Here is a 144179-nt window from a genome sequence, read left to right on the forward strand (position 1 = left end):
GCTCATGAGTTTGAGACCAGTATGGGTAACATGGCCAAACACTGTCTCTAAAAAAGCACAAAAATTTGCCAGGTGTGGTGGTGCATGCCTGTAGTGTCAGCTACTCGGGAGTGTGAGGTGAAAGGATGACTTGAGCCTGGGAGGTGGAGGTTTCAGTGAGCCAAGATCGCATGACTGCATTTCAGCCTGGGTGACAGCATGAGACCCCGTTTCAAAAAAAGAAAGAAAAATTTAGAAAACATTCATCCAACAACAACAAAATAAATATTCTTCTCACATACACATGGAACATACTCCATGATAGACCACATAATAGGGCACAAAACAAGCCTCAAAAAATGAAAGAAGAAATAGTATCAAGTATCCTTACTTATTACAATGGTAGAACAACAGGAGGGCCTTCACATGTAAATTAAGCAGCATACTCTTGAACATTCAATGGGTAAATGAAGAAATTTAAATGGAAATTTAAAAACATCTTGAGACAAAAAAGAATGAAAAAAAAAATACCAAAATATATGAGATACAGCAAACACAGTTATAACAGGAACATTTATAGCAATAAATTTCTACAACAAAAAAGAATTATCTCACATTAATAGCCCAATGTTACAGCTCAATGAACTAGAAAAGCAATAACAAACTAAGTCCAAAGTTAGCAAAAGGAAGGAAATAATAATGATTACAAGATAAATACATGAAATAGAAACTAGAGGCTGGGCATGGTGGCTCACACCTGTAATCCTAGAGCTTTGAGAGGCCAAGGTGAGTGGATCACCTGAGGTCAGAAGTTTGAGACTAGCCTGGCCAACATCGTGAAACCCCATCTCTACTAAAAATACAAAACTTAGCCAGGCACAGCAACACATACCTGTAATCCCAGCTACTCGGGAGGCGGAAGCAGGAGAATCCCTTGAACCCAGAGACGGAGGTTGCAGTGAGTAGAGATGGCACAACTGCACTCCAGCTTGGGCGACAGAGTGGGACTCCATCTCAAAAAAAAAGAGACTAGAAAAACAAAGGACAAAGGATTAATGAAAGTAATAAGAGTTTTGGTTTTTTTTTAAGATAAACAAAATTGACAAAACTTAAGGTAGACTACTAAGGGAAAAAGAGAGAAGACTCGAATAAATAAAATTAGAAATGAGAGATTAGTCGTTACAACCGATACCTCAGAAATATGACGGATCACAAGAAACTGCTATGAGCAATTATATTCCAATGTATTAGATAACCAAGAAGAAATGAATTCCTAGACAAATACAACCTACCAAGGCTTAATCATGAAGAAGTAGAAAATTTGAACATAACAATAATGAGTAAGGAGATTGAATCAGTTATAAAAAGTCTCTCAACACAGAAAAGCCTAGGACCTCAAGGCTTCTTAAGTAAATCTTACCAAACATTTAAAGAAGAATGAATACCAGTCCTTCTCAAGATTTTTCCAAAAATTGCAGAGGAGGAAATATTTCCAAACTTTTTACGAGGCTGACATTACCTCAATATCAAAACCAGACAAGGACATTATAAGAAAATAAATTAATACTAGACAAGGACATTATAAGACAAAACCGGACAAGGACATTATAAGAAAATAAATTAATAGGTCAATACCCTTGATGAACATAAGTGCAAAAATTCTCAACAAAACTCTACCAAACTGAGTTTAACAACATATTAAAAGGATCTTCCACCATGATGAAGTAGGATTTATATCTTGGATGCAAGGATGCTTCGACATACAAATCAAAAATTGTGATACATCACATTAACAGAGTGAAATACAAAAACTGTGTGTCCATTTTATCAGCTGCAGAAAAATTATTTAACAAAATTCAATATTTTTTCATGATAAAAGCTCTCACCAAATTAGGTATAGAATAAATGTACCTCAGTACAATAAAGGCCATATATGAGAGGCCCACAGCTAAAATTATACTCAAGAATAAAAAATTAAAAACCTGTCCCCTATGATTTGGGACAAAACAAGGATGCATATTCTGGCCACTTCTACTCAACATTGTATTGGAAATCCTTCTAAAAGCAATTAGGTAACAAAAAGAAATAAAAGACATCCAAACAGAAAAAAAAGGACTGACATTTTTACTGTTTTCTGACTACATGAGACTCCACCAGAAAACTGTTAAAACAAATAAATGAAGACAGTAAAGCTGCAGGCTACAAAATCAACATACAAAAATTATAGTACCTCTACACACTGTCAATGAACTATCTGACAAAGAAATCAAGAAAACAATCTCATTCACAATAGCTACGAAAAAATAATAAAATACTTGTGTAAATTTAATCAAGAAGATGAAAGATCTGTACACTGAAAACTATAAAACACTGATGAAAGAAATTGAAGAATTCCAAATAAATGGAACAATAGCCCATGTTCACGGATTGGAAGAATTAATATTGCTAAAATGTTTGTACTACCCAACAAGATCTAGAGATTCAATGCAATCTCTATCAAAATTGTAATGTCCACTTTCATAGAAATGGAAAAAAAAAATCTTCATTGATATAAAATCTTAATAAAACACCCAAACAACTGAGACACTGGTAAGAAAAAAGAAAAAAGCTGGAGTTAACACATTATCTGATTTTAAAAGCTGTGATAACTAAAATAGCATGGTATTGGCACAAAAAAAAAAAAATAGATACAGCTATCAGTGAAAAAGAATAGAGAGCCCAGAAATGAACCCACACATGTATAGTCAACTGATTTTTAACAAATGTACCAAGAATATGCAATAGAAAAGTACAGTTTCTTCAATAAATGATGTTGGCAAACTGGATTTCCACATACAGAGGGAAGAAAACAGACCCTTATCTCATGCCATATATGAAAAATCACCTCAATGGGGGTTAAAAAGGCAAGACCAGAAACTCTGTTACCACTAGAAGAAAACAGGAAAACCATACAACACTGGTCTGGGCAACAATTTTTTGGATTTGAACCCAAAATAGAAGGAAACAAAAGCAAAAATAGACAAATGAGATGGCATTAAACTAAAAAGCTTCTGCACAGCAATGGAAACAATTAACAGCATGCAGAGATAACCCACAGATTGGGAGAAAATATTTGCAAGTCATAAATCCAATAAAGGATTAATATGCAAAATATATAAAGAATTCAAACAGCATAATAGGAAAAAAAAAAACCCGATTTTAAAAAATGGGCAATGGAACTGAATAGACATTTCTCAAAAGAAGATATACAAATGACCAACAGATACATGAAAAAAATGCTCAACATTGCTAATCAGTAGGGAAATATAAATTAAAATCACAATGAGATGTCATTGCATACCTTTCAGAACGGCTTTCTTCAAAAAGACAAAAGATAACAAATGTTGGTGAGGATGTGAAGAAAAAGACAAAAGATAACAAGTGTTGGTAAGGATGTTGTACATTATTTGTGGGAAAATAAATTAGTACAGCCATTATGAAAAAACTGTATGAAGGTACTTCAAACAACTAAAAATAGAATTACAATATGATCAAGCAGTCCCAATTCTGGGTATGTATGCAAAAGATTCTAAATCAATTTATTTAAGAGATATCTACACCCTCATGTTCATTGTAGCACTTTTCAAAATAGCCAACTTACAGAATCAACCCAAGTATCCATCAGTAGAAGAATGGATAAAGAAAATGTGGTATATTCACACAATGGAATATAATTTGGTCTTTAAAAAGAAGGAAATTCTACGATTTGTAACAAAATGGACAAAATTGAAAAACATTGTGCTAAGTGAAATACGTTAAGCACATAAAAGAAATACTGCATGTTCCTACTTATATATGGATTCTATAACAATTGAACTCAGAAGCAGAAATTAGACTAGTAGTTATAGAGATTGGAGGGTAGGATAAACAGAGAGATTATGATCAAAGGTTACAAAATCTCAGTTAAACAGAAAGAATATGTTTGTTTTTTAGTTCTATTTCACAGCCTGATGAATATCATTAATAATAGAATATTGTACAATTCAAAATTGCTGAGAGTAAATTTTAAATGTTCTCACCAAAAAAAATTGTTAAGCGTTGGAAGTGGAAGATATGTTAATTAGCTTAATTTAATTATTTCATATTGTATTTATGGATTATAACATCATTTTGAACTTGCCTTAGTCCATTTTCTGTTGCTATAACAGAATACTACAGACTGGGTAATTTATAAAGACAAGAAGTTTATTTGGCTCATGGTTCTGGAGGCTGGAAAATCCAAGAGCATGGCACTGACATCTGTCAAAAACCTTCCTACTTTGTCATAACATGGTGGAAGGGCAAACGAGCACTTGAAACAGACAGAAAAAGAGGGCTGAATCCCATACTAAGCCACTCCCATGGCAATGGCATTAATACATTCCTTAGGGTAGAGTCCTCATGATCTAATGACCTCTTAAAGGCCCCATCTCTTAATATTATCACAATTGCAATTAAATTTCAACATGAATTGTGAAGGGGTCATTTAAACCATAGCATTACCCTTTAAATTTATACAATTATACATTTTTAATTTACAATTTAAAGAATTTAAGGTAAGAGGCCTAGTAAACAGTGAGGGGCTTGTAACACAGAAAAAAATAACAAAATTATGCAACTACTTTGAATTTTGTCACTGTATTATCTGACAATTGATATAATGTATTTAAAATGGTAGCAGAGATGGATTTAAGGGCAATAGTATATTTTGATGTCTACTAATTATTATAAGAAATTAGTGTTTATTTATTATGAATTAGAAAGTATTGCCAGTAAGCAGTTCACATTTGAATTATTAATATATCTTTGTAAAAACATGCATTCCTTTCAGAAATGTCAATAATTTCAAATAATTATAAAATAATTATTTATAGATATTTATCTTCTTAAATAGAGAGAACTATATACATTCTTGAATTAGAAGTTTTCATTTAGAATCAAATCATCATGTTATTTTTATGTTTTTGCTAGAAGGTATAATTATTCAGTAATTAAATAAATTTTTTTATATTATACCACTATATTTTTTTAGGAAATAGCCAATATTTGCTTACTTTTTTATTGAAACTTGAATACGTTGATTTCTTTAACTTGATAATTCTCCTTCCAAAGATTTATTCAGAGGGAAAAGCAAATATTCAACTGCTTTTGCTATGAGTTAGCTCTTAAGAGGCTCTTAAATCTTTTAGTTAACATGTATGCATTGACTATGTATTGCCTAATAGAGTCCTGAACGTTGTTTTTCTGATGACTAGACTTGACCTTCAGTGTAATTTGCTTATCATTAATATTCTTTGAATGAGGTGATGTTTCATTGGAAGAAACAGATTGAAACTGAAAACTTGCATGTCCCATTTTGTCACATATGGGCGAAGCTGCCAATGAGATTCTTTCTACTGTCTTTTAATCCTATAAAGAAATGTTAAAATTGAAGGATAGGCCCTATGTTCAATGATATTGTCAAAAACAGCGAAATCATAGGCTTTTGCTGTTAATAATACCTCACAAAACACGGAGCATCATTAAGCATAAATGACTGCAAATTTCCTAGATTCTAGCATTGCTATGGGGCTTAAGAATTTTTACGGGTCCTATAAATTTAAGCAGACAATAGCATCATAATGTTATATGAAAATTTATCTGTGATGGAAAAATGAAACAACAGTTGAAAGCATTAAAATACTTAAAGCCTGAATATAGTTTTATTGCATCTCAACAAAATATAAATAATTTTTAACTTTTAGTTTTTATGTTTTACTGACATATCAATCAATTAACAACTATTTATTGAGTGATTACAATGTGTTTAGCACCATTTAGCACTGTAAGGAATACAGAAACATGAGAAATTCACTCATTTAAGAAACATTATATGAAGCATCAGAATGCAAGGCTATGTCCTATTAATAAATGCTTTGGAAGTACTCCGTGCGTTGTAAAATGAAGAGACATAATTATTTATTCAAGAAACCTACCTCCAGCTAGGAAGATGTTATAAACAAAATGTTTGTGTACTAAAAATAAATTTATACCTTGAAATACTAACCCCCAATGTAATGGTATTAGGAGATGGGGCCTTTGAGGAATAATTAGATCATAAAGGTGGAGACTTCGTGAATGGAATTAGTGCCTTTATAAGGACCTCAGAGAACATGCTAACCCTCTTTCCACCATATGAGGATACAACAAGAAGATATCAATCTGTAACCTAGATGAGGACCCTCATAAGAAGCTGATCATGCTGGCATCCTCATCTTGGACTTCTAGAACTGTGAGAAATAAACTTCTGTTGTTTGTAAGCCATAAAATTTGATTGCTGTTCTCAAAAAAGGTTAAAGCAATCTTAACTCTCTGGAAAGAAAGGAATTCTGAGAATATGAGTGAAAGAGATCGCAGGACCTCTCTTTGATTTTATTCTTCCCCTTTAATAAATCATTTTTTCTATCTTCCATTTGTAGAATATGGACAGAGAAGACGCATACAGAGTGCTGAGCATACTTCTGCATAGTCTGTGTTTTCTGCACTAGTCTATAATCATGCTGTGAGTTCATACACTTAAAGTAGGACTCTCACTACTGCTGGTCATTTTTTTTTTTTTCTTTTCTTTGGATTTTCTTTCTTACCTTCTTCACCTGAGAGTCTTCTTTATATGGGAAGAAATGCTATTTGAGAGGTAAAAAATTCAAAATATTTGGTTGTAAGAGTAATTGTATCTTTCATGATGGCTTTGATTTTATCAAATTGGGTAAAACTCAGTGAACCTGACTCCTCTTCTGTATTGTTATTCGGTCTAGCCTACTGAAGACTCATTATGAAAGATATTTAATATTCTACTTTAAGCTTTCACAAGCATGTATTGCTTAGTATGTAACATCCATTCATCTTAGATCTCCCTACCTGGAGATACATTTCTTTAGAGTTTTTGGTTATATAATTTGCATAAATTTCTGCTGCTTGCCACTGACAAAGACTTTCTTTCACCCAAAACATTAGTCAGGTTTCTGAATCCTTTTTGACTGGATCTGACCTTGGGCTTCCCTTTCTATCTTTGCAGAATCTAGTTTGAGAAGAATCTTACTAAATCAGTTTAACAAGAATCCCCCAGCTTAGCAAAAATCCCCCACCCTTGGTATTTGACTACCCTCAGTATCCTATTATCTTGGCCTCCCTATAGTAATAATTCTTTCAAATTTGTTTAGCCAGAAATCCCTTATCTTGACATTTCTTTTTAGTAATTTTCCATCCACTGACCTCCACCCTGCTACTTGGTTACCAATCTCCACTTGTTGGAGTTGAGCTCAATCTCTCTCCCCACCAACCACTGCAAGAGCCTCTTGCATTAACCCCTACACCTATGGCCCTTTCAAATAGTATACCTTTAACAAGTGTCATAAATAATATTTTCACTTAACACTACCAAATATTGCTTTTAAAAAAAGAGCCATAGGAACAAAAATGGTTTAGTGAAGTTTATCCATTTTGCTTTAGCTCTCTTACTTGCATAAAAAAATCAAAGGAATACATTTCTTTAACAAACTTACCTTTTCCTATTAGGAACACTGTAATAATTTATTGTGAAAGTAACAAGCTTTAAGTTCTTGTCTTTTTACACATAAAAAAGCATATATTCTAACACATTAACAAGCAATATCTTTTTACAGCCCAGAAGATAATAACATCAAGGAAATATGACTAACAACTAATAATCAATCATGAAATGAATATTCACCATTAAGTACCAGGGGCTTGTTCATTTTTAGTTTAATGATCATTATTACTTCTACAAAGCATTTTCTAATAGAGCATCTTTTTTTTTTTTTTTGCATTCTGTTTATCTAGATTTATATTTTAAAAGTTGAAACTATAACATAATAGCTTAAATAATTCTGCAATTAAAAATTAGATTTTTTAAATTATAATTAATAAGAAATAATAACCTTAATTGCCTCTGGAGAAAGAAACTTGCTAGCTGGGGGATGGGCTTAGGAGGCAATATTGCTTTTGGCCTATACTCTTTTATATATTTTGAATTTTTTTTACCATAGACATATATTCCAAAAAATTATAATTTTATTTTAAAAGACAGATTTAAAACATTAAATTTGAAGACAGTATATTTTTTCTCTCTGGCATAAGCAATTCTTTTAATATTTACAATACTATAAGGAACTAAAAATAGTCTCTCATTCTCCTAAAATATTAAACAGTGTTAGGGTTATTGGATTAAGGTAATTAATTAATTCATATACTTGATTTCCCAACAGATATATAAAACAAAGAGGAAAGGAAATATTTATTTTATGCTTGAGTCTTTCTGCTTATTAAAGCTTGTTGCCTAAAACTAACACACACACATTACATTAAGAAAAGGCCTTTATAATACTTTAATAGTGATCTGACTATTCTTATTGTCCAAGTGAGAAAACTTCAGCAAAAAAAAAACAAGATTAAAGAGAAGTATAGGAGGAAAAAGTAAGAAGTTAAAAGATCAACAAAGGAGATATGTTTGCCTAATAGTTAAAAACAGAACAGAGAAAGCAGAGTGGAGGAAATTATTAAACCAACATTATGAGAAAAAATGTTCAACATCTCCCCTTTCTATAGTGTTCATTTCCTAATGCCGAGCCTCTACTTTGGCACTGCATTCTATTTTCTCTCATAGATTAAAAAACTAGCATTCTTCCCCATAGCTCTATATCCCCAATTACCTCCAACATGGTTTGTTCCCTCTTACCCTTTGCATTAACATATCAACATGCTATTATTTCTCTCAGACCTCTCCAACTACTGTCCCATTTCTAAGCTCTCTTACCACAAAACCATTCAAAAGAGTTACTCTATTAACTGTCTCCAATTCCTCTCTTGCTAGTCTTTCCTGAACTCATCCAATCAGGTTTCTGTCTCCCATTCTTCACCAAAACAACTCTTACAAGGCTCACCAACGGCCTCCATGTTGATCAATTTTACTATAACTTTTAAGTTCTTATAGTATTAATACACAGCCCCAAAACTGCACTCCTGGGCATTTATCTAAGAAAAAGAATGTTCACACAAAGACTTGTACACAAATATTTACAACAGCTTACTCACAACAGCCCCAAACTAGAAACAACCCAAGTGTCTTTTAATGGATAAACAAACTGTGGTAGATCCATACCACGGGATAGTACTGAGCATCAAAGAACTATGGGTACATAATTCTGGATGAGTCTTCAGAGAATTATGCTGAGTCGAAAAACCAATACCAAAAACATACAGGCTGTGTGATTCCACTTACTGAAACTTATGATTCCGCTGTTGAAACAGGAGGGGTCGGGGTGAGAGTGGAGATGGGTGTGATTATAAAAAGGCACATAAGGAATCCTCTGGTGAAGAAAATGCTCTGTATTTTGACCGTATCGATGTCAATATCCTGATTGTGTTATTGTACTATAGTTTTGGAAGATGCTAACATTGGGGAAAACTGGGTAAAGAATCTCTCCATGTTATTTCTTATAACCATGTGTGAATCAACAATTATCTCGAAATTTTAAAAAGGAAAAGGGGGTGTGTGTATGTGTGTGTGTGAGAGAGAGAGACTCAAAAAATTAACTTGGATTTTATTTTCTGCTCTTTTAGGGAGAAAACTTGAAGTCACACAAATGATACTGGGGAAGTGACTCACCCAGATGATACAGTAACCAATTGGTGTTCCTCTCACAGTGAGTAAACATACTTTTCATGTATGCTTGAACTCATTCAAACTCTATTTTCCAAAAAAGGGTATAATAAAAAGCCTTCTACTTAAAATATTTAAAACGGAGAATCTTCCCAGCAGATATGAAGGAGCCTGCCCCAACAACTGCCCAGATAGCCATTTTACAATATTCTCATTGTCTGGGAGGGAAGCAAAAGACATAGTTTGCTTTCAAGGGCTGAAAATGAAAGCTATTTAACCCCAGAAGATCCCATGAGCACAACTGAAGATCAGCTCACACCACCGTAAACCAAATGCAGGTACAGTGTGTCTGGATGGGCTGGCCCTTCATGGGGTAATAATTGAGGTTTGAACAAAAAGGGCTGGACTCTGAGGTGGTACCCTGGAAATCTGTACGGAGCAACTGAGCTTATATATGTGTTAATTATGGATTTTATGTTTTGCATTGTCTGATATTTTGACATCTGGGGTCTTGTTGATCCTGGAGACACTGTCCCTCCCAGAGCTAGCCGATTCCTAGAGATAGTAAAAGAGTCACCTCAAGTACATCTTTCCTGCCTAAACCAAAGCCAAAACCCCAAGAAACTCCTTTATCTACCTCTTACACTTCAAGCCACTATACCACTCCTGCAATCACCCAAAGGCCAGGCACCGGGCACCTAGGGGCAGCCTTTGTACTTGACAGCCTGATTAAATTATTTGAATTACCCAATATTAAGTCTGCTTACCCTGTCTTGCCTATGCTGTGGAAACCACAATAAAGACTCTCACCCACATTTTCCCTTCACTCCCTCTGACACTTGATTGGCCCTTGTGCTTCCCCATGTGATCCTGCACGACGTGCCCTGCCTTCAGTTTCTAGCAATCTGCGAGAATAAACTTCTTTCATCACAGTCATTTACATGTGTGTGTGTGTCATCCATACTCCATTACAACAAATGCCTAAAACATTTTAAGGAAATATCTGACATTGAAAGAATACACTCGTCCTTAAGGTTGTATGCCTCAAAACACTGTGCTGGTCTATACTGGGTCAGTGAGATATTATTAACAAGATTTTATATACTACAAATGACCATTTAGTCAAAAGAAATACTATATAACAGGAAGAGGTCACAGTATCACAGGTAGTAGCAAACAGAAATTTGTTCATTAACTAAATCTATATACATTTGCTTCTGTCTTAACCAGGGTGCATAGAGCATTGATGCTCTCTGGTATTACAAAAAGTCTCTAAGCTCTAAGCCATTCACATAGCAGATATTACAAAATAGGGTAAAGAAAGTAAACCCCACCTTAAGATCAGTAAAACTAGCATCCACTGATGTTTTAACTTTAAAGCCATGTACAGAAACCTTTGAGCTCATTTGAGATGATAGCATCTTTTTACCTCAGCTGTCATTCTTAACATTACTTTGTATAACAAATTATCCCATACAAATCTAACTTTCTGTATTTGATCTATTAAGTAGCTGAGCTGTGAAAATAGCTGGTTTTTCCTTCGCTCACTTTTTCTGCATTCAGCTACATTGTCAGCTATATCCAGATTTCCTTGATGACCTGAAGCAATTGCACCAATTTGCATGTCCTCATACTACACCATAACACAATGGTTCTCAATTCTGGCTGCACATTAGAATTTCTTGAAAGGCCTACAAATACAGACATCCCAGCTCCAATCCAAATCAATTAAATCAAATCTCTATGGGTAGAGGATAGGCATCAGTATTTTTTTAAAGTCCCAAGTGATTTGAGTGCACAATGAAAGTTCAGAACCACTGGCAGAATGAAGCACAAGTTCTCCAACTTGAGAGTACCTAAGAATCAGTGGAAGATGATGATAAAAATGAAAACTCATGGATCTTCCAAATCTAGGATAGATTCTAGTATTCAGCATGCTTACCAAGCAATTGCAAGTAATTCTGAGGCAGGTGAATGTGATCCTCAGATCACTTCCTTAGGAATAGCTATAATGCAAAACAGAAATAAAAGAATAAACAAAACTAGATCTAAAGATGATATGCCTTTAATTTACTATTTATTATAGAGATATTCTCTGCCTCTTTCTCAGTCTAAAATTGTTGATTAACATGAAAGAAGACTTATACTGCTGCCCATATGATAAACTATACATGTAAATATCTGATTCAATAGACTACCTAAAATTTCTGAATATTCAGAATAAAGTATTTTTATAAATAATTATTTAGGATAAAGTAGTTTCTTATAAATGTAACTTAAGGGTAAAGTACGAAAATATTAAGAAGTCAAAATAATTGTCTTTCTGTCTTCTGTGCTGGTTCCACCTCTTGTCTCAAACTCAATGTTGGAGTCCCACAGGGTTCAATGTTTTAGTCCTCTCTGTCAGCACTAACTCCCCTGCTAACGTCATGCCATCCCATAGCTTTGAACATACTATCTTTGTTTATAATGCCTAACTTTATATTTTAAAGTCTAGTTATCTGATTTGAACTCCAGCCTCCATCTAATAATTATCCAAATTCGGCATGGAGAGATAAAGCAGCTACACATCACATTAAAGAGGACAAAAAAAAAAAAAATATTTCCACACAGAGAGATTCCTTGAAATCTGCAGAGGGTGTACCTTGATTCTTCAACTGAGTATTGATCAGCATATGCATTGGAAGAAACCACCTGAAGGCAGGAAAAATGCCTGGGGTTCAGGTTCAGGTGGGGCTGAAAAATGTCTTGTTCACAGCAGATATTGAGACAGCCAGATGGGAAGGGCTCCCTGGCAAAACTCTAGCCAGCCTATGCACTGGGAGGAATGCACACTGAGATGGAGCCACAGAAGTTTCCACTGTTAGCAGCCGGGTTGATCCTGGCCCCTCCTCTTTGCGGGTGGAACCTGGAATCCAATCTGTGAGGCAGGAAGCCCACTGGTAGGAAGCACACTCTCTCACTTCACTAAGAGCCTCTGTTTCCCCTTTATCTTTCTTTTCACCCAATAAACCCTGCCCTACTCACCCTTCAAATTGTCTATGAGCCTAAATTTTCATGGCCGTGTGACAAGGACCCCATCTGTAGCGGAACTAATGAAAAATCCTGCCACAATAGCACACAAAACCTCATCACTCATGAAGGGTCTAGTAGAATACTCAGAACAATTTTGCCTCAATAGTAGGGTAAAATTAGCCCAAATGAAATACTGTCCTATCTCACTTAAACTTAAAAGCAAGACCCAGAAGAATCAAAATGTTTCCTGGCAACATAGATGTGTCTGACACAAAGCTCAAGACTATTTGAACAGGAATGTATCCAGCAACCAACAAGATCAAATCACTATGTCTAACCCCCAATAAAATGTTATAATGTATACAAAGAAGTAGAAAAATATGATCCATAATGAGAAAAGAAGTAGATCTATGAAACCCAACTCAAAAATGATACCAATGATGTAATTAATAGATAAGGGCATTAAAATAGTTATTATAAGTATATGTCACATATTCATGAAGGTAGAGAAAGATGAATCAGATTAAGATAATGTAATTTTTTGAAGACTCAAGTCCAACTTACAGATGAAAACTCAACTGGCTGAAATGAAAAAGATATACATAGGATGAACAGCAGATTAAATATTACAGAAGAAATGATTACTGAAGTTGAAGACATAGCAATGGAATCACCTAAAATGATACACAGAAAGAAAAAGAGTGAAAACAAAAATGAACAATGCATCAATTATCTATGGGATAAATTAAAGCAACGTATTATGTAAGAAACTGAAGATCCCTAAATTGGAGAGGGGGCAGAAACGTTTGAAGATGTGACTAAAAATTTTCCAAATTTGATGAAAGCTATAAATATATCAAAAATCTTAGTGAACTCTAAGCCCAAGGAGAATGAGGAAAACCACACCAAAGCATACTGTAATCAACTTTCTTAGAAACAGTGAGAAAAAATTACAATCTTAAACATAATAAGAGAAAAATGTATATAATACATACAGAGGGTCAAAAACAAGATGACTTCGTGTCAGAAACAATGCAAACCAAAAGGGGATAGAGCAGTATCTTTAAAGGACTGAAAGAAAAAATATCAACCTAAATTTTGATGCTTAGTGATGAATTATTGTAGAAGAAAATAAGGGAACCCTTGAATAAATCACCTCAGCTTTGATCTTAAAAAGAATGACACATTAAGCCACATTAAGAAACAGAAAGAAAATATAAAGATAAAGCAGAAATCAATGCTTTAGAAAATAAGAAATTATGAAAGAAACCAAAAGATGTCTCTTGAAGAAGATAAATAAAATTAATAAACCTCTAGCCAGAATAATCAGTGAAAAGCAAAAGAAGATACAAATTGGCAATATTAGAAATGAGAGTTGATACTGTTACTGATGCTACAGATATTAAAAAGAATAATAAGGTAATATTATGACAACTTTAGAGAATAAATCTAATAATTTGGATTAATTGAAGAAATTGGTATAAGACACTGACTGCTAATACTGACTCAAGAAGAATAGATGTGTACCTATTAAATACATTTAACTTGAATTTATAAACTTTCCAAAAACACAAAATCAGTTCTTAACCCAAGTCACTTCGCTATAAATTCTACCAAACATTAAAGGAAGAAATATTGTCAATATTACACAGACTTTTCTAGAAAGTGGAAAATGAGGGAGGACTTACCCAACTCATTTTGGAAGCCAGCATTATGCTGACACTAAAACCAGAGAAAAAAGACACTACAGAAAAATATCCCTCATGAATATGGATGCAAAAACACTTAACAAAATATTACCAAATTGAATCCAAAATTTACAAGAAGGATAATATATCTGACCAAGTTGGGTTTATCTCAGTAATGCAAGGTTTACCATTATAATTTCAAGATGTAGCGCCCCATATTAACAGAATAGAAAAGGAAACATAGACAAAGATTTCTTAGCCTTTTCATTAAAGAAAAGATGGATAAAGTGGAACTTAGCAAAATTTAAAACATCTATTTTTAGAAAGATGCTGTTAAGGGAGTGAAAAGACAGGCCACAAACTAGGAGAAAAGATTAAAAATAATATATATTTTAAATATCTTGTATTCAGAATATTTTTTTTTTAAAAAGAAAAACCTCTCAAATCTCAGTAATAAATAACTAAACAATCCTCTACAACAATGGGCAAAAGATTTGAGTAGACCTTTCACCAAAGAAGAGAGAGAAGTGGCAAATAAGTATGTGAAAAAATGTTCAACCTCATTCATCATTAGGGAAATACAATTTAACCCCACAATGAGATACCATAACATACCTATTAAAATGTCTAAAATTAAGAAATCTGGCCACACAAATCCTTGCGCTAATATGGAGCCCTCATCCACTGCTGGTGGAAATAGGGAGTGGTACAACCACCTTGATAAACAATTTGGCAGTTTCTTAGAAAGTTAAACACCTATCATATGATCCAACTGTTCCACTTTGAGGTATGTTACCCAAGAAAAATGTAAGTATATGTCCACGCCAAGATTTGTAGACCAATATGCATAGGAACCTTATTTGTTACAGCCAAAAAAACTTGAAGCAAACCAAAATATCTATCAAGAGGTAAATGAATGAACAAATTAGAGTATAGCCACACAATGGAATAATGACCAAAATTAAAGTAGAAAAAATATTGCAATATGGATGAACCTCAAATTAATTATACTGAATGAAAGAAGCCAGACAAAGAAAAGATGTACTGTAAAAATGTTGTGTATATAAAATATAAAAAATGCCTATTAATCTTTAGTTACAAAAATGAGACTAGTGGGTAGCCTGTGGAGAATGTTTGGAGAAGTAGTAGAAAAGGATTGTTAAAGGGCTAATGGGAACTTTTGAGAGAGTGATGTTTATAGTTTTTATTTTTGTGATTGCTTCATGAGTATACACATAGGTCAATCCTTATCTAATTATATGTTTTAAATACATTTAGCTTATTGTAGGTCAGTTATATCCCAATAAGGCAATTATAAAAAGTATGGAGTAGAAAATATAGGACAAATAGAAATAAAAAACAAGTTTATAATAAAATTTACATGATTAAAACCCACAGTAAATTGTATATGGATTAAACTTAACAATTAAAGGAATATTGATCAAAGAGAAACTGAAAGAATAGTGACCAAAGAGAAATTCAGCAATATACTATTTATTGCAGATATACTGAAAAAACAAGAACATAGAAAATTTGAAAGTAGATTAATGAGAAAGCATATAACAGGAAAACACTAAAGCTATATTAATATCTGGTAAAAGAGCAAGCAAAAGTTTTCTTAGAAGTAAAAAGTTCAATGCATTTAATAAAATGTTTACTCCATCATTAAGATATAATAATTCCCCACTTTTTGATGGGGTTGTTCGTTTTTTTCTTGTATATTTGTTTGAGTTCTTTGTAGATTCTGGAAATTAGCCCTTTGTCATGAGCTCACTTGGACTCGGGAAGGGGAACATCACACAATGGGGCCTATCATGGGGAGGGGGGAGGGGGGAGGGATTGCATTGGGGAGTTATACCTGATATAAATGATGAATTGATGGGTGCTGATGAGTTGATGGGTACAGCACACCAACATGGCACATATATACATATATAACAAACCTGCACGTTATGCACATGTACCCTAGAACTTAAAGTATAATAAAAAAAAGATATAATAATTATAAAACTATGTATTGTAATAATGATTAGAGTCACATAAAAAGCAAAAGTTAAGAGTACTTCAAAAAGAAATTTTCAAATCAACTAGGAAAATCGGGAGAATATTCATCCATTTGGCACATTAATAGACAAAACAAAGATTAAAATGATACTAAAGATATAAAAATTTGAACAGCCCAATTAAAATCTTGATCAAATGATAATACATAGAACACAGTAATCAGTATATTCTCAAACCCACATAAAACATTTGTGAAAACTGAACGCTTTTTTGGCATTAAAGACTTCAGTGGATTTTATTTATTTAGAATAATGACCATGTCTCAACAACAAATATAATTCAAAACAGAAATATGACTGAAAAAACAATGACCTAGCAGTGTTACAAAGGACTCTAAATCATATTACTTTTTTATCTTGCTATCTGCTCCTTCTACCTGTAGCTGAATAAATACTTTAATTCTGTTGTATTTTCAGCATCCCTTCTATAATGAAGTTTTGCTGGATTTCAATAAGCCTCTCTCTGGGATTAGTATAAAAGTAGAAACTTTTCCCTACAGTAGTTTGGATGACAAAATTTGGGACAAATGCAAAAAATTCTAATAGCTCCATTTGCTTGAATCACATTTCCTATGTTAGAGACCCCCTTCAATTATTTAAATTCCTTTTTACAAACAGAGGATAATGAAGTCCTCCATGAAATGTCAGGAATAGATGCAATTAGGCTATTGTTAGACACACTTTTTTCTCTTAAAAAGGACAAAAGAGTGCTTTCTGTTAACATCTGAGAGGATTGAATTGGCTTCCTCTCTGGCAAACTTAATTAACACTGTCCTCTCTATAGTCAGTTGAAAGGTTAACAGTTTTCTCCTTAGCATTTTAATAAATGAGAAGTTAATGAAGTAACTGTTGGCCACCTTCCTTCTACCATTTTATCATTATATCCAGTTGAAAGTTGCGTGAGAAAAAAAAAAGCTAAAATTTATTTCTAGGCATTTCTTGCACTTGCCATCAGACTGGAAACCATTCACCACATACTGCAGCAATTAGTAGAATAGAAAATGAATCAGTTTTAAGCTAGTTTAATCAGATAACAATTGTAAACCAAAAATAAAAATCTAAGTTCCCCCAAACATCTGAATGGGCCTCTCCCCTCCATCAAGGTCATTCTGAAGTTAACCTGAAAAACTAGTTGAGGCCATGATGGGAAGAGGGAGTCACACACGCCTCATTACAGCCTCCTTTCTTTTGGAATTCAGGCACCGTGGATGAGCATTAACATAAACACAGACTTTGATTAATACCACAGGTTCTCTAAGTCTTTCAAGAAACATTTCAAATCTATTCTCTCTGAAGCCTGCTACCTGGAGGCTTCATCTGCATGATAGATGTAACCCAAACATTCCTTTCTACTGATTCCAGGTTTCTAGATAATAAGCCTTTTAACCAATTACCAATCAGAAAACCTTTGAATCCGCCTATGACCTGGAAGTCCCCACTTTCAGTTGTCCCACCTTTCTGGACCAAACCAATGTACATCTTACATGTATTGATTTATGTCTTATTTCTCCCTAAAATGTATGAAATCAAGTTGTAGCCTGACTACCTTGGACACATATTCTCAGGAATTCCTGGGAGCTGTGTCATGGGCCACTGGTCACTCATATTTGGCTCAGAATAAGTCTCTTCAAATATTTTACAGTTTGACTCCTCATTGATACGGTTCGTAATATTGACAACTCAACATTACCTTTCTATTTAGCTGTGCTTGCCTTTGGTTTAAAATTTCTTTTTTGTAAATTTCCCTTCTGCTATTCCGACATTTTATATCTGTGCAAACAGTCCTCAGAAGAAACGGAGCTATCTCAAAACCCAACCCTCTGAACGAAAAGACTATTGTTCCCTAAATGACCCTTGTCAGGCCTCTGAGCCCAAGCCAAGCCATCGCATCCCCTGTGACTTGCACATATACGCCCAGATGGCCTGAAGTAACTGAAGAATCACAAAAGAAGTGCAAATGCCCTTCTCTGCCTTAACTGATGACATTCCACCACAAAAGAAGTGAAAATGGCCGGTCCTTGCCTTAAGCGATGATATTATCTTGTGAAATTCCTTTTCCTGGCTCATCCTGGCTCAAAAAACTCCCCCACTGAGCACCTTGTAACCCCCACTCCTGCCCGCCAGAGAACAACCCCCCTTTGACTGTAATTTTCCTTTACCTACCCAAATCCTATAAAACGGCCCCACCCTTATCTCCCTTTGCTGACTCTCTTTTCGGACTCAGCCCGCCTGCACCCAGGTGATTAAAAAGCTTTATTGCTCACACAAAGCCTGTTTGGTGGTCTCTTCATACGGACGGGCATGACAACCCTATTTTTATTTTTCCAAAGATTTTAACTTATGCACCTTGTTTGCCTGGCTTGTTTCCCTTTATGTTATATAAGGTTATTCAGAGGGTAAAAAAAAAGTTTTAAATTATCTGGATATGATAAAAAAACTCTGCACCTCCTACCTCCGCTACAAAAATATATTCTCAGAAACTAATGACTCATTTCTGAGATATGAATATTTCTGCCAACAGTTTTCCCATACTTTAATTTTATTAAAATCTCTGTAGGTATAAACTTTTAACCGGTCACCTTGAAAGTCTGTTGCTGAACTTTGCTTTTAAGGACAAATGACTTGTTGGTTGAAACCAAATGACAACACACACATACACACTTAATTTCTTGTTATTTTGAAAAGACTAAAAGGCAGAAATGAAATCCACAGGCAGATAGCCCGGGCAGCGCCCTGAGCCTGGTTAAAGATCCACTCCTGACCTAACCGGTTATGTTATCTATAGATTCCAGACGTTGTATGGACAAGCGTTGTGAAAGTCCCTGTCCTGTTCTGTTCTGTTCTGATTACCGGTGCTTGCAGCCCCCAGTCACGTACCCACTGCTTGCTCAATCGAAACCACCCCCCTCTCACCCATGGTTAAGCAAGCAGTTTGTCTAAAAAACAAAAACCCCTAGACGTTTGTGGTTTAAAAAAGGGCGGGAGCCAATCAGAAACTGCCGAATGTTCAAACTTCAAAATGTCAACCAATCCCAATCTTGTAACTGCAAAAATGCCCTAATCTTTTGTAACCTGTTTGTGCCTTACTATAAAAAGTAGGCTTGAGCTGTGCTCGGGACCTCTCTCTTGCCCTCCTGACTACGCCTGTACAGAGAGCGGTCCGGGTTCGAACCTGCAATAAAGTGATCCTCGCCGCTTGGCTTTGACTTCGGTTTCTGGTGGTCGTCTTTGAGGGGGGTCTCGGAACTCAGGGCACAACAATTTCTATGTCAACATAAATAAAGGTAAGTTCATCATAAAGGATAGATATGTTGCTTGGGTTTTGGTGGTGAATTAACCAATGGTCCACATACAATTAGAAATAATATTTACAGCTATTTTATCTGCAAACAGTTTCTTTTATATAACATATAATGTATAATAACAACTATGATGATCTTCTGTTCAGCAGTCCCCAAGGGAAGCACATTAGCTTAACTTCATCCTAATTACAAGGACTAGAGAGATATATCTCTAGGATATATAAATTAGAACACTTATCCTTAGCAGGTTCATTAATGCCAATGTTTTAAAATTTATACTTTATTAGATTATCATACTCGGTTCCACTGTGAAAAATAGAGTGGTCATTCTACATTGATGCTTTCCTGTTTTTTCACTGTAAATCAGTGAAGTCAAACTAGAAATGGATTTGAGTCTTTACGTTGCACTTTCAGACTTTAACCCATCTAAATCTTAATTTCCTTAACTGTAAAAGGAAGAAAATAATAATGCCCATTCCATAGAGTTGTAAAGATTTACTTTGCACAACAAATATTTATTGAGCACTTCCACGTTCCAGATAAGGTGCAAGGAGCTGTGGGTACAACAGTTAACATACCTAAAGAGAATCCCTGACTTCTTGAAGCCTGAAATCTAGAAGGAGGGTCAGACATTAGGGAAATGGTTATACAAGAAAATATAAAACTATAAAGTTGGTGAGTGTTGTGACACCCTGTATTAGATGGCTTTTACCTAATGAGACTCCCCTAAAGAAGTGATGTTTGAGCTGAGATAATTTGCATGGGTAGGCCTTAACAATACAGAGGCTAGGAGGAAACAGGATGTGTAAAAGCCCTGTGGCAGGAAGGAACTTAGAAGGATGTTAGACATAGACGAAAGACAAGGTACTTGAAGTAAAGGAAGTAAGAGAGAGTATAGTGTGAAATGAGGCTGATAGTTAAAGCCGTACCAAAAAAGGGCCTTTTATGCCTTACCAAGAAATGTTATGCTAAATGCAATGGAAAGCCATTAATGAGGAAAGATTATCCTGTTAGTAATGTGGAGAATAGGTTGAAGAGCATCCAGACTGGACTCGAATAGATCTGTTGGGAGGCCACAGCAGAAATCTACTCAAGAAATAATGGAAACTTGTACTAGCACGGTTTTGGCAAAGACAGAGAATGCAGATGAACTGGAGAGGTATTTAGGAGAAAAAATGGAAAGAACCTTATGATAGCCTTGACAGAGAGTATAAGACAGTGAACTCCAACATTTTGGCTAGCTACTTAGATTCTGACTATATCTGTGACACAGAAATACTACAAAAGGCCAAGTTAGGAGGCAAGAAGATTATGAATTGAGCTTTGATAGTTAAGTTTGAGATTCCTTTGTTAAATTCAAACATGTTGATTAGACAATTGTTTATATCAAGCGGGAGTTGGTTGGCTATAGAAAGGCTTGGGTGGTACATGTGTACTGTGTTTTGTAAAATAATAAAAGGAGCATTGAGCATGACTGAAGCCATGCAGGCAGATAATCTGGAGTTAGAATACAGAGGGCCAAGACTGAGGTTTAAGTATTCTTATATTTAATGGCCTGATGGAAGAGGATAAGCCTACAAAAATGCCAAAAAAGAATGTCAGAGCAACAAATGAAAGTAAGCAGCGTAGCACCATGAAAATCTGTTGAGAACAGTATTTTGGGAAGAAGAGAGTTACTAAAAGAGCTAACTGCTCCTAAAAAGTTAAGTAACATAAACAATGTAAAAATGCTTGTTGGTTTTAGAAACAAGAAAATCATTGGCCGGGAAAGAGTAGGAGGTAAAGAAATGAATACAGCACATGTAGATATTCCTTAGGAAAAAAAAAAAAAAAAATGACTTTCAGAGAGAAAGATTAAAGGTAACAACTGATGAACAATGAGAGGTTAGCTGAAGTTGTTTTTGTTTTTGTTTTTTAAGGTACAAAGCCTCACTCTGTCATTCAGGTAATGCAGTGGCATAGTCATAGCTCACTGCAGCCTCAATCTCCTGGGCTCAAGTGATCATCCCATTTCAGTCTCCCAAGTGAGTAGCTATAACTACAGGCATGCACCACCATGACCAGCTAATGCATTTTGTTTTTAGTGGGAGATACTTGACCATGTAAGAAGCATTGGGATAAACACAGTTAAGAGGGTAAGAATGAATCTACAAAAAAATATGAATGTAAATCCTGCAGAAATTGTGATATTGTGATAAAGTAGAAAGAAATGGAATATCAATGCAGAGATTAGCTTCTGAAAAGTAAATTAAGTGATATAAGCAAGTGATGTTTTTCACAATGCCTAGCAATTCAATGGTAGCTATTTGATCAGGGAGGATACTTTTGGTTGCAACTAATCAAAAACTCAGCTCAAACTGGTTTCAAAAACAAAATAAATTTATTGGTACACATTACTAAAAAATACAGAGTAAACAGGCCTCACAGACATTTTAAAATCAGAGTTCCAGGTCCATTTTCTCTGTGATTTTTTTGGATCTGCGTGTTATCAAATTTGAGGTGTGTCAACCATAAACCATCTCTTAGTGTCATCTCATCAGGGCATTCACTCTGATTGGTTCAACTTAGGTTACCTATCTTTTCCTGAAATAATCACTGTGGGCAGGAGATTATTTTAAACTGTGTCAAAAAGAGGATTCATTTTGCTAATAGGTTGTTACCAGGCAGGGTTTAGACATGAGACCAATCTTACCTGAACATCATGGTTGTTGTACAATGAGTGGGGGCGCTGAAATGGAAGCTGGTAAGATAACTAAAGCTGTCTATATACACCATGTAATGAACTATCATGATGGTAACAGGATTTCTCAAAATAGTGGTACATCATCAAACTTGCTTTCCCTCCCCATTTTTCTCCTTAGGATAGATTGAGAAAAACAAACTCTTCTCAATTGACTGGTATGACTAGAGGCTGGTAATGATGAGGAGCTGAAGTTTTCACGACCATGAGTTATCACAGCTAATGGACTTGACAGCTGGAGTGTTTTTAAACACTAAAGTTAGTATTTGCTACTTAAGCTTTTCCCATAAAACCTCATGGAAATGTAATGCAATACAGATATTGCACATATTTTGGGGTTTCTTTCCCTTATAAACGTGATAATAATTAGATTCCCTGGGCAGTCAATTCAGTTCTTGTTGTTTTAAGGGGAGTGTATTAGCTCCTGTAACAATTTCTATTACAAGAGTTTATAAGAAATAGAACATAAGTAATCAAGATAGAAAAAAAGTTTTAATAAAGTACAATTTCTGCAGTGATTACATATAGAGTAAATATTCTCATTCTGGTCCTTGTATAGTAGTTTTACTATGTTTTGCTATTGTTTTCATATTCTACTAAATTTTAAGGGTCCTATCAAAAAATCTCTTGAGGCTGTAGTTTAAGAGTGAAAAGGAGTTTTCATATGTTCCCTGAATATGGTCAGTCAATCAATTCATTACTTTTTTTTTGTCATGAACACTTCTTTAAGCTATAGGGACTCATGAATGTTTTAGAAGAACAACGTTTCAATTTCTATCTATTCTTGGACATTGCTTGTTTCTGTTCTTCTTTAATATTTGCTCTACATGGACATCAGTTTTCTGTTTCCCCAGCCTAGCTGAGTGCTTCTCAACTCTGCTGCATCTTAGACTCATGTGGAAAATTTTATCCCAAAGAGAGGAAAGGAGGGCAGTGGACAGGAGGAGAGAAGAGAAAAAGAAAACACCAATGCTTGGATCCCACTAAATTAATCCAGGAGATTAATTTAATGATCTGGGATAAGACACAGGAATGATTGATTCTGCTGTGCAGCCAACGCTGAGAATCACTGCCCCAGTTCTCCAAAGACTCTGCTTATGTGTTATATTTTTAGACTTGGACTTTTGCCAGTCATTTTTATTCACCCTTATTCTTACTTCTCTCACCCCTTGAAATATATTTTGACAGAAGAATAAACCCTCAGGTCCTTGTCCATGTGTTCACTTGGCTCCAGAGCCTATAACCGAGTGATATCTAAAAACAGAGTTATCCAAGTAAGAGATTCTTAGCTGCCTCTGACATTTATATTTACAAATAATAAATATATCCAACACTAATGCAACAGTCTGTAGTAGTGGTGTTTTTATGACCCATTTATAATTATCACAGAAAATAAATAATTCTAATAATTCTAGTAATTCTATAAATTGATCCTCATACTTAAATTTTATTTTGATTCCAGGAAAATGGAGAACTGTATAAAATTAAATACAAATAATTTCCATTGAAATAAAAAGGCTTTAAGCCTGTTTCATTAGGCCCAAATAGGGTACCACAAATAGATCAAATACCTGTATTAGGATAAAGTCCTTTCCTAATAATCAACATTAAACATTAAAGTCTATTCCTAATAATGAAGAATTTTAAGAAGTGCTAGGGAGTGAGAGGCCAGAATGTATAAATGTAAAAGGTGCATTGGATTTAGGATTGTTAATATAGCTGGGTGCAGTGGCTTACACCTGTAATCTCAGCACTTTGGGAGGCCGAGGAGAGTGGATCACGAGGTCAGGGGTTCAACACCAGCCTGGCCAAGATGGTGAAACCCTGTCTCTATTAAAAATACAAAAATTAGCCGGACATGGTGGCACACGCCTATAATCCCTGCTACTCAGGAGGCTGAGGCAGAGAATTGCTCGACCCCGGGAGGCGGAGGTTGCAGTGAGCCAAGATCGTGCCATTGCACTCCAGCCTAGGGGACAGAGCAAGACTCCATCTCAAAAAAAAAAAAAAAGAATTCAAATAGAACTAATAGAACTATAACTGTCCAGTAGGTTCTCCTTGCCCACTGCTCAAACAGAGCCAATTTATCAAGACAGGGAAATTTAGATAGAGAAAGAATTCAATTCATGCAGAGCTGGCTGAATGGGAGACTAGAGTTTTTTTATTATTCAAATCAGTCTCCCCCAAAATTCAGAGTATAATTCCTAAATATAATTTGATGGGTAGGGGGCAAGGGAGTGGAGAGTGCTGATTGCTCATGTCAGAGATGAAATCATAGCAGGCAGAAGTGGGTTTTTCTTGCTGTCTTCTGTTCCTAGGCAGGGTAGTAGAACTAGTTGAGCCAGTTTACTAGTCTGGGTCATGCTAGCTGATCCATCAAGTATGGGGTCTGAAAAATATCTCCAGCACCTATGTTAGATTTTATAATAGTGATGTTATCAATAGGAGTAATTGGAGAGGTTTGGAATCTTAATAATATCTAATCTTACGGCTAATTTGTGTCTTACAAAGACAGTGTTATCCCCAGGCAAGAAGGAAGTTTGTTTGGGAAAGAAATGTTATCATCTTTGTTTTAAAGTTAAACTGTTACAGTAGGTAGTCAGGTAGACATGAGCAGGGCAGGAGCAGGAGAGCTCCCCCTACCCAGCACCAGGGAAAGGCAGTCTCCCAGGAGATAGAAAATCCTGAAACTGGTAATCAGCTTCCCGATAAGATCTCAGGAGTTGGTTCAGTGGTCTCAAGCACGTGCACCTAAGAGGCAAAATGGTGGAATTCAACTGGTATATGACCTTATAGGAACACTCAACTGTTAAGGAAAGAAAGCCTCAATTGAGCATGTGTACAACTCCAGTAAACACACTGCGCCTGCAGCCCCTCCCAACTGCTGGAAGGCCACTCTACATGCAGACAGCTCACCCCAATGAAAGAATCGGGGAGAAGAGACACAACTGCCTGAAAGAATGCCAACATATATCCCAAGTCAAAAGATTTAAACCATGCGCTTGACTCTCTGTAGTCACTTGCTTGGCCTTCTCAAGTGTATTTTACTTCCTTTCATTCTTGCCTTAAAACTTTTTAATAAATTTTTGCTCCATAGGCTGGGCCCATGGTAAACGTTCCATTTTGACTCAATGTCAGATTGATCAATGAAAGGTCCATGGTTTTTAACTAAGATGTTAGTCTGTTTGCATTCAGGTACTATAAGGGAAAATACAACTTAAAACTAAGAAGTTTAATGCTCCCTGTTAAAAATAAAGGAAGACAACCAACCCCACCCTTTTCTTAGGATACTTCCTTTACAAAACTTGTACATTTTTTGTCTCTTTGAAATGTAAGTCTCTTTCAAAAGTTAAATTAACCTCTTGCCCACTTTACAACACAGGAATGTATTTCTCAAGAACCCGAGAACCATCTCTTTGAAATGCAATTATCAAAAAAGCTAGCACTCCTATCTCCTGGTTTTTGTGAGAGGGTGTAAGCCTAACTTCATTGGGTGCCTTGCTCCAAAACTACCTCCTTTGAGAAAAATATGAGTTTACTTTTTCCTTTAAGCGAAATTAATAAGCTAATGCAGATGTTCATTCTACCAGATAAAGTTAAAATGAACCATGTGTGACAAATGGTCCTCTGAAGTCCTCTTACTCGAGGACTAGTTATTGTTATCTTGAGAACATGTATGTAATGGGCTGTATCTACTTGGCTGGAGAAGGGGCTGAGATTTCTTTGTCTTTTTGGTCACTTAAATGAATTGCCCAATGTATATTATATTCTGGCTTATTAAAAATTCTGGTTGTTTAATAATAAAATTGTCTTCTTTCTCGTCTAACTTTGGGGAGAGGTTTTTCTGGGTTGGGAGAAGATTTGGTTTTTAGTCAATTTCCCCCAACATCAGTCCCCTTGCGGTGCCTTCTATACCCAGCCATATAAGGGGAGCTGCCCTGTGAGTAGGGGCAAGAGTTTATTTCAAGAGTTCTTATGTTACATGAGTCGCTGGCTCTCATTAGAGGTCTGGCTGCTAACTAAGACTATGTAGTCATCCCTCAGTATATTCAGGGGATTGGTTCTAGGACCCCCAAGAATACCAACATTCAAGGATGTTCAAATTCTAGTATTTGCATATATCCTACACATTCCTGTATACTTTCAGTCATCTCTAGATTATTTGTAATACTTAATAAAGTATAATTGCTATGTAATTGCTATATTCTATGGTTTTATTTGTAATATGCTTATTACTGTATTATTAGTTTTTTATTTTTTTCTTAGGTATTTTCTATTTACAGTTCATTATATCTCCAGAGGCAGAACCTGTGGATACAGAAAGCCTACTTTCACTTCAATTGGTGTTATCTACAGCTGCTCCTTAATTAGATTAAGATTCTGAGCCCTTATCTGAGAAAACTTAGATTATCGTAGGGAATAATGGAGTCTTTCATTCAGTCTTTCAACAAGTCTAGCATGTTTATTGAATGTAAATGCTCTAGACAACTGTCCAGGTACTAGAGATAAAATAGTGAATAAAACAAAGCCTTTGTATTTAAGAAGTTTGCATTCTTCTAAGGAATGAAAGGCAATAAACAACTAAATATCTTATTTCTCGTATTTTAATATTTTAAAATTTGGGATGGCACGGCTGTAATAATTCTGATTGTTAGCCGAGCAACGAGAATGAGGTAATTGTCATTACCTGCACATATGCCAACTTGGTCATATCTGTTCGCACTGCCTTTATATCAGTTGAATAATGTGTAGTGCTAACACATGTTCTATTTAATTGCTATGTAAAGTATCTTTTTAAAAGAATACACTAACACACTTGAATTGCCCTTGAAGTGAGAAGTTATTGTACAGGTCAAAAAGCATGGAAACAAAGCAGCAAGGAATACATTTGAAGTAGTAAAGAAAATAGTCATCATTTTAAGTGTAACCATAATTCCATATTTTCTTTTTGTTAAATGATAAGCCAAGTGCTTTATGCACTCCCATAGAGGAAAATTGCCTCCCTCACAGCTTAGCAGGGCTACCAAGCCATTAGCTCCAGCAGCTGATAGGTTGCAAGCTGAAATATCCTTTGGCAATATCTAGAACCTTCCTTAAGTGACTTTCCTCTGTCCCTTCATTCATCTTACTACCAGAAAGAGAAATGATGCCAACTTGGATTATGACGGAGGCTACAAACAGCAGGATAACCCAGACCCTGACATAATAGAGCCATTGACTATCTACTGGAAATTTCACGTGAGAAAAATAAACTTCTATTGAATTTAAGCTACTGTTAGTTGGAGTTTTTTTTGCCAATTGCCACCGAATCTAATTCTAACCACAATGGGAGGATAAAATGAGGCAATAGTATATGCAAAGGTCCTAAAGCAATGTTTCTAGAATCAGAAGACCAGTGCAGCTTAAAATTCAAAAACAAGGGAAGAATGCCATGACACTGGAGATTATAACTAGAATCCTGACCGCCAAGGTAACAAGAAGGGAATGAGAAATCCCAGAAGGATTGGGAAGGGGATAGAGTCCAATGTACTTAATATAAATTCACTCTGGATATTCTGTTGGAAACAGGCAGAGAAGGAGGCAAGAGGGTATAGAGGGAAGCCATTAGGAGGCTACTGCAGTAATCAAAGTAAGAAATGACTGGGCCCATATTAAGATGGGGACAAAGGATATGGAGGAGAGTGAATGGATTTGAAATGGGCAAGTTTCTTAACCTCTCAGAGTCTCAATTTTCTCTGCTGTAAGACTGAGCTATTAATACATTCTTCCTTACAACACAAGTTAACCAAAAATAAAATTCTAAGCCCCCCAACTGACTGGCCAATAGGAGCCAACAAAACCTGAAAATCTAGTTCATACCATGACAGGAAGGTGGAGACTATACACACCTCAATATACTCACCTCTCTTTGGAGTTCAGGCATAAAACTGACCACCATTAACATTAAAAGAGAGATCCTAAGACTGACAGAACAGACTCTGTAACCGTAAGATACCAAATTCCAACCTGACTTTGGTATAGCATAACATGATAGATAGCAGGGTCCTTAAAGTAACATATATTTTGAAATGGTCCTGCAAGGCTATCTCTTGGCGGTGAAATTTTGCATTCTGTAAAGAATCTCCTTCCTTTACTGGGTCTCTCTAGCAGTCTGACACCTTCAATCAGAGACAGTCACGTCTATTCTCTCTGAAGACAACTACACGGAGGATTCATCTATGTGACAAGAACCTTGGCTTCCACAACAACCCCCTTACCTTATCTCAAGCTGATTTCAACTCTTCAGGCAGAGCTTAACCATTTCAACCAACTGCCCATCAGGAAATCTTTGAATCCACCCATGACTTGTAAGTTCCCCCACTTGCAGTTGCCCCACCTTTCTAGACTGAACCAATGCATATCTCACATATTGATATGTCTTAAGTCTCCCTAAAACATATAAAACCAAGCTGTAACCCAACTGCCTTGGGCATGTGTGCTCAAGGCTGTGGTCATGGATCATGATCCTTAACCTTTGCAAAGTAAACTTTTAAATTCATTGAGACCTGTCTCAGACACCTTTTGCTTTGTGCATATCTGTGAGGATTAAATTAGGTAATAACACATGTAAGATGATTATAAGCATCCTTGGCACAGAGAAAGAGACCAATAAATGCTAGATACTGCCATTGTTATTATAATGACCACCTTGGAAGCAAAAATTATAGGACTTGCTGATGGCTTTTATTAAACATATAATCTGTGTGCTGGGCACTATTCTCTTCACTAGAGGTTGTGCCAAGCCTGATCAACTAGCTGTAGTCTAGTTAAGCCCATTCATTTTACTTGTATCATAGCTTCTGAGTGTATATTCAGCTTTTATTGACATGTTTCCTACATCCACTTTTTTCAAACATAGCAGGTATTAAATTTATTTCTCAACTCTCAGAACCAAGAGCTAATATATTTATTTCTCTAAAACTATTTAAATCTGTTCTGAATTTCTACGCTGTTAACCAGCAGAAAATTCAACTTATTTTCCTTTGGAGGGACCTTCTCTAATGTTATGTAAGAGCTTCAGGGACTTATTTATTCCAAAACATTTACAAGAATTTCTCATCAATTCACACTTGACCACCTCTGTGGTCACTGTAAAGCAGGGAGTGCTTCTGTTTTGTTGGGCATTTTAGGCACCATGATCTTTTCCAAGTAGAGTCAGGTTCTCGGTAAGCAGCTTTCAATGCCCTCCGAGGTTCTCCTACCTCCCTGTGATGCTGAATAAAAGCAGAGAACTGAACCCCAAAAGTCAGGTATCCCATATAATTTGATAATATCACAGATTCTGAGGGGGAATTACCTATTGGCATCCCTTTTTATCTCCACTATTATAAGGGTGACAATCTCTTTCCTCCTCTCTTTATTGTACAAAATGCATTATTACTCAGTTTCACTTACATTCAGCACATATGTAAAGAGAAGAGCCAATTTCTAAGCTTCCTGGGGACTTAGGACAATACTGTCAGAATAAGAAGTGACATCTTCTCGGCCATTTGCCATACAACAAATGGCTTCATCTATGAACTAATGAACTTGGTGAACCGATGGTGCTGGTTGCAGCAAGTCTTGGGTCCTTTTATTCCCAGGAGATTATTTGTGTAGGATAAACCAAAGAGAAAAGAACAAATCCTGAGGTAGTCTTCAGTCTTTATAATTCATACTGTATCATAGGAATATCTCCTTGCTTGCTCCATTGTCAGACATATCATCAAACAAATGAAGCTTACCCATCAGTATCCCAGGTAAGAAGAAAAAATATAGTGGAAGTCATTCCTATCAATGTGGGTATAAAAGAAGAAGACTGGTCACTTCTTATTGAGAAGCACTGACCAAACCATGTCCACAAAGTTCAATGAAATAATAACCTTTTAAAGTATTTCTATTTTTTCTTCCTAAGACAGAAAGAAGGGGATAAGAATTTCCATTTATGGCTCAAATTATTGAAATAATACAAACAGAGAGTTTACAACAGAACTCTGAGAACCCAATGGGAGTAATATTGGATAATTATTTAATGCTATGTTGAATAGAAAATAAAAGCACCATTACAAACACATCTGGCAGATATTTGACTTTTAGAGTTTTGAATCTCCTAAAAATATAGATTATGCCTTATGAAAACAACAAATAGAAAAGAGCTTCCCCTGACACTTGGCCAAAGATTCTCTTAAAATATGCATCCATTTTTTTCCATAAGTTATTGGGGTACAGGTGGTATTTGGTTATATGAGTAAGTTCTTTAGTGGTGATTTGTTAGATCCTGTTGCACTCATCACCCGAGCAGTATACACTGCACCGTATTTGTTGTCTTTTTTCCCTCGCCCCCTCCCACTAACCCCCCCAAGTCCCCAAAGTCCATTGTATTATCCTTATGCCTTTGCATCCTCATAGCTTAGCTCCCACATATCAGTGAGAACATACAATGTTTGGTTTTTCATTCCTGAGTTACTTCACTTAGAATAATAGTCTCCAGTCCCATCCAGGTCATTGCAAATGCTGTTAATTCATTCCTTTTTATGGCTGAGTAGTATTTCATTGTGTATATATATATATATATATATATATATATATATATACATACACACACGTACACCACAGTTATTTTGTCCACTCTTTGACTGATGGACATTTGGGTTGGTTCCACGATTTTGCAATTGTGAATTGTGCTGCCATAAATATGCATGTGCAAGTATCTTTTTCGAATAATGACTTTTTTCCCTCTGGGTAGATACCCAACAGTGGGATTGCTGGATCAAGCGGTAGTTCTACTTTTAGTTCTTTGAGGAATCTCCACAGTGTTTTCCATAGTGGCTGTACTAGTTTACATTTCCACCAGGGTGTAGAAGTGTTCCCTGATTGTCACATCCATGCCAACATCTACTGTTTATTGATTTTTTGATAATGACCATTCTTACAGGAGTAAGGTGGTATCGCGTTGTGGTTTCGATTTGCATTTCCTTGATCAGCAATGATGTTGAGCATTTTTTCATATGTTTTTAAACCCCCAAACCAGTTAATCCAGAGGGACTTTTAATGGTTCTATTAGGCATTCCTCTCTTCCTCGCCTCCTGCTCACTCAGGCCTAAATAGCATTTTGGCCTCTGCACTGGTAGTTCACTGAAGCAGCTCTCACAAAGGTAAACAACAATTTAATCCTCCATAATGGGAATAAACCACAAAGCTGTTTACTTTTTCTGGGGAGCAAGAGAGGAAGGTAGAAGAACAGCTTAGACCTTGGTTTAATTCTGTAATCAACCTAAATGTAGATAAAGTGTCATTTCCATGCAATTAAATGTTACAAAGCTGTGAAAATTAATGAAGTGGAGTTACTAGTGTCACCTAAGTAAATATCAGAAATATTATTTCCAAAAAAGAAGAGTCAGGTTGCAAAAAATAGCATACAGTGTTCATAGCATTTGTGTAAATTATAGAAGCATGCAAAACAATGTTAAATTTTATTTAGCAAATCATTCATTTAGGATAAAAATATTAAGACATTTATTTGCAGTGTAAAGAAAAGCACATACACACACACACACACACACACACACAGATCAGGATACCAGTTACTTCAAAGAAGGAGGTAGAAGACTGCAATCAGAAGTGCCTCATTTTTATGTAATGTATACATGGATTTTAATTATATTATCCTCTTTACCTTTTCAACATGTTTGCAATAATTCATAATAAAGGGAAAAAAATAAAGAAACTAAATGTATACCTGTGCTTTTTTAGAAGTCTGCACCCTCGGAGTCCCAGGAAAGACCCCTGTTTTCCCCCACAAGCTCCCACTGCCTGGCCTCTCCCCACTTCTGGTGCCCACTCCAATCTTGGAGCAGATTCAGGGCCAAGCCCAGGTTGTCACAGCCCAGCTGGGTGTATGCACACTCAGGGCAGCACTGACATGCTAGCCCCCTGCTGTCTCAGCCCCCTGCAGACTTTGAGTGCCAGTGAGCATGGTGGGGGGAAGCTGGACTGGCACTAAGGGCAGCTCAGTACCAGCCTGCAGGTGCTTCTTGGTGTGAGCCCCCTGAGCACCATGGACAGTGGCAGGAAGCAGATAGGCTCCTGGGCAGAAGGGGGCAGGTCTCTGGTGAGGCCCCACCTTCAGGCCAGGGAGGGCCTGAAGATTGGGGGTTGGGCTGCCAGTCCCATGGACCAGAGTGGGGACTTGTGGTGACTTTTCTGAGCCCACTCATGTTTGCTCAGGGACTAATTGGTGCACACTTCCTCCCCTTTGAGACCCATAAAAGCCCCAGGCTCAGCCAGAACTAGACAGATGATGGGACAACTTGAATGCAGACAGGAGTCACCCATGCTAGGGCCTTCTCTCTGCTGAGAGTTGCACAATGTGATGACTAGCTGTAGAGAGGAGCTACCTTCTTTGCTGAGAGCTGAACACTGGACTGGACACCCTGGCTGCAGAAAGGAGCTGCCCCCTGAAGTTCTCCTCTGAGCTGTTTTATCACTCAATAAAGCTCGTCTTCATCTTGTTCAATCTTCTTCTGTGTACCTCATTCTTTCTTGTTGCAGGACAAGAACTCAGGACCCATGGAATGGTGAGGATAAAAGAGCTGTAACACAAACAGGGCTGAAACATGCCCTTTGCTCGCCACAGTGCAGGCAAAGGAAAGAGAGAAGAGCTGCAGTCCTTCAAGGAGCCCAGACCCAAGAAATCCCCAAGCCAGGGCTTGACTTCCTATTTGGGACCCTGCAGTTGCTGGCATCTCCAAGATTCCAAGTGACACTGTGTTCTCCAGTGCCAGCCAAAGAAGCTGCTTGCAGTACACCTGGTCCAGCTGCAGCCTCACAGAGAAATAGCCCTGTGCTGACACCTGGAGCTGCCCGCCCCATGGCAGCAGCTGGCATATCTGACTGTGCACTGGCTGGACCCCACACTTGCTCACACATCCCTCACCACTCCACACCTGGCTCGCAGTCTCCCTTGGAGGCATGGGATCTAGGCTGGTAGTGTGAGCCAAGCACAGCCTGCCAGGTCAAGTGGGTGGAATGAGCCCAGTGGGGCTGAGGAAAACTTGGGCAAAGGTGGCACTGACCACCTTTGGAGTCTCCAGCCAGAAAAGCAACACTCCAAAGATCCCATAACCTCTGTAGGTTTAATCAGCCTACACTTAAAGGACATATATGGGAGACTTGAATAATGAATTAACAATTGTTCTTCAGACAAAGCTAACATAAAAGATATATTTGAAATGAAGCCCAGTATAAGGCAGCTCAGAAACTTATGCATGTATAGTCAGTTTTCATTTTTTAATTTGGGTTTTGAGAAATATTATATTCTGCTCTACCCAATTCAAAAGGAAAGAGAAGATATGTAAGTCTAGCATAATCACCAAGCTGTGTAGTTTCCGCAGAAACCTCCAGACCTGTATCTAATATGTATATTTTTAGGTATTTTGTGGATGTATTTAAGAGAGAGAATGACAGAAAGAGGGAGACAATAAAATAAGAAAATAAGGTTTCAGCTTAATCTGAATGGATTGTAAAGAGTTGCCTCTACCACATGGGAATACTTCAGAATTTAGTCATTTTTATTTTACAAATGATTTGAATTGCTATTTCTGTTATAGTGCCTTAATTCCTCTGTTATTTTTAAGACAAAAAGCTTGCATATCTAAGGTGACCAGTTGTGGGGAAACTATAGTCAGTAAGAGCATTTTTATGAGAATAGGGCTAATAGGCTCATAAAAAGTCAATCTTGCCAACTTCTACTTTTGTGATTTCCAGCTTTTTCAAGCCTACATATCCTTTTTTGCTATCAAAAAATTTATCCTTTTCCTCCATAACTACTTTTAATGAAAGTCTTTTAAAAGAATTTTCATTTTATTAATCAGAAGACAACTAAATATAATTTTCAAACAGTGGCTTGGAAAACATTCCATTTACAGTCATTATTTACCTGTAGATGGTAGACTTGTTGATAGTAGAGTGGTATCTATCTTATTACCAATGAGCTATGCATCAAAATGCTCAATTTGCAATTCAGACTCTACTTACTAGAAAACTTTCTAAAACTCAGTTTTCTTATCTGTAAAAAAAGATGATATACTTTATTGCTTGTTGTAAAGATTAAATGAAAAATTAATGTAAAATTTTTAGCATAATGTTGAGCTCTCACTGCATGTTAATTAATGTTTTCTATTAATATGCATATGGATCTACTGACTATTTGCAATAACTTTGATCCCTTTCCCCAAAAAACGTTTGGGAAAAAATCTCTTTAATGAATCTAGCCAGTCCAGCTTACTGAGCAAAGAATATTTAGACCACAATAGCTATAGCATCAAAATAAAGATATTACTATTAAATTTCTATGCAGTCTTGGAGGTTATTTGGCTAGTCCATTGAGAATTTTATTTAAATGCTAGTCAACTTTATTAAAATTTGACAACCTTATAGCAAATTTAAGAGTAACCCAAAAGATGAGTTGGCAATTAAAAGTCTGGGCCGGGAACGGTGGCTCATGCCTGTAATCCCAGCACTTTGGGAGGCCTAGGCAGGTGGATCACTCAGCGTCATGAGTTATAGACCAGCTTGGCCAACATGGTGAAACCCTGTCTCTACTAAAAAAATACAAAAATTAGCTGGGTATGGTGGTGGGTGCCTGTAATCCCAGCTACTTGAAAGTCTGAGGCAGGAGAATGGCTTGAACCTGGGAGGCAGAGTTTGCAGTGAGCCGAGATGGCGCCATTGCCCTCCAGCCTGGGGGGCGGAGCAAAACTCCATCTCCAAAACAAAACAAAACAAAACAAACAAGAAAAGTCTGTTTGAAAAATAATCCTCACCATTTCTCACACTAGATTATAAATAATTAATCCTTAGTAAGAATTATGTGTACATATGATAATAAAAGCCCTTCTTCTTTAGATAAACATTATAGCTTGGAAAAAAATTAAATCTTAAGCATTGTACACATCTTAGGTAAAACATCATGAAGGAAACATAAGAGATGAAGTAGAGAAAAAAAGTAATAAAGGAAAATGGTTGTTGTTATTTTTTCTCTTTTAGTACACCACTCCCCTCAAAAAGTTGCTTCATGTAATATTTATATACTTTCCATAGTCATTCCCTGTTTTTCTTTTTTTTTTTGAGACGGAGTCTTGCTCTGTCACCCCGGCTGGAGTGCAGTGGCCGGGTCTCAGCTCACTGCAAGCTCTGCCTCCCAGGTTTATGCCATTCTCCTGCCTCAGCCTCCAGAGTAGCTGGGACTACAGGCGCCCGCCACCTCGCCCGGCTAGTTTTTTTTTTTTTTTTTTTGTATTTTTAGTAGAGACGGGGTTTCACTGTGTTAGCCAGGATGGTCTCCATCTCCTGACCTCGTGATCCACCCGTCTCGGCCTCCCAAAGTGCTGGGATTACAGGCTTGAGCCACCGCCCCCGGCCCCCTGTTTTTCTTTATGCTGTTAAATGTAGGATTGGTTTGTTTTCTGTTGTTGCTGTTGTTGTTTGGCTTTTCTTGCCCATAGCTGTTCTATTTTTTATTTTTGTGATTAAGTTAGAAATATTGTTTATTGACTAGAAGGGCAAAAATGAATACAGCATAATCACAGATCTAATTATCTGTGGTATTCAGTGACTTTCAATAAGAATGGCATAAAACTTTAAAAAACAAATTGTTTTGGTATGGGCAGCTCACTATAAAACAATTTTCCTTCAGCAACAGTGACTTCTTTATTCTCAGAATTAAAAAATAGTGTATATTTATCTTATAATGTTATGTTATATCCCTCAAACATATACAATAAACTTTTTTTTTTTTAAATTTATATGACTGTATCTACTAGATGACTGTGAATACCAGGAAAGTTGTGGTACATACAATTGAGAAGGAAAGGGGTGCCTCCGGTTTCTATAGGTGTAATAAAGAGGTTCCACTGAAACTTTTGCATCAGAAACCAATAATAAATTATTATTTATTAAAATACAATTAATTATTACATAAATAATTATAACATATAATTATTTATTAAAATACAATTACTACCCATTCTATCCCACTAAAATTGTGCTCCATGAAGGCAAATATTTTTGTCTATGTTTTTGTTACTTTAAACACTTAGAACAGTGCCTGGATCAATACAAATTTGCTTGAATGAATAAATGAGTGAATTTATTATTAATGTTAGTCAAATTACTGGAATTAACCAAAAAATAAAGAATATGAAATAAACAATATTACTATACTTACACCACATGACTGTGACTAGGAAGAGTTACATTTGAGAAATGGTGAGGTTTCTTATTTTACTTCTTCCTTTGACTTATGACATCAGTCAACATTTGTAGAATTCAAAGATTTAACTCACTTTTCATAAATAAGTCGTGATTGAGAAAAATGATGTATTAAAAAAATTCGTGTTATATTACATGTAAGTGTTTTGAATTGATTTTTTTATACTTAGCTAGGTGCTTTGAATAAGTTATTCCATTAACCTGTTATCATTAAACCTATTCTATATATAATTGTAGGAGATGGGTCAGAGTGGTGGGAGAAACTATAGGGAAAGGAACAGGCCTTCTGAAAGGTCAGAAGGCTCTGCATAGCTTTGGGGGAGAGTAAGCTGAAGGCAGCTGTTCTCCAACCCTGAGGCAGAGGGCAAGGAGTAGGTACAAGGAAGGGTAGGGGAATTTTTCTTAAATAGGTTTGTTTACTTATGTTGACCAGGAGCTGACCTTTGATCATCCACACTGTGTGACTGCTCCCCGAAAGGGTGAATGATGCTAATTACCCGCAGATTTTGTTTAATCCAGGCTTTCAGCATTATGTCTGTATTGAATAAAAGCGAGCAACTCCAGCTGTTCGGAACTGATCATTCTTTGGCCACTAGTGCCGGGCTGTCCCCTAGCTTCTCTTACACTGCATACTTGTGTCTGAGTACTCCTCTCATCCATCACTCAGTCAGGGTCTGCAGCATGAACCCAGCAGCTGGTGCCCTGTGTGAGGAACTCAGCAACAGATTGTGACAGAACCCTTGAGAACAAAAGTGAAGCAACTGTGCAGTCAATAAGTAATGGGTACCTGCTCGGGATTTCAAAGTTTGAGGGAATTTTCAAGCTAGGGTTTCATCATGGGACAATAGTTATCAGCTCAAGAGCAAATATAAAAGTATTGAAACAGCTGCTTAAAGCTAGCAAAGCCTGGGTTTCCCAGGTTCAATTAAGTGACCTAATGCAAACTGTTTTTTCCCATAACCCATGATTCCGGGAAGAAGACACGCTAAACCTAGAGTTCTGGGAACAAGTGGGGAGAAATCTTAAACAATATCACACACACGGGCAACAGGTCCTAGTAACATCTTTAAGATTATGGATCTTAGGGCTGCTTTGGCCCCGCTCTACACAGAAGAGCCTAAACAGGGAAGGGAGGAGGAATCATCACTTACCTTACTGCCTCCTCCTCCTCCCTCAGCCCCGCTGTTACAGGTAAAGATACCAAAGAGAAAACAGAGGTTTTTCCTGAGTGTCCTCCCCCTATAAATTGGAAAAAAGACAAGGGATACACTACAGTTATGGGTCCCTGTCTTAGGCAAGCAGCATTAGAAGGGTAGCTCTTGGCCTGTCCAGTGATCCAAGATCAACAAGGCAGTTGGGTATATGAACCCATTACTTTCAACACTTTTAAAGAGAAAAAGAAAAGCATTAGAGAAAATGGAGCTGCTAGCCCATTTATGAAAGGATTAATAGAGGCCATAGCAGATAATTTTCATATAACCCCATGGGACCGGTCAGTCCTAGCTAAAACAACTTTAGAGGTCAGTCAATACCTCATCTAGAGGGCAGAATATGATAGGCTGTGCAAACAACAAGCCAACCAGAATCAACTGACTGACAAAACATAAAGGCTGCAATGCTCCAGGGGAGGGGTCCCTTGTTAATATACAATCTCTAATCATGCCCATCCCTGTTAATCTTTGGGAACAGTACCTATTAGCCCAATTGGGGGGTGACTCTGTAGACCCCTTTCTAGTAATGGCCACTGTTGTAATTCCTCCTCTACCCCAACATGGCTCTCTTAAGATCCAATTTGGGTAGAATAGGGGCTGTTAAAGGGAGAGAAATTACAAGCCCATGAATTAATTGAGGAACAATTAAAAGCTGGCCATATACAGCCATCAAACAGCCCTTAGAATTCACCCATTTTTGTCATTCCCCAAAAGTCTGGTAAATGGAGACTTTTGCATGACTTACATGCTATCAATGCTAATTTGCAACCTTTGGGGCCCCTTCAACAAGGGCTCCCTTCCCCTGTGGTGATTCCTTGAGATTAGCCTTATAGTCATTATTGACTTAAAAAACTGTTTTTCTACTATTCCCCTTGACAACAGGACAGAGAAAAATTTGGGTTTCCAATACCAGCTATCAATACTGAAAGTCCAGCTAGCTGATTTCATTGGAAAGTACTTTCTCAAGGAATGCTGAACAGTCCTACCATGTGTCAGTAAATCAGGCTTTTGCTTCCCAGTAGAAAAGAATTTCCTAATATCATCCATTATATGGATGATATCTTACTTGCAGCCCCAATGGAGCTAATACTTTTAAATTTATATGCCTCTGTCAAAAGAAATACACAGTTAAGAGGTTTAATGATAGCACCTGATAAAGAACAGATGTCTTCTCCTTGGAAATATCTTGGATATGTACTAACATCCCAGTCAGTAAAACCTCAAAATGTTAAACTGAACACTGACAACTTACACATCTTAAATAATTATCAAAACTTACTGGGTGATATTAACTGGCTTCACCCGACCTTGAGCATAACTACTAATAAATTACAGAGTCTGTCTTCTATCCTAAAGGGCAATGCAGCCCTGGACTCCCCCCAGTGTTTAACCCCTGCTGCAAAAATGAAAATTGAGGAAATAGAGCAAGTGATTTCTCAGATGAAACTAGATCGCATAGACCCACAATATTCAGTCCAATTGTTGATTTTTCCTACTAAATATTGCCCAAAAAAATTAATAGGGCAAACGGCCCCACAGCTGCACTTCCTAGAATGGGCTCTTTGCACACATACGGGGACTAAAACACTATCTCCCTATGTCCAACTAGTTAGTAAAGTTATCTATATAGGCTGCAAATGATGCAATCAATTGCAAAGTTACGACCCTGATGTCATAAGAATATCCTTAAGTAAAAAACAGTTCGAAGCAGTCTTGCCCCTATCTCTAGACCTTTAGATAGTGCTCTCTGATTATGTGGGCCATATAGAACATGCCCTTCCTGCTGACAAACTACTTTAGTTCTTATCTCAAACAGCTGTAGTTACGCCTGCAAAGGTAGTTTACTCCCCCATACCTAATGCTTTAATGCTTTTCACTGATGGCTCCGGTAAAAATGGAAAAGCAGTTATCTGTTGAAAACCACATAACTGCTTCACTCTATCTGGATTTACTAGCACTCAGAGAGCTGAGGTTGGAGCCCTAATATTGGCCCTGGAAACCTTTCCCGCTCAGCCCATCAATATCATTAATGACTCTGATTACTCCATTTACTCATTGCAGAACCTTGAAACAGCCCTCATTAAGCTCACTCTTGAGCCCACCCTGTGTGCACTTTTTCTTTGACTTCAGCCATTGCTGGATCAATGAACACATCCTATTTTTATCACACACATTAGGGCCCACAGCTCGCTGCCTGGCCCACTGGCTTATGGCAATGATCAAACAGACCTGCAAGTTATAATGTCACTGCTTGACCAAGCCACCCAATCACATCAATTTTTCCACCAAAATTGGAGAAATTTATCTAAACAATTTCAGTTAACCCAAAGACTAGTTAAACAAATTATTTTACAATGCCCAGATTGCCAGCTCACAGGCATATCCCCTTCCTCAACAGGTGTTAACCCTAGGGGACTAGAACCTAATCAGTTATGGCAAACAGATGTTACACACATCCCTGAATTTGGAAAACTAAGATATGTACATGTATCCATTGATACCAATTCCCACCTAATTAGAACTCATGCTCTTCCTGGAGACTCCACCCAATATGTCATTAAACATCTTCTCTCAACTTTTGTGTTTATGGGGTGGCCCACAAAAATTAAAACTGATAGCAGTCTGGGTTATACCAGCTCACCATTTCCACAATTTTGTCACACATGGGACGTCCGACATTCCATTTTAGCACTTTACTAAAATCACTCAAGATATAAAACCTTCAGTGTTATGAAAAGATGTAAATAGTAACCTATGGTGTGGTTCAAATGATTTGCTAACATGGGGAAGAGGATATGCTTGTGTTCACACCCCCTCAGATCCTCTTTGAATTCCAGCACAATGCATCAAACAACACCACGGTGTGGCTGGGACCCAACCCAATACCAAAAATAAAGGAAATAACCCTGCAGGACCCGCAGCCCTGGATGATGTGGCTTCCTTGGACAACACAGGCCCTGGACATGGTGCTGAAGAAGACAATTCAGGAGGCTGAGTGAATCCTACTCCAGACACAGACACCATTCACTCCAGATAATTTGTTCCTTTCTGTGCTTTCTGTTGTACACTGCAACTCTCATAGGGTATTAACCTTTCTTATTCTCTCACTTTGCCTACAACCCGTACCTGCTACTCTCTATTGAGCCCATCTTCTAGATCCCCCTTTCTTCCACCCTGCTACTTGGGCAGATACCCGCTTCCCAGCCTCTAACAATGTGACAGATTGGCTAGGAGGGATCAACACATCCCCATTGGGGTCCCTCATTAACGGCACACATTGGACTGAGGTGCCAAATAACACTACATATTACTCCTTGATGGGAAAATAATATTACTGATTATACTCATGTTTGTCTTATGTTATTTACTAATTCTAAGATGCAAAGCTGGAACACGAGCTGTAACCACTGCACCTGTCAAATCTGTCTCTGCACACATCTTTACTCTTCAATCAACAAAACTTGATGCAAAAAACAGAAAAGGGGGAGATGTAGGAGATTGGTTAGAGTGGTGGGAGAAACTTTAGGGAAAAAGCAGGCCTTCTGAAAGGTCAGAAGGCTCTGCATAGCTTTGGGGGAGAATAAGTTGAAGGCAGCTGTTCTCCAACCCTGAGGCAGAGGGCAAAGAGTAAGTATGAGGACGTTTAGGGGGATTTATCTTAAACAGGCTTGTTTACTTATGCTGACCAGGAGCTGACCTTTGATCATCCACGCTGCATGACTGCTCCCTGAAAGGGGGAACAATAATGCTAATTACCCACAGATTGTGTTTGCTCCAGGTTTTTGGCAGTATGTCTGTATTGAATAAGAGCAAGCACCTCCAGCTGTTCACATATTTGAATACAGATGGTCCAGCTGTTCGGGACTGCTCATTCTTCAGCCACTAATGCCAGGCAGTCCCCTAGCTGCTCTTACACTGCATACCTGTGTCTGACTACTCCTTTCATCCATTGCTCAGCCAGGGTCTGCAGGACATACCCAGCATATAATTAAGGTTATCGGTGGAGCTTGCATACAAACCTTTGTCTAAGATCAAAGTTGATGCTCTTTTCACTGTTCTTTCAAAGAGATTGCTTACTCCACCAGGAGAAAGATACCTACCTATTCTATCACTGGAGATGATCTAGACTAGTCCAACTGGTAGGAAGTGCTGTGGTCTTGGAGTGAGGTACTAGATTCTAATTCCAAATAATTTCAAGTTACCATTGGTAATCTCTAAGCTTCAGTTTCCTTATAAAATAAATTTACAAAGTTCTGACAACCAATACAGAGGATTGCTGTGCAAAGCAAATAAAATTAAAAGTACAGGAAAGTGATTTGACGATTGTCAAGGAATATTGATGTGTATGAGAACTGTTAGTGGTATTAGCTCTCATCTATATTCATTCATATTGTCAAAAGACAGAATATGTTGAGAGCAACGAGTTTATACCAAATTTTCTGAGGAAATTAAATAGAATCCCAAATCTCTGAAGTAAGATCACCAAAAGTAAATAATACATAGAATATCAGAAATAGCCAGTATTTTTACTGCACTATTGTCTTTTGTATTTAATTGGATTCATTTCTCTGACTACATCATCATATAGAACTCACATGGCAATACCTTGAATAAAAAAGAAGTTTGTAAAGTTATTTACCATCATTGATTATGCATTAACTTCTTGTTTAAAATTTTCACATTTGAAGTGAAACTCCTGTGTACTTGCTACCAGGGAATCAACAGAGTTTCAATTTTTTAAAGGAAGTAACTGGATTAGAAATAGAATGAGAATAAAAACAATTTTTCTGTTACTAGAAAACAACTTTCCTTTACTAGCTCTTTTTGTGTTCAGCCAAATCAGAGTACAGGTATGGCATCACACAAAGAGTTTGTTAAATCTTTGGATTCTACAAATGTTGACTGATACAAGTCAGAGGAAGAAGTAAAATAACAAGCCTCACTCTTTTCAAACATAACTTTCCCTAATCCTAGTCATGTGGTAAAAGCATAGCAACACATTATTCATAACATACTCTTTATTATCAGACTGTAAGTTCACCAGATCCCTTTCTTTCTATCTCATTCCCACATTTGAATAGAGACAGTCCCTGACTTATTATATAATGGTTTGACTTACAATTTTTTGACTGTGATGGTGCAAAAGCTATACATACTCAGCATGCTCTTCAGTGTAAGACAGGGTTATGGCTGGATTTAACTCATCATAAATTGATTATATCATTCAGGCAAAAGCACACTTTTGACTTACAATGTTTTCAATTTTTGATGGGGTTATTGGGGTGTAGCCCTACAGTAAGTTGAAAAGTATCTGTATTTCAGATGATTGTTTGACTGAATGGGGTAGCAATTTGACAGCTATCCAATCAATTTAATAAAAAGAATGACTTAATGGCACAAATTAAACTCTGGGATATCAAGAATGAGAAAAGAACCTGATAGTACAAGTGGTTCCTAACTGCAATGGTTCAACTTAATGACTTTTCAACTTTAGGATGGGCTTATCACAGTATTAAATGCATTTTCAACTTATGATATTTTCAACTTATAATGGGTTTATGGGCATGCAGCCCCATTGTAAGTCTAGCAGCATCTATATTGTATACGTTAATTTTTAAAAATTCCCTATTAACATTGCAAGTGCTAATTAGGCTATCTTAAAGATCTTGTTTTTCTCTAAAAGACTGTATTGGCCAAACCTAATCAGTGCAGACATATCTCTGTGCAGACTACCAAATCTCATTTTGCATGTGCATAATCCTAGTAAGTAAATGTCAATACAGAAAAAGAAAAGAATACACAAAAATAATATGAAGTTTAAACCCCAAATAAGCACTGATTGCATTGATTAGAAGCACTAGAGAACCTAATACTATTAAAATAGTGACATTTTAACTGGAATAGATAAAAACAAAATAATTTAAATGATAAATTATGATGCTATTCACATAATGGTTTATATCTGATGTTCAGAGGCCAGATGAATAAAATCTACTATTCAAACAAAGCAAGAAATAATGGGGTTTTAAAGGCTACAGTGAAGTCAATTACTTCAAACAATTCAATATTTTGTTCACTTCCACAAAATTAGAGAACAATTAACCTGGCATTTTCAAACACTTAGTCTTTCCAGTACTAATACTAATTTTTAATCTAAGCATTGTAATTGACTTCCAGGGCAGTCAATAAAAAAAAAAGAAGAAAGAAATGGGAAAAATAGGAAGGAAGGAAAAACAGAAAAAAATTACCATAAAGTTTAGAGAAGTTAAGTAGAAATATTTGAAAAGTGAAGTCCAGTTATTTTTCAATTTTAGAATAAAATATGCCAGTTAAATTTACTCTTAGATAATTGCCTCATTATTATTATTTGTTTTTATAGGCAAAGTTTAGATATATTTTAGGTACTTTAAAATTGTGTGCATGTGGAGTATTTCCTCTTTTAAGTATGTGCCATACTAGAGTTTCTTCCATAAGAAACCATTACGGAGGTACCCGTTTTCATGTATTGGACAGCAGGTGATGTAAGTTTGAGATTTCTGCGAGCAAGGAACTTCATAAAGTGAGCCCTGAAGTTGCCCTGGCTCTCTATTTGTCAAAAATGTCCTGACTCAGTGTACCAAGCTGGAATCCAAGCATAGCACAATGGTCCCACTGAGCTGAGGAGGCAGAGGAGTTTACGGCAGCGAAACCAATGGAATTTTCAGGGCAGAATATTAGAGAAGTCTGCATGGGAGCAGGAAATGCGCTCAGAAGACTATGGAAGACCTAATTTATGACTTTGAGATTGTAGTCATTCTAGCAGGTGTAAAGCAATATCTCATTTTGGTTTTGCTTTGCATTTCTTTACCTCTAATGAGGTCAGACTCTTCCATGTGCCTATTGGATTTGTGTATCTTCCCTAGAGAAATATCTATTTGGATCCTTTGCCCATTTAAAAGTTTGGATTATTTGTCTTTTTTATTGTTGGGTTATAAGAGTTCTCTTCTCTGGATATGAGGTGCTTATCATATATATGATTTGCAAATATTTTCTCTCAATCCATGGGTTGTCATTTCACTTTCTTGATAGTATCCTATGAAGCATAAAGTTTTAATTTTGATGAAGGCCATTTTTCTATTTTATTTGCTGTTCATTCTTTCGGTATCATATTTAAAAATCCATTGCCAAATTTGAGGTCATGAGGAGTACCCCTAATCTTCTAGAATTTAGTTTTCTTAATTGGTTCTAAAAACTTAATAGTGAAATAGAAAGTGTAAAGTGTCTGATCACTAGAGAAATGCAAATCAAAAGCACAATGAGATACCGTCTCATGCCAGTCAGATGGCAATTATTAAAAAGTCAAGAAACAACAGATGCTGGCAAGGCTGTGGAGAAATAGGAACACTTTTACACTGTTGGTGGAAATGTAAATTAGTTCAATCACTATTGAAGACAGTGTGATGATTCCTCAGTGATCTAGAACCAGAAATCCCATTTGACCCAGCAATCCCATTACTGGGTATATACCCAAAGTAATATAAATCATTCTATTATAAAGATATATGCACACATATATTTACTGCAGCACTATTTACGATAGCAAAGACATGGAACCAACCCAAATACCCATCAGTGATAGACTGCATGAAGAAAAGGTGGTACATTTACACCATGGGATACTATGCAGCCATAGAAAGGAATGAGATCATATCCTTTGCAGGGACATATAAGATGCTGGCAGCCATCATCCTCAGAAAACTAACATAGGAACAGAAAACCAAACACTGCATGTTCTCACTAGTAAGTGGGAGCTGAAAAATGAGGACACATGGACTCAGGGAGGGGAACAACACACACCGGGGCCTGCTAGGGAAGATGAGGGGAGGGAGAGCATCAGGACAAATGGCTAAAGCATGCAGGGCTTAATACCTAGATGGCGGGTTGAAAGGTGTAGCAAACCACCATGACACACATTTACCTATATAACAAACCTGCATGTTCTGCACATGTATCCCAGACATTAAAGTAAAATAAAAAAAAAAAGAAAGTGTGGTGTGTCAGCTACAAATCTCCACTAATTGTGTGTTGATTGTTCTATTGTTTTCATCAGTGTCCTGTGACATAAATTGCTTCACACACTAACATAATCAAATTTGGCCTCCTTGGTAGTGATAGCTCCTGAGGCCAGTGTCTGAGATTTGTTCTGACCCCAGGAGGGCTCCTCACAGCTGTATCTATCCCTATTTGTTTCCAGCGATCTAGCTACACTACACACTATGGCTTAGACTATAGCTCCTATGAATCTATCAGTACTGCTCCCCAGTTGGCTTTCACCACAACCTTCACTGCTTTTTTTGTTGTAAATGAAGTCAGTTTCTTTGGGGAGAGATTCAGAGCTCTCTATGCTAGAGTATGCTTCCCCTCCCAGGTAAAATCTTCGAGACGCTGGTCTGGTGCTGTCTGCTGGTGGGCATAATGTCATGCTCTCTCTAAGAGACTCCCTCACTTTAGAGCTGAGTACTCAGTGGAGGGAGGAAGCCGTCAGCCCCAGGTCCCCTTGGCTTACCTCTCTTGACCTAGGACTCCTGTCCACAAACCAAAGCAAGAGCAATCAGGATTTAACTATTCGCAGCAGTGTCATGCCCAAGGTTGAACCTACATCCTGTGAGCTAGGGCTGGACAAAAAAAAAGAGCACTGACTTCTTGGCCACACTCACCAGGAACTTAGCCTCACCAAAAGTAGGTGAGGGCAGGAGAAGAAAAGCTGTCATCTTGCCCATCTTGGGAAGATAGCCCTCCATTGAGAGATGGGGATAAACAGAGTCCTGTTCTCTCAGTTGTATCTGTCTTGCTGAGTTGGGAGGCAAGAAGGGAATGAGTGGATCTTGGTTCAAATATTACAGATTTACTTTTCTTACCAAGCATGGTAGATTTTCTTGAGTAAATGCTTCTTCATTTGCTGTATGCCCCTAGAACCATTTCCAGAGCCTTGAAATGATTCTTTTTAAGAAAATTTTCACCCATTTCACTATAGAACAAGTTCACGAAACTCCTCATGCTGTCATGCTGAAAGGGGGAACTATGGGGGTTCTTTTTGGGGGTAAGGAAAATGTTCTAAAGTTAGACATAGTAATGGTTCCCAAATCTGCAAATACACCAAAACCCATTGAATTTCGTACTTTAAACAAGTGAATGTTTTTGTATTTTAATTATATCTCAGTAATTCTGATTCTTAAAAAATAAAAAAATAAATAAATAAATGAGACTTGCCTAAAAGTGGCTACTAAGGTGTTGAGAATAAAAAAAAGAGAGACTAGAAGTTAAGTGGTACTAAAAGACATTGACACTCCCATCCATCTATAGTGGAAAGACCTCATTATGAGCTTTTTTACACCCAAGTATCCAGCTAAGATGCCAGAAAGACTTGACCTTGGAAGACTATACCTTAATACACTAATAGAGAGAGATTTTGTGTAGACTCACTCTTATAAAGTCTAAAATCCAAGTCCTTACAAGAGCTATAGGAGACTGAGTTTGGAGGATGAGTCCCCCAACTTAGAGGTGCTTGGGAAACATTTTGTGCCCTCCACGAATCCACCCTAAGAAAAGACAAATCTAGCTCACACAGGTTCAGGATGATTAACCAGTAACTGAAGTGCCAATAGAAACAAAAGTCAAAGTTTTACAGTAAAATAACAGAACACAGGAATCTTTGTAATATATCTTTAACAACGTCTATTGTATAGTAAACAAAATTACTGCACTTGTAAAGAAACAAACAAAAAAAGTCACTCATAGTTCAGATAAAAATCAGTCAACAGAAACCAGTTCAGAGATGGTGCAAACACAGTATGTAGTAGACAAAGATTTAAAGCAGCTTTTATTAATAAAATGAAAAGTTTAAAAGATAATATGTTGGAAGAATTAAAAGCAAATATAGTGTTAAGTGAATACATAGGGAATATCAGCAGCAAAATAGGAACTATAAATTAAAATCAAAAGGGAATGCTGAAACGAAAAATACTAAAATAGTCTAATGAAATTGGATATATCAGAAGAGCAATGAACTTGACACTAATGAATAAGAACTATCCCAACTGAAGAACAGAGAAAACAAATGTTGAAGAACTTAAGCAGGCACACATGGAATAATATCAAGCAATCTAACAAAACATTGGGAATATGTGTAACTGAAGTCTTAAAGAGAAGAAAGTGAGAATAGGGCAGGAAAGTCATCTAGAAATAATGGCTGGACATTACACGAATTTGATTTTTAAAAAATCGTTGACTTAGGAGAAGCTCAATGAACTCTTATCAAGACAGATATAAAGAGAATCACACAATCTTCATTCAAGATGGCCAAATAGGAACAGCTCTGGTCTGCAGCTCCTAGCATGATAGATGCAGAAGACAGGTTATTTCTGCATTTCCAGCTGAGATACCTGGTTCATTTCATTGGGACTGGTTGGACAGTGGGTGAAGCCCACGGAGGGTGAGCCAAAGCAGGGAGGGGCATTGTCTCAGCTGAGAAGTGCAAAGGGTCAGGGGATTTCCCTTTCCTAGCCAAAGAAAGCCATGAAAGAATGTACCTGGAGAAAAGGCAGACTTCCGCCCAAATACTGCACTTTTCCCACGGTCTTAGCAACCAGCAGACCAGAAGATTCTCTCCCCTGCTTGGCTTGGCAGGTCCCATGCCCACAGAGCCTTGCTCACTGCTAGCACAGCAGTCTAAGATCAAACTGCGAGGCTGCAGCCGAGCGGGAGGAGGGGCATCCGCCATTGCTGGGGCTTTAGTAGGCAAACAAAGTGGCCAGGAAGACACTAAACTGGGTGAAGCCCACCGCAGTTCAGCAAGGCCTGCTGCCTCTACAGATGCCACCTCTGTGGGCAGGGCATAGCTGAACAAAAGGCAGCAGAAACTTCTGCAGACTTAATGTCCCTGTCTGATAGCCCTGAAGACAGTAGTGGTTCTGCCAGCATGGCATTTGAGCTCTGAGAATGGACAAACTGCCTCCTCAAGTGGGTCCCTGACCCCCATGTAGCCTAACTGGGAGACATCTCACAGTAGGGGCTGACAGACACCTCATACAGGCAGGTACCCCTCTGGGACGAACCTTCCAGAGGAAGGATTAGGCGGCAATATTTGCTGTTCTGCAGCCTCCACTGGTGACACCCAGGCAAACAGGGTCTGGAGTGGACCTCCAGCAAACTCCAACAGACCTGCAGCTGAGGGACATCACTGTTAGAAGGAAAACTAACAAAAAAGAAAGGAATAGTATCAACATCAACAAAAAGGACATTCACACCAAAACCCCATCTGTAGGTTACCAACATCAAAGAACAAAGGAAGACAAAAATCACAAAGATGGGGAGAAACCAGAGCAGAGAAGCTGAAAATTCTAAAAACCAGAGCACCTCTTCTCCTTCAAAGGAGTGCAGCTCCTCTCCAGCAATGGAAAAAAGTTGGACAGAAAATGACTTTGACAAACTGACATAAGTAGGCTTCAGAAGGTCGGTAATAACAAACTTCTCCAAACTAAAGGAGCATGATCTAACCCATCGCAAGGAAGTTAAAACCTTGAAAAAAGGTTTGACGAATGGCTAACTAGAAAAAACAGTGTAAAGAAGACCATAAATGACCTGATGGAGCTGAAAACCATGACAAGAGAACTTCGTGACGCATACACAAGTTTCAATGGCTGATTCAATCAAGAGGAAGAAAGGATATCAGTGAATGAGGATCAAATTAATGAAATAGAGTGAAAAACAAGTTAAGAGAAAAAAAGAGTAAAAAGAAACAAACAAAGCCTCCAAGAAATATGGGACTATGTGAAAAGACCAAATCTACATTTTATTGCTATACCTGAAAGTGACAGGGAAAATGGAATCAAGTGGGAAAACACTCTTAAAGATATTATCCATGAGGACTTACCCAAACTGGCAAGACAGGCCAACATTCAAATTCAGGAAATACAGAGAATATCTCAAAGATACTCCTTGAGAAGAGCAACCCTGTGACACATAATTGTCAGATCCACCAAGGTTGAAATAAAGGAAAAAGTGTTAAGGGCAGCCAGAGAGAAAGGCTGGGTTACCCACAAATGGAAGACCATCACAATAACAGCAGATCCCTCAGAAGAAACCCTACAAGCCAAAGACAGTGGGGGCCAATATTCAACATGCTTAAAGTAAAGAATTTTCAACACAGAATTTCATATTCAGCCAAACTAAGCTTCATAAGTGAAGGAGAAATAAAATCCTTTACAGACAAGCAAATACTGAGAGATTTAGGCCTGCCTTACAAGAGCTCCTGAAGGAAGCACTAAACATGGAAAGGAACAACCAGTACCAGCCACTGCAAAAACATGCCATATTTTAGAGACCATCGATGCTATAAAGAAACTGTATCAATTAACGGGCACAATAACTAGCTAAAATCATAGTGACAAGACCAAATTCACACATAACAATATTAACCTAAAATGTAAATGGGTTAAATGCCCTAATTAAAAGACACAGATTGGCAAATTGGATAAATAGTCAAGAGCCATCAGTGTGCTGTATTCAGGAGACCCATCTCACGTGCAGAGACACACATAGGCTCAAAATAAAGGGATGGAGGAAGATCTACCAAGCTAATGGAAAGCAAAAAAAACTCAGGGGTTGCAATCCTAGTCTCTAAAAAAATAGACTTTAAACCAACAAAGATCAAAGAGACAAAGAAGGACACTACATAATGGTAAAGAGATCAACTCAACAAGAAGAGTTAACTATTATATGTATGTATGAACCCAATACAGGAGCACCGAAATTCAAAAAGCAAGTCCTTAGAGACCTACAAAGAGACTTAGAATCCCACACAGGAATAATGGGAGAATTTAACACGCCACTGTCAATATTTGATAGATCAATGAGACAGAACATTAAGATATCCAGGACTTGAACCCAGCTCTGCACCAAGCACACCTAATAGACATCTACAGAACTCTCCACCCCAAATCAACAGAATATACATTCTTCTCAGCACCACATCACGTTGATTCCAAAACTGACCACATAATTGGAAGAAAAACACTCCTCAGCAAAGGTAAAAGAACAGAAATCACAACAAACCATCTTTCAGACCACAGTACAATCAAATTAGAACTAAGGATGAATAAACTCACTCAACATTGCACAACTACATGGAAACTGAACAACCTTCTCCTTAATGACTACTGGGTAAATAATGAAATGAAGGCAGAAATAAAGATGTTCTTTGAAACCAATGAGAACAAAGACACAATGTACAGAATCTCTGGGACATATTTAAAGCAGGGTGTAGAGGGAAATTTATAGCACTAAATGCCCACAAGAGAAAGCAGGAAAGATATAAAATTGACACCCTAACATCACAATTAAAAGAACTAGAGAAGCAAGAGCAAACACATTCAAAAGCTAGCAGAAGGCAAGAAATAACTAAGATCAGAGCAGAACCCAAGGAGATAGAGACAAAAAAAAAAAATCCTTCAAAAAATCAATGGATCCCGAAGCTAGTGTTTTGAAAAAATCAACAAAATTGATAGACCATTAGCAAGACTAATAAAGAAGAAAAGAGAGAAGAATCAAATAGATGCAGTAAAATATGATAAAGGGGATATCACCACCAATCCCACAGAAATACAAACTACCATCAGAGAATACTATAAACCCCTCTACACAAATAAACTAGAAAAACTTAGTAGAAATGGATAAATTCATTGACACATACACCCTCCCAAGAATAAACCAGGAAGAAATTGAATCCCTGAATAGACCAATAATAGGCTCTGAAATTGAGGCAAAAATTAATAGCCTACCTCCCAAAAAAAAGTCCAGGAACAGACGGATTCACAGCTGAATTCTACCAGATACACAAAGAGGAGCTGATACCATTCCTTCTGAAACTATTCCAATGAATAGAAAAAGAGGGAATCCTCCCTAACTCATTCTATAAGGCCAGCATCATCCTGATACCAAAGCCTGGCAGAGACACAACAAAAAAAGAGAATTTTAGACCAATATCCGTGATGAACAATGATGCAAAAATCCTCAATAAAATACTGGCAAACCAAATCCAGAAGCACATCAAAAAGCTTATCCACCATAATCAAGCCAGCTTCATCCCTGGGATGCAAGGCTAGTTCAACATAGGCAAATCAATAAACGTTATCCATCACATAAATAGATCCAATGACAAAGACCACATGATTATCTCAATAGATGCAGAAAAGACCTTTGACAAAATTCAGCAACCCTTCATGCTAAAAACTCTCAATAAACTAAGTATTGATGGAACCTGTCTCATAACAATAAGATCTATTTATGATAAACCCACAGCCAATATCATACTGAATGGGCAAAAACTGGAAGCATTCCCTTTGAAAACCAGCATAAGAAAAGGATACCCTCTCTCACCACTCCTATTCAACATAGTTTTGGAAGCTCTGGCTGGGGCAATCAGGCAAGAGAAAGACATAAAGGGTATTCAATTAGGAAAAGAGGAAGGCAAATTGCCCCTGTTTGCAGATGACATGATTGTATATTTAGAAAACCCCATCATCTCAGCCCAAAACCTCCTTAAGCTGATAAGCAATTTCAGCAAAGTCTCAGGATACAAAATCAATGGGCAAAAATCACAAGCATTCCTATACACCAGTAATAAACAGAGAGCCAAATCATGAGTGAACTCTCATTCACAATTGCTACAAAGAGAATAAAATACCTAGGAATACAACTGACAAGGGATGTGAAGGACCTCTTCAAGGAGAGATACAAGCCACTGTTGAACAACATAAGAGGACATAAACAAATGGAAGAATATTCTATGTTCATGGATAGGAAGAATCAATAATGTGAAAATGGCCATACTGCCCAATGTAATTTATAGATAGATTCAACGCCATCCCCATCAAGTTACCAATGACTTTCTTCACAGAATTGAAAAAAAAAAAAAAAAAAAAACACTTCAAAGTTCATTTGGAACCAAAAAAGAGCCCATATTGCCAAGACAGTCCTAAGCCAAAAGAACAAAGCTAGAGGCATCATCCTACCTGACTTCAAACTATACTACAAGGCTACAGTAATCAAAACAGCATAATACTGGTACCACAACAGAGATATACACCAATGGAACAGAACAGAGCCCTCAGAAATAACATCACGCATCTACAACCATCAGATCTTTGACAAACCTGACAAAAACAAGAAATAGGGAAAGGATTCCCTAGTTAATAAATGGTACTGGGAAAACTGGCTAGACATATGCAGAAAGCTGAAACTGCATCCCTTCCTTACATCTTTTACAAAAATTAATTCAAGATGGATTAAAGACTTAAATGTTAGACATACAACCATAAAAACCCTTGAAGAAAACCTAGACAATATTATTCAGAACATAGGCATGGGCAAGGACTTCATAACTAAAACACCAAAAGCTATGGCAACAAAAGTCAAAATAGAAAAATGGGATCTAATTAAACTAAAGAGCTTCTGCACAGCCAAAGAAACTACCATCAGAGTGAACAGACAACTTACAGAATGGGAGAAAAATTTTGTAATCTACCCATCTGACAAAGGGCTAATATCCAGAATCTACAAAGAACTTAAACAAATTTACAAGAAATAAAACAAAAAACCCCATCAAAAAGTGGGCAAAGGATATGAACAGACACTTCTCAAAATAACTCATTTATGCAGCCAACACACACAAAAAATGCTCATCATCACTGGTTATCAGAGAAATGCAAATCAAAACCACAATGATATACCATCTTACACCAGTTTAAATGGCGATCATTAAAAAGTCAGACAACAACAGACGCTGGAGAGGATATGCAGAAATAGGAATGCTTTTACATTGTTGGTGGGAGTGTAAATTAGTTCAACCATTTTGGAAGACAGTGGGACAATTCCTCTAGGATCTAGATCTAGAAAGACCATTTGACCCAGCAATCCCATTACTGGGTATATACTGAAAAGATTATAAATCATGCTACTATAGAGACACATGCACACATATGTTTATTGTGGCACTATTCACAATGGCAAAGACTTGGAACCATCCCAAATGTCCATCAATGATAGACTAGATTAAGAAAATGCGGCACATATATATCATGGAATACTATGTAGCCATAAAAAAGGATGAGTTCATGTCCTTTGCGGGACATGGATGAAGCTGGAAACCATCATTCTGAGCAAACTATCATAAGAACAGAAAACCAAACACCACATGTTCTCACTCATAGATGGGAAATGAACAATGAGAACACTTGGACACAGGGCAGGGAACATCACACACCGGGGCCTGTCAGGGAGTAGGGGTTGGGGAAGGGATAGCATTAGGAGAAACACCTAATGACGAGTTGATGGGTGGAGCAAACCAACATGGCACACATATACCTATGTAACAAACCTGCACGTTGTGCACATGTACCCTAGAACTTAAGGTATTAAAAGAAAAAAGAAATACTTAGTTATAAATCCAATGAAATGCATACAAGATCTATGTGAGGGAAACTACAACCTCTGATGAAACAAATCAAAGAAGAACTAAATAATTGGAGAGATATTTTAAGTTCATAGATAGGAAGATTCGGTACTGTCAAGGTTTGCATTCTTTCCAACTTGATCTATAGCTTTAATGCAATCCCTATAAAAATCCCAGCAATTAAAAAAAGAGAATCATATGGTGCGTATGCTAGGATAATCATTGAAAAACAAAGGTAAAGTAATCATCTTAAAAGCAACCAGAGGAAAAAAAATACTACATACATGAGAGCAATGAAAAGAATGACTGCCAACCCCTTATCAAAAGATAATGAAAAATCATGTTTATAGTGCTAAAAAACTTTTAAGCAAAAAGAATAGCTTTGAAAGAAAAGTTTATGAAGACTGAACAAACAAAAAGTATTTTAAAAATAGTACGAGCAATGGGATTGGTAAATGATACACTGTTGTAAGCTTTTTAAATGTAGGAAATGTGATACAAAAATATGATGTATGAGGTGTGAAAAAGTGAAGAAAATACTGTCAGGTATAAAATAGAAAGTGAAAAGTGTAAGATGAAAAACCAATAAACTTGGACATTTTAAAGACAAATATTATTAGCCCTAGAGAAACCATTACAATTTAACAAAATTAATAGCTTAAAATCACAAATATTAAAATAAAACAATAAAATATTCAACTGAGACAAAAAAGTCAGAAAATGAACAAAAAGGGAACAAAATACAGAAGAAAAAAGTGGAAAGCAAACATGAAAAACTAATAAGAATGTACATTCAAACCCAATCATAGCAATAAGAACATTAAACATAAATGAACTAAACACTCCAAGATTATGTCTTGATAAAACAAGCAAGATGTTTGAATGGTTCTTTTCAAGAGATTCACTTTAAACACAAAGACACAACTAGATTGAAAGTAAAAATATATAAAAAGATGTACCATTTAATCACGAAGTATAAGAAAGTTGTCATGGCTATATTATTACGTTGGTGTAAAAGTTTTTGGTTGGTGAAAAATGGTTTTTGCCATTGAAAGTAAAAGTAGAGACAACTACTAAATAAAAACATGACTTTTAAATGCAAAAACCACAATTACTTTTGCACCCACCTAATAGTATTAGACAAAATAGATTTCAAGACAAAGTATTATCATAGATAAAGAAGGACATACTGTTAAAAGGAATAACTTATGAGAAAGATAATCATTATAATTCTGTATGTGTATAATAACAGAACTTCAAATTTCAAGAAGCAAAAACACAATGGACTAAACACTATAAGGGGAAATGCTAAAACTCTCAATGGGAATTGGAGACTTTAACACTCCTTTCTATTTTCTTGCCCTTTCCAGCTTCTAGGGGCTGCCTGCATTTCTTGGCTCACAAATCCCTTCCGTCTTCAAAGTCAGCAATGCCATACCTCCAGCCTCTGCTTTCCTTCTCACATCTCTTTCATTCTGATATTCTGCCTCATTCTTCTACACTTAAAGGACCTTTGCGATAACATTGAGCTTATCTTAATAAGCCAAGAAAATATTTTAAATTAAACTGATTAATTTTATATGCAACCTCAATTCCCCCTTGCCAGGTAACATAACAGAATTACAGGTTGCAGGGATTAGGGTGTGGCCACCTTTGGTCGGCCATTATTCTGCCTTTTCCTGACTTTCTAGATGGCTCTAAAAAGAAATTCCTGAAAACTGAGAAAATTTGTTTCTCCTTCAGTAAAAAAGAATCTATTAGATCATCTAATATTTTAACTTATTTTGCAATATGATCCTGAAAACTTTTTTAAACTCATTCATATAACTCAATTTAATAGTCAGCTTTAATTATTCAAATTGCCAGTCCTTTTCCTCTTTAGAGTCCTGTTCATTACAGAATGTATAGAAAACAATATTATTAGAAGTTCTTAACAAAGATTAGCCAGGCTATGAAAATTAATATTTGTTCTATTTTTGAGGACTCAAAATAGAATTTTGAGGAAATATATATATATTTAAAATCTAAATGTGTATATGTACATTTGGGGACATCTATCAGGGTGATTCACATATGGATGTTTTAGTATATATTGGCTTATTTTCTCATTCTATCACATTTTATATTTTATCTTTTCTTCTCTTCTTTTCTCCATTCTTTCATTTTCTCTTTATCACCTTCTGCTTCTCTTTCTCTATATACATAATGTAAAAATATACTACAATTGTCAATACTTGTAAAAGTAATTACATAGTTTTAATATTCAGACCTGTTTCTATGAATTACCTGGCTTCAGTGTTGGAAAATAGTTCAGTAAAAAATTATTATAAAGCCATTTCTTTTTAATTAACTGAACCTAAATATTTTTACTTAAAAATACTAAGAACCTAAATATTTTACTTAAGGATACTTAGCTGACAGTTAACTAGTTATGACTATATATTTAACAGTGATCATTATGTCATTCCTCATTCCATTGAACAATAGAGGTGGAAAGAGGTGTAGCTGCCTGTCTGTGATTATCAACTAAGTCTCATATAAACCTTACTCCTAGACTATTTTTTAAATTCTATTTTCAACTTTTCTTTTCTTTCTTTCTTTCTTTCTTTTTTTCTTTCTTTCTTTTTTTCTTTCTTTCTTTCTTTCTTTTTCTTTCTTTCTTTCTCTTTCTTTCTCTTCTTTCTCTTTCTTTTCTTTCTTTATTTCTTTCCTTTCTTTCTTCTTTCTTTCTTTCTTTTTTACTCTCTCTCTGTTTTTTTTCAAGCAGAAGATAAAATCATTTGCATCTAGTCCGAACCATCATTTCTCTTAAATATCTATGTTTCTCCTCAGAGATGTATATTTCTTAATGAAAGTGTTTTTGGGAAAGTTATGGCTATTTGGCAGTTTGGTTTTTTCTTGTTTTGTTTCTTTTCTTGTTTTTTGTTTTCTGGGTTTTTTTTTTTTTTTTTTTTTCTTTTTCTTTTTTTTTTTCCTTTTTTTTTTGAGATGAAGTCTCACTCTTGTCCCCCTGCTGGAGTACAATGGTGTAATCTTGGCTCACTGCAACCTCCACCTCATGGGTTCAAGCAATTCTCCTGCTTCTGACTCCCAAGTAGCTGTGATTACAGGTGCCTGCCACCATGCCCAGTTAATTTTCGTATTTTTAGTAGAGACAGGGTTTCACCATGTTGGCCAGGCTGATCTCAAACTCCTGACCTCAGGTGATCTACCTGCCTCAGCCTCCCACAGTGCTGGGATTACAGGTGTGAGCCACCACACCCAACCTATTTGGCAGTTTGTTATACAAGACCTCATAAACTACTACAGCCTTAGTAAAGAGAGTTATGGCAGATGTCAATTTATCTCTAATTGTACCTCAAATTGTTATTTTAAAATAAATGAAACCATTTGGTTAATAAACTCATTTATATTTGTCAGAATTTTCTGAACTCCTGCACTCTGTGGAATATATTTCTGTAACAGCCCCTATTGTTTTAAAATACGAATAAATCATTTGCAGATTTGTGTGAAAATCCAAGTAAAATTAAAAATGAATTGACTTGTTCATGAAAACCATAATTACTCAAATTACACCTGGATTTCAATGAGCATAAATGAATTACAGAATTCTAGCATAGTCTTTCATTTTTAAATCCAGGGTTGATAAATTTCTCTAGGCATTTAAATTTCTTCATTAAACTGATTATAACTGAGGGTTTACCACATTCAGTTTCTATCTGTGCTAGCTGTGCTAGCTGTTGGGAATACCAAAATGAAGGTGTCTTAGCTATAGTAGGAGCACTGTGGAAGAGCAAAGCACAGAGGAGGTAGACTCAGCACAACCTGGAAATTTTGGGTGTCTTTGAAGCTCCAGAGTCATGGACCCAGCTGCCTACTCAAAATTCCACCTGAGCACATCTTCCTTGTGTGTCTTCTTCGGTATCTTCTGTTTCAGAGACTGGCATTAATATCCAACCACTTGCACAAGCTAGAAACCTCGGCATAACTTCTGACTCTTCCCCCGTCAGCCAAAGTCTAGTCAATTACCACTCCCTGATGATTCTGTCTCTTAAACCATCTCATGCCTCTGCCAGCACCAAGGGCCACACTTCTGTCATCCCTTGCTTGGACTTCTAAAGCAGTCTTCACACTGCCCTCACCGTATCTGCTCTTACCCCTTCTATTCTCTGCACCCTCACAACTCAGCACACTTGTCATTTAGTCTTCAACATCTGTCTTCCTAGTTAGACTAAGAAGGTCCATGAGGGGAAGAGCCATGTAGATCTTTTGACATGGTAGTACCAACAGCTTGCATGTTACTTGGTACAAAGTGGTATGAATTAAATATATGTTAAATGAATAAATGAAAGGCAGACAGACAAGGGACAACAAACACACAACATAGAGTACGAGAAAAAAGAAGAATGTGAACAAAGACTGTGGAAAGCTCAATAGCACAATGTGTTCAGTGAACCACAAGTAGTTCAGCTGTACTTAATTTTAATATACATACACGGCAAATAATCCTTTTTAGAGGTAAGTAGGATGAATTCATGAACTTTAAGCACAGGCATTGGTCTAAATCGTTTTGAATAGGGAGGCAGTAACAGTCTTATTTGCATTTTTGAACAATAATGACAGCAACAGGGGGGAGAATGATTTAAAGGTAGGATAGTTAGAATGCTTTTAATTGCGAATTCAGCTAGAATAAGCTTAAGTAAAAAGAGATTTATTACAAGGATACTGGAATTTCTCATGGAAGTCAATCATAGCTAAATGTCTGGGCTATAAGAATTTTCTGAAACCTGGATTGTGTTCTGTTCCTCTCTGTACTTCAACTTTAAGCGTGTTGCTTCGAACCACTAATATCAATTTCACCAGTTCAATTATCAGGAAAAGATACTGATAATGCATTTTAATAGTATAAAGAGAATCTGAATGAAGAGAACACTCGGACAAAATCATTCTGAAGAAGATCATTTCTACAGGAGTACAGTAAGAGTTTTTAAGAAGCCTGTCGCAGCATTAAAATGTTAATGTTAACAGTAAAGATACTGTTCTGATAAAGAGAAGTATCAGTGTTATCTTTTAGTAACCAAGCCTTACTAAAAGAAGAGATATGGGATAGAGAAAAGAACTAAAGATAGGCTTTATCTGCCTCACAATTTTGCCTGGAACTAGCCCTAGTTAGGGAGAGATCTGCATTTCCTCTGAAGCCAATGGCAAGATGGAAATAGAGGAAAGAGGGAAAGAGGCTACTTCAAATCAGTTTTTTTTTTTTTTTTTTTTTTTTTTGAGACGGAGTCTCGCTCTGTCGCCCAGGCTGGAGTGCAGTGGCCAGATCTCAGCTCACTGCAAGCTCCGCCTCCCGGGTGTACGCCATTCTCCTGCCTCAGCCTCCCGAGTAGCTGGGACTACAGGCGCCGGCCACCTCGCCCGGCTAGTTTTTTGTATTTTTTTTAGTAGAGACGGGGTTTCACTGTGTTAGCCAGGATGGTCTCGATCTCGTGACCTCGTGATCCGCCCGTCTCGGCCTCCCAAAGTGCTGGGATTACAGGCTTGAGCCACCGCGCCCGGCCCAAATCAGTTTTATACAGGAAAAACAGCACCTGCAAAATTCTGCTGCTTACATATTCAATAAATAATTTTTGTTAAATATATATTTCAGTAATACATTTCTGAGTTGCTATAACTGCTGCTGTCATAGACAATGTGAGGAGGTTTGATTTGGTCTTTTTCACCCATTTTTTTCCCCATCTGACTTACTAGAGTAATCATTGTCACTTGAGGCCTCTCATTTAGGCCAATTAAGATTATTTCTTTCCAGTTTTAGAATCACAGTAAGCAATCAACATTTGAAAGATTAAGGAAAGTTACATAAATAAGACTGAAAAAAAGGCTCATATATTTAGCTACTAGCCTAAGTTTTGCCTAATTTCGTTTAGAAAAATTCAGTCAAGAGAATACATTTGGCAGCTTGTATAGAGATTTCTCAAGAGGGCATCTAAATGAGATGTTGCAATTCTTGCTACATGTAGTTTATCATTAAACAAACGTGATAAATGTTATTGCAAAAGCAGAGATAAAGTTTAATTTTTTAAAAAATGAAAGAATGAGCAGATCTTAAACTCTGTATCAAAATTCATGGAAAATAATCTGAGTGTGTCTTTTTAATCAAACTAATCAGATGACTGAAATACAGTTGAATAAAAGGGATACAGAAGTATAAATACAGTATATTATCTTAAAGAAAAAAGAAAACTGTAGCGATATGGTAATGTGTTACCTACCCCTCTGAGTTTTGGGGTTCTGAGTACTTTTTAAACTTTTTCACACTCATTTGGAGTTTCATTTCCAAATAATTTGCCATAGGACTAAAATACACTTTTAAATTAACTTGCACAGTAAACTAACAATTCAGCCAAAGGGAACAGAAAATTTAGATTTATAGTAATCAGGAAGTTGATCCTTGAAGGGATAGAGTTGGCTCTCGGACAAGAAAGCTATCTCCTTGACCATATGGATTTCCACCGGCCTTACAGAGATACTTGTGCTTTGATCTGGCATAGGTATCTTTTTCCAACTAGCTGGACTCTGTTTTCTGAATATAACACCCAAGGATTTTCAATATAGATAGAAACTCTGACTCTGTAACCACCTAAATTGGTTTACTGAAATTTTGACAGACTCTGCCCATGTAGATAATTCTTGGTTACTGAGTTGATAATGAGGTTTTAAATCACTTGCCTGTGAGACCCTGGACACAGAACTGGCTTTAAACTCTTCCACTGAGTTCCAGTGGCCTCATTAGTTCCATTGACCTTCTCAGATATTATAAATTTGGAATGCCAGTGGGAGAAAGTGACAAGAACTAGAATAAGAGTAACAGGTGACATTAACCCATGTCACTATGTGATGGATGTTATCATGAACTCTGCACCCAGATTACCTTAATTAACCTCATAGCAATGTTGTGCCAAATGTACTGACTTATCACCACATTGCATATGAGGAAAATGAAACTTAGAAGGGCAAAATAAACTTCCCAAGGTTACACAGCTATGAAAGCTGAGTAGGGATTTGATTTTAGAGCCTGTGTAACAACCTGAACCTGACCATTTCCTGAAAAGAGGGCTACTGCAAAATCCAGGAGTGGAACTCATCTAATTCCAGTGAATGGTCTACCTGTGACTCTCTAGACAAGTCACAGAATTTATCCAGTGCTCAGTTCACTCTTCTGTAAAATGAAGATGTTGGATTTCATGTCTTACAGGGCCTCTCTGAGCTCTCAAATTACATGCCCATAAAATATACTAGTTGTGAACTATTAGTAGAAGGAGCTTTAAAATCACTGTAGGGAGTCCAAGATTTGCCACTAACTTTTTATGATTGGCCGTGGTGAGCCATTTAACCTCTCCAGTTATTTGCCTCACTTCAAAGGTTATTTTTAACATATATGTCTGTGCTTCAGAAAGTGTAACATAGCATAGAAATACAAAGTACTATGCCATCATCTCAAATAAAATTACTTCATAGCATCAGAATTATGGATTTAAAATATTATGCTGAATTGGCTTTAACTCTTTTATCCCCTTATTACTTAGAATATCTGATCTGCAATATTTTAAGGTAATGTTTATTTGTAGTAGATTTAAACAAAGAGAAGAAGAGAGGTAAAGAGAGAGTTTCCAATTTTCCACTTACATATGAGAAAAGTGAAGTGTCCAAAGAAGACACATAGCCCTATACAGGGGGAGAAGGTGTTCATTACTAACATATTAAGTAAACTTTAGTGAGAAACAGCAGTGGAAAATAATCTATATACCTTGGCTCTTTTGCAGTTTGACAAAGTTAATGATTAAAATCTCCTAGATTTTCCACTACAGTATCCCCAAGGTGTCTATTTACCTTGATTGGTATTATTTTATCTCTTTTGGGCCAAAGATAACAGCCCCTTACTTCTGTGTAGAGATTAATAATTGATTAATTCATAGTGAGGAATCTTCGTAAAAAGGAAACCAATTACTTTTGGCTGCCACCATTTACATGGTCACCTACAGGAGACAGGAGGTGCTGCAAGACTCTCTGGTAGAAAAATGAAGAGGGTCCTGGTACTACTGCTTGCTGTGGCATTTGGACATGCTTTAGAGAGAGGTAAGATTTCTTTTGTTGTGACCATTTACAGGAACTCTTACTAGTTTAATTTTATATTATCACTTAAAAAATGAAATAAAAAGTAAGAAACAGAAGAACTGGTGAATATGTTGGGGAGAGGGAGAAGGACCAGAGAGGCATTAATCAGAGCTCCGCAATGCCATGTAATGTTGAATTGGAATCGACAAAAAAATCAACACCAGAATCTTGTTAAAGAAAGTAAATGTAGTTATATAATTTGTCAATTATCTTTCCCTCCTTTGTTAATAAGCAAGACCTAAAGAGAATGATTTAAAATTAGACATTTGCTAATTGCTACAAGATAATGCAAATAAAGACTGTGATCCACCATTAAGCATTTATTAAGACTTCAAATATTTATTACCGTAAAGAGTGTAATATACCATGCCAATGATGCATGATGTCAAATTAGAGATTCCTTTGATCCCCTTAAATGAATCCTATACATGCAATATTTGAAAATGCCCGGTATTTTTTAAAATACCCCTCACATAAAATTTTTCTATAGCTATGAAACACAACCACAAATGATATAATTGAGATATATTTTTCATTAAAATTATTCTTCAGATGGTGTCTTCATCTTTGGGCAATGTTTAAAAACTTTTTTACGTGATACAAACTAAGATTATGTGAAGTATACAACTTTATGAATTCTACAGCTGGGAAACTTTTCATAATTAGTTCAATTTACTTTTCTGGCTGATTCTTTAATGTTCACAAGGGAAATCTGCATTTATCCTGCTTTGTAAAATTAAGTTTTTCGTTTAGTGCTGTCGGTTAACAGTCTCACCTAATTGATACACTATTATTCATATTAGTAATGTATTTTACCAGTGGAATAAAATGTGTGTTCTCAGGAATTATCAGTTATTAACTGTGACATGCATAACCTTGCTCTTGACTTATTATTCTTCTTCTTACATTTACTTTTTCTTGATCTTACTTTCATCATCAAATTATTTTAACTCTTGTCTTACCCATCAATTCTTAAGTAAGCTATGCATCCTTAGGTAAGACTACAAAGTCTTTCCCAGACAGTGTAGGGTATAAAAAAGCAGCATAAATTGTGTCCCTTATAAGACCTCTAAATAGGTCATGTTCCAAGAAATCCCTTTAAGTCTTATTCTTTTGGCCAAGGATTTGCTGGGGCAGATCTGATCCTTAAAAATCCTACTGAAGCAGGGTCAGATCAGGATCTTCAAACACAGAAGGTCCAATAATGGCTAGGAATTGGAATTATATATGGAGGCCATAACCAGGAGCATGAATCACCATCTTAGACTGCTGACTCAATAGGTGTGCACTGGCTTCACCTCAAAGAATGACACTGTCCTTTGGAGAATAACAGAGCATTCTGCAATCTCTATTTCAACATTCTCAGCAGTGCTCAGATTCTGATGAAATGGATGCTAAAAACCTCCAGTCAGTCCCCTTGAAGAGCTAAGCTTCATTCTTATAACCAATGTGCCATATTCCAGATGATATCTTGAGAAACACATAATACAATTGTAAGCATTAACATTCAATATTTGGGGGGAGTAGTCCTGATCTGTCAATTCTCTATTCTCTAATACCTGAGCATGACCCAAAGACCAAGTCAGCAGTTGACTTAGAATTCTGCTAGCTGTGTTCTCTCCTGGCAGGAAGTTACAAAGTGTACAGATTAAGGGAGTTCTGAGGACTCTTAGGTTCTGAATATCCTTGTTTTGTGGGGGATTGGTTTGGATTGCAGTTTTCTCTAGCTGTTATAGTTCTAAAGAGCTGACCACCCACAGCATTTATTTAAGCACCTGTTTAAAAATATATAACATTCAAGACTTATCTTGAAAAGAAGTTTCTGTGACCAAACGTAATTAAGAAATGAGCCATACTTTATTCCTCCTTGGTGGTTTCATAATCAATGCCTTTGGTGTCCTAAAGGTTCTGAGAAACACTACAGGAAAGAAATCTTATCTAATTCTGAGTATCTCAACATATTGACTCTTTTCTACAATGTCTATACCTATGGAACTATTCTTTGGAAACTTTGGGTCTAAAATAGATACTGTTATGGATGAACCTTTACTGGACAGACTCCAGTTAAGCCAGCCCTCTCCTATCAAACAATATTGGGAATCTTGTTCCCAAGCCACTGGGTACATCTTGGAGAAAAGAGCTTACCAAATCTGCTAAATCTGGATAGTGCCATAAGAAAATGTCCACTTTTGCTACCCTATGAGAAGCAACAAGGCAGTCTTCACCAGTTGCCTACAAGAGGCTTCTTCCCCTAGGACTGAAATGGATGGAATATTAATATACAATATGTCTTTCCCTCTTCCCTTCCAAAGAAACCAAGTAACAAAGACTGGTGACACAGCTACAAAATTATTTTTTTAACTGACAGATAGAGAAGTTACCTTTAATGATCAGGAAACATTTATAAAAATTGATTTTTAAAGGTAAACTACACCAAAAAAATCTGTTTTAAGTTACACTCTGTTAACAGAACACTAAAAATAATATTTTTTGCATTTTCTTCTTTTCTTTTTTTTCCATTCAAGTTTTCTTTTTGCTTTTTATTATACTTTAAGTTCTAGGGTACATGTGCACAATGTACAGGTTTGATACATAGGTATACACGTGCCATGTTGGTTTGCTGCACCCATTAACTCCACATTTACATTAGTTATTGCTCCTAATGCTATCCCTCCCCCTGACCCCCACCCCACGACAGGCCCAGGCTATGATGTTCCCCACCCTGTGTTCAAGTGTTCTTTGTTCAACTCCCACCTATGGGTGAGAACTTGTGGTGTTTGATTTTCTGTTCTTGTGATAGTTTGCTCAGAATTATGGTTTCCAGCTGCATCCATGTCCTTGCAAAGGACATGAACTCATCCTTTTTTATGACTGCATAGTATTCCATGGTGTATATATGCCACATTTTCTTAATCCAGTCTATCATTGATGGACATTTGGGTTGGGTCCAAGTCATTGCTATTGTGAATAGTGCCACAATAAACATATGTGTGCATGTGTCTTTATAATAGCATGATTTGTAATCCTTTGGGTATATCCCCAGTAATGGGATGGCTGAGTCAAATGGTATTTCTAGTTCTAGATCCTCGAGGAATTGCCACACTGTCTTCCACAATGGTTGAAGTAGTTTATACTCCCACCAACAGTGTAAAAGTGTTCCTATTTCTGCATATCCTCTCCAGCATCTGTTGTTTCCTGACTTTTTAATAATTGCCATCCCAACTGGTATGAGATGGTATCTCATTGCGGTTTTGACTTGCATTTCTCTGATGGCCAGTGATGATGAGCATTTTTTCATGTGTCTGTTGGCTGCATAAATGTGTTCTTTTGAGAAGTGTCTGTTCCATATTCTTTGCCCACTTTTTGATGGGGTTGTTTTTCTTTCTTGTAAAATTGTTTAAGTTCTTTGTAGATTCTGCATATTAGCCCTTTGTCAGATGGGTAGATTACAAAAATTTTCTCCCATTCTGTAGGTTGCCTGTTCACTCTGATGGTAGTTTTTTTTTTGCTGTGCAGAAGTTCCTTAGTTTAATTAGATCCCATTTGACTGTTTTGGCTTTTGTTGCCATTGCTTTTGGTGTTTTGGTCACGAAGTCTTTGACCATGCCTATGTCCTGAATGATATTGCCTGGCTTTTCTTCTGGGGTTTTTATGGTTTTAGGTCTAACATTTAAGTCTTTAATCCACCTTGAATTAATTTTTGTATAAGGTGTAAGGAAGGGATCCAGTTTCGGCTTTCTACATATGACTAGCCAGTTTTCCCAGTACCATTTATTAAATAGGGAATCCTTTCCCCATTTCTTGTTTTTGTCAGGTTTGTCAAAGATCAGATGCTTGTGACATAGCTAGAAAATTATTAAGGTAATCATGCCAACAGGAAGTAAACCACTGCAGTTGATAAGAGCTGTTGGTAAAAACAGGTTTCTATTATGAACATTTTCCTTTTTGTTTTAAGCATTTCATTCACAGCAGTTTTTTTTTTTTATTAAACATGATATAAAACTACAAGAAGAAAGTTCCCTTTGGGCTAGTAGGTGAGCTACACTTTTCCTTCTCTTCCTTCCCTGTCAAAACAGCCCTACAGAAGGGCTGAAGACATACAGCTCTCATTGAGAGCAATGTTAACCTCCCTGAAAATCAATAGCAATGTTTCATCTTATTGATATCAGGTGCAATGCCACATATGCAGTCCCATTATGTAATATAAGGATAAGTGTGTGCACTCTCTAAAATGTCACCAGCTTAATCTATTTAGGATAAGAGAAGATGAAGAAACCTCTAAAAGGAAGCGATGATGCCCTTCCCCTATATTTTTGGTCACCTAACTTCTTCATTCTAACCGTTGCTTCCTCTCTCTCTCTCTTTCTCTCTCTCTCTCTCTTTCCTATTTTTCTCATTCATTCTGATCTGACCACACGGGCCTCCACATTATCTCACACTCGAAGTCCTTTGTACCCCAGGGCTTTGCATTACCTCTTCTCTATTCCTGGAACATTAATTGTCTAGATATTCTCATAGCTCCCTTCCTCACCTTCTTCAGGCATCTACTCCAAGTCTATTTACAGAGGGGGCTTCCCTAGCCAACCTACCACAAATAACACCTACCACTCCATTATCTTCTATCCCCTTACTTGGATTTATTTTTTCTTCTTAGCACCTAGTACCTTACCTTATCACTGGTTGTTCATTTGCTTATTGTAACAAATGTAGAATGTAAGCTTTGTGAAATTAAGAACTTTTGTTATTTCCTGTAATTCCCAGTTATAGAACACTACTTGGCATTTAGTAGGTGTTCAATAAATTTTTGTGTAATATTACAAAATTGGGATTTCGTATACTTATGTCTACCATCAGACTGAAGTTCCTTAAAGATATGTGACTTTAGAGTTTTCTTTCATATGATGCCATGTTCCCCGTAGGTAACTGATGTGTCGATGTGCATTTGTGTGTGTGTGTGTGTGTGTGTGTGTGTAGATAGCTATGTACATATATATATATATATATATATATATATTACACTCGTGTATAACAATGATCACAAACTAACTGGATTTAGCTAATAATAATAATAATAATAACTGACAACAATATTCTGTTTCCTGAGGATACGATCATCTTCATTTTACAAATGAAAAAACTGAGGAAGAACAGAGAAGATAAGCAACTTGTCAGTGGTATCACTATTATCCAAGGAAGAAGGAATTCAAATCCAGGTGGTCTGTATCCAAAGACCCTATCTTAAATCATGATAAAATACAGACTCCTATGGATGTTTTCTTTCGCCCTCATGGTTTGGGCCAACAAAGTTTGTTTAAGTCTGTCTTTAAAGTCTCATTTAACTTGTCAACATTTTAAAACCTGGAGATTCCACATAAAAATCTAGATTTCTAGCTTTTCTGGAAACACAGGAATATGTGGTAATAAGGGTCGAATTTTCACATGGCAACGATGAACTGGAGCTGAACTGCCACTCCTCCTTTTGGACTAAACACTCAGTTCTCACCATTGGGCATTTAACGCTTTCTTCCCTTGGATCAAATGTAACTTGTGTGGTTCCTAGATCCTACAAGCATTTGGACTTGCTAACCTGGGTGTCATGTTAAAATAGTACCTTGAGGTTTAACACTACGTAAAGAAAATAATATTAATAAATGATTGTATCTTTACATTTAAAATAGGCAAAATAATTAGTTAGTAGCCATTTTTATTCTCTGTAAATGAAATCACATATGAATTGTTTAAATGCGTTTACATTTAACCAATTGTGTTTTTCATCCTAGAGAAGTGAAACTTACATTTTTTTTTTCTGAAAGCTGATTTAGAAAGATTTATTGGAATATACAAGGAGTGTTACATAGTTGCACATGTCCTTCACATTCATATCTGCTGATGCAGCTGAATTCCTGCATGGGTTACATATACATATGTGTGTGTATATATATAAAGTATGCATATACATATATATACTTTAAGTTCTGGGATACATGTGCAGAACCTGCAGGTTTGTTACATAGGTATACATGTGTCATGGTGGTTTGCTGCACCCATCAGCCTGTCATCTACAGTAGGTATTTCTCCTAATACTATCCCTCCCCTAACCCCCAACCCCCAGATAGGCTCCAATGTGTGATGCTCCCCTCCCTGTGTCCATGTGTTCTCATTGTTCAACTCCCACTTATGAGTGAGAATATTTTTATATGGAAATAACTGTGATTTTGTTATATATTAAAAAATACAATAGCAAGAGCACAGTCTTAGAATAACACATTTCAGTCTTCAAATTTGACTACACAAGAAAGTAAATTTGTTATTTTGATATTTTTCAGTTCTGCTACAAATGTTAGGTAATAATTGGTTTTAAAATGAACATACTTTTATTTGACAAACACATACTAGATTTTAAAAAATATAAATAACAAAATACATGGTTGGATTGTTGACTAGGCTGACATTGAAGTGAGTGCTCCTTTTAAGTTTTCTTAGCAAGTATGTCTAAGGAATTATATCCTGGTGACAATTGGAATGTAATATCTAGAATTAATATCCTGTAGAAAACATTGGCATTCCATTTTCCGTCTACATGATACTGCAAAGCTCATTATTAATTCCTTTGTTTAAAAGGCTCTCTTTAGCCTTACTAAGATAAATGAAGTGCTATAAAAGCACTTAAAGCAATGTATATCACAATGGGTAACACAAAATAGTATTGAGTACTTGATAGTAAAATTTCCCATTTAAATTATAGCTCTTACAACTGTCCAATAATAAGCCTTCAGTTTCTCACTGGGATTTAATAAGAAAATTAGAAAATTATATTCCATTCATTAAAAAAAATCTTGCTAACACAACACTGTAGCAGATAAGCACTATAAAACTGTTTTGACAATACTAAAAATTAATATACAAATATCTACTTCTTATAATTTTAAAAAGATAAATTACTAATCTTTGAAATAGAAATTTTCCTATACAAGATAATGCCATCTGTTGGACTTAACATGCATTTAAATGGCTCAGGGAATCTGTTTGACAAAAACATGTGTGATGACAGAGACATAAATAATGATATATGTACAACATATCCTCTCCATTAGATTGCATAATTTGATTTCAGTTTATACAGTTATAACTTCAGTAGTCATTGAGATGTGTATATTGATAGGAAACAGTGAAATGAAATCACCCATGTACAGTGTTTTCTGGTTTAAAATGTATTGTTTTTTAATTGTCAAATTATAATTATATACATTTCTGGGGCACAATGGAATAGTTTGATATCTATATGTAATAGGGAATGATAAAATCATCAGTGAACCCCTCTACCATCTCACTGCTTATCATTTTTTGTGAGACGTTTGAAATTTACTCAGGTTATTTTGAAATATAAAATACATGATTAACTATAGTCACCCTGATGCACAATCGATCTCAAAACCCTCCCTCTGTCTAACTGAAATTTTGCACTATTTTCCCCGCCGCTCCTCATTCCCTCCCTCCTCTTCTCCCTGCAGTCGCTAGTAACCATCAATTCAGTCTTCTGTAAGTTCAACTTTTGCAGATTCCATATATAATATAAGGCAGTGTTTTTCTTTCTGTACCTGGCTTATTTTACTTAACATAATGTTCTCCAGGATCATCCATGTTGTCACAAATGACAGAATTCCCTTCCTTCTCTTTTAAAAACTGAATAGTATTCAATTGTGTAAATACATCACATCTTCTTTATCCATTAATCTGTTGATGGACACTTAGGTTGTTTCAGTATCTTTGTAGCTGTGAATAATGCTACAGTATACATGGGAGAGCAGACATTCCTTCAACCCATTAATACCCAGAAGTGGTATTGCTAAATCCTATGGTAATTCTACCTTAGTTTCTTGAGAAATGTGTTTTCCATAATGGCTATACTAATGTATATTTCCACCAACAGTGGAAAAGAGTTCCCTTTTCTCCACATACTTGCCAATGCTTATCTTTCAATCTTTCTGGCAATAGCCATTCTAACAGGTGTGAGGTGATATCTCATTGTGGTTTTAATTTGCATCTCCTTAATGATTTCTGATGCTGAACATTTGTTATGAACCTGTTGGCCATTTGTATGTTTTCTTCTGAGAAATGTCTGTTTGGGTTCTTTGCCAATGTTTTAAATGGGTTATTCATTTTCTTGTTATTGAGTTGTTTGAGTTCCTTACATATTTTGTATATTAACCTGTTATCAGACATGTGGTTTGCAAATATTATCTCCCACTCTGTGGGTTGTATCTTCACTTTGTTATTTTTTCCTTTGCTGTACAGTAGCCTTTTAGTATGATGCAATCCCATTTGCCTATTTTTGCTTTTGTTGACTGTGATTTCAGGGTCATGTCCAAAAAAACTCATTGCCTAGACCAACATCATGAAGTTTTTCCCCTATGTTTTCTTGTATTCATTTAATAGTGTCAGGTCTTACATTTAAGCCTTTAATCCATTTTGAGTTGACGTTTTCTCAAGTTTTAATTGAGATAGATCATATGCAGCTAGCCAGAGAGTCAGAATCTCCACCACTTACTGTTTATATCACCTTATCAAAGGAGTGCCATGTGGAACTATGACTGTGCCATTCCTTGATGAATGATACTTTCTTCAGATTTTAGAATACTTGCTTAATGAAGTGACTTTTATGGGAATGTCCAGAATTGTGCCAAGCATCCAGGACCTAAAAATTTAGACATGAGCTTTTCCCTGAAAGAGCTTTCATGGAAAATAAGGACAATTTTGCTTAAAGGGAATATTAGTATATGCCTCCTTTATAAGATCTATCAGCAAACATGTAGTGAGTATTACTTCAAGTCTCTGTCGCTACTAAGACCAAAGCGCCTCTGTCACTACTAAGACCAAAGCGCCTGAGTCTTTCAACCAACCTGCTTACCTTTCTGTTTTCCTGTGCCAAACCCTGCACACCTTTTTTTTAAAAAAAGAGAGAAAATGAAGAATAAGAATGACTTCCAGGACTGATAGTCTGAGATTAAGATTTTAGACAGGCATGAATAATAATGAATCTTTCGATACCATAAAAAGAAGAGCACCAAATTTCAATAGAGTAATGATCTAACTCACGGACAAAATGTGCTCAAAAAGTTATATGTTATTTAGAAGTTAAAGTACAATTTTCATAGAAATAATTTAAATACAGAAATGAAGTTCTTAAAATGATGCATAAAAATAGGTAGTAAACGTGGGATGTAAACTGTGATAACCACAAACCTCATAGCTTTTTTGTGAGGATTAAAGCAGGTAATATATGTCAAATATTTAAAATCGTACCACCAAATTGTTGGCACTCAAATGTTAATTGTTATCATGGTGTTATTATCATTTTTTCTTATATTGCTTTAGAACCTAAGTGCTTCAATGTATTCTGAGCTTCCAAGTTAAATGCAGGGAATATCATCTTTACCCATCCCAGAAGTGGAAGAGAGAAACCCCTCCTCTCTTTACCCTTACAAAACCAATTATAGATGAGGAGGTAACCAACCCACAAAAGGAAAGAGAGGTGGGATGAGATGCATGGAGAAAAAAAAAAATACTTCCTCTGGGACTTTGGTGAGTGTCACAAAGGACAGGCAACCACCCGAGGTGAACCCAAGGACATTAGTTTGAGTGAGTCTGTGATGCTGCCTCCTATGGCAGTTGCAGTTTCTGAGTAATTAACCCAATGACTATGTATCTTTTGCTGTTTTCACTTGTGTTTGAATTTTCAAAGTCTGAAAAGACGCTCAATTTGTTCCACTGATATCATCCTACGAGGTACCGTTAACTTCTAGATTAGTTTATCTATAGATGTCATGTGGGTCTCTGGGTTTAGTATTAAAAGTGTTGAATTTCTTTCCGTTGACTCAAGCTCACACTTTTTCATTGGCAATATTTCTAGTCATATAGAAATCTCTTATAACCAGATCAGCTTCCTAAACCAACTCAATAATGTTTACTATTTAAGTAAATTCACTACTGTGAAATCAACAATATCATGCCTGACTAGTTTGAATAAACACTGCAAACCATATTCTTAAAAGGTAAATTTATTTTTAAAAATACTAACAGATATACTGAACTTTTCTGTCAGTACAGAATAGAAATAAAAATGTCAAAGAAATGAAATTGTGAAAATATAAAATGCCCAACAGAGCTGTTAAAGCCCATGATTCTCCAGAACACAATAGGAAAACAGCAACTTGAGACAATTCCAGCATCCTATATAAGCACTTATTTATGTCATTGTTATTTAGGATCCATTTATGTTCCTGGTATACAAATAACTGTTCTAGGGAGCCAAATTAGGTTTTAGTGAAAGACTAGTAATAGTGAAGGCATGCAAATACCTACTGTAATAAACTGTGTAACAAGACAGTATCTTATTAGCGATCCCCATTGGAACGAAAGTTACATGAGGGCAAGGATGAGTCTATTTTGGGCTCCACTGTATGTTCAAATTCAATATTGAACCCAATGCCTGGCACAAAGTAAACCTCACAAAATATCTGTTGCATGTATGAATGAATATTGTCAACTCTGTTGGCAGAGGTAAGGTGCCTGAAGCAGCAAAGATTTCCTGAAAATAAATCACACTGGCTTTCAAAAGTTCAGAATTAAACAAGACTTACCAGAATGTTTCACAATATAGATAAAAAGTGGTACATGCTATCACAAAAGGCAAAAATTCTGTTGGTGAAATTAGTAAACACTTAGTACTGTGGGGGGTCACTTGATGTGAAAGTGATTTCATCAGAGTCACTAAGATTATGCCAATATTTACTAGGGCCATATCAAAGTCCAAATCACCTCTTTATAACCAAATGGTACATTTGAAAACAGAGCATATAATTTACAGTTCATTTGAGACAGGATTTAACTGTATGAATTGGAGTGGGCTCAACTGGTTTTACACTAAAAACATTTATTAAGCAGTATTCTATGGAATGGGGAATCAATTCGTAATAATCACATTGCAAATTAACTTTAGTATTTATTTGCTATATTTGCAAATTGAGACAATGATTAACATACATTGGCTTTCTCTTGTAAGCTAGATATCTTCTCTTTGGACAAATACATTTATAAAATTATTTTATCAGAAGTGCATTTTGGGTAGTTCACCTGAAAGATCATGGTGCAATGGCTTCCTCTACAGGTTATTTTTATATTCTAATTCTGAGCTTTCTCAATATCCCTCTTGAGCTTCCTCCATTGCTTCCTGTTATGCCCAAGGCTGAATGTTCCAGCAACAATAGTTTCAAAACCACTTTAAGCCTTATACAGTCCATCTAGTTTCCAACTTTTCTCTCATCAGTTTGCATTCTAACTAAAGCAGTATATAATGCCCATGAATTCTAAAGTGTTGTGTGCAAACACAAATAGTTAATTCAATTCAAATGATTTAATGAGATAACATGCAATGCCCATTTACACTACCTTCATATGCACACTCACATTCCCATGATATATGAAATGAAACATTACATTTTTAGTGAAATGAGAAATCAGAATCTGGAAGGTTAGAAACAAAATGTTTCTCAAAATGTTCTTCGGGGGTACCCCATTTGAATACAGGATTTCACTTTGCATATTATTGAATGGTCACAAGAGAAGTACTAATAAAAATAACTTCTTCCATTTTGTAGGGTAAATTTAAACAAACTTAGCTCCTATTTATTATAAGGAAAAGAAGTTCTTATTAGAGCTATTTTGTGTGTGTCTTAAAACACAGTAAGCCATGGGAAAAAATATTCCTTATAATCTGTCACTGTTTTTAAGAGACGAGTTTATAATCCCCAGCAAGTGATCTTATAGATGATCAGGATACATTGTACTAAATTCAGGGATCTTTACAATATATGGTTATTTAAATCTATTTTGATATTTACAATGATAAAACAAACTCACCTCTTCAAAAGGCTGATTTCATTTCAGTTATAAAATAGCCACAGTTGGAATAAAGATTGCTTACACTGAACTAAAATCTACTGCCATATAACTGCCAGCCATTTTTCCTACCTCTGCTTTAGAAGCAAACTAAAACAACTATTGACATCGTAAGTACAGCTCATCACCACATAAGGACAGTTCCAGCCCCAATTCTTTTTCTCTGTGTTCTAGTCTTCAATTCCATAGAATACCATTAATGAATAATGGAAGTTTTCTGCCTTGCTTAACCTTTGGAACGTGTCACAATATCCAACCTTGTAAACTAATCAATACATTTCAGAAAATGTACTTGATGTGAAGGTTCTCAGACATAACAGAGGTTTGTTGCAAGTGGCTGTTTTGGTTCCACTGACAATTAGCTTTATCAACTCTACGGCCTTGTCCTAGTTGCCAGAATAACATCAGACTCAGGATTCAGGTATGCGTGTTCTTTTCCACCTTCCAGGCGGTTTTGAGGGTGATTGAGTAAGTCTCTTGGTAAAAAGTGCTACTGAAGAATGTCTTTCTCTCACAATTATCAAATCTGACTTTTCTTACCTCAGAAATATTTTGGGGGACATCCATCCAAAAAATTACATGCTGCAACTGCTTCCTTTACAGTCAATCTGACATTAAGCAGGTGACATTAATCTGATGAGTCCTAAAGAGAATCTTAAAAAAAAAAATTCGACCCTTTCAAGTTTGTATTCAATCACCACCACCTCCGCTGCAAGCCATCAAATAGAAATTTCCACCCAGGCATATGTTTACGTAGTCTTCCATAGAATTGTAACTGTTAGAGAGGAGAGGACATCTTTGGGATTAACGCCTGACAGCAGTTACCATCATGTCACCTGAGATGACTTTCCCAACATTTAAAGTGAGAAGAACAAACCACTAAAAGTTAAACCCACTTAAAACAGAGAGTAGGCCATTTACATACTTCCTACATTTTTCCAGAAGATATAACATCACAGGAGGGAAATTTCCTGGGCTTATTTGCATAAATCATGAGTCAGGTTAGGAGAACGCTGACTGATGTGTTCTCATATATGTGATGTGTTCATCATATATGTGATAGACATGCTGAACCAGAAGGTCTCATGATTAGTAAAGAACTCTTCTCCCTCTGCAGTAACTAGCTCTTCCCTGTAGCATGAATGAACTCAAGAGAAGGTCCTGTGATTTTTCTGTTCCCTCTCAAATACCAATGTCATTTCATCATGAGAATGCCTAGTTGTATTTAATAGTCAAAAATGTTTTAATTCATTGAAAGTTGAAGCTAGTCCCCCATTCAGGACTGTTTCAGTCCTGTTGCCTGTGGTGGGAAAGGGGGACACAGATACCTGCCTCTCGTCCTCTTTGCCTATTCTCTTTTCCTGCTTCCTCCTACTCTCTAGGTTGCTTCTAGCTCCTCCAGGGATAACACAGGAAAGGAGAAGCTAGTAAGAGAGATAGTAGCAGGAAAAACTCAATTCAATGGACAAAAATTTCAGTGGGCAGCATGGTGAGCCAAGGTTGTCTCCTCTGGTTATGAAGGTGTGCAAAGCTGCCCGTTTTCTCTTACTGTGTTCTTTGGTGATCTCTCTCCCTCGTTATTCCTGGATATCTCGAATATGCAGCTGGCATCTTAAGCCTCTGCTTTGGGCCCCCGGTTTTCAAATTGCCTACCTCCACACAGAGACCCAACTGTTGGCAGTCACTGCTCTGTAAATAGCACTTTTTGAGGGATGGAGCTGGGATGGGGGAAATATGTTTAAGATAACTCCTGGCTAGCTCACTCTCCTGCTTGAGCTACATCAGGTCTGCAGGTCACATGACAGCTTCCCACCCAGTCCTCTACCTTGTTCTCCAAGCCACTTAGCAAGCCCATCGCCCTCTAGAGTTCTCCAGCCTGAATCAGACTCCTGTCCATTACACCCCAAACTCCAAGAGTCCCCTGTCAAGCGCTGAGTGGTGTCCTGAAGCCCTTATCACTATGTGAAAGTGAAAGGAAACACTACCCACCATCCCCCAGACTCACCACACTAACTTTGTCCAAAATATTCTTTACCTGATTTCCACCTTGTCCCCAGATGAATTCGTAGCTTTCCCTTAGACAGCCAGGAGCCAAGTAGCAGAGCACAGGTGGCAGCACTAACTCTTGTACCTCCTTTGTTCTTTTTTTCTTTTCAGGACTTAGGTAAAACTGAGACAATAAAACAAAGAAGGGAGGAAGCAGGGTGGGAAGGAGGGAGGGAAGGAGAAAAATTCTCTTTTAGGTATCATTATAAAGATAGGACCTAACAGTTGCCATATCAATAGCTTCCAACTCACTAGTCGACATGTGTCATTTGACTCACCTACATTCAGTATTAGTTTACTCTCTCCTTTGGTTCTTCTGGTGACTAAAATATAACAGAATGCCATAAAATTGTGGCCTGATGTGAGAGAAGAGCTAGAAAGGCTCCCAAAATATGAAATTGCATATAAACATTGAGAAAATGCGACTTTCACCGTAGGCCACATGGAAGATCACTTTATACAAGTACATGTAACATAATAGTCATCAAAAGGGGAAACATACAAATCTTTCTATTTCTGCCTCCTAGGCCGGGATTATGAAAAGAATAAAGTCTGCAAGGAATTCACCCAACTGGGAAAGGAGGACTTCACATCTTTGTAAGTGTGCAGTAGACACTCCCTCTCTTGGTGATTTGATCTTGGACAAAACTGAGTGTGAGGTAACTTTGACTCAGCATGGAGGTTAATCCTGAATCCTTGCCAAGAGTAAGAGGATAGAGCCCCAGGCCCAATGTAGGCACAGGAGTCAAGCAAATTAAGGACAGCCAGAGATTCCAGTTGACCTTTTGTTACCACAGTCTAAGAATTTGTCACCAGTAAGCTTATAAATGAGTTCAAAGATAATACGTAAAGCATAGCTTTCTAATTTCAACTAAAATGCAGTAGTACATTCCAGGAATCTGGGAAACCAAGGCAATGAGGTGCAGAGCAAGTACATTTGAGGAAGCTTAATAAGGACAATACCAGACTGGTTTGATGGAAGCCCTAAGTTCAATTTCTACTGCTTTCCAAGATAAATTTGCCTAGAACAAAAACTGCTTTTTAAATTAAACCTCATTTTTTTCAGTGGTCAAATACAGAAGTAAATGTTTACAATACTTCATTTAAACATTGAACAGGTTTCGTATTTATGCGCCAAAATGTAAAAAAAAAGTTTCAGTTCTGGTCGGGCACAGTGGCTCACGCCTGTAATCCCAGCACTTTGGGAGGCCGAGGAGGGCAGATCACAAGGTCAAGAGATCTAGACCATCCTGGCCAACATGATGAAACCCTGTCTCTACTAAAAATACAAAAATTAGCCAGGCGAGGCGTGGTGGTGCGCACCTGTAGTCTCAGCTACTCAGGAGGCTGAGGCAGGTGAATCGCTTGAACCCAGGAGGCGGAGATTGCAGTGAGCTGAGATCGCACCACTGTACTCCACCCTGGGCAACAGAGCAAGACTCTGTATCAAAAAAAAAAAAAAAAAAAGTTTCAGTTCTAATTGATATATTGTCTTATTTTCCCCTCAGGTCACTAGTTCTGTACAGTAGAAAATTTCCCAGTGGCACGTTTGAACAGGTCAGCCAGCTTGTGAAGGAAGTTGTCTCCTTGACAGAAGCCTGCTGTGCGGAAGGGGCTGACCCTGACTGCTATGACACCAGGGTAGGTTTCTGTGGTTGGCCGTCTCTGTGGCAGCCCAGAGACGTAAGCCAAAATAGGCTTTTATACCATGTGTTGAAAAAGTTTTAGACAGCAACTCCACTTACTCCTAGTTTTGGGGAAATATGAAGCCTGTTGTCTTTAGAGCCCGGTTTATTCTAACATAAAGAGTCAATGTTACCCATTATTGCTACAAGGTTCAAATGAGAAAACTGGGTCATATTAAATATTAAATATACATTGCTAGAAAGAAGCAGTTACAAAATACAAATCCAGATATGACTCTAAAACCTAAGTTTTTATCACCATACATTTGATCTTCTCAAATATCAGCCCATGGATCATAATTCTAAGTGAAGTAACTCAGAAATGAAAACCCAAATAGCGTATGTTGTCACTTATAAGTGGGAGCTAAGCTACGAGTATGCAAAGGCATAAGAAGGACACAATGGACTTTGGGAATTTGCAGGGAAGGGTGAAGGGGGCAAGGGATAAAAAACTATACATTGGGTACAGTGTATACTGCTCTGACGATAGGTGCACCAAAATCTCAGAAATCACCCCGAAAGAGCTTAGCCATGTAACCAAAAACCAAATAGTTTTGTTCTCCCAAAACTACTGAAATTAAATATATATGTGTATACATATTTTTAAATATATTGTTAGATAATTAAATATATGCATATATATATCAGCTCATGAACCTCTTGAAATAATCCTAAAATATTGTGTATAGCTTAAAAACCTGATCATAGCTTTATCCTCTTTTATTATCATGCCAAGACTGGTACCAAGTGCTCCAGAATAATTTAATGTTGGTTTCACATTTGGGAGGAGGATTCAAAAGTTGCCCTATATGCACAAAACTAAATTCTAGGTTTCTCCCCTATAGCACTTATGCAAAAGTTAAAATGCTGAAATGAAAAGGGTTAAATCTAAGGAGTTTCAGCAATTTATTAATGCAGTCGTCAGGCCTGATGCAAATGACATTTAGATGCATTTTGATAAAGGTTTTTACAGACAGATTTGTCTCACTGTTCAAGCCTTCAGCAGATGTCATACAGAAAAAAATGTTCCAAAGATCTGATTAGAACAGATTCTACACAACGAATATTCTTAGCCATTAATTGCTTTACCTGTCCCTTATTATTTTTTCAGAATTTTATAATCCTTTTCTTCCACCAACAAGTTCATGCATATTTTTTATTTCAACCTGAGCTTCTGTACCACCTTAAACTACAAAAGCATCAAATCATCAACCGTGGTCAACATAACAGAGCACATTTTTATCTTATGTATTTACTAATGCATATTTGCTAATGTATTTGCTAATACATCCCTTAATCAGAGATATGATCTGTCTCTACAATCCTAGAGTGTAAGAGAACAGATATGACATTGATATTTTTTGCATGATATATTTCTCTTTCTCCTGCTTGTTCAAAACATTTTTGAAAAGTGTTTCGAAATTTTGTCAACCTTTTTTTACTTGAAAGAAGATAACTTTAAAAAGGCAAAAGGAAGGGTTGCCAGGGAAATGAACGGAAAGGAAAAAGATGGAATGAAAAGAGAGGATGAAAAAGAGAGAAAGAGTATAATTTTTAACCTCTCCGAATCTGATGAAAGGATGGTATGGAAGATGGTGAGAAGTTAGTTTACATAAATAATTTATCACGTTGCCATCCTTCACTGGTAGAAAAGATTTTTCAAAATTTTACCTTCAAAAGATGACTCGCTTATAAATTAAGTATAAGAATGTCAAAGTACTGTTTCCCATATAAATCCCAAAGTAATTTTTTCCATGATGACTATTTCTATTCTTTTTTCCTCTGTGGTGACTCTATTTTAGATTTTAACTTCAAATATGAAATTCTTTCCAAAAAGAGCATTTTGATGCTACGATTGCTTTGATGGTGCTTAGTCTGCTCACAGGGATCAGTGTAGCATTGCTGAAGCAGTAAATGCAGGTGCATCAGTGGTTTTCAACCTACACTACACCTGCACATGAATCTTGGAGCTTTGGGAAAAACAGATTTTCTGGTCCTATTTTTGACCTACTGAAACAGAATTTTTGTGTTGTGCAACCAAAGCATTTTTTATTTTATGCACTCTATGTGTAATTCTGATGCAAAAGCAGGTTCAAAAATCGTTAGGTAAGAGAATGCAAATAATGTAGAAAGTTATGGGAGCCAGCAATGAAGAGTCTGCTTATTTCATAAAGGGAGGGGAGGACAGCTCGTTTAATAAACAGAGGGAGGTCCTCCTCACTCTTAATGGGGCATTTGCAGCAGAAAGCAGGTGGGAGATGATGACAGAATCACCAGTGGAGCTTTTTCAAATGACCCTCTCACCCTCAGAGATGTTAATATCCCCATGGAGGAACACTGGGCTAGAGAATACAATTCTAATATCTCTAATCAGATAAACACTGTCCATTTATTATTCAAAGTTCTATTTTTGTTCTACTCTGAGGAGTCATTTATTAACATAAATAAGATCCTATACTTGCCAATAATCGTACAACTTGTCATGTTAAAAAAAAAAAAATCACCTCATGGAGCCCTTGGCATGAATACATAGTTACAAATGAGAATTTTCTAATTATAGGCTAAGATATTATATTAAATGGAAGTCTAGGAGCCTGGAAATTTACATATATATATGAGTTTCCTTTTTTCTTCTCTTCCAGACCTCAGCACTGTCTGCCAAGTCCTGTGAAAGTGACTCTCCATTCCCTGTTCACCCAGGCACTGCTGAGTGCTGCACCAAAGAGGGCCTGGAACGAAAGCTCTGTATGGCTGCTCTGAAGCACCAGCCACAAGAATTCCCTACCTACGTGGAACCCACAAATGATGAAATCTGTGAGGCATTCAGGAAAGATCCAAAGGGATTTGCTGATAAGTGAGCGCTTTCATCATAAATAGAACTTTAGGGCCTAAAATATCAGACATGACTCTAACTCCCAACTCTGTGGAAACACCTCTTCTATAGCAATCTGAACAAATTATGGTAACTTGACTGTCATCCAAGGCAGCCCATCTTCCCTTTGCTGTTGAGTTTAGAGAATGCCTTTCTCAGAGATAAAATCAATTTTCCCAAACTCTTACTAACCCTCATCCTATTATCTTAATCAGAATCACTTGAGTCTCCTGTCCACAGGATATACTTTCAAATATTTGACAGCCCCTGTGGTGATTTCCCTGATGCTAAGGATCATTGCGTATGTCACATGATAGAAGCAGTTCTATTGCTGTACACATTTTAAATACTTAATGTCCAGTAAAGCATAAAAAATAAACAGCTTCTCTCTTCACTCCTATACATCCCAGAAACAGGTGAGATGTACATGTGAACATGACACATCTACTACATCAAGTAAACATGTAACCTGGAAATTTTTATTGTTTAACATGCATAAGGGGCCAGATTATAAACTGATTCTTTCTGTTAGTCTTGGAAGATCACAAAAATGAACAAAACCGGGGGAAAATACATTTATTAAAATAAGAAATATATACATATTCAAAAACCAGAAGCAATGTCATTCAAAGTGGTCACAAATTGTAAAAATTAGTAGGATTGCTCATTCCTGTCAATTTTCTTTCTTTCTTTCTTTCTTTTTTTTTTTGAGACGGAGTTTCACTCTTGTGGCCTAGGCTGGAGTGCAACGGCACGATCTCGGCTCACCGCAACCTCTGCCTCCCAGGTTCCAGCAATTCTCCTGCCTCAGCCTCTGTAGTAGCTGGGATTATAGGCATGTGCCACCACGCCCGGCTAATTTTGTATTTTTAGTAGAGATGGGGTTTCTCCATGTTGGTCAGGCTGGTCTCGAACTCCCGACCTCAGGTGATCCACCCACCTCGGCCTCCCAAAGTGCTGGGATTACAGGCGTGAGCTCCTGTCAATTTTCAAAGAGGATGTTGCCCAAAATTTCCGAGTCTCTCATATATCCATAAAGACATCTATTCTCAGAAACAGAAATTATTTATTCCAACAAATAAGTAATCTATGCATAATAATTATCTAAAATAATAAACTGAGATAAATAAGGAAAAATAAATCTAGTAATTACACTCATTTTAATTAATTCAATTAGCAGCTTAATTAACAAGCAGCTACCATGGGTGATTCACCTGACTAGACATGAAGTGAATAAAGGGACGAATGGCCCCTCCTTTCACACAAACCACATAGAAATTTGTAAATCTGTTTTTAGATATATATATATATACTATATATATAGAGAGAATATATCTCTTGCCCTTCATTAATTTATTCTCATTAGAATATTCTAATTAATAGTGCAGTATTACAACCTTTTCTCTAAATTCTTAGTGTTTTTTAGATATTAAAACTATAAATTAATGTAACATATATCTTTTCTCCATCAAAATACTTCCTAAAAAGCAGGTTTTTGGGGCCAAGCATGGTGACTCACATCTGTAATCCTAGCACTTTGAGAGGCTGAGGTGGGAGGATCACTTGAGCCCAGGAGTTCAAGACCAACCTGCGCCAATTAGTGAGACCTAATTTCTACAAGAAATTTAAAAATTAGATGAGCATAGTGGCATACACCTGTAGTCCCAGCTACTCAGAAAGCTGAAGCAAGAGGATCACTTGAGCCCAGGAAGTTGAGTGAGCTATGATTATACCAGTGTACTCCAGCCTGGATGACAGGGCAAGACACTGTCTCAAATAACAAAGTAGATTTTGTTTATTCACAAATTTTTTGACCAATTCTATTTTTTCCTCCACAGATTTATGTGGGAATATTCCACTAATTATGGACAAGCTCCTCTGTCACTTTTAGTTAGTTACACCAAGAATTATCTTTCTATGGTAGGGTCCTGCTGTACCTCTGAAAGCCCAACCGTATGCTTTTTGAAGGAGGTATGTCCCATTTTACTTATTACATGTTTATGTTTTTTTCTTCTGATAGCATTCCTTTTAGATAATGGTAGGAATTGAGATTTTATAATCAGTAAAAGTTTCTAAAATGCCTCCCTTGCATCTTCTTAATTGGAAAATAAAAGTAATACCTCTGGAAAAGTAATATCAATAAGTTCCTTTTGTCAGTGTTCAGTTTCCTAGTCATTAAAAAATCATGAAATTAATAGTCCCTATTTGCCATTTATACAATATTCAATGAATCTTGACCATCTAATGAGATTCTTTCACTTGTTTTCTAGAGACTCCAGCTTAAATATTTATCACTTCTCACCACTCTGTCAAATAGAGTCTGTTCACAATATGCTGCTTATGGGGAGAAGAAATCAAGGCTCAGGTAAGGATTAAGTGCTATTGTCATATTTAGATGTTTGGTTCTGCACTATCTCTCCATAATTTTAGGGATTTTTAAGAAGATGCCTATATTGAAGGACATAACATAGACTTTTCAGCTCCAATAATCTTCAAAAGTCTGGCCAAATTCTTCTTTTCTTTTCTCTATACAGGTTATGAACAATAAGGAAAAAGTTTATGTCATAAAACATGAGATTTTCTTTTAATCAATCTTTTCCATATAGTTGACCACTAGAAAATATTTTTTCAGTGTTCATATTAGCAAATGTTACAAACAAAAAAGCAAAAAACAAAAACAAACAAACAAACAAAACCACAACCTTTTTGTTTATTACTTACTATTTGCCTTGCGCAATTTATCTTGGAATGAGACATCTGAAATCTTACTTGTTGTATGAAGACTTGTGCTATATAGTATATATCTCTTGCCCTTCATTAATTTATTCTCATTAGTTATCTACTGTTGTATTAGTCTATTTTCACTCTGCTGACAAAGACATACCTGAAACCGGGGAATTTACAAAAGAAAGAGGTTTAATTGGACTAACAATTCCACATGCTGGGAAGGCCTCACAATCATGGTGGAAAGCAAGGAGGAGCAAGTCACATCTTGCGTGGATGGCAGCAGGCAAAGAGGGAGCTTGTGCAGAGAAACTCCTGTTTTTAAAACCATCAGATCTCATGAGACTCATTCACTATCATGAGAACAGCACAGGAAAGGCCCACCCCAATAAATCAGTCACCTCCCACTGGATTCCTCCCATGACATGTGGAAATCGTGGGAGTTATAATTCAGGATGAGGTTTGTGTGGGGACACAGCCAAACCATATCATCCCACCCCTGTCACCTTCCAAATCTCATGTCCTCACATTTCAAAACAAATCATGCCTTCCCAACAGTCTCCCAAAGTCTTAACTCACTTCAGCATTAACTCAAAAGTCCACAGTACAATGTCTCATCCAAGACAAGGCAAGTCCCTTCTGCCTATGAGCCTGTAAAATCAAAAGCAAGCTAGCTACTTTCTAGATACAATGGGGGTATAGGCACTGGGTAAATGCAGTCATTACAAATGGGAGAAATTGGCCAAAACAAAGGGGCTACAGGCCCCATGCACGTTCAAAATCCAGTGAGGCAGTCAAATCTTAAAGGTCCAAAATGATCTCCTTTGACTCCATGTCTCATATCCAGGTCATGCTGATGCAACAGGTGGATTCCCATGGTCTTGGGCAGCTCCGCCTCTGTGACTTTGCAGGAGACAGCCTCCCTCCCAACTGCTTTCAAAGGCTCGCATTGAGCAGCTGTGGCTTTTCCAGGTGCACAGTGCAAGCTGTCAGTAGATCTACCATTCTGGGGTCTGGAGAATGGTGGCCCTCTTCTCACAGATCCACAAAGCAGTGCCCCAGTAGGGACTCTATTTGGAAGCTCCACACCCACATTTCCCTTCTGCACTGCCATAGCAGAAGTTCTCCATGAGAACCCTGCCCCTGCAGCAAACCTCTTCCTGGACATCCAAGTGTTTCCATACATCCTCTGAAATCTAGGCAGAAGTTCCCAAACCCCAGCTGTTGACTTCTGTGCACCCACAGGTTCAATACCACATGGAAGCTGCCAAGACTTGAGGCTTGCACCCTCTGAAGCCATGGCCCGAGCTCTACATTGGCCCCTTTCAGTCATGGCTGGAGCAGCTGAGACACAGGGCACCACATCCCTAGATTGCACACAGCATGGGAACCCTGAGCCTGGTCCACGAAACCACTTTTTCCTCCTAGGTCTCCAGGCCTGTGATATGATGGGCTGCTGTGAAGACTTCTGACATGCCTTGAATACATTTTCCCTATTGTCCTAGGGATTAACATTCAGTTCCTTGTTACTTATGCAAATTTCTGCAGCCAGCTTGAATTTCTCCTCATAAAATGGGCTTTTCTTTTCTATCGCATTGTCTGCCTGCAAGTTTTCTGAACTTGTATGCTCTGCTTACCTTTTGAAACTGAATGCCTTTAACAGCACTCAAATCACCTCTTGAATGCTTTGCTGCTTGGAAATTTCTTCTGCCAGATACCCTAAATCATTTTCCTCAAGTTCAAAGTTCCACAGATCTCTAGGGCAGGGGCAAAATGTCACCAATCTCTTTGCTAATACATAACAAGGGTCACCTTTGCTCCAGTTCCCAAAAAGTTCCTCATTTCCATCTGAGACCACCTTAGCCTGGACCTTATTGTCCATGTTGCTATTAGCATTTTGGGCAAAGCCATTCAACAAGTCTCTAGGAAGTTTCAAACTTTTCCACATCTTCCTGTCTTCTTTTGAGCCCTCCAAACTGTTCCAACCTCTTCCTGTTACCCAGTTCCAAAGTCACTTCCACATTTTCCGGTATCTTTTCAGCAGCACCCCACTCCTGGTACCAATTTACTGTATTAGTCTGTTTTCATGCTGCTGATAAAGACATACCTGAGACTAGGCAATTTACAAAAGAAAGAGATTTAATTACTCACAGTTTCAGGTGGCTGGGGAGGCCTCACAATCATGGTGAAAGGCAAGGAGGAGCAAATCATATCTTACATGGATGGTGGCAGGCAAAGAGAGAGTTTGTGCAGAGAAACTCCTGTTTTCAAAACCATCAGATCTTGTGAGACTCATTCACTATCATGAGAACAGCTCAGGAAAGACCACCCCCATAATTCAATCACCTCCCACCGACTTTCTCCCACATGTGGGAATTGTGGAAGTTACAATTAAAGATGAAATTTGTGTGGGGACACAGCCAAACCATTTCAACCGTATATTTGCAACCTTCACTTTGATTTTTGTATGACTACTGTTAACTCGTATTTTAATTTTGATAGTTACTGTGTTGCACTTCTCTCATACCTTCTCAAACATCTAGATTTACCAACTTTTTTCCCTCAGTACTTACAGTCTCTTTAACTCCTTCTACTATGCCCTACAAGCTTTTTTCCTCTAATGGTAATCAAAGAACTTCTTGCCAGCAATGCATAATAAGCCTCTGTAATGGGAATAGAAACTACTTTCATGAGTTCTTTAAATATAAAATTATCTCAGAACTACTTGAATACTCAATGACAGTTTCTCTAGTCCTTTCTTTAACTTACCTTTTACATAGAGATAGTGTGTTTGACAGGTAGAACAGAGGGAATTTATAATATAAAGCCACCATATATATTACTTAGTCATTAAATGATACTTGTCTTTATGTCTAGAAATGTACTTAAAGGAAATAGCATTTGCTATGAACAGATTTAGCTACAAAATGTTACTACCACTTTTTTACATTAAAAAATTAGAGATTTTCTAAATGTTCCAAGTTAATTATGACATATACATATACTTTTTAAAGGCTACATAATAATCCACTGTATGTGTATACCATATTTTCTTTATTTATTCATCTGTCAACGGACAATTGGATGGCTTCTGCCTCTTGGTTATTACATAATATATTGCTAAAATTATATAATAAAGAAATATTTAATGAAAACTATAAAACATTGCTAAAAGAAATCTAAAAAGAGCTGGGTGTGGTGGATCATGCCTGTAATCCCAGCACTTTGGCAGGCCGAGGAGGGTGGATCACAAGGGCAGGAGTTTGAGACCAGTCTGGCCAATGTGGTGAAACACCATCTCTAATAAAGATACAAAACTAAGCCAGGCGGGTGGTGGCACCTGTAGTCCCAGCTACTCAGGAGGCTGAGGCAGGAGAATCACTGGAACCCAAGAGGCAGAGGTTGCAGTGAGTCGAGATCATGCCATTGCACTCCAGCCTGGGTAACAGAGTGAGATTCCATCTCAAAAAAAAAAAAAAAAAAAAAAAAAAAAAAAAAATCTAAAAAGATGGAAATAAATGGAAAGATATCACACGCTTGTGGTATGGAAGACCTAACACTGCTTAAATGAGAGCAATCTAGAGACTCAATGCAATCCCTATCAAAATCCTAATGCCATTTTCTGCAGAAATAGAAGAAAACATCCTAAAATACTCAAGAGTTCCCAAGTAGCCAAAATAATCTTGAAAACAGAACAAACTTGAAGGTCTAACACTTTTGATTTTAAAACATTCTACAAAGCAACAGTAATTAAGACAGTGTGATGCTGGCATGAAGACAGGTATATAGGCCAATGGAACAGACTAGAGAGTCCAGAAATAAACTTTTGCATATATGGCCAAATGATTTTCAGCAAGAGTGCCAAGATTACACAATGGGGTTAAAAGATAGTCTCTTCAAAAAATGGTGCTAGAGAAATCACATATCTCCATGCAAAAGAATGAGGTTGGAACTTTATATAATGTATAAAAATTAATTCAAAAATGGATTGAAGACCCAAATGTTAAGACCTAAAACTATAAAACTCCTAGAAGGAAACATAGGAGAAAAGCTTTCAGGATTTTGGATTTGGCAATGATTTCTTGAATATGACACCCAAGTACAGGCAACAAAAGTATAAAGAAACAAGTAGAACTACAACAAACTTTAAAACTTCTACATATCAAATGATACAATTAACAGGGCAAAAAAGCAACCTACAGAATGGAGAAAATATTTGCAAATCATGTATCTGATAAAGGTTTAACATTTGGAATATACAAGAAACTTCTATAACTCAACAACAGAAACCAAGTAACTTAATTAAGATAGGGATAAAAGGCTTGAATAAATAATTATTGAAAGGAAATATACTAATGTCCAATAAACATATGAAAAGATGCTCAACGTCACTAACCTTAAGATACATGCAAATCAAGTCTACCACCATACCACTCTGAACACACCCAATCTCATCTGATCTCAGAAGCTAAATAGGGTCGGGCCTGGTTTGTATAATAATTGGATGGGAGAAATGCAAACCATAACCACAGTGAGGTATCACCTTACACCCATTAGGATAATCACTATCAAAAGAACAGAAATTGGCAAATATTAGCAAAGATGCATAGAAATTGGAATGGTTGTAAACTGTTGGTAGGAATGTAAAATGGTGCAATCATTATGGAAAACAGTATGGAAGTCCCTCAAAACATTAAAAATAGAATTAACATGTAAACCATCAATTCCACTTCTGGGTATATATCTTAAAAATTCAAAGCAGGATCTCAAAGAGATTTGCACTTCCATGTTCACTGCAAAATTATTCACAATAGCCAAGAGGTGGAAGCAACCCCTATGTCCATCAACAGATGAATGGATAAAGGCAATGTGGTATATACATACAATGGAATATTATGTAGCCTGAAAAAAGAAGAAAATCCTGTCACATGCTACAAGGATGAACCTTGAGGACTTTCACTATGCTAAGTTAAATATGCCAGTCTCAAAAGGATAAATACTCTATAATTCCACTCATATGAAGTATTTAAAGTAATCAAAATCATAAAGACAGAAAATAAAAAGGTGGTTGCCAAGGGACTGGAGGATGATGGAGGGGAAGTGGGAGCAGAGCAAATCAGTGTTTAGTATAGTTTTAGTTTTGCATGAGCAAAATTTCTAGAGATCTGTTGCAAAGCAATGTAAATATAAATACTGAATGTATACCTTAAAAATGGTTAAGATAGTAAATTTAATGTCATTTTCACCTCAATTTTTAAAAATATTTAATCATATTCATGATGTATTAGGAATATTAATATAGAAAAAATACTTAATGATATTCCTGGTATATTAAGTGAAAAAGACAAATATGAGAATAGTATAGCATATCATTCACAAATAAAATATTTAAAGGTTACACATCCAAAATATGAACATTTATTAACTCTGTGGTGTAAAGCTACAGGTCTCTATGGTTTCTAAAAGAATTTATAAAACACACTTTTTACAATTCTGTGAGAGGCCACAACAATACAACCTTGGCCTTATGAATAGAGAGAAAGAGACATTTGTGATTTCTTCATTGATGCTTTGGATCTAACATTTTAAAGACATGTTTCACTATGTAGATCTGGCAAGAAGAGGAGCTGCATTTGAGAGCTGAAAATTTGAAAAGATTCATTAGGGATCCCTTGATCTTGAGTCTGTGTCTTGGGTACATAAGATCTACTGCATGGCAGATATGCTCCCATGCATCTCTTGAGGTCAAGGAGTTGAAACTGTGATATTATGTCTCCAAATAACGTGTTCATCATGAAACCAAGAAAACTGAGAATGTTGATAAGCTAACAAATTTACTTTTAACTGTTTAGCAATCTCATAAAGTTAGCCCAAAAAGTGCCTACTGCTGATCTGGAGCATGTTTTGCCACTAGCTGAAGATGTTACTAACATCCTCTCCAAATGCTGTGAGTCTGCCTCTGAAGATTGTATGGCCAAAGAGGTAAGACAATCTTTATTATTATTATCACCATGTGCCAGGTGTTGAGTGCCAAGTACTGAGTGGCAGGTCCTCTTCTAAGCTCTATTTCATATGCAGTATCCTAACAGATGCTCACATGTATCCTGTGAAATATAAATAATTCTTAACATCACTGTACAGGTGAGAAAACAGAAGATTAGCAAGGGTCAATAATTTGAGACCACACAACTAGTAAGTGGCAAACTCCACATGCAAAGATAAGATTATCTGATTCTCAAGACCTTATGCTACTTGCACTGTATGGTATTCATTACCACATATGGTCATTTAAATTTAATTATAATTAAAGTTAAACATATATATTTAAGTTGAATATGATTTAAAATTCAATTCTTCGGTTATACTAACTGCATTTCAAATGGACAATGGTAGGAGCTACTTCTGTTTTATTACACATTTTATAATTTGATGCCCATCTCAAATTTTTTTTACCATTTTTCATTTTTATAATCCTTTAAAATGATTTAAATTTGAATAATTGCTTTAGCTGAAGGTCAGTCTCCAAGGTCTTGTCAATCTCTGCAGTAATAGATACATTGTGTCACCTTGTCTTTTTCCATTAAAAACACATGTCTGTGTTAATAGATGTTTTTCTATAAGGATTTATAATGGCTAAATAGGATTCTGTTGCCTACGTCCATGTCATGTATTACATCTATCTACCTAGACACAGCATATTTTTATTTTACTAATCGTCTATTGTATTTAGGTTGTGTTGATTTTTTTAAACATTTTAATAAAATGCAATGTTGCACTTAATAGCCTTATAGTTGTTGTCCTTTTATCCATAATTATTTTCTAAGTATAAATTCTTAAAAATAGAATTGTACATTTTTAAGACTTTTAGTACATATTAACAAATTGCCTCTCCAAATATTGTACCAATTTTCTTTCTGAGAGTATTCATACCGACTTTCATAAATGTGATGCCAAAGCTTGTAAGCCTATGTAATTCTTATTTTTAATTAACTGTTCGTTTTGTAGCTGCCTGAACACACAGTAAAACTCTGTGACAATTTATCCAAAAAGAATGATAAGTTTGAAGAGTGTTGTCAAGAAAAATCAGCCATGGACATTTTTGTGTGCACTTACTTCGTGCCAGCTGCACAACCCCCCGAGCTTCCAGATGTGGAGCTGCCTACAAACAAAGATGTGTGTGATCAAGGAAACACCAAAGTTATGGATAAGTAAGTAGAGGTGATGTGAAAACATGTTCCCATTTTAAGTTCATCTGGACAAAAGTTGGGGGGTTGGGGGCCAGCCAGATGGAGGGAAGGTATGCTATCACTCATTTCAAACATAGGCAAAGTACTACTTTTATGCTTTTCATGGACTTTAAGTATTTGTTAATTGATTGTAAATGACTAAAATTTGTGAAACACCATAATCAATTGCGTGTGATAGAAAGATTTTGGGTAGGGAGAAAGGAGCTTAGAGTTCCTAATTCTGCCTTCTCTGATTCTTGTGCACGGCCAAACGAAGTGATTTGACAATTCTGAACATCAGCCTATTGTTAATTAATTTGAAAATGTTAATACTTGCCTTATTTAGCACACAGATTGCTAATGAGAAATGCATGTAGAAATGTAAGTGAAAGTAAATGTGAAAACATATATTTGTATACAATGCTGAACACATGTAAAATACACGCAACCAGAAATGTTTTTAATATTATTAACTAGTTTTATCATATTACTTCTGGCTCAAAATCACAAATCAAAAGCCTAGAGTATACTAAACTTTTGGACAATAAGCATTTGATACAAATAAAAGAGATAGCAAGCACAGAATTTTTTTTCTTAGCATTATCGATATTCATTTTTATTACATTTAAAAAGAGATTTAATGCAAAGAAATGGTAAACTTTTATCTTGTTTCATCCAACTAAAAAGAGAAGTAAGATAAATATACCATGGTTTGAATAGATGTGTATGCATCATCATGGCATAAAAATATTTCACAAATAGTTTGAAGCCACAGGTTGAAATATCAATTAGCAATCTCAGATGGCAGAAGTTATATAGGACTGAAACTTTAATTTACATTTTTCTAAACGTTTATTGTTTTTATAAGTGCATAGACAGCAGTGGGATAAGACATAATGAAATAATTTACACAAACCTATTTTCACAGAAAAGCCTTTTGAAGTACCCACTTGATGTTTTATATGGGGTCAATTATATTATGCTTGCACAAAGACAGTTCCATATGCATTTGAAGTAAATATGTTTACATATAATATATTTAAATGTATATTATAAGCAAAGCTTTTGTTCAATATTGACTAGTCATGATAGCAAGTATTAATAGCTTGTCTCTCAATGAAAGTATTTTATAATCCAAAGCCTGTTGATTTAGAGTCAGTCTGAGCTAAATCTCTTCTTTTTAATTAAGATGCAGAAACCAAGTGCTCTGCCTTTATGACAGATATTTCACATTTCAAAATGTAAGCCGGGCACGGTGGCTCATCCCCACAATCCCAGCACTTTAGGAGGCTGACTCAGGCAGATCACTTGAGGTCAAAAGTTCCAGACAACCCTGGCCAACATGGTGAAACCCCATCTCCATTGAAAATACAAAAATTAGTCGAGCATGGTGGCAGGCACCTATAATCCCAGCTACTTGGGAGGCTGAGGCATGCCCAGGAGGCAGAGGTTGCAGTGAGCCAAGATGGTGCCACTTCACTCCAAACTGGGTGACGGAGGGAGACTCCATCAAAAAAAAAAAAAATAAATAAATAAATAAATAAATATGTAAATATATAACACCTATCTCCTTTTCTCTCTCATGCTAGGTATACATTTGAACTAAGCAGAAGAACTCATCTTCCAGAAGTATTCCTCATTAAAGTACTTGAGCCAACCCTAAAAAGTCTTGGTGAATGCTGTGATGTTGAAGACTCAACTACCTGTTTTAATACTAAGGTATATTTGCTAGATTTTCTTTATCAAACACATAGATCAAGGGTTGGAAAATTACAGTTCATGAGCCAAAACTTGCTCACTGCCTGCTTTTATATGGCCTACAAACTAAGAATAGAAGAATGGTTTTACATTTTTACATTGCTGGGAAAAAAGCAAGAGAACATCAGTATCTCATGACCCATGAAAATTATACAAAGTTCAAATTTCAGTGTTCATACATTAACTTCCACTGGGACACAGTCATCCTCATTGTTTCTGCAAAGCTTACAACTGCTTCTGTACAGAGTTGAGTAGTTGCAACAAAGACCATATATGGCGTGCAAACCCTAAAATATTTACTATCCTGCCTTCTGTAGAAAATATTTGTCAATGCTTAAGGTATATAATACTCATACTGATACAATATTTGGAATTTTGATTTAATGGCCAGATGGGACAACATTTCAAGACAAATAATTTTGTTATGCAATTATTGTTTTCTTACAGGGCCCTCTACTAAAGCAGGAACTATCTTCTTTCATTGACAAAGGACAAAAACTATGTGCAGATTATTCAGAAAATACATTTACTGAGTACAAGAAAAAGTAAGAAACTTGTTCTGGCTGTATCCTCCAAATTTATCAGTAATATTTTCTTAGTACTATGAATTGAAAGCATAGCTGAACACTTAAGCTTGTCTTCAGTGAACAACAAAAAAAAGGAGGTTCAATTAGGAGTTTTTTAAAGTAGTCAGAATCTCATAGAGTAGAATAATAGACATTGGAGACCCCAAAAGGTGGGAGGGTGGGAGAGGGGTGAAGGATAAGGAACTCTCTATTGGATACAGTGTACACAATTTGGGTGATGGTTACACTAAAAACCTAGACTTCACTATGCAATACATCCATGTAACAAAAATGCCCTTTTACCCCCTAAATCGTTTTATTTTTTAAAAAGTAGTTTGAATCTAACATCTGTATAGGAATAAGCTACATTTTTCTGGGGGAAAAAATGTCATGTTTATCAAGTGAGCGGCCAACTAAAACAGCCACAAAAATATAGATTACAAAATCTATCTGCAGGAACTTGATTCCAAATGGCAAAATGAGCACATAGCTTAGCAATATTCTTACCCCAGAATTTTCTGTAGATATTGCTGTACAAAATTGAGGACCTATAAAACTGCTAAAAGTATTATCTAACTTCATGGCATATTGCCTGGCAAGAAGACCGAAACTTTCAATCAAGCATACTGTCAGCCATCAACAACATATATACCCTATAAATTAGAAATAGAAATGTTAACTACCAATAATGTTATATAATAGTCATTTTTCTCAATTAAGACAAGGAAAAAGCATTTTCTATAAATAGACATTAACAGTAAAATAATAGGCCATAATAAAGTTCTTGGGGAAAGTCTCCATTGAGCAGACCATGACATTTTTCCTAACTTTAGTAAATTTCTCAGATCCTATTCCCTACCCCTCAACATTTTTTTTTTTTTTTTTTTTTTTTTTTTTGCATCCTCTGAGTCTCTTCTAGCCTCATTTGCACCCCCCAGCAGCTCAAACCTACTTATTTCAACAATGCTTTTATTAACTAACTGGTCACCCTTACCCTTTTGTCCCTTCTCAGCATCCATCCTTGCCAAGCCCAACTCTAGATTAGCTTGGGTCTCCTTATCTCCAATTGCCCAACTCTGGGCTGGCAAGCAAGCATTTCCTGAAGAAAGTCATAAAACCAAGCTGAGTTATTCATTATGGGAGTGGAGAGATGCCGAGATCATCGATTGTTCAAATTGAAAGAATCAGGACATATCAAGTCCTATCACCATCCTGAAAGAGAGATGGAGAGTTCATTTTTAGTAGAGCTAAAAATCAGAGCCAAAGTGTCTTTACTCCCATATCAGTGTTTTGCAATATAGTGAGTTGAGAAGTAGGTAAATTGAGGGTGAAATTATATAAATTATGAGAGAAAAAGGGGCATTAAGGTGGTATGAGGTCTTGTAAAGGAAATATTCTTTAAGGAATTTGAAATCTAAAACTGAAGAGAAGGTGAAAGGTTAGGAAAAAATAGAAAAGGGACTCTTCCATGTTGAAATAATGAGGAAATGAAAGAAGACTGGAATTCCAATTCAGCAGCGATTTGTATGTTTACTTTTATGACCTCAAAGAGACATATGTTTCACTTTCTGATCTCAAATTGACTATTCTATACCACAGGTATAGAATTTTCTTGAGACAGGCAAGTATTTCATCTGAAATGGCTATTATTTTGCATTAGAAATTTGTATAAAATAAATACATGTAGTAAGACCTTACATTTAAATGGTTTTTCAGACTGGCAGAGCAACTAAGAGCAAAATTGCCCGATGCCACACCCACGGAACTGGCAGAGCTGGTTAACAAGCGCACAAAATTTGCCTCCTACTGCTGTTTCACAAACTCACCTCCTCTTTACTGTGATTCAGAGGTAGGAAAATGTAACCCTCTACTTAATACGGCAGAATCTTTTAAGAACGTATGCACTCAGATCTACTCATTTCTTTCCTGTTATTGAGATGTCATTATGTGACAGGCTTTTCCTGGTGTTATTATAACTTGGTTGTCTTTGCAATGAAAGTAAGAAACATAACTGCTTTCATGTTATGCTCATTTAAAAACAAGTTGAGGCAGTTGTAAAACTTAGGAAATTTTATACTTTTTTTAAGAAACAAAAAGTCTGTGAATACAGGCAACAAAATATGTGTAGTGTTTTATGAATTGTGAGTTGTAACCTAATAACAGCCTTTTTAAATGAAAAAGAGAAGAATAAGAATACAGTGAAAACATCACAGTTCATTACCTTCACATGGTGAAGGTAAATTGCATTTCATATATCTGTATGTGTGTTTATGTAGATATATACATATGCATATATAGGTAGGTAGATTGATAAAAAGAAATACTTTAGAAAAATGGGGTCATATCATACCTTCTATTAATATGTCAATTATAAAAATATTGCATTTAATTTTGTTTTAATATGACATAAGAAAAAATGCAACTGAAGAATTTCTAAAGGTCACAAATGTTTCATTACTATAAGAGTTATTTTCTGAAAACTAAAAATGATTTTAAAGAATATTAAAATTTTAGTCTTTTTTTAATTACAAATTTCTTTTTTAGACACTAGCAGTTGGCTCCAAATTCTGAAAGCTAAAGATATTAGAACTCCTATGTATCTTCCAGTTTCCCTCCCTACTCCCCCCAATTTTGGATAGTTCTTGGATTCATCTTTTCTTAAATGTCCCTTCCCCTCATCCCTGTCTCCCCTTTTTCTTCCTTCCCCTCCCGCTTCCTGGTTCAGATCCAATATTGTTAACAATAAAATAACCCCTTCCCCAATCCCCTCCTCCTTTCTCTCTTTCCCCTTCTCTCCTGTAAATGTATTTCCATAGTTGCCATATCATTTATTTTTTAATTTGTGCAAAACACAGGCAGTTCTGGCCAGACCTTTTTGTTTTCTCTGATAGTATTAATAGATGAATTAGTGTTTATCTAATCACTGCATCCGAGGCCTATTGGTTTTCTCCTATAAACCACAGTGTTATGTTGGTATCTTGTATTCTGCCCATCTTTATATAGACTGAAGGTGTGAGAGAGGGGAGGAGACCTCAGGTAGATTGTGTGGGCCTATTGTTAGTAGACCTGAGCTATGCTTCGACTTCTGAGATTTCAAGTGTCTTGTACTAAGATTTCTTTCAGCAAGTCAGTATCTGCCCTATTCTCATGGGGAGGGGTGTGTTTTCCTCGCCTTTTTCAGAAAATGTCAGCCCATATGTTCACATCCTCCATTTTACCTGTTACTCTCCAGCAAGCATTTCATTTTTTTAGAAGAGTCAAAAGACAAAAACAACACTTCATTTCACTTTACTGCTTATTTGGAGACATTAGTAATAACTCCAAGAATTGTGTTGTGTTGCCCACCCTATTTCTCAAATATAGAGGCAGGGTTAGGAATGGGTTAAATGATTTCATGCCAATTAGAAGCCCTTAAACTCTTGTTTTGCTTGCTTGCTTGCTTGCTTGCTTGCTTGCTTGCTTGTTTGTTTGTTTGTTTGTTTGTTTTGAGATGAAGTTTCATTCCGTCACCCAGGCTGGAGTACAGTGGTGAGATCTCTGCTCACTGCAACCTCCACCTTCTGGGCTCAAGTGATTCTCCTGCCTCAGCCTCCTGAGTAGCTGGGATTATAGGTTCGCACCACCATGCCCAGCTAATTTTTGTATTTTTAGTAGAGATGGGGTTTCACCATGTTGGCCAGGCTGGTCTGGAACTCCTGCCCTGAAGTGATCCGCCCACCTAGGCCTCCCAAAGTGCTAGGATTACAGGAGTGAGCCACCCACCGCACCCGGCCAGAAGCCCCTTTCTATAAGTTAAATAATTTAAGAATTTACCTGAAGTTTTGTTCATCTATCAGCTGTGAAAGCAATAAAGCCTAGCTTCTATTAGACTGAATTTAAAAATATCCAAGAACTTAATTTTTAAAAAAGCAGGTCACAGAAGTATAAATGCTCAAAGAAAACTATAAAGATCATCTAGAGTAATTTCTCACTCAGTTAATTCCTTCCAGAGGTGCATTCAGCCTCCATTTAATGTATCTACTCCCAGGAGTCGAAACGGAAATGGCCGATTTCATTGCCAGATAGCTGCATTAGGAGAACATTCTTCTGTAAATTAAGCTGTGATATTCCCTTTGTAATTTCTCCTGCAATCACCCTGGCTTTCTCTATCAACTAGAAAATGTCTATTCTGTCTTCGCAATAGCAGCTTTTTTATACTTGAAGTCGCTTTTTAAAAATTAAGCTGTGTAAAGTATTTTTTTAAAGTATTGAGCTATGCATTCCAAATTTCTTAATATTCATATTGTAGTAAAATTTTATTTGTTTTGTTATGTTTTGTTTTGTTTTATTTTATTGTGCAGTGCCTAAGAAAAAAGTCTTAGTTTGACAAATGGAGCTACATCTTTTTCTAATGTCCTCCTTATAGCCTTAGGGATTCTGGTTTCTTTTCTGATTTCCATATTTGCACTCTGGTCTGAAACCTATTTGCTAATCTTGTTTGTAACAATTTATAAAGTCAGAATTCCAGATGGCGAGAGTACAGTAGAATAAAAGTCTTTTCTTTAAATTCTACTGACAAATATGGCATCTTAATTGTTCATTAAAATTCAAACTAAGATTCTCAACATAAAAACAGAAAAAGCTAGATTGTCAGAATATTTTGGTCATTGTGGTCACTATAACATTTTTAGCATAAAATAATTAATTAATTGGAACAGTTCCTTCCTTTCATACCAAGTTGCTTTTGGTAACCTAAATTTAATATCAATTTAAGTGGCCTTAACCTAGAAAAATAAAATCACCTTACATAGAAGTGTTTGCTACCAGAAAAATTTGTTCTGAGAGTCTGTTATTATGACAGAAGAAGAAAACCGTCTAAATGTCTTTTAGATTCTGTAAGAAACGTCACTTTTGAAACCCTTCCCTGTGCCTTTGTTATCTGTCTATACAGATATGCACTGTCCTGCCTGACATCATACAAGACAAACTGAGGTTAAAGTGCAAATTCATGCTTCCTAAAAGCCCCTGGTTTTTCATTTCTTTGAGTTGGTTTTCAATATATTTTTCATTATAACATACTGCCATTCAAATCACTACAATGATGAGAAGGCAGGTTTATAGCTCTCTCTCTTCTTGCTTTATCGCTAGTAAATTTATAGCAGCTGAGTAGCCTATCTTTCAGTAATTGCTAAAGTAGGGTGAGATGAATGGAATTGTTGAGATACTTGTGCACATTTGATTATTCAGAGCACTCAGAGATTAAATCCTCTAGTATTTCCATTAGCCTTCTGATTGCCTTTGTAAACTGATCTCATAGCTAGGTAGGCAAGTTCACCCCTCCTTTCTGACTTCACGTTAGTGCAACATCCATTTGAACAGCATTCTCTTTAATTTCCAATGCCTAATGTGAATGTCCCACTTGTCCTATAATATTTGGATCCTAATTTGTGAGATCTCTTTGTCATATATTTGCTTGAAAAAAATTTCCTTAAAAGAAATATCCATCTACTCCTTTCACTCCAAGTCACTTATATCCAGGGATCAGTCTCTACTTGTCATTCCAAATACACTTGGCACAACTACTGGAAGACTGGCAAAAGGGGCTTCTGAACCATACTAATTTAGTGTTTCATTACATGGAAATTTAGTGTTTCCTCACCCCAATCTTGAAATGACCAGGACATAGAACAACCAATGTCATTTTCTTTTGGCTTTGGTACTCGTAGAGCTGGTTCATTTGTTTATGCCAAAAAAGGCCCATTTGCCTGCAGAAAAACCTATAGTTACAAAACTAGACTTGCAATCTTTTTTTCTCTTTCCACCATCATTCAGGCAGAGCATTACTATGCTTCCTTTAAAATGTTTCAACAGACTGCTAGTGAGCATCAGATATGATTTCCCAAAATATTCCAAAAGTCATTGTGATATGCTGGAATTGATCACTAAAATCTTGAAAACATAGAGACAAATACAAATAGCCAAGTGGAAGCAGGGCAAAGAGGAAACCGACAAGTAGAGTGATATACTGTCTACCCCCATGCTCCCTTCTGTCTTTCTTATATCAGGAAAAACTAGTATATTCACTGTAGTTTGTTTTATCTCTTGGTATAACTTGATTTTATAATCCTCAGTGTCATAACTATCGTTGATTAAGTCACTGCTATATGTTAAGCAGAAATATTAATAGCCTGGCATATATGTATTTATAGAATAACCCAAAACAGTTCTAGATATTAATTATTATTTTAATTCCCCCTTTTACAGATGGGTTGAATAAAACTTACAGAGGTTATATGATGTTAGGAAAATCTAAGTTTATTCTGTATTAGTCTGTTACTCTTCCTCAGTGTCCTTGTCATAGACTTCAGCCCTAACTTAGCTAATCATGACAAAAGCAAAGTATTGATAGAAGACTATTGACTGAAAATCCAAAATTATTGTTAAGTAGCAAAAATGATACTGGGTTGGTAATATCACCCTGAATTCTATCCATCTCACTTCCTTGCACTCTTCCTCCATTAGATATACTCTCTTCTTTTGCATCAACATTTCTACCAGCTCTGTCCAATTTGTATTAAAGTTACTCTTCTTCTTATCTCAAAAAATAATAAATAAGGCACTTTAGATGCCTCCCTAGCCATATTTCTTTCTCCTCCCTTACAGCCAAGATTCTTGCAAGAATACCATATACTCCAGCTCCTCACACTTATTAACTCCTCAACCCTTTGCAGTCTGGCTTTTGTTGGTACCATATGACTATCAACAAAGGTATGCCAACAGTATCCTTCTTGCTAAATCTAATAAACATTTTTCAGTTCTTATCAGGTTTCTCCTCAAAACACTTGATACCGATAAGTATTCCTTTCTTCTTGAACCAATTTACTTAGCATCTGTATTATTATTTTCTACTTTTTGTCTTTCTATGATTCCTATCTTCTTGTTCTATTTCATGTGTCCTCTTCCTTTACCTATCTCTTAAATTTGTTTACAGAGTTTTTTCCTGTCTCTTCATTTCCATGGTACTACATTTTCTCAACTGTTTTCATCAATGCTTATGCTTTTAATCTCCAAATCGCTACCTCCAACCAAGATCTCTCCTTCAGCATCAGGCTTTTTATCCAACTGCCTATAGGACTCTCTTCTCCCCCAGTATCTTGTCCCATAAGAAATTTAAAATCAACACAGCCAAAATATTTTTCCTATAACTTGCTCTATGGTTTTGAGTTTATGAATACTATCGTCATTTACCCATTGCCCCACAATGAAAATTTAGTGACTCTTTTTATTTCTCCTTCTCTTTTTCCATATGCACCAAATAAAATTCCAAATCTCATCAATTCTAACTCTGCAGCATCTCTCAATCTCCCACCCACATTCTTCTACATTCTTGGTATTTAGTTTCAGGCCATCTTTCACCTGAATTACAGCCTGTCCATTGGTCTCCCACCTCCAGTCTGCCCACAGTGCCTCACATCCAATCCCATCTCTATACTGAGGTCAAATCAACCTTTTTAAAACACAAAAATGGTTAATACCCTTCTCTAATAGTTCTCATTGCTTTCAAATTAAAGTGCTTTTTTTAAAAACAAAATACAGATATTTTGGACCTTGATTTCTTCTCCAAGTAGTGACTTGCTTTCATCACTTGTTGTGCCTCCTACTTGGGTTCTCCTGAGCTACTTGCAGTTTTCCAGACACATGAAACTTGCTCTTACCTCAAAGTCTTTGCATGTAATGACTCCACCCACTTGCCCTATTTCTCATCAGGCTTGCCTTGGCTGAATAGTTCATCAGGCTTTAGGGCTCAAGTTAGAAGACATCTCCTCCTCTGAGAATTCTTCCCTGGCACTCAAACTTCTCTGTTGTCCAATAACATTCTGTGTGCACCCAATAATTAGCACTTATTAAACTCTACTGCCATTTTTTCTTGTCTACTTTTCCCAGCAGACTGTAAGCCCTTCAATGGCAGAAATGATGTAAAGCTAAATAAATGTGAAGGGTGGCTAATAAAAACTGCAATGTAACATTGCATCTTGGCAAGAATCCTTTCCTCTAACCAAGGTTTCAAGATTTTGTATACCTTCTGCATGATCTAGTAGGCTACAAATGAAATACTTCATAAGTTATATAACATTCTTTTTTCATTATTAGATTGATGCTGAATTGAAGAATATCCTGTAGTCCTGAAGCATGTGTATTAACTTTGGTAAGTATATTTTTTAAATGCAGGACCAAAGAATCCAGCATTGTATGATGTATTTTAAATATCAAAGAATTGGAAGGAGACTTTAACAAATTTATTCTCATTGGCTCAAACTCATTTTACAGATGAGAATATTAAGCACTGAGAAAAGTTAAAGAGCTTACACTTTCACAAGAGCAAACAATCAACTTCTGATATATTTAAGACTAGAATCCAGGTTTACTGGTCCCCTGCCTTGTGCTTCATCCATCATAATCTCACATGTAACATAATGACAGCATAAAGAACATTTAAAGGATTCTGCCCGTCTCTACTAAAAAAATACAAAAAAGCTAGCCGGGCGAGGTGGTGGGCGCCTGTAGTCCCAGCTACTCCGGAGGCTGAGGCAGGAGAATGGCATAAACCCAGGAGGCGGAGCTTGCAGTGAACTGAGATCTGGCCACTGCACTCCAGCCTGGGTGACAGAGTGAGACTCCGTCTCAAAAAAAAAAAAAAAAAAAAAAAGATTCTGATGCACTTCAATAGGAAGAACTCTGAGTTTAAAGACAGGGTTCATCAAGTCTTAAAAATGACACAGCAAGGACCTTAGGAGAAAAGGGACCTTCTTATTCAAATTAAAACACTACTGTTGAAATAGTGTTACTTGCTTTTTTCAGTTACTATATTTTCACCTATTAAAAAATGCCAGATGTAGATATTAAGAACATAAAAGAGTTTATTCCTACATAAGTTCACATCTTAAACTGAAGTTGACCTGAACTCTGCACATTTCAACAAAAATATTTTCTCTCCAGATTCAGTTGTATTTATGCTAAAGATATTATGCCTGAGACTTTTGATGCAAACTTGTTTGGATCTCAGTTCTTAGCTGAACTAAGGCTTTTTAATGATGTCAAGTTTTATTTTGCTGACTTACTGACAACCTGCCCAAAATAATGTGGAAACAAAAGCCTTCCAATCCATTGACTAATAACATTAAATCATTTCGCCATATTCAGCTTTTCAACTATTAATTATTTAAGTCTTCTGAAGCAATAGAAAAGAAAATTAACACTCTGAGAACCAGTGCAAGGGGGATGGTCAAGAAAACTCGTACTTGAAATCACCCAACCTGGATTAGAATCCCCACTCTATCTGTGAATTTGAGCAAGTTATCTAACCTGTCTAAAGATGAGTTTCCTTTCATGTAAAATGAAATTTTCAATATCTCCCTCACAGTGTTGTTATAATGATTGAGATGGTATATATAAAATATCTAAAAAGTAGTAAAAATGAATATTAGCAGTAATACTAGCAAAGTTGTTGCACTGATGCTCCTACTACTACTGATATGAATCTAAACTAAAAAGTTTTCCTGCCCATATATTTTTGTGCTTTGGTATACAAATATCATGTCCTAAAGATGAAGTAAGTTCTCTAAATAATTTTCCAAGGAATAAAAATCAAAATGCAAGTTACTTGAAGTGTAAATATTCTAGAGTTAAAATAATTCCTGATCTCTGTTGCTGCTAAATTATTACATCTTCCCACCATTGGAATGAATCTACTTTCTCTTTATCTCAATCCACATGTAATAATCTCCAAAGATTTAAAATAGCAATATGCAACAGTGACCTCATCTCTCATCCTTCAAGATTTATTAAGCTTTGATTGAAAGTCAGGGTTATTTTGAAAGCTATATAACTTTGATTTTGAATATGTTTTTCACTGGACTATGTTATTATTCAGAACTCAGAGTGCATTTCCTTAGTGTTGTGTGTTTTCAGGCTTTGGGAAAACTAAAATAGGAGAAGATATCCTAAGATAAGTAAGGAGGAAGTAATAATTTGATGGATTTCAAGAGATTTCTTTTCAGAACACATTTCAGAAGTATTTTTAATGCTAACTAAATCAAGAGATAAACTCAGTTTGTCAGTGACAAATTAATGAAGATTCTAATATATCGATTCTTCTGATTCATGGTCATTATCTTCATCTGATAAGATGAAGAAATGAAATTTCTTATTCCTCCTGTTAGTCTACATTTTTCTCTGGCCTTTAATTAATCCTTTGATTTCTGTGCTACTCAATTGTTTGGCTACCCAAATACATTTTGATCATCGGGACGGATTATTCACATATTCACATATTCCTTCCTAAAATTATTCACATATTCCCTCCATGGATTTTGGTAACATGCATTGACTGTTTTGAGCTCAATTTTATCCACTTCTTGTTTATCACCATTGCATTCTGCAATGATGAAGCCCTACCAAGGTTCAATTATTTCGGGAATAGTTACATAGCTTTGAAAATGCAAATTATAGTTTGTTCACAAGGTTATACGTCTGAGGGATTTGATATCCAGAAATAATGGGACCACAGTTTTACCACTTATCTTAGGTTTCCAGAACACAACCAACTCATTGCAGTTCCTGGGTTCCAGGGGGAGTTTTATAGCTGTATTGCACAACTGTGAAGTCATTCAACTATCAGCAGCATTACCCCCAAAATGACACAATCCTAGTCATGAGCTGCTCTAAATCCATGTCTTAATGTAATGATTTCAGAGTAAGTGCTGAGGACTTTCCCTCAGATAGATCAGTCTTTTCATCATATATTAAACTATTCAAGTAGAAAATATCCATTTTCTTCAATGATTTTTCCCTTGCTATAACAGGTGATCTGCAGAAGTGGCACATTGTTTAGAGTAAAGCAGTTCCTAAAACCTACGTGTTTCATTTCCATTTAAGCCTACCCATCTCTAGTTAGGGATTTGAATCACTCATAGAAGTTGAAGCTTTTTGTCTCAAGGTATTCCGATCCCTAGTAATACCTATGATTCATGTCTTCCAGTCAACAGTTTTACACTATTTCACTCTCAATTAGAGTCTTATTAAAATCTTCAATTCTCATCTTGACAGTTATTGGTCTCCCTGATCAATCTTTTTCTTCAAGCCTTCAAGCTCCAAATTGATTGTGGCCACACTTGCATGCACTTTTGGAGACAGAATCTCTGTCTCTCTTTCCGCTCCCCCCGCCCCCGCCGCCCCTAAGATGGAGTCTCACTCTGTTGCCCAGTCTGGAGTGCAGTGGTATGATCTCAGCTCACTGCAAGGTACCCCTCCTGGGTTCACGCCATTCTCCTGCCTCAGTCTCCCGAGTAGCTGGGACTATAAGCGCCCACGACCACACCTGGCTAATTTTTTCTATTTTTAGTAGAGACGGAGTTTCGCTGCATTAGCCAGGATGGTCTTGATCTCCTGACCTCATGATTCACCCACGTTGGCCTCCCAAAGTGCTGGGATTACAGGCGTGAGCCACCATGTCCGGCAAATCTCTGTCTCTTAATAAATCTCACAACGCCTGGTATTTTTTGTTGTTAGCTTTGGAAGCAAGTCGTAGTCCCTCTGGGTTGCCAAAAACATAAATGAGTTGGTACACAATGTAGAATTAGATTGGGTGAAAATATTTTAAATACCAGAATCACACCCAGCACAGAGAGTTGCTCACACTATGGAGAAACATAGGAACTGAGGCTGTGAGGGAACAGATTTGTGTCTCTCATTGCATTATCACTCCAAAGTATAAACTCATTGAAGACAATGAAATATGGAATTTTTTATACTGTGCAGATAGAACTATGACATAACTATATTATATTGTCTTGGAAGAGGGAAAAAATTAAGGGAGACTATTTGGCTCTAATACAAAGTAGAAGATGATTTGATAAAAATTCACGCTTAGTGTTTTGCTAAAATTAAAACTACTGAACTATTGTCTCAATTTCATGATTGGGGGACTCATTACGCCACTGGATGACAGCTTTGCCCTGGCCATAATTGTTATTACCATAGAGCAGAAAGTCGCATTCATCACCAGTTAAAAATGTAATTTAAAAACACTGCACAGGCTGGGCACGGTGGCTCACGCCTGTAATCCCAGCACTTTGGGAGGCGGAGGAGGGTGGATCACAAGGGCAGGAGTTCAAGATCAGCCTAGCCAATGTGGTGAAACCCTATCTCTACTGAAAATACAAAACTAAGCCAGATAGGTGCTGGCGCCTGTGGTCCCAGCTACTCGGGAGGCTGAGGCAGGAGAATGGCGTGAACCCGGGAGGCAGAGCTTGCAGTGAGCTGAGATCATGCCACTGCACTCCAGCCTGGGCGACAGGGCAAGACTCTGTCTCAAAAAAAAAAAAAAAAGAAAAGAAAAAAAAGAAACACTGCACAATATGCAGTGTGCCCTGGTGTATGACATATAAAACCATCACTATTGGTATTGGGACTGTCTTACATTTTTTTCTTATTCTGGACCTATGAGATGGGCCATAGTGGATATATGGGTCATCCTAGACAGAGTCATTTTTGGCATAAATATTAAAATAGCATGAGGTTGTATGCATCTGTTGAGCAGTATTATGGTTGTTGCCCGTTAGCTCTGTTTTTCTAACATAAAATTCATTTCATTATTCTCATAGACCTAGAGTTGGAGCCACCCAGGGGAATGACCTCTGATGACCTAACCTAAGCAAAACCACTGAGCTTCTGGGAAGACAACTAGGATACTTTCTACTTTTTCTAGCTACAATGTCTTCATACAATGATAAGTATGATGATTTGCTATCAAAATAAATTGAAATATAATGCAAACCATAAATATGACTGAGAATTATGTGGCTCTGCACAATGTTGATCTTCAGAACTATTCCTGTGTCTTTCACAAAAATCCTGCAGTAGGCAGTCTCATAAGGCCTGTTTTTGTCTAGATCTCTGCTGTTTCCTTCTAAAAGACTCAACATTAAGCATGCACTTTACAATTCCCAATACACTAAACTCCATTCCCTGATTGATTTTCAGGCTTAGTAGGCACCATTAAGAAAAAGTTAGACTGGGCACAGAGACTCACGCCTGTAATCCCAGCACTTTGGAAGGCCAAGGCGGGCAGACCACAAGATTAGGAGTTCGAGAGCAGCCTGGCCAATATGGTGAAATCCTGTCTCTACTAAAATTACAAAAATTATCCGGATGTGGTGGCATGTGCCTGTAGTCCCAGCTACTCGGGAGACTGAGGCAGGATAATTGCTTGAACCTGGAAGGTAGAGGTTATAGCAAGGGAGATGACACTACTACACTCCAGCCTAGGCAACAGAGCAAGACTCAATCTGAAAAAAAGAAAAGAAAAAGTTACACAGTCTTCCACCACAAAGCCTAGAATGTCTCACTTTTTAAAAACTAACAGCCAAAAACCAACAATAGTAACAAAAATACTCCTGAAACTACCTTCTTGCTTCCAGCTACAAGTTGCTTGGAATTAATTAAACCGTATCTGTCTTGCAAAAAGAAAATCTTTATAGCTTGAACAAGTTTACTTTTACAAAAAACTCCTGAGAGAAATTTATAGAGACAAAGTTCTAAAAACATGATTTTTCTGCTTAATTCAATATGTCACATATTAAAATATATACAACATTCTATGTGCCCTCTTTGCCCAGGGAAAATGAAAGTGTTCTCTCTATTCTGCTTTAAAGGAAAGTTCATATTTTCAGAATAAATACCTCTTGGAAACTACTAAAAACCATGCAGCCTTCTATATGTACAGTTAATTGCATCAGGGAATTTGAATTCACCTCGTGTTAGATGTAAAGTTATACAATAGATGAAGCAATTTTATGGCATATATAATTTGAGTCAAATTAACTAACATACCTGTCACTCCTCAAAATTCTAAGTCCCATGAAGGAGGATTTCATTAAGTGAGCCAAGGTCAAGTGACCATGCCTATAGCTGCCCGGAACTGGGAAATAAAATGCCTGCCCCTTGCAGCTTCTACATAGAAGGTGCAGCCCTACCTTTCACAAAGATTTCAAAATGAGAAATAAACCTCAAACAGAAGTTCTTTGGATGACAGAAAGTCAAAAAGCAGCAAACTATCTACTAATATTTAGGTAGCATTTTACATTTTTAAAAAAATTCTCTTTCAAATATTACCTTACTGAAGCTTCAAACAACCCTGAGAAGTAGGTATCATTGCACTGATAAGACACAAGGAGACTGAGACTCCAAAAATGTGAATCAGTGGCTCTAGGTCACAGAGTTAGCAAAGAACAAAACAAGGCCTTAGTTTTCAATTGCAGTATGGAAGGCAATTTCAATTGCAGTATGTCCATGGAAGGCAAACGGACATACCTGATGAATGTGTTCCCTGATCAAATTAGTTTTACCATCAGTATAGCATATCACTTCTTTGAAGAGTCACAGAGTACTGTATATAATTCAGTGCTTCCAGATTTATTTGCTAACCCCTTTTCCTTTGACTATTTCCCAGAATTATTCTCTATAAAATTAATTTTGGAAAATTCTTTTCTTATTTGAGAAGTTACATTTATAAATCATTCATTAACTACTGCAAACTGGTCCATTTTGGTAAAGTATTTTCATGCTTGACATGATAGAACTGGGTGTTTTTTTGTCACAAAGTATTCAATAAATATACAATTCACTGAAGTAGGGTTTTCATAGTTCCTATGGATATATTTTCCAGCACACCCTAAACACATTTCACAATTTTTTCTTACATTAAGAATCGCTGACAGATATATTGTAATTTTAGTAAAACAGTTTTAATGTTAGATCTTATATGCATAATGATGTCATTTGTTCCATTTCCTAGGAAGCAGAGCTCTGTTGATAATATATTGCCAAATTTTATGCCTGCTTCCTAAGTGCTGCTCAGCATTAAAGAGATGCTTTTGAATTTCCATCTACTGTCAACCATAGCTGATTTCACTAGCGAATTTCTCTTATATAAGAAGTCCTCAATTTTTTATACCTTACATATCACCTTCATCCAAACACCTGGGTCCTCACCATGATTGAAAATAAACGAACAAACATGCTGTAATTTTGTATTAGTTCGTTTTCACACTGCTGAGTAAGATATACCCAAGGTGGGGCAAATTACAAAGGAAAGAGGTTTAATGGAGAACTCAGTTGCACATGGCTGGGGAGGCCTCACAATCATGGCAGAAGGCAAACAGGAGGAACTCACATCTTACGTAGATGGCAGCAGGCAAAGAGAGCTTGTGCGGGAAAATTGTCCTGTATAATAACCATCACATGTTGTGAGACGTACCCACTATCACGAGAACAGCACAGGAAAGACTTGCCCCCAAGATTCAATTACCTCCCACTGGGTCCCTCCCACAACATGTGAGAATTCAAGATGAGAATGGGTGGGAACACAGAGCTGAAGCAGATCATTCCACCCCTGGGCTCTCCCAAAACTCATGTCCTCACATTTCAAAAGGGATCATGCCTTCCCAACAGTCCCCCAAATGTTAATTCATTTAGCATTAACTCAAAAGTCCACAGTCCAAATTCTCATCCAAGACAAGGCAAGTCTCTTCTGCCTGTGAGCCTTTAAAATCAAAAGCAAGTTAGTTACTTCCTAGAAACAATGCAGGTTCAGGCATTGAATAAATACAGCCATTCCAAATGGGAGACGTTGGCCAAAACAAACAGGTTGCAGTAATCCAAAATCCAATCGGGTAGTCAAATCTTAAAGCTCCAAAATGATCTCCTTTGACTCTATGTCTCACATCCAGGTCACGCTGATACAAGAGGTGGGTACCCATGGTCTTGAGCAGCTTCGGCCCTGTGGCTTGGCAGGGTGTGGCCTCCCTCTTGACTGCTTTCATAGGCTGGTGTTGAGTGTCTGTGGCTTTTCCAGGCATATGGTGCAAGCTGTTGGTGGATCTAGCATTCTGGGGTCTGGTGAACCATGGCCCTCCTCTCACAGCTCCACCAGGCAGTGCCCCAGTAGGGACTCAGTGTGGGGCCTCCAACCCCACATATCCCTTTCATGCTGCCCTAGCAAAGGTTCTCCATGAGAGCCCTGCCCCTGCATCAAACTTTTGCCTTGGCATCCAGGTGTTTCCATTCATCTTCTGAAATCTAGGCAGAGGTTTCCAAATCTCAATTTTTGATGTCAGTATACCTACAGGCTCAACACCATGTGGAAGCTGCCAAGGCTTGGGGCTTCCACCCTCTGAAGCAACATCCTGAGCTGTACCTTGGCCCCTTTTAGTCATGGCTAGAGTGGCTGGGATGCAGGGCACCAAGTCCCTAGACTGAACACACAGCACGTGGAGCCTCGGCCTGGCCCACAAAACCATTTTCTCCTAGGCCCTTGGACCTGTGATGGGAGGGGCTGCCATGAAGAACTCTAAAGTGCCCTGGAGACATTTTCCCCATTGTCTTGGAGAGATTAACATTTGGCTCCTCGTTACTTATGCAAATTTTATGCAGTCAGCTTCAATTTCTCCTCAGAAAAATGGGCTTTACTTTTCTATCACATTGTCAGGCTGCAAATTGCCTGAACTTTTATGTTTTCTTCCCTTATAAAACTGAATGCCTTTAGCAGCACCCAAGTCACCTCTTGAATGCTTTGCTGCTTAGAAATTTCTTCCTCCAGATAGATACCCTAAATCATCTCTCTCAAGTTCAAAGTTCCACAAATCTCTAGAGCAGGGGCAAAATGCCACCAGTCTCTTGCTGAAACATAACAAATCATCTTTGCTCCAGTTCCCAACAAGTTCCTCATCTCCATCTGAGATCTCCTCAGCCTGGACCCTATCGTCCATATGGCTGTCAGGCTTCTGGTCAAAGCCATTCAACAAGTCTCCAGGAAGTTTCAAACTTTCCCACATTTTCCTGTCTTCTGAGCCCTCCAAACTGTTTCAACCCCTGCCTGTTACCTAGTTCCAAACTTGCTTCCACATTTTCGGGTACCTTTTCAGCAGTGCCCCACTCTGCTGGTACCAGTTTACTGGATTCGTCTGTTTCCATGCTGCTGATCAATACATAGCCAAGACTGGGCAACTTACAAAGGAAAGAGGTTTAATGGAGAATTCACAGTTCCATGTGGCTAGGAAAGTCTCACAATAATGACAGAAGGAAATGAGGAGCAAGTCACATCTTACGTGGATGGTGGCAGGCAAAGAGAGCTTGTGGGGGAAAACTCTCCCTTATAATAAACTTCAGATATCATGAGACTTATTCACTATCATGAGAACAGCATGGGAAAGACCTGGCCTTATGATTCAGTTACCTCCCACTGGGTCCCTCCCACAACACATGGGAAGTCAAGATGAGATGTGGGTGGGGACACAGCCAAACCATATCAGATTTGTTTCTAAGAATGATGTTTATAAGTTCAATCAGTCAGGATTCTCCAAGGAAACAGAAACAACAGGAGATAGATAAAGAGATTTATTTTAAGAAATTGCTTATGCAGTTGTGAAGCTGGCAAGTCTGAAATAGTCTAGAAACACAGGCAGAATTTCTTTCTTTCTTTCTTTCTTTTTGTTTTTTTTAAGATGGAGTCTTGCTCTGTTACCTGGGCTGGAGTGCAGTGGCACGATCTCAGCTCACTACAACCTCTGCCTCCTGGGTTCAAGCTATTTCTCTGCATCAGCCTCCCAAGTAGCTGAGACTACAGGCGTGCACCACCACACCCAGTTAATTTATTCATATTTTTAATAGAGACGGAGTTTCACCATATTGGCCAGACTGGTCTTGAACTCCTGACCTTGTGATCTACCCGCCTTGGCCTCCCAAAGTGCTGGGATTACAGGTGTGAACCACCGCACCCGGCCCACCGGCAGATTTCTATGTTACAATGTTGAGGTTGAATTCTTCTTTTCTGGAAAAACTTGATTTTGCTCTTAAAGCTTTCAACTGGATGACATTCACTCACATTATCACATTATCAACGGTTAGCTCCTTTACTTAAAGTCAACTTATGGTAAATGTTAATCACATGTGCAAAATCTCTTTCCAGCAATATCTAGGCTAATGTTTCACCAAACAAATGATTACCATAGCCTAGAAAAATTGGCACATAAAATTTAACTGTCACGCAAACCTTCTCTTGTCATCTATAAGGTCTAAAGTCTTTCAAGTTGCAGTATTGACATCCTGTGTTTCTCTGGATTCTGAGGTCATCTCACATATGATTCTTAAATATCACCTGGGAACCATCACCTTAAATGGTCTTCACAGGATTAGTGTATTAATACCTCACCTGGAAATTCTAAAGAAAGCTTTTTATGACGATTTTAATTTGAAAACATAACAAGTGAAAGGCCTTTCTAATGTGTCATTTGATTCAATAGCAATAGACCCTAATGAAGCAAGAATTTGATCAGCTTGAGAGTTTACCCAATTTCCATTTGGAGATAAATAGCTCAAACAGGAAGGCTTAGAAGGTTGTTTTTACATCTCTGGTCTCCCTTTTGTGTACTTCTCCCCAACACAGAGGTCTCACCCTCCCCCAACCTATAAATGTGATTCCCAACCCTAGCTGCATCTTAGAATTATATGGAGAGTTTTGGAAAAAATATCAATGCCCAGGCCCCCCCTCAGAGATTCAGATTTAAGCAATCTTGAGTGAAACCTGCCCTGCAACCATCCGGCCGATCACTGCTTTAGAAGCTTGGTGCCTTCACCCAAATTAGAAAGGGAAAAGCATTTTAGATTAACTGATTAAAGATGTTGGCTACATAACTAATGAAACTGTAGCAAGTGTAAATTTCTATCACTGTATTATCTCAGTCTGGCACTGCATTTTGAGTATTTTTGTCCTTAATTATAAAATAAACTCTTATCTGCCACTAAACAAGTCCCAGTTATGGATAATCAGGTCAAAAAGTTGTCTTTCTCAGAGGCTGTTTTATCCTTGCCCATTTCTTCTAGGATCTGAAATATTCTTTTCTCTCCATAGGCCAAGAAAGCATCTAATTGTTTCTTCCATGACAACCTCCACCACAAGGTTACTAGTTTCATAACTAATGCATTCTCGCAAGTTCTAGTTTGCAACTAACAATAGTAGTACCTTATTGCCCATCCACAGATAAGGCGTTTGGGATTCATATATTGCTTCTACTCAAGTAAGAAAGTCTCTAACAATGGATTGACTGTCTATGTCTACTCCTTTCAATATCAAAAGTATAAATCTTTGCATGTGAAAAGCCTCAAAAGAAACGCCTATTTCAGATAAAAACCTTTGCTTCCACCTTGTGGATGACATGTCTAAATGCAGATGACTGTGCAAAAATAGATTCTGAAATCAGATCTTAATTAAATTAATACAAAATCATCTGGGATATGCTTACTTTGTGCTACAGCTGTAGAGCAACATGAAAAGCAATTAACAAGATACGGAATTTTTAATTTTATTCTCAGAGATTTTAACAATTATGTCAATTTGGCAACTTTGTACACAGAACAAATAATCCATCCAAATTTTTCATTTAGTTCCTGAGAATGTTTAAAAATATTAGAAAAAATATCCTTTAAAATAGCACTGGTTTTGGAGTACGAGTATCTACTCAATATTAAACTCCTGCTAAATTTAAGGAAAGGAAAAAATATGCAAAACAAATGGTGATACTCATTTTTTATACACTTTACTACTTTTCAAGGACTTTCCTACCTATTTTCTCATCTAATCTTCATTAAAATCACATGAGGCTGATAACCCAAGTCCTATTACATGTAATTTACAGATAGAATAGGTTCAGTGAGATGGACACACTATTAAGGGCACACACTAGCAAACAGCAAAGACTGATTTAACAATAGAGAGCAGTTATTGAGAACTTTTCTTAAGTCAAGTACATCTCTTATTGCTTTGTAACTGAGTCACTTATCTATTGCTTAGCAACATGCCACCCAGAGAAAAAAGAGCTTGAAACAATAGCAATCATTAACTGTGCTCACAAATCTGGGGGTTGAGTGGGCTCAGAGTTTCTCATGCAGTTGCAGCCACGCAGTGGCTGGAGCTTGGGCCAGGCCATCTTGAAAGGTTTTCTACTCATGTAGTTTGGCAGTTGGGCTAGAAGAAATCAAACATCTGGGGTCTAGAATAGATGGGCTCCCTGAGCATCTCTCTCTAAGTGGTCTCTTCAGGTGGTCTCTCCACATGGCAGCCTCAGGGCAGTCAGATTTTTCACGTGGTGGCTGAAGAGCCCTAGAGTGAGTTTCCCACAAGACAAAGGCAGAAGTCATCCTTTTTCAGTCGACCCTCAGAAGTCAGGCGACTTCTTTTCTACCATATTAAATTAATCAAAGAAGTCCAAAGACCCATTTAAGTTCAACAAGAGGAGAAATAGACTGCGATTTTTGATGAATATTGTATCTAATAATTTGCCGATGTTTTAAAATAATCACATATACATTATCTTCATTAGTCTCCATGAGATAGGTATTGCTATTATCTTTATATTATAGATGAGGAAATTGAGGGACATCATGGTCAGATAATCTCCCATGGTTAATAGCTAGCTAGTTTCAGTGGTAGAATTTAATTCCAGATCATTTGACCCTGCAACATTACACACGCACATATATATATATGCATATATATATATATATAATTTATTTATTTTTTGAGATAGCAAGACGAGATATTTCCCTTGACTCCCTTTGTCGGCAGGAACTGGAGTGGCTCATTTCACTCAGCCTGCCGCTGGCCACTCCTCGGAAAAGGGAGCGTACAAACCAGAAACCAGTCGGGGAACCGGAGCTAATGAACGCTCAACACAGGCCAGTCACTCCTCTCTGGCAGGAGCAGGCTCTGTGCAGGTCCCACAGCAGCATCCAAGTGTGTTACAACCATTCGTGCTCTTTCAGCTCTGCCATCTATGGATAGTCAAGTGCCAACTAACTCAGCAGAGGGCCCAGGTGGCAGCCCCTGCCCTCTCGGCACCCACGGTCTTGTCTGGCATCCAGGAAGAATCAGGTCACACGAATGGATTGAAGGGTAGTGTAGGTATGAAGGGTAGTGTAGGCGGGAGATTTTATTGGGTAATGGAAGTAGCTCTCAGCGGGATGGAGAATTGGAAGGAGATGCTGAGGGAAGAAGGTGATCTTTCCCTGAAGCCCAGCTAGGGGCCAGGCCCCTCTTTGAAGTTGCACATCTGAAGTTAGCCACGTCTATCTGTAGTTTCCAATGCTCAGTTGCTTCTCTGCTCACCACTCCATTAGCTGCTTGTATTCTCAGTGCTCATCCACTTGTGTTGCTCTGCCAGCTGAAATCTTTTTATGGGCACAGGGTAGGGGTGTGGCAGGCCAAGAAGGCAACATTTGGGTGGAAAAACAGGGTCAGCTGTTTTCACTTAGGGCCTTGGTTCCAGGTTTAAGGGTGGGGTTTAGCCGGGAGCACAGCCTTTCTGTATCAATAGGGTCTCACTCTGTCGCCCAGGGTGGGGTCCAGTGAACTGATCATGGCTCAGTGCAGCCTCAGTCTTCCAGACTTAAGCAATCCTCCCAACTCAGCCTCCTTAGTAGCTGGGATTACAGGTACATACCACCTCACCCAGCTAATTTTTTATATTTTGTGGAGGCAGGGTCCCACTATGTTGCCCAGGCTATTCTCAAATTCCTGTCCTCAAGCAATTCTCCCACCTAATCTCCCAAAGTGCTGGGATTACAGGCATCAGCCACCGCAACTAGCCCACTACATATTCTTAACCTCTATGCATACTCTCTTGATGTTGAAATTGGTATTTGGATATATACTAACAATTCTGAAGGGTGTTTTGCTATCAATCACAATTATCAGGTTAAAACAAAATTTTAAAGCCTTTATTTCTATTTCCCTTTATCCTAGTTTTACAAGAAAATTATATCTAGCCAGGGTATGTTTTGCAAATATACCTTTTAAACAAACATTTATTAGACATCTAGTCAACATTTACAAAGCACAGTCCCTATCATCAAAGGAACTTCTGCTCTAGTACAGAAGACAGACACATGCACTAATAAAGTTAGGAAGTGAATGACCCAGGTAGACAGAAGGGTATCACTGAGGATGAGCTAAGAGGAAAACTAGTCAGTGGCAGGTCTACAGTTTGAATATTGGCACAGGCTCTTTAACATGAAATGGTGCTCTCTGCTATTAAGTCAGCTCCAGGGCAGATTACCTTGTAAGGCTTCTTATCCTGTGCAGGGAGCTGCCATCTGTCATTTCTCCTTCTTCATCTCACCAGCCAACACAGCTTTCCTGAAATTCTATCTGGGAGTTGAAGCTTAGAAGGACAATGAGAACAATACATCATTCATTGATTTCTCATTGAAAAGTCACTGTAAGTTGTTTGGGTTCTTTTTTTTTTTTTTTTTTTTTTTTCCTTACTTTAGTGATTGGTGGAGAGTTGAGACATCAAATAATAAGTAAAAGAAAAAGCAAGCTGCCACCTCTAAACCACCAGGTTCTGGACAAACAGGGAGGAAGCAGGATATGTCTTCCAAGGCCCACAACAACCAGCTCTGGACTCCCTTTTGTACTTTTAGGAATTCTCTCCCTCAAACTCTCCTCAAGGTTTCCAGTGTTCTGACAACAATGATAATAATTCCTTATTTTTATATTTCAATATATGTTTAATTTTATTACTGCATTTGATATGCTTATTCGATCCCCAAATTGGACTAATACCCCAAAGTGATTTCATTTAATATTATCTTTCCAAGAAATATTTGTTTTTAAAAAAACATATTGGCTGAAAGTGGAAGCCAAGGGACTCAATATGTTACAAGTTTTAGAGACACATGGATAGGAAAAAAGATTTTAAACAGTTGACTCTCCAGAAAACAGCATGTGGAAGTGTCCTCTCAGACTCTTTGAAGTCAGTCAACTCTGTAAGTAACCTTACCCACTACTTACTTAATAGTCCCAACCTTAAACAAAACCACCTCACTAGCCTCCAATGCAGTGCTCTTGAAAATGTAAGACATTGACCCAAATTTATAGAAATATGTTAAAAAATCAGATCACCGACCACGTTCCTAAAAGCCAAATTTTTAGGGCAAAAAAATGAGACCAAAGACCATTTACAGGGGTGAAATTCAAAATACAGTACTTAACAAGTGGCATACATAGGGTCTGAGTAGTCAGAATAGGATGCTGGCCAACAGGACATGGCCAAGAACAACTGGCAACTAGCTGAGACATATGGGAGGCGGTTGAGTCTGAATATTTCCTGCCCATTGTGGAATGAAGTACCTGAGGAAGTCGGGAAAAGCCTTGGAGATGAAGGGACACCGAAAAGCAGAATAAGAGGGTCAAAGATAAATTTTATTCATTTGGATGCCAGAATTGCATGCAAACTTCCAGCAACTGAACAGACCTCCTCTCTAAGTAGATGAGACTGCTTCTCAGCAAAACTCAAGGCACGAGGGGTGGTCAAGAGGCAGTAATTTGTGGAGAATGTAGATAGTGTTTAGACATGCAGGCTGAGGTCTGCACATGCATATGTATGTGATCCCACAGAGCTGGGCAAAGTTAGGGCTGCAAAGGAAGAGGGACAGGCATGGACCGAGAAGTGGTTCTCCTCATTCTGCCAAGTTCTATTTTAGAGCTCAGAGGAATACTATTTAAAGCTAAACATTAATTTTCAGGTTGTTTTAAAGGGATATTTGCTAACTTAGGAGGATAGAACATGTTTTATTTATTTAACAGCTTGTCAGCTAGATTTCAAAGGTTTAAATATTTAGACGCATGCTATGTGGTCCTCCATTTCTACTCTTATGCATAGGCCTGCAGTTTCAGTGTCAGGTATTTATTTTACAGGTACTGAAATGGATCAAGTAAGTGACTTCTCTTACTTCTCTTTCTCCTTCTACACAACAGCAATATACAGGCTTCTCGAACAGGTTTAACAACAAATTGTACCCAGGTGTATTAGTTTGTTCTCATGCTGCTAATAAAAGGCATTCCTGAGACTGGGTAATTTATAAAGGAAAGAGATTTAATGGGCTCACAGTTCCACATGACTCTGGAGGCCTCACAATCATGGCAGGAGGTGAAGGAAGAGCAAAGTCACGTCTTACAAGGTGGCAGGCAAGAGAATTTGTACAGAGACAACTCCTATTTATAAAATTATCAGATCTCATGAGACTTATTCACTACCACAGGAACAGTATGGGGGAAATTTCCCCCATGATTCCATTATCTCCACTTGACCACACCCTTGACACATGAGGATTATTACAATTCAAGGTGAGATTTGGGTGAGGAACAGCCAAACCACATGCCCGGGTGTTTCAGGATGGTGACTTAAAACAAATTACTGGCTCTCTTCTCCAGAGTCAAGTCTAGAAAAACTGTAGCTATGAGAGGAAACTAGCAATAACTTAAGAAACTAATAATCATAACAACAATAATTATGAGAGCCCTTGAGGTGTCTGAAGACTGAAGCATTCTTTAAAGGCCACCTTGAACTTGAGAACATTGTGAGGGAAGGAGATTGAATTATTCATCCTGGGGCAGAGAAAGCTGAAGAAAACCTTCTACAATCTGCTCTTGCTTTTGAAAAAGTTTAAAACTCTAAAGAAGCCATAAAAGATAGTCCGAGTAAGTGAAAAGACAGTCTGTGTTCTTGGAGTAAATGATTTGTTATCACAAAAGTATCAATTCTTTCCAAATTTATCAATAAATTAAATACAATTTCCATTAAAATTCCAGATTAATTATTTTAGTCACTCAGCATTCTTATTAAAAATTTTATGTAGAAGCATAAAAGTCTACAATAAAATCTGCCTAAAGAAATGAGTAATGTGTGGTAATGTGTTTAACCAAATACCAAGACGTAATACAAAGCCATACAAACAATAAGTACTATATAATATACCAGTAAATAAACAGAATAAAATAGAAATCCAAGAATGTATTGGAACTTAAAACATTATAGTGATAGTGTCAGAAAAAATGTGAAAATGTTGTATTCTTTTTTCTTTCTTTTTTTTCAGATGGAGTTTCACTCTTGTTGCCCAGGCTGGAGTGCAATGGCGTGATCTTGGCTCACTGTAACCTCCACCTCCGAGGTTCATGTGATCCTCCTGCCTCAGCCTCCCAAGTAGCTGGGATTAAAGGCATGCACCACCAAGTCTGGCTAATTTTGTATTTTTAGTAGAGATGGGGTTTTACCATGTTGGTTAGGCTGGTCTCAAATGCCTGGCCTCAGGTGATCTGCCCGCCTCACCCTCCCAAAGTGCTGGGATTACAAGCATGAGCCACCACACCTGGCCATATTTTTTTATAGATAGCATTGAGTTTGTCTACCATGTGGAAAAAAATTAAACTGGAACCCTATCAAACAGCACATGCAAAGGCAGTCTACAAATAAATACTTAAAAATAAAAGCTAAATCTCTGGAGTTAATAGAAAAAAATGTAGGTAAATGTATTTGGAATATGAAGGTAGGAACAGCCTACCCAAGAAAAATTCATAAAGGACACATCACAAGGCAAAATATTGATGAATTTTATTATCAAATTTAGGAGTTCTGTTTAACAAAAGACATCATGAATATAGTTCACGGACATGTGCAGGTAGGGATAATATATTTACAATTCTAAAACTGAGAAAGCATTAAAGTTGAGAAAATACACCAAAATCTACAAACAAAAAAGAAAAGATAAAAATGCCTGAGGCACAGGAGATTTTGGGGATGGTAAAACTATTCTGCATGATACTATAATGGTGGACAAATGGCATTATGCATTTGTCAAAACCTGTAAAACTGTACAACACAAAAAGTAAACCTTAATCTATACAATTTTAAAAACATTATTTAAGAGGTTGAGGATTTCAGGAAAGAATGAAAGCTGTGGCAAGAAAATCTAACTGTATTGCATATGCATGAAACAACTTGATTGAAAGACTTGGAAGAAAAGGCATTTATCTACATACCTTTAGAAATTAGTGGAGTCTGTAAGACTAAAGACAAAAGGAACTGCACATAAGTACTATACTCCAGGTAATAGAGTTCTTTCCTATGGGAATATGTGTTAAATTCTGATATTACTATACATGTACACTGGAATCGAACAATAGAGTAACTGAGTGAAGGGCAGATAGTGGGAGCCAGGTTTCTCACTGTGGGAGTAGGAATTTACAAATAAACAAGGGGAGGAGGTTGGAATGGTCCATGCAGTAATGAATATGAGTTAGGAACATCAGTAAGAACTCATGTTTAATTTAAGATAGATACAGGTGGTTACACATAGAAATATTTACAGATATGTGTACTCACACATATACTTCTTTGCTCTGTCAGCTGAGAGGGCCAAAGACAAAATACCCAAAGTGCAATGAGCATGCCTGGCACCCACACCCAGATCTTTGTTTCTAATATTACGTGCCAATAGCAAGAACCAGGGATCTGTGAAGAGTTTAGGACTATAGGAGGACATATACATAATAAGCCTACACCATCTCGTAGTGTTAGAACCAATGCAAATTGCTCAGAAAATACACACACGCACACACAAATACACACACACAAAACTAGGGCATGTCAAAGGGACACAAAAGCCAACTTAAAGAGCTCCAATGACCAAAGCTGGAACAACTTGACTGCAAAATAAAGTAGTATTGGATTATAATCCAACATATAAAATAAATCTCCATAAAGTGGTCCATATTAATAGAAATAAATTATTGTATACATTAATAAATGGAAGAGACAAAACTCCCCTGCAAAAGAATTATAAATGAATTATGTAGATACTCTCACTTAGAGAAAGAGGAACATAACTCCCCACTACTTAAACGTTTACTTTGTATAGTGACTTTCTTCTAAAGAGTAAAGTATACAAAGAGATGAATACAGAGAAACTTTGCAGTAGAAAAACCTAGAAAACACTGGTTCAGTCAGGTGATCAAAGTTGAAATCAAGAGGCATATGTCATGTAGATAGTATGTACCTTTGGTATGATAACGAAAATAGCGCTTTACTACTGTGGTCTTCCTCCCCAAAATCAATACACTCAGTTGAGTGATAAGAGAAACATTAGAAAAATCTCAATAGAGGGACATTTTACAAGATATCTGACCAGTACTCCTCAAAACTGTCAAGGTCACCCAAAACAAGGAAAGTCTGAGAAACCATCACATTCAAGAGGAGCTTGAGGAGACATAACACCTAAATGTAATGTGGTGTTCTGGGTGGCCTCCTGGTACAGGAAAAGACTTCAGGTAAAACTAAGAAAATCTGAATATACTGTGGTTCAAGAACTGTAACAAATGTACCATACTAACATAAGATGTTAATAATAGGGGAGAATATAGGGTGGGGATGGAGAATATGAGAATTCTCTGAACAATCTGCTCAATTTTTCTGTAAATCTACTACTGTTTTAAAAAGTAATGTCTGCTAATAAAATATTGCAATTCATAGATGAGGAAATCTGCTATGGTCTGAATGTTTGTATCCTCTCAAATTTCATGTAAAGCCAATGTGATATTAGGAGGTGGGGCCTTTGGAAAGTGGTTAGGTCATGAGGGCAGAGCTCACTAATCCCATGAATGGGATTAGTGTCCTTATAAAAGAAGCTCCAAAGATCCGCCTTATCTCTCCTGCCATATGAGGACACATCATGAAGATGCAATCTATAAACCAGGAAGTGAGCACTCACCTGACAGTGAATCTGCCAGCACCTCAATCCTGGACTTATTAGCCTCTGGGGCTGTGAGAAATAAATTTATTTTTTCCATAGGCTACCTGATTTGTGGTATTTTATTATAGCAAAACCTAAACGCTTATTAGTATATAAAGAGATAAACTCACTAATGATCAGAGAAATGCTAAGTGAAACAACAAGTTACCACTTTACCTCTGTGAGGTAAAGCGTGAATAAACATGTGAATAAACATGGAAATCCTGGAAATGTCAAGCGTTGGTGAAGATATGGAGATAAAGGAACCCTTGCTCACTACCGGTTAGAGTGCAACCTGAAGTATTTATGTGCTCTGGAGAGGAATCTAGAGGCCCTTAGTCGATTACATACATATATAACTCTCACCCCACAATTCTGCACCTGGATATGTATATAACCTAGGAAAGTCTCACAAAGGTTCACAAGAAAACATGTAGGAAAATGCTATTGCAGTGTTGTTTGTAGAGACAGAGTCAAATATAAACTGGGTTTCCAGCCCAGAATAATGTATACCTAGAAAGTGATAGATGCAGACAAATACACACAGGTTAAAAACAGCAGATGTATATAAAGCAAACTCAATATTAAAATCATAGTGCTAACAAAAAATACAAGAAATACAATGATTTATTACACAATACCATGTACAGGCTGGGCACGGTGGCTCAAGCCTGTAATCCCAGCACTTTGGGAGGCCGAGACCAGCAGATCACGAGGTCAGGAGATCGAGACCATCCTGGCTAACACGGTGAAACCCCGTCTCTACTAAAAAATACAAAAAACTAGCCAGGCGAGGTGGTGGGAGCCTGTAGTCCCAGCTACTCGGGAGGCTGAGGCAGGAGAATGGCGTAAACCCAGGAGGCGGAGCTTGCAGTGAGCTGAGATCCAGCCACTGCACTCCAGCCTGGGTGACAGAGCGAGACTCCATCTCAAAAAAAAAAAAAAAAAAAAAAAAATACCATGTACATATATTAAAAGTACATACATGCAAAACAAAATTAATATTTAGCAAGAACACGTACAATGAAATTATACATAGGAACACATAGCATGATTACTTACAGGTAGAGGATAGTGGAGAATGAGGAATGGGAATAAATTAAACAAGAGAAGAGCCTTACATGGACCAAAGATGATAACATACATGAACTGAAGAGTATTATAAATAAATTAAACTAACCTCCTGCACTTGATCCAACAAAAATAAAATATTCTAACTTAGATATAGAAATGGGCTCTGAAACCTCAAAATGCTAAACTGGGACTTTATGACTTCATTCTATATGAGGAATCTTAGTTCTACACTTCCCTTGGCTTATTCCAAGAACTCCCATGGTCTGGGATAACAGTTGAGCAAGGTGAAGAGGATCTTATGTGGCCCCAAGGAATCTCCAGTGTATACACTCCAGGGTTCCAATGCCCATGACTCCTTGGTGCAGGTTCAACCTGTCATAAGGCATCACTCTCAGAGACCAGTTTTGACTATGGTCAACTGCCCATGGACCAGAAAGCCAAGGACAAGGCCAGGACTGAGCATTATCTTTATGCTGTTGAAAAGTAGCCTACCTCATGATTTACTCTAGGGATGCCAACCAATTCCAGCCATTTTTGAGGAGGAAAAGGGATAATAGCTCCACCTACATTAGACTAATTTTGGTCCTGCTATTATACCACAGCCCCCCACATAGAACAGAGCAGAGGCACATTTGACACTTTTGGAGGAAATCCTGCTCTTTCCAACACATTAAAGAACTACTCTCTAAGGAACACAATTAGTTCCAAATGGTCAAAATGAAGGTTGGTTCAAGAGGGATGTTATCTGATTCATGGTACCATAGAGCTAAGCCTAGACTTAGAGAGCTTCACAATCTCTAACTAACAAAGAAAATTGCTATAAAATGATAAAGGGATCAATTTAGCAAGACGATGTAACAATTTTACATATATATGCACAAAACACTGGAATGCCCAGATACATGAAGCAAATAATTTTAGAGCTAAAGAGTGAAATAGGCCTCAATACAACAATAGTCAGATCTTCCATACAGAAAGAAGAAACATTGAACTTAACCTGCACTGTATATCAAATGAATCTAATAGATATTTACAGAATATTTCATCCAATAGCTGAAGAATACACCTGCTTTTCCCCAGCACATAGATCATTCTCAAAGACAAATCATATGTTAGGTCAAAAAACAAGCTTCATTTCCAACTGAGCAAATGGCACACCAGGAGATTATATCCCGCACCTGGCTAGGAGGGTCCAATGCCCATGGCGCCTTGCTCATTGCTAGCACAGCAGTCTGAGATTCAAATGCAAGGCGGCAGCTAGGCTGCGGGAAAGGCAGCCGCCATTGCTGAAACTTGAGTAGGTAAACAAAACAGCCAGGAAGCTGAAACTGGGTGGAGCCTACCGCAGCTCAAGGAGGCCTGCCTGCATCTGTGGACTCCAATTCTAGGGGCAAGGCATACCTGAGTAAAAGGCAGCAGAAACTTCTGCAGACTTAAATGTCCCTGTCTGACAGCTTTGAAGAGGGTAGTGGTTCTCCCAGCATGGAGTTTGAGATCTGAGAACAGATGGACTGCCTCTTCAAGTGGGTCCCTAGATCTCCAAGTAGCCTAACTGGGAGGCACCCCCCAGTAGGGGCAGACTGACACCTCATATTGCCAGGTGCCCCTCTGAGATGAAGCTTCCAGAGGAACGATCAGGCAGCAACAGTTGCTGTTCAGCAAAATTTACTATTCTGCAGCCTCCACTGCTGATAATCACACAAACAGGGTCTGGAATGGACCTACAGCAAACTCCAACAGATCTGGAGCTGAAGGTCCTGACTGTTAGAAGGAAAACTAACAAAGAGAAAGGACATCCACACCAAAACTCCATCTGCACATCACCATCATCAAAGACCAAAGGTAGATAAAACCACAAAGATGGGGAAAAAAACACCAGAAAAACTGAAAATTCTAAAAACCAGAGCACCTCCTCCTGCTCCAAAGGAAGGCAGCTCCTCCCAAGAAATGGAACAAAGCTGGATGGAGAACGACTTTGACGAGTTGAGAGAAGAAGGCTTCAGATGATCAAACTTCTCCAAACTAAAGGAGGAAGTTCGAACCCATGGCAAAGATGCTAAAAACCTTGAACACAGATTATACAAATGGCTAACTAGAATAACCAGTGTAGAGAAGTCCTTACATGACCAGATAGAGCTGAAAACCATGGCATAAGAACTACATGATGAATGCACAAGCTTCAGTAGCCGATTCGATCAACTGGAAGAAAGGGTATCAGTGATTGAAGATCAAATGAATGAAATGAAATGAGAAGAGAAGTTTAGAGAAAAAGAGCAAAAAGAAATGAACAAAGCCTCCAAGAAATATGGGACTATGCGAAAAGACCAAATCTACATCTAATTGGTGTACCTGAAAGTGATGGGGAGAATGGAAACAAGTTGGAAAACACTTTGTGGGACATTATCTAGGAGAACTTCCCCAATCTACCAAGGAAGGCCAACATTCAAATTCAGGAAATACAGAGAACACCACAAAGATACTCCTCAAGAAGAGCAACCCCAAGACACATAATTGTCAGATTCACCAAAGTTGAAATGAAGGAAAAAATGTTAAGGGCAGCCAGAGAGAAAGGTCGGGTTACCCACTAAGGGAAGCCCATCAGACTAACAGCAGATATCTCAGCAGAAACCCTACAAGCCAGAAGAGAGTGGGAGCCAATAGTCAACATTCTTAAAGAAAATAATTTCAACCCAGAATTTCATATCCAGCCAAACTAAGCTTCATAAGTGAAGGAGAAATAAAATCCTTTACAGACAAGCAAATGCTTAGAGATTTTGTCACCACCAGGCCTGCCTTACAAGAGCTCCTGAAGGAAGCACTAAACATGGAAAGGAACAACTGGTACCAGCCACTGCAAAAACATGCCGAATTGTAAAGACCATCGATGCTAGGAAGAAACCGCATCAACTAACGAGCGAAATAACCAGCTAATATCATAATGACAGGATCAAATTCACACATAACAATATTAACCTTAAAGGTAAATGGACTAAATGCCCCAATTAATAGACATGAACTGGTGAATTGGATAGAGTCAAGACCCATCAGTGTGTCTTATTCAGGATACCCATATCATCTACAGAGACACACATAGACTCAAAATAAAGGGATGCAGGAACATCTACCAAGAAAATGGAAAACAAAAAAAGGCAGGGGTTGCAATCCTAATCTCTGATAAAACAGACTTTAAACCAAGAAAGATCAAGAGATAAGGTCATTAAATAATGGCAAAGGGATCAATTCAACAAGAAGAGTTAACCATTCTAAATATATATGCACCCAATACAGGAGCACCCAGATTCATAAAGCAAGTTCTTAGAGACCTACAAAGAGATTTAGACTCTCACACAACAATAATAGGAGACTTTAACACCCCACTGTCAACATTAGACAGATCAATGAGACAGAAAGTTAATAAGGATATCCAGGAATTGAACTCAGCTCTACACCAAGCCGACCTAATAGACATCTACAAAACTCTCCACCCCAAATCAACAGAATATACATTCTTCTCAGCACCACATTGCACTTATTCCAAAATTGACTGCATAGTTGGAAGTAAAGCACTCCTCAGCAAATGTAAAAGTACAGAAATTATAACAAACTGTCTCTCAGACCACGGTGCAATCAAACTAGAACTCAGGACTAAGAAACTCACTCAAAACCACTCAACGACATGGAAACTGAACCACCTGCTCCTGAATGACTACTGGGTACATAACAAAATGAAGGCAGAAATAAATATGTTCTTTGAAACCAATGAGAACAAAGATACAACATACAAGAATCTCCAGGACACATTTAAAGCAGTGTGTAGAGGGAAACTCAAAGGACTCAATGCCCACAAGAGAAAGCAGGAAAGACCTAAAATTGAAACCCAAACATCATAATTAAAAGAACTAGAGAAGCAAGAGCAAACACATTCAAAAGCTAGCAGAAGGCAAGAAATAACTAAGATCAGAGCAGAACTGAAGGAGATAGAGACAGAAAAAAATCTTCAAAAAATCAATGAATACAGGAGCTGGTTTTTTGAAAAGATCAACAAAATTGATAGACTGATAGCAAGACTAATAAAGAAGAGAAGAAAGAAGAATCAAATAGATGCAATAAAAAATGAAAAAGGGGATATAACCACCAATCCCACAGCAATACAAACTACCATCAGAGAATACTATAAACACCTCTATGCAAATAAACTAGAAAATCTAGAAGAAATGGATAAATTCCTGGACACATACACCCTCCCAAGACTAAACCAGGAAGAAGTTGAATCCCTGAATAGAACAATAACAAGTTATGAAATTGAGGTAATAATTAATAGCCTGCCAACCAAAAAAAAATCCAGGACCAGACGGATTCACAGCCGAATTCTACCAGAGGTACAAGGAGGAGCTGGTACCATTCTTTCTGAAACTATTCCTATCAATAGAAAAAGAAGGAATCCTCCCTAACTCATTTTATGAGGACAACATCATCCTGATACCAAAGTCTGGCAGAGACACAACAAAAAAAGAGAATTTTAGACCAATATCCCTGATGAACATTGAGGCAAAAATTCTCAATAAAATAAGGAGAAACCAAGTCCAGCAGCACATCAAAAAGTTTATCCACCATGATCAAGTGGGCTTCATCCCTGGGATGCAAGGCTGGTTCAACATACACAAATCAATAAATGTAATCCAGCAAATAAATAGAACAAATGACAAACACCACACGATTATCTCAATAGATGCAGAAAAGACCTTTGACAAAATTCAATAGCCCTTCATGCTAAAAATTCTCAATAAATTAGGTATTGATGGAATGTGTCTCAAAATAATAAGAGCTATTTATGACAAACCGACAGCCAATATCATACTGAATGGGCAAAAACTGGAAGCATTCCCTTTGAAAACTGGCACAAGACAGGGATGGCCTCTCTCACCATTCCTATTCAACATAATGTTGGAAGTTCTGGCTAGGGCAATCAGGCAAGAGAAAGAAATAAAGGGTATTCAATTAGGAAAAGAGGAAGTCAAATTGTCCCTGTTGGCAGATGACATGATTGTATATTTAGAAAATCCCATCGTCTCAGCCCAAAATCTCATTAAGCTGATAAGCAACTTCAGCAAAGTCTCAGGATACAAAATAAATGTGCAAAAATCACAAGCATTCTTACACACCAATAACAGACAAACACAGAGTCGAATCATGAGTAAACTCTCATTCACAATTGCTTCAAAGAGAATAAAATACCTAGGGATACAACTTACAAGGGATGTGAAGGGCCTCTTCAAGGAGAACTACAAACTGCTGCTCAATGAAATAAAAGAGGAAACAAACAAATGGAAGAACATTCCATGCTCATGGATAGGAAGAGCCAATATGGTGAAAATGGACATACTGTCCAAGGTAATTTATAGATTCAATGCCATCTCCATCAAGCTACCAATGACTTTCTTCACAGAATTGGAAAATACGACTTTAAAGTTCATATGGAACCAAAAAAGAGCCCTCATTGTCAAGAAAATCCTAAGCCAAAAGAACAAAGCTGGAGGCATCATGCCACCTGACTTCAAACTATACTGCAAGGCTACAGTAACCAAAACAGCATGGTACTGGTACCAAAACAGAGATATATACCAATGGAACACAACAGAGCCCTCAGAAATAATAACACACATCTACAACCACCTGATCTTTGAAAAACCTGAGAAAAACAAGAAATGAGGAAAGGATTCCCTATTTAATAAATGGTGCTGGGAAAACTGGCTAGCCACATGTAGAAAACTGAAACTGGATCCCTTCCTTACAACTTATACAAAAATTAATTCAAGGTGGATTCAAGACTTAAATGTTAGACCTAAAACCATAAAATCCCTAACAGAAAACCTAGGCAATATCATTCAGGACATAGGCATGTGCAAGGACTTTATGTCTAAAACACCAAAAGCAATGGCAACAAAAGTCAAAATAGACAAATGGGATCTAATGAAACTAAAGAGCTTCTGCACAGCAAAGAAATTACCATCAGAGTGAACAGTCAACCTACAGAATGGGAAAAAATTTTTGCAATCTACTCATCTGACAAAGGGCTAATATCCAGAATCTACAAAGAACTGAAACAAATTTACAAGGAAAAAACAACCCCATCAAAAAGTGGACAAAGGATATGAACAGACACTTCTCAAAAGAAGACATTTATGCAGCCAACAGACATATGAAAAAATGCTCATCATCACTGGCCATCAGGGAAATACAAATCAAAACCACAATGAGCTACCATCTCACACCAGTTAGAAAGGTGATCATTATAAAGGCAGGAAGCAAGAGGTGCTGGAGAGGATGTGGAGAAATAGGAACACTTTTACACTGTAAACTAGTTCAACCATTGTGGAAGACAGTGTGGCAATTCCTAAAGGATCTAGAACTAGAAATACCTTTTGACCCAGCCATCCCATTACTGAGTATATACCCAAAGAATTATAAATCATGCTGCTATAAACACACATGCACATGTATGTTTATTGCAGCACTATTCACAATAGCAAAGACTTGGAACCAACTCAAACGTCCATCAACGATAGACTGGATTAAGAAAATGTGGCACATACACACCATGGAATACTATGCAGCCATAAAAAAAAAGGATGACTTCATGTCCTTTGTAGGGACATGGATGAAGCTGGAAACCATCATTCTCAGCAAACTACTGCAAGGACAAAAAAACCAAACACTGCATGTTCTCACTCATAGGTGGGAATTGAACAATGAGAACACTTGGACACAGAAAGGGGAACATCACACACCAGGGTCTGCCATGAGGTGGGGGAATGGGGGAGGGATAGTATTAGGAGATATACCTAAACAACAAGTTAATAGGTACAGCACACTGACATGGCACATGTATAAATATGTAACAAACCTGCACATTGTGCACATGTACCCTAGAACTTAAAGTATAATGAACAAAAAAGGAAAGAAAAACAATCTAAAAAATAAATAAAACAATAACAAATAGTGAAGTCATCTTGCAGAGCTGCCAGGGCTGTTCGCTTATTCAACCCATGGTAACCATTTATTCTAGAGGCAAGGCAGAATTGCTGGCCACTGTTGGGAAAATGTTAATGTCTGCTGACATTTTATTTCATATATTACACATATACATGATGCATAATTTTATAATACTCTCTAATATAGTGGTATTATGTATTATGCCATCTAGATGTAATTCACCTGTTTCACAACTCTTTTACTAGTAGTAATTGGTTAGTAATGTTAGTATTTCTTAGTATTGGTGTAAGTTTTTGTGTTTTGATTTTAGCTGATTAGAGTCACTATGGGCATTATGTGAAAAAATGGAAGAGAGTTATAATGTGGCACAATTTTTAACAATAATCCAGTATTTAATGTGATTTTATTAACCACTGAAATTCTTAACCAGTTCAGTAAAAATGACAAGCTTAAAACCTTTAAAAATTTTTTAAATGAAATAATATAAAGCATCTTCTGTGACCACAACGGAATGAAACTAGAGCTTAATAATAACAGAAACTTTAGGAACTATACAAACATATATAAATCAAACAATATGCTCCTGCTCCTGAATAACTAGTGGGTCAATGAAGAAATTAAGAAGATAATCGAAGAATTTCTTGCAACAACTGATAATGGAAACATGACATACCAAAACCCACAGGATACAGCAAAAGCAATACTAAGAAAGAAGCTTATATCTATTAGTGCCTACATCAAAAAATAAAAAAATTTAAGTAAACAATCTAAGGATGTGTCTGGAAGAACTACAAAAGTACGAGCAAAGCAAACCCAAAATTAATAGAAGAAAAAACATAAAGATCAGAACAGCAAGAAATGAAATTGAAATAAAAAAATAGAAAAGATCGATGAAACAAAATGTTGGTTTTCTGAAAAGTTAAACAAAATTGATGAACCTTTAGCCAGACTAAGAAAAAATGAGAGAAGATCCAAAAAATAAAATCAGAAATGAAAAAGGAAACATTACAACCAATACCGCAGAAATTTAAAGGATCATAAGTGACTACTATGAGCAACTATGTTTCAATAAATTGGAAAACCTAGAAAAAATGAGCAAATTCCTAGACAAATACGACCTACCAAGATTAAGACAGGAAGAAACCCAAAACCTGAAAAAACCCATAATAAGTAGTAAGATCAAAGCCATATTTAAAAAGTCTCCCAGTAAAGAAAAGCCCATGACCTGATAGCTTCACTGCTTAATTCTACCACACATATAAACCGCTAATACCAATCCTATTCAAACTAATCAAATAAATAGAGTAGGAGAGAATACTTCAAAAATCATTCTATGAGGCCAGTGTTATCCTGATACCAAAACCAAAGACACATCAATAAAAGAAAACTAGTGGTCAATATTTCTGATGAAGATTGATGCAAAAGTCCTCAACAAAATATTAGCAAACAGAATTTAACATATATTAGAAAGATCATTCATCAGGACCCAGTGGGATTTATCCCTAGGACATGAGAATGGTTCAACATATGCAAATCAATCAATGTGATACAAATCAACCAATACAAATCAATGTATTTGTATTGATTTGTATTAATTGATATGATTGATTGATACAAATTGATCAATCATATCAACATAATGAAGGGTAAAAAACCTTATGATTATCTCAATTGATTCAAAAAAGCATTTGATAAAAATTTGACATCTCTTCATGATAAAAACCCTCAAATAACTGGGTATAGGAAGAACATACTTCAACATAATAAAAGCCATATATGACAGATCTACAACTAGTATCATACTGAATGGGGAAAAACTGAAAATCTTTCCTCTAAAAACTGGAACATGACAAGGATTCCCACTTTCACCACTGTTATTCAACATAGTACTGGAAGTCCTAGCAAGGGCAATCAAACAAGAGAAAAAACTAAAGGGCATTCAAATCGGAATAGAAGAAGTCAAGTTATTCTTATTTGCAAATGATATGCTCTTATATTTGGAAAAACCTAGAAGACTCCACCAAAAGACTATTAGAACTGATAAACAAGTTCAGTAAAGTTGCAGGATACAAAAATCAGCACACAAAAATTAGTAGCATTTCTATATGCCAACAGTGAAGTATCTGAAAAAGAAATTAAAAAGTCCATTTACCATAGCCACAAATAAAATTAAAACCTAGGAATTCACTTAATCAAAGAAGTGAAAGATCTCTATAACAAAAACTATAAAGCACTGATGAAATAAATTGAAGAGGACACTAAAAAACAGAAAAGTAGTCCATGTTTATGAATTGGAAGAATCAATGTTGTTAAAATGTCCATACTACCCAGAGAAATCTACAGATTCAATGCAATCTCTATCAAAATATCAATGACATTCTTTGCAGAAATAGAAAACACAATACCAACATTTATATGGAACCACAAAAGACCAAGCATAGCCAAAGCTATCCTAAGCAAAAATAACTAAACTGAAGAAATCACATTACATGACTTAAAATTATATGACAGAGCTATTTTAACCAAAACAGCATGCTACTGGCATAAAAAAAACAGCCACATAGAGCAATGGAACAGAATAAAGAACCCAGAAACAAATCTACACACCAACAGTGAACTCATTTTCTACAAAGGTCCCCAAAACCTACACTGGGGAAAAGACAGTCTCTTCAGTAAATAGTGTGGGAAAACTGGATATCCATATGCAGGATGAAACTAGACCCCTATCTCTTGCCATATACAAAAATCAATTCAAAATAGAGACTTAAATCTAAGACCTCAAACTTTGAAACTGCTATAAGAAAACATTAGGGAAAATCTCCAAGATATTGGTCTGGGCAAAAGTTTCTCGAGCAACAGAGAAACTGTTGCCACAAGCAGAGGCAACCAAAGAAAAATGGACAAACTGGATCACATCAAGTTGAAAAGCTTCTGTACAGCAAAGAAAACAATCAACAAAGTGAATAGAAAACCCACAGAATGAGAGAAAATATTTGCAAACTATTCATCTGACAAGGAATTACTAACCAGAATATATAAGGAACTCAAACAACTCTATAGGAAAAAAAAAAAAAAATCTAGTAATTTGATCAAAAATGAGCAAAAGATTTGAATAGACATTTTTCTTTTTTTTTTTTATTATACTTTAAGTTCTAGGGTACATGTGCATAACGTGCAGGTTTGTTACATATGTATACCTGTGCCATGTTGGTGTGCTGCACCCATCAACTCGTCAGCACCCATCAATTCATCATTTATATCAGGTATAACTCTCCAGTGCAATCCCTCCCCCCTCCCCCCTCCCCATGATAGGCCCCAGTGTGTGATGTTCCCCTTCCCAAGTCCAAGTGAACTCATTGTTCAGTTCCCACCTATGAGTGAGAACATGCGGTGTTTGGTTTCTCTTCTTGTGATAGTTTGCTAAGAATGATGGTTTCCAGCTGCATCCATGTCCCTACAAAGGACGCAAACTCATCCTTTTTTTATGGCTGCATAGTATTCCATGGTGTATATGTGCCACATTTTCTTAATCCAGTCTGTCACTGATGGACATTTGGGTTGATTCCAAGTCTTTGCTATTGTGAATAGTGCCGCAATAAACATACGTGTGCATGTGTCTTTGTAGTAGAATAATTTATAATCCTTTGGGTATATACCCAGTAGTGGGATGGCTGGGTCATATGGTACATCTAGTTCTAGATCCTTGAGGAATTGCCATACTGTTTTCCATAATGGTTGAACTAGTTTACAATCCCACCAACAGTGTAAAAGTGTTCCTATTTCTCCACATCCTCTCCAACACCTGTTGTTTCCTGATTTTTTAATGATTGCCATTCTAACTGGTGTGAGATGGTATCTCATTGTGGTTTTGATTTGCATTTCTCTGATGGCGAGTGATGATGAGCATTTGTTCATGTGTCTGTTGGCTGTATGAATGTCTTCTTTTGAGAAATGTCTGTTCATATCCTTTCCCCACTTTTTGATGGGGTTGTTTGTTTTTTTCTTGTATATTTGCTTGAGTTCTTTGTAGATTCTGGAAATTAGCCCTTTGTCAGATGAGTAGATTGCAAAAATTTTCTCCCATTCTGTAGGTTGCCTGTTCACTCTGATGGTAGTTTCTTTTGCTGTGCAGAAGCTCTTTAGTTTAATTAGATCCCATTTGTCAATTTTGGCTTTTGCTGCCGTTGCTTTTGGTGTTTTAGACACGAAGTCCTTGCCCATGCCTATGTCCTGAATGGTACTACCTAGATTTTCTTCTAGGGTTTTTATGGTAATAGGTCTAACATTTAAGTCTCTAATCCATCTTGAATTAATCTTCGTATAAGGAGTAAGGAAAGGATCCAGTTTCAGCTTTCTACTTATGGCTAGCCAATTTTCCCAGCACCATTTATTAAATAGGGAATCCTTTCCCCATTTCTTGAATAGACATTTTTCAAAAGGTGACACAAAAATGGCAAACAGGCATATGCTCAACATCATTGATCATCAGAGAAATGTAAATCAAAATTACAATGAGATATTTCATCCCAGTTAAAATGGCTTATGTCCAAATGATAGGTGACAACAAATGCTGGCAAGAATGTGGAGAAAATGTAACCCTTGTACACTGTTGGTGAGAATGTAGATTAGTACAACCACTATGAAGAACAGCTTGGAGGTTCCTCAGAAAACTAAAAATAGAGCTAACATATGATCCAGCAATGCCACTTCTGGGTATATATTCAAACGAGAGGAAATCAGCATATCAAAAAGGTACCTGTGCTACCATGTTTACCACAACCCTCTTCACAATAGCCAAGATTTGGAAGCAACTTAAGTGTTGCTTAAGTTAAATAGAGAATTTAACACCCCACTGTCAATATTAGACAGATCAATGAGAGAGAAAATTAACAAGGATATTCAGGAATTGAACTCAGCTCTGGATCAAGTGGACCTAATAGACATCTGCAGAACTTTCCCACCCAAATCAAGAGAATATACATTCTTCTCAGTGCCATATGGCACTTATTCTAAAATTGACCACATAGCTGAAAGCAAAACACTCCTGAGCAAATGCACAATAACTGAAATCACAACAGTCTCTCAGACCACAGTGCAATCAAATTAGAACTCAAGATTAAGAAAGTCACTCAAAACCTTACAACTACATGGCAATTGAACAACCTGTTCCTGAATGACTCCTGGTAAAAAATGAAATTAAGGCAGAAATAAATAAGTTCCTTCAAACCAATAAGAACAAAGAGACCACATATGCAAATCCCTGGAACATAGATAAAGCAGTGTTAAGAGGGAAATCTATAGCACTAAATGCCCACATTAGAAAGCTAGAAACATGTCAAATCAACACACTAACATAACAATTAAAAGAGCTAGAGAAGCAAGAGCAAACAAATCCAAAAGCTCCTGGTAGACAAGAAAAAGCTAACATCAGAGCAAAACTGAAGGAGACAGAGACACAAAAAACCCTGCAAAAAATCAGTGAATCCAGGAGCTCATTTTTGAAAAAAATGATTAAATAGATAGACTGGTAGCTAGACTAACTAAGAAGAAAAGATAGAAGAATCAAATAGACACAATAAAAAATGATAAACGGGATATCACCACTAACCTCACAGAAATACAAACTACCATCAGAGAATACTATAAACACCACTATGCAAATAAACTAGAAAATCTAGAAGAAACGAATAAATTCCTGGACATATGCACCCTCCCAAGACTAAACCAGGAAGAAATCGAATCCCTGAATACACCAATAACAAGTTATGAAATTGAGGCAGTAATGAATAGTCTACCAACCAAAAAAAAAAAAAAAAAAAGCCCAGGACCAGGTGGATTTACAGCCAAATTCTACCAGAGGTACAAAGAGGAGCTGGTACCATTCCTTCTGAAACTATTCCAAATAATTGAAGAGGAGGGACTCCTCCCTAACTCCTTTTATGAGGCCAGCATCATCCTGATACCAAAACCTGACAGAGACACAACAAAGAAAAAAACTTCAGGCCAATATCCCGGATAAACATCGAGGCAAAAATCCTCAATAAAATACTGGCAAACCAATTCCAGCAGCACATCAAAAATCTTATCCAACATGATCAAGTCGGCTTCATCTGTGGGATGCAAGCCTGGTTCCACACACACAAATCAACAAAAGTAATCCATCACACAAACAGAACCAATGACAAACACCACATTATCGTCTCAATAATTGCAGAAAAGATCTTGGATAAAATTCAACATCCTCCATGTTAAAAACTCTCAATAAACTAGGTATTGATGAAACGTATCTCAAAATAATAAGAGCTATTTATGACAAACCCATAGCCAATATCATACTGAATGGGCAAAAGCTGGAAGCATTCCCTTTGAAAACTGACACAAGACAAGAATCCCCTCTCTCACCACTCCTATTCAACTTAGTGTTGCAAGTTCTGACCAGGGCAATCAGGCAAACAAAAGAAATAAAGGGAATTCAAGTAGGAAATGAGGAAGTCAAATTGTCTCTGTTTGCAGATAACATAAATTTATATTTAGAAAACCCCATCATCTCAGCCCAAAAACTCCTTAAGCTGATAAGCAATTTCAGCAAAGTCTCAGGATACAAAGTCAACATGCAAAAATCACAAGCATTCCTTTACAACAATAGACAAGCAGAGCGCCAAATCATGAATGAACTCCCATTCACAATTGCTATAAATTTAATAAAATACCTAGGAATCCAACTTACAAGGGATGTGAAGGACCTCTTCAAGGAGAACTACAAACCACTGCTCTCAAGAAAATAAGAGAGGACACAAACAAATGGAAAAACATTCCATCCTCATGGATAGGAAGAATAAATATCATGAAAATGGCCTTACTGCCCAAAGTAATTTATAGATTCATTGCTATTCCCATCAAGCTACCATTGACATTCTTCACAGAATTAGAAAAATCTACTTTAAATTTCACATGGAACTAAAAAGAGCCTGTATGGTCAAGACAAACCTAAGCAAAAGAACAAAGTTGGAGGCATCACACTACCTAACTTCAAATTATACTACAAGGCTCTACAAGGCTACAGTAACCAAAACAGCATGGCAGTGATATCAAAACAGACATATAGACCAATGGAATAGAACATAGATCTCAGAAATAACAGCACACATCTAAAACCGTCTAATCTTTGACAAACTGAGAAAAAAACGTAATGGGGAAAAGATTCCCTATTTAATAAATGGTGTTGGGAAAACTGGCTAGCCATATGCAGAAAACCTAAACTGGACCCCATCCTTACACCTGATACAAAAATTAACTCAAGATAGATTAAAGACTTAAATGTAAAACCCAAAACCACAAAAACCCTGGGAGAAAACCTAGGCCATACCATTCAGAACATAGGCATGGACAAAGACTTCATGACTAAAACACCAAAAGCAAATGCAACATAAACCAAAAATGACAAATGGGATCTAATTAAACTGAAGAGCTTCTCACAGCAAAATAAACTGTCATCAGAGTGAACAGGCAACCTACAGAATGGGAGAAAAATTTTATAATCTACTCATCTGACAAAGGGCTAATATCCAGAATCTACAGGGAAGTTAAATGAATTTGCAAGGAAAAAAACAAACGACCCCATCAAAAGTGGGCAAAGGATATGAACGGACACTTCTCAAAAGAAGATATTTATTTGGCCAACAAACATATGAAAAAAAAATACACACAATGGGATACTACCTCACACCAGTCAGAATGGCAATCCCAAAAAAGTCAAGAAACAATAGATGCTGGAGAGGATGTGGAGAAATAGCAACATTTTTACACACTGTTGGTGGGAATGTAAATTAGTTCAACCATTGGGAAGACAGTGTGGCAATTCCTCAAGGATCCAGAACCAGAAATACCACTGACCCAACAATCCCACTACTGGGTATATACCCAAGAAAATATAAACTATTCTACTAAAGACACATTCACTGTATGTTTATTGAAACACTATTTACAATAGCAAAGACATGGAACCACCAAAATGCCCATCAATGACAGACTGGATAAAGAAAATGTGGTACATATACACCATGGAATACTATTCAGCCATTAAAAAGAATGAGTTCATGTCCTTTGCAGAGACATGGATGAAGCTGGAAACCATCATTCTCAGCACACTTACACAGGAACGAAAAACCAAGCACTGCATGTTCTCCCTCATAAAAGAGAGCTGAACAATGAGAACACACGCACACAGGGAGGGGCATATCGGAAGGTTAGGGACAAGAGGTGGGAGAGCATTAGGGCAAATATCTAATGCATATGAGGCTTAAACCTAGATGACCGGTTGATAGGTGCAGCAAATCATCGTGGCACATGTATACCTATGTAACGAACCTGCACATTCTGCCCATGTATCCTGGGACTTAAAGTAAAATAAAATAAATTTTTTTAAAAAAGAAAATGTGGTACATATACACAATGCTATGGTATTCTGCCATAAAAAAAAAAAAAAAAAAAAAAATACCTTGTCATTTGCAACAACATGGAGAACTGGAGATCCTATGTTAAATGAAATAAGTCAGACACAGAAAGACAAACACGGCATGTTTTCACTTATTTGTGGGGTCTAAAACATCAAAACACTTGAACTTATGGGCATAGAGAATAGAAGAATGGTTTGCCAGAGGCTGGGAATGGTAGTGAGGGGTTGGCAGGGGACTGGGAAAGGTTAATGGGTACAAAAAGTAGAACGAATGAATAAGACCTGCTATTTGATAGCACGGCAGAGTGACTATAATAATAGCCAATAATAACTTAATTGTGCATTTCAAGATACCTAAGTGTGTAATTAGATTGTTTGTAACACAAAGGAGAAATTCTTGAAGGAATATATATGCCATTCTTCATGATGTGATGATTTCACAATGCATGTCTATATCAAAACGTCTCACATATACCATAAACATATACACCTACTATGTATGCAAAATTTTTAAAAATTAAAAGAGAAAATATCTAACTACAACCCACTCTTAGCTATTCTAATAGCTTAAAATTATTTACGACTTGCCAAACATTGTTCTAAACACTTTAATTGCAATATGTCATATTCACACACACTGAAAAAACTGTAAGATAGCTATAATAATTACACAGGTTTTGTATTAGGAAACTAACACATACAGAGATTAAGTGATTGAATACAAGTTAAATGATGGTGGTGGACCTCAACTAGATCCTGCTCTATCTCTGTCTATCAGGCATAGTGGTTAAAGAAAAGCGGCCTCTCTAAATGATGGCCAAAGTTGTTTTGGAGGAAATTGTTCTTGCTTCAGTCAGAAAGATATTTTTCTACTTACATATACAAACAGGCAGCCAGATTCCTTTTGTGTATTTTTGTTTGGGTTTAGAAGTTTTAATGCTTTCCTTCCTTCCTTCCTTCCTTCCTTCCTTCCTTCCTTCCTTCCTTCCTTCCTTCCTTCCTTCTTCTTCTTCTTCTTCTTCCTTCCTTCCTTCTTTCTATCTTTCTTTCTTTCTTTCTCTCATTGTCACTTTAAAATTACTGAAAGTATATTGAAATTTTTCACCGTGTTTACAATCCTGCAAAATTGAAGATGATGACAAATGAATACAGTGAAGATGGCAAGATGCTTGATGGTGGCTTCCACCTATGAGAGTGTCTTGGAGAAGCATATCTAGAGCATATAAAACAGGTTTGAAAAAACAAAAAATCCTCTAAAATCTCCATATGGGACATTTTAGAAATCGTCCAAGAAAAAAAAAGGACTGCTTTTTCCTGAGAGGAGCCCATGTTTGTCTCTGCCCCAGTTCCCCTGCTGTCTTTCAAAAGAACACAGCCAAACAGTTCTTACTTCCCAAGGTGCATTGTTTTAAGAAAGAATCTAACAAATGTTACAAAGAAGGATCCACCATTTTAAGTAACAGCCCATTTCATGTATAGATACAACAAACCAGTTCTTAAGAATATTTAAAAGTGTGTTGTGGTAAATCTCACATGCTATTTGATATGCAAAATAAATTTATCAAAAATATAAATAAAAATATGTTTTTGAAATCAGCTTCTTTAAAATTTGTTACAAAACTCCTTTAGTACTATGACAGTAATGGCATGAAGTATACTTTATACAACATATACTCGATTATTTACAGTCTGTTCATCTTTTTTATTAACTATTTTTTAAAAAAATACTGAACAGTATTCTGTGACAGTAATGGCATGAAGTATACTTTATACAATATATACTCTATTATTTGCAGTCTATTCATCTTTTTTATTAACTATTTTTTTAAAACATACTGAACAGTATTCTACTGCCATCCAGCCTACTTCTAGTATATCACAAGTTATTATGTGCCCAAGAAATGGAAAGTTATTATAGAACTAGCCTAAGATAAATAGATTAAGAATTACTTTTAGCTGATCGGCCTTTTTGGAGGTTACGAGGCATCTTTCAGGGAATAAGAATGAGCAATATTAGCAGACATATTTCCTAATGTTGAATCAATAAGGGGATAGCTATACTTTTTTTTTTTAATACTTTAAGTTCTAGGTTACATGTGCACAACATGCAGGTTTGTTACATATGTATACATGTGCCATTTTGGTGTGCTGCACCCATTAAATTGTCATTTACATTAGGTATATCTCCTAATGCTATCCCTCCTCCCTCCCCGCTCCCCACAATAGGACCTGGTGTGTGATGATCCCCTTCCTGTGTCCAGGTGATCTCATTGTTCAATTCCCACCTATGAGTGAGAACATGCGGTATTTGGTTTTCTGTTCTTGCGATAGTTTGCTGAGAATGATGGTTTCCAGCTGCATCCATATCCCTACAAAGGACACGAACTCATCCTTTCTTATGGGTGCATAGTATTCCATGGTGTATATGTGCCACATTTTCTTAATCCAGTCTGTCACTGATGGACATTTGGGTTGATTTCGTCTTTGCTATTGTGAATAGTGCTGCAGTAAACATATGTGTGCATGTGTCTTTATAGCAGCATGACTTATAATCCTTTGGGTATATCCCCAGTAGTGGGATGGCTGAGTCAAATGGTATTTCTAGTTCTAGATCCTTGAGGAATTGCCACATTGTTTTCCACAATGGTTGAACTAGTTTACTGTCCCACCAACAGTGTCAAAGTGTTCCTATTCCTCCACATCCTCTCCAGCACCTGTTGTTTCCTGATTTTTTAATGATTGCCATTCTAACTGGTGTGAGATGGTATCTCGTTGCAGTTTTGACTTGCATTTCTCTGATGGTGAGTGATGATAAGCATTTTCTCATGTGTCTGTTGGCTGTATGAATGTCTTCTTTTGAGAAGTGTCTGTTCATATCCTTTGCCCACTTTTTGATGGGGTTGTTTGTTTTTTTCTTGTAAATTCGTTTGAGTTCTTTGTAGGTTCTGTATATTAGCCCTTTGTTGGATGAGTAGATTGCAAAACTTTTCTCCCATTCTGCAGGTTGTCTGTTCACTCTGATGGTAGTTTCTTTTGCTGTGCAGAAGCTCTTTATTTTAATTAGATCCCATTTGTCAATTTTGGCTTTTGTTGCCGTTGCTTTTGGTGTTTTAGACATGAAGTCCTTGCCCATGCCTATGTCCTAAATGGTATTACCTAGGTTTTCTTCTAGGGTTTTTATGGTTTTAGGTCTGACATTTAAGTCTCTAATCTATCTTGAATTAATTTTTGTATAAGGAGTAAGGAAAAGATCCAGTTTCAACTTTCTACTTATGGCTAGCCAATTTTCCCAGCACCATTTATTAAATAGGGAATCCTTTCCCTATTTCTTGTTTTTGTCAGGTTTGCCAAAGATCAGATGGCTGTAGATGTGTGGTATTATTTCTGAGGGCTCTGCTCTCTTCCATTGGTCTATCTCTGTTTTGGTACCAGTACCATGCTGTTTTGATTACTGTAGCCATGTAGTATGGTTTGAAGTCAGGTAGTGATGCCTCTAGCTTTGTTCTTTTGCTTAAGATTGTCTTGGCAATGCAGGGTCCTTTTTAGTTCCGTATGAACTTTAAAGCAGGTTTTTCCAGTTCTGTGAAGAAAGTCATTGGTAGCTTAATGGGGATGGCATTGAATCTATAAATTACCTTGGGCAGTATGGCCATTTTCACAATATTGATTCTTCCTATCCATGAGCATGGTATGTTCTTCCATTTGTTTGTATCCTCTTTTATTTCATTGAGCAGTGGTTTGTAGTTCTCCTTGAAGAGGTCCTTTACATCCCTTGTAAGTTGGATTCCTAGGTATTTTATTCTCTTTGAAGCTATTGTGAATGGGAGTTCATTCATGATTTCGCTCTCTGTCTGTCTGTTACTGGTGTATAAGAATGCTTGTGATTTTTGCACACTGATTTTGTATCCTGAGACTTTGCTGAAGTTGCTTATCAGCTTAAGGAGATTTTGGGCTGAGACAATGGGGTTTTCTAAATATACAATCATGTCATCTGCAAACAGGGACAATTAGACTTCCTCTTTTCCTAACTGAATACCCTTTATTTCTTTCTCTTGCCTGATTGCCCTAGCCAGAACTTCCAATACTATGTTTAATAGGAGTGGGGAGAGAGGGCATCCCTGTCTTGTGCCAGTTTTCAAAGGAAACACTTCCAGTTTTTGCCCATTCAATATGATATTGGCTGTGGGTTTGTCATAAATAGCTCTTATTATTTTGAGATACGTTCCATCAATACCGAATATATTGAGAGTTTTTAGCATGAAGGGCTGTTGAATTTTGTCAAAGGCCTTTTCTGCATCTGTTGAGATAATCATGTAGTTTTTGTCTTTGGTTCTGTTTATATGCTGGATTATGGTTATTGATTTTCGTATGTTGAACCAGCCTTGCATCCCAGGGATGAAGCCCACTTGATCATGGTGGATAAGCTTTTTGATGTGCTGCTGGATTCGGTTTACCAGTATTTATTGAGGATTTTTGTATCAATGCTCATCAGGGATATGGGTCTAAAATTCTCTTTTTTTGTTGTGTCTCTTTCAGGCTTTGGTATCAGGATGATATTGGCCTCATAAAATGAGTTAGGGAGGATTCCCTCTTTTTCTATTGATTGGAATAGTTTCAGAAGGAATGGTGCCAGCTCCTCCTTGTACCTTTGGTAGAATTCAACTGTGAATCTGTCTGGTCCTGGACTTTTTTTGGTGGGTAGGCTACTAATTATTGCCTCAATTTCAGAGCCTGCTATTGGTCTATTCAGGGATTCAACTGGTTTAGTCTTGGGAGAGTGCAAGTATCCAAGAAATTATCCATTTCTTCTAGATTTTCTAGTTTATTTGTGCAGAGGTGTTTATAGTATTCTCTGATGGTAGTTTGTATTTCTGTGGGGTCAGTGGTGATATCCTCTTTATCATTTTTTATTGCATCTATTTGATTCTTCTCTTTTTTCATCTTTATTAGTCTTGCTAGTGGTCTATCAATTTTGTTGATCTTTTCAAAAAAACCAGCTCCTGGACTCATTGATTTTTTAAAGGGTTTTTTGTATCTCTATCTCCTCCAGTTCTGCTCTGATCTTAGTTATTTCTTGCCTTCTGCTAGCTTTGGAATGTGTTTGCTCTTGCTTCTCTAGTTCTTTTAATTGTGATATTAGGGCATCAATTTTAGATCTTTCCTGGTTTCTCTTGTGGGTGTTTAGTGCTATAAATTTGCCTCTACACACTGCTTTAAATGTGTCCCAGAGATTCTGGTATGTTGTATCTTTCTTCTCATTGGTTTCAAAGAACATCTTTATTTCTGTCTTTATTTCGTTATGTACCCAGTAGTCATTCAGGAGCAGGTTGTTCAGTTTCCATGTAGTTAAGCGGTTTTGATTGAGTTTCTTAGTCCTGAGTTCTAGTTTGATTGCACTGTGGTCTGAGAGACAGTTTGTTATAATTTCTGTTTACAGAAATTATACATTTGCTGAGGAGTGCTTTACTTCCAACTATGGTCAATTTTGGAATAAGTGCTATGTGGTACTGAGAAGAATATATATTCTGTTGATTTTGGGTGCAAAGTTCTGTAGATGTCTATTAGGTCTACTTGGTGCAAAGTTGAGTTCAATTCCTGGATATCCTTGTTACTTCCTGTCTCGTTGATCTGTCTAATGTTGACAGTAGGGTGTTAAAGTCTCCCATTATTATTGTATGGGAGTCTAAGTCTCTTTGTAAGTCTCTAAGGACTTGCTTTATGAATCTGGGTGCTCCTGTATTGGGTGCATATATATTTAGGATAGTTAGCCCTTCCTGATGAATTGATCCCTTTACTATTACGTAATGGCCTTCTTTGTCTCTTTTGATCTTTGATGGTTTAAAGTCTGTTTTATCAGAGACTAGGACTGCAATCCCTGCTTTTTTTTGCTTTCCATTTGCTTGGTATATCTTCCTCCATCCTTTTATTTTGAACCTATGTGTGTCTCTGCATGGGAGATGGGTCTCCTGAATACAGCAAACTGATGGGTCTTGACTCTTTATCCTATTTGCCAGTCTGTGTCTTTTAATTGGACCATTTAGTCCATTTACATTTAAGGTTAATAATGTTATGTGTGAACTGGATCCTGTCATTATGATACTAGCTAGTTATTTTGCCCACTAGTTGTTGCAGTTTCTTCCTAGCATCGATGGTGTTTACATTTTGACATGGTTTTGCAATGGTGGTACCTGTTATTCCTTTCCATGTTTAGTGCTTCCTTCAGGAGCTCTTGTAGGGCAGGTCTGGTGGTGACAAAATCTCTAAGCATTTGCTTGTCTGTAAAGGATTTTATTTCTCCTTCACTTAGGAAGCTTAGTTTGACTGGATATGAAATTCTGGGTTGAAAATTGTTTTCTTTAAGAATGTTGAGCCGGGCGCAGTGGCTCAAGCCTGTAATCCCAGCACTTTGGGAGGCTGAGATGGGCGGATCACGAGGTCAGGAGATCGAGACCATCCTGGCTAACACGGTGAAACCCCGTTTCTACTAAAAATACAAAAAAAACTAGCTGGGCGAGGTGGCGGGCGCCTGTAGTCT

At 37.0% G+C, this 144179-nt stretch overlaps 1 protein-coding gene across 2 annotated transcripts; it reads left to right on the top strand.

Annotated features, from left to right (window-relative positions):
- The first annotated feature begins 37325 nt into the window (after window positions 1-37325).
- On the top strand, window positions 37326-106282 carry GC (GC vitamin D binding protein). 2 transcript variants are annotated; one of them, XM_023190251.1, is made up of 14 exons: window positions 37326-37504; window positions 62495-62588; window positions 77159-77228; window positions 78140-78272; window positions 80959-81170; window positions 83027-83159; window positions 83459-83553; window positions 89765-89894; window positions 90918-91120; window positions 92728-92857; window positions 93344-93441; window positions 95179-95311; window positions 101593-101647; window positions 106104-106282. In XM_023190251.1, exons 2-13 carry the CDS (start codon window positions 62531-62533, stop codon window positions 101620-101622), a joined length of 1425 nt encoding a protein of 474 aa, XP_023046019.1. In that variant the 5' UTR covers window positions 37326-37504; window positions 62495-62530; the 3' UTR covers window positions 101623-101647; window positions 106104-106282. The 2 variants fall into 2 exon arrangements, with proteins under 2 accessions (XP_023046019.1, XP_023046021.1); XM_023190253.1 differs by lacking the exon at window positions 37326-37504 and adding an exon at window positions 42015-42130.
- The last annotated feature ends 37897 nt before the right edge of the window (window positions 106283-144179 follow it).

The sequence above is a fragment of the Piliocolobus tephrosceles genome, chromosome 3 (assembly GCF_002776525.5).
Source record: "Piliocolobus tephrosceles isolate RC106 chromosome 3, ASM277652v3, whole genome shotgun sequence".
NCBI classification, from domain to species: Eukaryota; Metazoa; Chordata; class Mammalia; order Primates; family Cercopithecidae; genus Piliocolobus; species Piliocolobus tephrosceles.

Coding starts and splice junctions, on each gene's coding strand:
- GC (XM_023190251.1), top strand. CDS start 62,531: ATGAAGAGGGTCCTGGTACTACTGCTTGCTGTGGCATTTGGACATGCT. Junction 62,589..77,158: donor TGGACATGCTTTAGAGAGAG/GTAAGATTTCTT, acceptor TCTGCCTCCTAG/GCCGGGATTATGAAAAGAAT. Junction 93,442..95,178: donor TTTACTGAGTACAAGAAAAA/GTAAGAAACTTG, acceptor ATGGTTTTTCAG/ACTGGCAGAGCAACTAAGAG.